The following is a 128154-nucleotide window of genomic DNA, read 5'->3' on the forward strand; positions in this document are numbered from 1 at the left end:
CAATTAAGGGCAAAATCTTCGATTGATGTTGGCAGAAAGCACAGTGCACCTCCCATCAATATTCAAATAGATCCTCCAAAATCTCTTTCCATAATTAATCAATACCATGTAAATAAAGAGGCCCTCCAGAGCATCAAGCCCATAACAGAAGATTATAAGATCCAGGACCTCAATATCCCTTGCACTAGCCCATCTAACACCCTTATTTTACCTGTGAGAAAAACCAAATGACTGAAGATAAAGGTTTGTGCAGGACCTCTGAGCAATAAATGACCCTGTTATCCCTAGGCACCCTGTTGTTCCTAACCCCCACCTCCTACTAACATCCATTCCCACTGAAAGCAGATTTGTCACTGTAATTGATCTAGGCAGTGCATTTTTAGTATTCCAGTTGAGAAGGATATCTTTCTGCTTTCACCTGAGAAGAACAGAAATACACCTGGACAGTAAGTAATGGCCTACGGTTACAGACAGAGTCCTTCTTACTTTTCACAAACCTTAAAAACTGATTTGGATGATACATAGTTTTCTATAGACTCTACCTTGCTTTAATATATAGATGATTTGCTCCCCTCCCCTCTTTTTCAAACCTCTTCAAGGAAGACAGCATGTACTGTTTGGCCTTAAAGGGACATAAAGTCTCCAAAGAAAAATTACAGTTTGCTCAAACTCAGCATAGATACTTAAGGTGTCTGAACTCAAAATAAGGACTACATTTGGACCCAGACAAAAACCCTCATGACTGCTTAATAGACATTACTTTTTGACTCCCTTTGACAATTTACAGGGAAACTCCTCTAACTGATGCAGATTTTTCATGCTTTACTGATGCTTCTTATTTAAAGAGCAAAAATGGTAAAAATTGTACTGAGTGTGCTACTGCAACTCTTTTGAAGTCATTGGGGTAGCTCCTTTACCTTTGGCACTTTAGCCCAAAAAGCTGAACTATACATCCAAGGGTAAAATAACAAACATTTATACTGGTCGTTGGTATGCCTTTGGGGTAGCTCCTGACATTGGAGTATTAGGGAAACAGCAAGATGCCCTCACCTCCAAGGAGGATAAAATTCAAAATGGCTTCTATAACCAAAATACATTCGATGCCATATTCTTATTGGCTTCTCTAGTTATTAAGGTTCTCAGGCCTTCCTTGGAGACCTAATCCATCTCACTGATATTTTCACCAAAAATGCTCCTGTCAAGGAAACCAGTAGCCAAACTTCTGTCATGGCCCAAATAGATCTTTCCCAAATGAGAATTTGGAAAAATTGACAAGAGACATTGAACAATAGGCCCCAGAGAGAGAGAAACAGTATTGGCAATCTAGTGACTGTTGGCTCAATAAAAAGAGGGAATTTGGGTTTGGACCAAATAACAATCCAGACCTATCAGGAATTCTAAAATTCACACTGCTTTCCACTGTACATACATTAAACCATTGTTCTACTGAAAAATTATAGTGCTTATGAATCAATATTGGTGGAGAAATATTAAGACCACAAAAAGTGCCTATCCGGCTTGTCCCACTTAATCAGAATATAAACTTGGGAAACCTATCTGTACCACTTGTGGACATTTTAAATTAATTAATGGATCATTTGAAGTTTGGTAAATGGATTTCATACACCTCTCCCAATATCATGGATTTAAATATGTTTTAGGTATGGTTTATGTTTCTTCACTGGACCAAAGCTTCCCCCTGTAGACAGATCAACACTTCCTGTGGCTAAAGTTCTGTTTGAAAAAATTATTCTCACCCAAGAAATGCCTCTCAAAGAATAGTGAGTGGGGAACTCATTTTACCAGTCAAGTTCTTCAAGAAATCTGTGCTATTTGGCCAGTTTTTAGAATACTTCCATCATGCATAACATCCTTAATCCTTAGAGTTGGTTGCACTCATTAACGACACTATTAAGACTCAACTGGCAAAATTTGTAGAGACTGTCCAGATACCTTGGCCAAAAGTGTTGCCATTAGTCCTTAATTTCAGATCCATGCCCTTGGGAACCCATAGACTCTCACCCTTTGAGATAGTCACCGGGCATCCAATGCATTTGGCCCCTGCCTCCTTTGGCCCACAGTTGATAAAAGGAGATACACTTCAACAGTGCAAAGGCCTCATTCTTTCTATTAAAAATAACCATGCTTTGGTAGAGCAATCTTTTCACAGTGCCAAGAGACAATGTCCTTAAGTATCATACCTGGCAACCTGAAGTATCATCTATTGGAATAGACACCTCCAGAAAGATTGTCTTCAACCTCTTTGAAAAACACCCTTCTGAGGAACTGCTAACCAACCCTTGTGCCTCTAAACTCCAGGAAATAGACTCTTGGGTTCATGTGACACATCTAAAGAAAGCACCAAACCCTGACTAGAGCTGCACACTAGCTGGTGACCTGAAAGTAGAGATTTCCTGGAATTGAAGCAGTTGACATCCGACGAGAGAGCTTTCCCAAAATGTCCATACCAGGCCTGTATACCTTTTTATCACCGTGACTGATTCTGTTTGTTTGAAAGATAAGACCCTTGTCTGTGTTTCTCAAACCCTTATGAAAGGGGGAAACCTCTTCTTTTGAAATAGCCTCAGTCATGATCCCGAGATAAGCTAAATTTTTACTTGCTTTTTATGAAGGGTTAAAATGTTCAGAACTCACAAAAGCCTTCTTTTATCTGAAATATTAACTGACTTTGGATTCTTACCCAAATTCACGGTCTCTGAATTTGCAACCTTACATGCTGTATTGTCAATAACACCTTTGGTTCCAAATAGTCCTTGTTCTGAGAAAACAATACCATTTGACTTTTTGTAAAGATTTATTTATTTAGAGTGAGACTGTGCATACATGCATATAAGAGCATGAGCGTGGGGAGGGGCAGAGGGAAAGAGAGAACTCAAGCAGATTCTGTGCAGAGCTGGACACCTGGCTTGACCTCACAACCCTGAGAATATGACCTGAGCCCAAATCAAGATTCAGATGCTTAATTGACTGAGCCATCTAGGCACCCCTGAGATAACAATACCGTTTAAAAAGATTCTTTGAAGTTTTGCTTTTTTGCAGAAAGGTTTATCAGCTACTGCTTTATGTTTATATCTACACTGTATCTTACCAAATGCACTACGTTAATTATTTCGGTGTGCTCCTACTGTACCCACTCATCTGCTTTCGTGGTTGCTTTAAACAGTCTTCCAGAAAAAGAGACCCCAGATTTGCCTTCATAAGGAGAAACTTTATCCTCAAAATTTGAATATGTGCCAATAGATATTTGAGCTGGCTACTTGCAGACCTAGAATGCTGATTTAGAACCATCATACCATTTGGAATTATCTTACTTCTGTTTTGTATAATGAGTGTAAGTTTTGTATTTTGTTGACTTCTGAACTTCCTTTGGAAGGAAGGAAAGAAGGAAGGAAGGAAGGAAGGAAGGAAGGAAGGAAGGAAGGAAGGAAGGAAGGAAGGAAGGAAGGAAGGAGTAATAAGGTGGGGCTACATCAAGGCTTCAATATAATCTCCAATACCTACAACCTTGAGAAGATGCAGACTTTAGATTGGAAGTGCTTCAGAGTTTCTCCCTCCTAACCTTTCTGGTTACTCAAATGAGGCCTTAAGTGGTTTCCAGTTACTAAGCACTTTCCCTCTCACAGAGAGCATGACAACTAGAAAAGGTCCTTCCTGGCACTGAAGGGCAAACTCATTAAATATAAGAACCTAACTATTAATCAGCAATGCTTTCACAGGAAGATCTTGATCAAAAGGGGGAAATGTGAAAAATAATTCAGGGAAGCCTCATCAAAATAGAGTAGGGAGGTTTGGCAGAGGAGCTCTCACCCTGCCACTCTTCATCAATTGTAAATTCAACAGGAAGATAGGGACCTTGTTCATGGATACTACTTTACTATCGCAGCAGGAAGAAGTAAGTCTTACCTACTCTCCTGGCAACAGCTCAGCCAATGAGACACAGCCCCAATTCAGCCAATGAGAATCCACTAGACTTCCAGTTCCCAGTTTACTCCAGTGGACTTTTTATTTATCACCGCTTTCTCAACTTCCTGCTTCTCCCTGTAGAAGAGCATACCTCTCCTTTGTTCTGCAGATTTGACTTTGTGTTTTGCCATAGCTTGCTTGCCTCAGATTGCAGTTCTCTGTTATTCCCAAATAAACTCATCTTTTGCTGGTAAAGTAACTGAGTTTTATTTTGAAGGTTAACAAAAGCAAATAAAAACCTTGCCTGGAACAATCTTTTTCTTTTGCTAATAATTTTCTTGACCCACCCTCCTTTATAAAAACCTTCCATTTGGGCAGCCCCGGGTGGCTTAGCGGTTTAGTGCCGCCTTCAGCCCAGGGCCTGGGATTGAGTCCCACGTCAGGCTCCCTGCATGGAGCCTGCTTCTCCCTCTGCCTGTGTCTCTGTCTCTCTCTGTGTGTGTGTCTCTCATGAATAAATAAATAAAATCTTAAAAAAAAATACTGTATGTTAGCTAACTGGAATTAAAACGAAAACTTAAAAAATAAAATAATATCCATTGAATGCTTCATTAAGAAAACAAACCAAAGGTGATGGGAAGCAAAACATACAATTTTGAAGGTGGTAAAAAATTTTAAAACAAATAGAGTGCTCTTAAAATTCATTATGGAGGAGGGAAATACCCGAGAAAGCTGAGAAAAATATGAAAAAGAAAAATAAGGATCTAACTTGCTTTAAAGTCAATCAGTAAGACAAAACAACATAAAACAAAGGATTCCAATATTTATGGCAATTGAATATATTCAAACTTGGTGTTTAAATTTAGAGGGAAATGGGATCCCTGGATAGCTCAGCGGTTTAGCCCTGTCCTGGAGTCCCGGGATGGAGTCCTGCATTGGGCTCCCTGCATGGAGCCTGCTTCTCCCTCTACCTGTGTCTCTGCTTCTCTCTCTCTCTCTCTGTGTGTGTCTCTCAATTAATAAATAAAGTCTTAAAAAATAAATTTAGAGGGAAATAAGGTTTAATAAATGGTGTTGGTACCATTACTTGAATGAAAAGACAATTGAACCCATGTATCACACAATATACAAAAATGAAAATGGACATAGGTGCTTCAGAGATACAAAGTTAAATTTAAATAATGATTTTAAATATTTCAGCCAATTTAAGACAGCTTAAAATATATAAATTTAAAACAATTTAAAAGATTTATAATAACTCATTGAGGAGAGGAGATTTGCAAGAAGCAGGCAAGGCAGAAGTGAGGAAGAATTCTCTGATGTTGCTGATGCAACTGAATTAACATGAGTCTGCTCCTTGAGGAGTCACAGAAACTAAGCCAGGTGGGATTGCCACACAAAGGAAACTTTATTTGTAGCAAATAAGGAGATCACAGGGAATAACTTCCAATACCATGACACCACATGAATGGGTTCCTTTTACTTAGGATTAGGATGGATAGTTAAAACAAGGAGCCTTGTCATCTTACGTACAGGTATGCATAAAGTGCTGCATATGTCTTTAGGAAACGTGCCTACACATACATTGTGTGTTATGAGAGTGAGACTTGTGTTCCTCCTTGGGTGGATATTTTAGTATTATAATGAGGTAAAGGTAACTGCTGGGCATGCCATAGGTCACTTCATCGTCCTTCTGAGCAGGTGTAAGTTGAGGGTTGAACTCAAACTGCTCTGGGTGGTTGGGGCCTCCAGAGCTCTTCATAAGGGTGGTCATTATTGCTTGAGGGGTAGTTTTGGTTTCCATCATGGGATGCTATGCCTATCAGGTTTATTGTCTGAGTTAAGAGATAAGCTGCAAAAAGAGCTTAAGGAAAAATGTGGGACAGGGTCAGTGTGTACAAGCAGATGGGCAGTGAAGTTCAGATCTTAGAGTCTAACTGATGACACTGGGAGAAGTGCTATATGCAGCGCTGTTTTGGACTCTTAATCTTGCAATATCTATTTGACCTAGCAATTAGCAGCTGTAGGAAGGATATATGTTCAAAAACTTCTTATTGCGGGCAGCCCGGGTGGCTCAGCAGTTTAGCACCTGCCCTTGGCCTGGAGTCCCAGGATTGAGTCTCGCATGGTGCTCCCTCTGTGGAGCCTGCTTCTCCCTCTGCTGTGTCTCTGCCTCTCTCTCCCTGTGTCTCTCATGAATAAATAAGTAAAATCTTTTTTAAAAACCTTTTTTGGCTGGCAAAAAAGTAATAGTGTTAAAATACCTAGAAACAACTAAAATGCCCATTAAATAACAGCTACATAGATTTGTTAAATGCCTTAAGTACCATGCATCTATTTTCCTTAAACAAATTCAAATTTTTGATGTGAAGAGATATCTGTAGTTTATTTTTAAGAATGAAAAAAAATTGAGACAGATCGTGAGCACACTGAGGCCAACTCAAGGGCTCAAGAATGAAAATATTTTATTAAAAGTGAAATTAGATCAAGGAGAAATGATCCATACTCACATAGTACTTCTATAGTGCTTATTCCGTGATAGCATTATTAAAAGCATTTCACATGTTCACTCAAAACTTTACTACAACCCTATGATGTAGGTACTATTACTACCTAAGTTTTACTAATTTGGAAACTGAATCAGAGAAGATAAATAGCTTCTTGAAAGTCACACAGATAATTAGAAGTGGTACCAGGATTCAAACCATGGCATCCATGATCTAGAATCCGTGCCCTTATACATTATGTGTCCTGCATTATGTGCATGTTTGTAAATGGCTAGTAAGTTTAGTAAAAGATCTGGAAGGATATGCACCAGGATATGAACACAGATTACCTTGCTTAGCAGGGTGAGAATGGGAAGGAAAAGGAAGAGGGGTGGGAAGGAGGAAAAAAACGTTGTAGCACAATGGCAAATGTAGTTGGCATAAGTTTAAATAAAATTTATTGAATTTTATGTCTCATCATATACTAGCATAAATATAGTTAAGTATAAGGGACAAAAATCAGCAGTATTAACTGAAGGAGAACAAAATATACCTCCTCAAAATATGCCTCTTTGGCATCTCGATTATTTTAAGCCAGTCATTTTTAAGAAACAGCAGACAACAGGTGAAGCTCTGAAAACCTATTGGAAGTCAGAAGAGACATTAGCAAGGGAAATATCCATTTGTCAGGGTGTCACCCTCACTGTATCTGCACGATGAGAATAACTCTAAATCTCTGAAAACTGTTATCAGTGGAGAAGGCATAGACTTAACTCCGCATAACCACCTTACTCATATTTACTATGCTTTTCCTGGTAACCTCATTTCATTGACTCCCCACCATGAATATCTTTTGTCTTTAGCTGAATGAAGATGGTATTTAAAGTGATGTCTTGACCATTTTTGGAGAGTTACTCAGTTTTCCTGGTGTTACGGAACTCAAACTTGTCTGCACAGTAGGCTTGCGCAGTAGGCTTACTGAGACAACAGTCTTGAAGCAAAGAAAGCTTTACTATCGGGGCAGCTCAAGAAGCAGGCAGAGGCTCATTCCCAAAGCTGCCTGTCCTGTTGAGCCTAGGGACAGCTTATATATGTTTGCAAAGGAAGTGAATACATGAGAAGAGGGTGAGGGGTTTCTTGAAACCTGGAGGAGGAATGGGGGAGCTTGAAACAATCTGGAGGTATACATTCTTCCAGACAATGAGGTAACTTTTGGGACCTGGTACACCAAGTACATCACATAATTTCAAAACAAATGTCACCGTCAGATCCCCATCATGTTTCTACAATCAGTGGGTAAACACAGAGTAGGAGTGGAAAAGGCAAAATTAATGATTGATAAGAGGTGCATAAAACATAATTAAGTAGGGAACAAAACAAAATGTGGAGCTAAGGGTTTTTTTTTGTTGTTGTTGTTGTTTTTAAAGATTTTAGTCATTTATTTGAGAGAGGAGGGGAGAGAGCACAGCAGGAGAGGGAGAGGGAGAAGCAAACTCCCTGCTGGTAGAGAGCCCAATGTGGGGCTTGATCCGGTGGCCCTGAGATCATGACCTGAGCTGAAGACAGTCGCCTAACAATTGAGCCACCCAGGCTCCCCTGGAGCTAAGGTAATAATGCAACTACTACAACTATAATTCTGCTTATGTGTTCATAGCAGGCCCAGGAACCAGGTGCCTCACTGGGTCTCTCCCATTTATCCAGCAGAGATACATGTTATGAAACTTCTGTTTTTCTCCCGTTAATCTGTGTTATATCAATTTAATTATTAAACTATCCAAAGAACATAGAAGGGAAGAAGGGAGAAGTTTTCTGCCCCTACAGAACAAATAAAAATAATGATAAATTTGAGATCCTTTTTCTTCAGAGTTGTTACATTAATTATATCCACATTAAAGTTATTTATATATTTAACTGTATCTATTATTTATATATACATATATATTTAAATTCTAAGGGTATTAAATGTTTAAAAAGAGGAATGTATAAATCAGCTTAATCTTGTCAACTTAAATAATAAAAAGTAACAAAAAATAATAAGTCAATTTATTTTCAACTTATTAAAATGAAATATTGTAATATTCCCATATCATTAGTTGGGTGAGTTATCTGATTCTTGGAAAAGTGATATTCTTTCTTTATTTGCAGAAATGGATAGTCTTGACCTTGAAACCTGTCATCCTGGTCTGGTTTTGTTCTTCATGCCAAAACTCTAGTTTTGCTATTTTAGAATTCACCTTGGTTGATATCATGTTTCCTTGTCAATGATAACGTATAAAAAGATGGGAATGCAAATCAAGATACAAAAATTTGAAAATAAATGCTGAGATAGGGGTTAGTCTTCCTATTCCCCAACACATGTTTATAACTTCACTTCAGGATAGCAAGCCAAACATTTGTGGGGCAGTCCATGGTCAACTTCCAAACTAATCCACACAGGTATATTGATTTAAAATGCCAGATGTTGCTGAGGCTTTCAGGTTGGTCCTTTATACTACTTGAATTTCTCTGAAAGTGAATAGTATATGAAGTGAGATATACAAAATGTATCATCTCATGGCACAAACATTTGCTACAGACATAAATGAAACTCTGCTTCCAATCAACCTGATTCTTAAAGCTGGAGAGTAAAGAATTTCAATCAACATTTAATAAGTACTTTCTTAAAGATTTCATATATCTATTTATTTGAGAGAAAGAGGGGGGTGAGTGCATGCATAGGAGCCAGGGGTGGGAGTGGGGGTAGGGGATGGATGGGGCAGAAGGAAAGGGAGAAGCAGATTCCCTGCAGAGCTGAGCAGGGAGTCCCAGGTGGGGCTCTCTACCAGGACCTCAAGATCATGACCTGAGCTGAAGGCAGTCGCTTAACCAACTGAGCCACCAAGGTGCCCCAACATTTAATAAGTATTTATTAAACACTGAAAATTAATTAAGGGAAACATCACTAAGATGGAGTCTAGAGATTTGGCAGTAGGGTCTCTCATGCCCTACCACTAGTCATCAATTGCCAATCCAACAGGAAGACAGATGTTGCACGTGGTTACTGCTTTAGCTACTACTTTACTATTCCAGTAGAAGGAAGAAAGTCTCCCTCTACCCTGCAGTAGTTCAACCAACGAGAGACATTCACAATTCAGCCATTGAGAAGCCACTATACTTCTAATTCCCAGTTTACCCCAGTTGACTTTGTGTTTCTAACAGCCTCTCCAACCTTCCCCTTTCCTCTATGAAAGAGCATTTCTCTCCTTTGCTGCCTCAGTTATGATTCTGCCATAGCTTGCTTATCTTGGATTACAGTTCTCTGCTATTCCCGAATAAGCCCATCTTTTGCTGATAAAATAACTGGCAGTTTTATTTTTTTTTTAAAGTCCAAACCTCCTACTATGTCTTGGAAATACAGTGAACAAGACAGAGAAGTCCCAGGCCTCACAGAGCTTATGTTCCAGTGAGGCAGAAACATAATAAACAAGAAAATTCAGTAATTATAAGTAGTTTTAGATGTTATATAGAAATAAACAGAGTAATAAAATTAAATAGCTGGAGAAGGCAGCTTCAGATAGCATAGGTAGAGGAGGCCTTCCTGAGAAGGTAAAATATTTATCAGTGACAATTTCATAAACAGTGAGAATGAGCAGCCACGTGAAAAAAGTACGCAAGTGATTTCAGACAGGATGGCAAAGTACAAAGGTAAAGAAGAGAGAAGAAATCTAGAGGGTCTGAGGATCAAACAGAAGGTGAGAGCTCCCAGTACAGTGAGCAATTGGAGGAACAAAGAAATAGGTAGCAGTTCATGCAGATCTTTCCTGCAGAATTTTACTCAAAGATGATAAAAAGGTAACCTATTGGGAAGGATTCAGCTTTCCAATACTGGGAGTAACTTGATATGATTTACATTTAAATGTTAAAAATCACAGTATTGGGGGTAGACTCATTGTGATACGTTGGCTGATCAGATGGAAGGTGTGGGAAAAGGAAGAGTCAAGGATGACACTTAGGTTCCTGGCTTGTACATTAAATTCACGAAAAAAGTGGATGAAATTAGAAGTTAACCACAGTTGTTCAGGAATAAACGATGGCATATTGGAGCAGAGTATGTTGGTGGAAAGGGAGCAAAGTGGACACATTCTTATGTCTGTTGCCTCTGCCTCTGTATCACCTACAGGATAAGTCTGGTCTATCAGTAAGAATAATGCATCTTAAAAATTTCATTTCCCAAACTTGTTTTATTTCACAGAAGGAAATAGTGAAGTGAGACTAGGATTAAATAGTAGAGAGTATCTCTGTAACTTAGAGTTCCACAGCTGCCTCAGCATGCATCTTCTGTCCAATTTGCTTGTAGAACCTTTCTTTCTCTTTTATATCTGACTGAATCAATAAGCAGACCAAGCTTCTTTTTTTAAAATTGCATTCCAGCAGTCTAGCTAAAACTTCGGTTGGTTATCAGACCTATACTCACTAGCAGTGTGACCACAGAAAAGTGACTTATGTTTTCTAGAGCCCCATTTTCCTTATCTGTAAAGTAGGAGTAATGATATCTAGAAGATTGCTATCAGATTTACATAACATGTGAGTGTGTTGTACAAGTTATGATAAGCTATTCAAATAGAAAGCATAATTCTTTTTCTAACTTCATCAGCCCATATTGTATCAAACACAGGGATGTCCTCCTCCTATTTTTATATCTTAACTGAGTAAGTCTAGAATATTACTGCCCCTCATATACAAAAATGACACTAGTGACCCCCAATCAGTAGGGAATATGGTTTGAGCGATTTTTCTATTCTTGCAGTTTTGTTTGTGGTTGGAAAACCACACTTTCTGCTCACCCCTATTCACCTTGTGACCAAGGACAGACATTTTTGAGAGACTATCAGGGTATACAATTATTCTAGCGAAGAAGTTCTCAGCATGTGGTCAAGAACCCATGGGGACCCACAGGACTTGTTCAGAAGTTCATAAGTTCTTTTTTCAACTACATATCTGTATAATGCTGAGTTTTCTTCATACTCTTCAACCAAAGTGACATATCACAACATTTGCAGTGTGGCAGCAGATAATACAGCACTTTTCCATTAACCCAGGCATTTCAGTTTGCAAAATGGTAAAACAACATTACTCTTCTATTTTTTGTTTTTGAAAATATATCTATATTTTTAGAAGTGTGTTACTTTTACTTTATTGTCATTACTAAATAAGTCAATACTTACTTTTTACTTTTAGTTTCTAATAGGGTAAATACTGCAGATATAACCCATATACACAAACGCTCTTTGGGGTCTTCATTATCTTTAAGGATGCAAAGGGGTCCTAAGAACAATAAGTCTGAGAAACACTGGTATAATGCAATCAGCCAACCTGGGAAGCATTAATAAACAACCCTGTTATTTGGGGCAGGGTAAGCTCTAATTAGCTTATGAAAGGTAATTAATTAATTACTTCTTCTGCCTGCCTTCCTGCTTATCTTCCTGCATAGGATCCTCCCTTTCTCTCATAAATATTATGGAGAGGATGAATGAGTGTACATTGGCCAAAAACTCTGAGGTACAAAAATAATACTGTCCTGCCATCAAGGAGCATGGGTCCTAGTGGAAAAAGCAGTCAGGTAGATAATGACAATGAATCATGAACAGAGGAACAGGAGGTGACACAAGAAGGCATTTTGCCATCTGCCTAGGAGATCAGAAGGACAGAAAAAGAACCAATACTTCGAACATCACAAGACCTCAACAAATGGTCTGGAGTCCTTTTTACGCTTGAGGATCCATCCATACCTCCGAACAGAAATTCCCCACTGTAGCTCCCACAGCGCTGCACTGCTCTCATTTCTCTTTAAGAGAGAACCTATATAGGGGTGCAGTTTACTGATCGCCTCCATCTGGAATGACTTCAGGAACCACCTTGGCTTTCCAGTCAAGGTGGATGACTAAAAGCAGCATGGGTACTATGGCCTGGCCATTTCTGCCCAAGTCAAGCTCATCTTTGGGTGTCATGACAACAGAGTTCTCTGCTAGGCTGGCTGAAACTCTCAGAGTTGTATTCCCGAGTCTCTCTTCAACCCTTCTTCCTTCCTTCCTTGCACACGTGCCAGAACTACATTGTAATCTGAGGCTTTCCCCTCCTGTTCCTCTTCTGTCTCCACTTACTCTTTAATGGGCATTAGTTCCTAATAAGTTCTCTGAGTCTGAGTTTTATTTCCGATAAAATAGATAATATCCTCCTCATACAATTATGTGATAATTAAATGACCTAATATAGGTGAATTATCTCGGTATAATGTAAAGTCCTAAATAAAATTACTATGATGATTATTATGACTACCAATGACAGAGGTGTACACAAAACCAAATAACATGCTATAATGATATGTCAAGTTCTTTTTTTTCTCCATTTCTTAGATCTTTCATTGTTTCAATTAGCAATAATCGCGCCTTGGATAAACCTCATTGGCTACGATACTGCTACTGCGCAAAGCTAGATCTTTCATTGTTTTAATATGCATTCTAGAACAGTGGCTCTCAAACTTATGCTCAAGGCAGCAAACTTGGAGATCATGATGCTCTTTGCTCTTTACCATGAGATATAGATATATTCATGTCCATCATATTATTAATTCATTCAACAAATATTTGAGATTTTATTGTGTGTCAGAAACTGCTCAGGGTGCCAAGGTTACAATAGGGAACAAGATTTGGAACCTATTGTTAATTAAGAGGAATAAGCTTTTTAATAGAAATAAGCACAATAATAAATACAGTCATATCTCCCAAGAGATCTGTATTAACTCATTTAGTCTTCTCAAAACCAGATGAAGCAGATAGGGAATACAACTATGCATATTTTATAGATGAGAAAACCAAGGCACAAAAAGAAATAAAATAACTTATTCAAGATCAAAGAGCTAGTGAGAGGCAGAGACCAGGCTTCCCTCTCAAGCAGTGTGAATTGAATCCTTGCCAATATTTAAATCAGATATTCTTAAACTGTAACTATATCAGAAACTCCAGAAAGGGGATTGTTAAAGCACAGATTGTTGGGACTGACCCAGACATTTTCTGATTCAGTAAGTTATGAGGTAGGGGTCAGGACTTTGTTCTTTTACAAATTCCAAGATGTGGCTGCTGCTGGTCCTGTTGGTTCTGGGACCACGCTTTGGGAATTACTGCTAAGCAACACTGCCTCTTTATAAACCTACCTGTTATAATGATCTGAGCACCAAATTTTGGTTTGCATAGAAAATTGTTTCATATCATTTTAGGAATGGAACTTCCAGGTAAATCAACAGAGGATTATACTTTGATCACTGAAACTTGACCAAGAGTTATCTAGCATCAGCACTTGGCCAAGATTATCTAGTATTGACACATGACCAAGAGTTATCTAGCATCAACACCAAGGTATATTGGTTCAACGACCATCTGATATTTGTGTTCTTTTTGGAAGTGGTAGGCAGAGGGAGAGAGAGAGAAAGAAGCTTAAGCGGGCTCCATATCCAGTGCAGACTCTGAAGGCCAGGCTCGATATCACAGCCCTGAAGTCATGACCTGAGCCAAAACCAAGGGTCGGGGGATAAACTGACTAAGCTAGACGCCCCTATATTTGTGTTCTAACTTACTGAAATGATTTCTGTCTTCAGAGAAAAGGCACCTGCCACTTTTATCCTGATTCTACAATTTTACATACAGGCATAAAAGTATCTGAATGTCTTATTCTGTTTTCCAGTACATTGATCCATGGGTATTTTAGATGATGAAATATGTCTTTGCATTAGAAATTTATTTAAAATATCTTTTTAATTTGTTCTTTATATTAAATTTGGTATTTTCTTTTTCTTTTTTTATTAAGCATGTAACTAGCTTATATGTACATTTCATTTCAGAATAGTAAAGGTCTCTATAAAATATTTGTTATGAAAATAAAACTTAGGGACTGATCAGTTTGAGAATCACTCATTTTCCTCCCTGCTAATGGAGACAGGACAAATATTTTGTTTTGAGGGGGAATAGTTTGGGAATTAGTAGATAATTGGAGATAAACTAAATTTAAAATCAAGGTACTTAAGGTTTATTTTTGAATCTCAGTAACTAGCAGTGTGACATTGAGCAAGTTACTATAACCTCTGGATTTACATTTTCTAATATTAAAATGAACCCATTAGGCTAAATGTTCTCCAAGATACCTTTTTAGTTACCATTCTTTAAAGAATGATAAAAGAGTTTAAAAGACTATTTAAACTCTCTATTAAGTATGCTACTTTGATTATACCTATCAAAGAAATTTCTAACGGGACTGTTCAACCCTGCAATATTGACAACTGAGTAAAAGTTTTAATGTTCTAACAACAAATAATATGCTTTCCCAGGGACTTAAAAAAGCAATACTACCCGGCCAGCATATCTCTAAGTGTGTTAGTTTATTACATGATTTCAGCTTTTTTTTTTTTTATGATGTCAACTTTTAATCTTAAGTATGGGGCTATAAAATCTAAAAGGCCCCACCCTTGCCTTTGCAGTTTGTGCCTACAGTACAGAGTATATTCACTTCTGAGCTTTCAAGAGTAACTCCTTGGGCAGCCTGGGTGTGTGTGTGTGGGGGGGGGGGGGGCTCAATGGTTTAGCCCCGCCTTCAGCCCAGGGCGTGATCCTGGACACCTGGGATCCAGTAAGAGGTCGGGCTCCCTGCATGGAACCTGCTTCTCCCTCTGCCTGTGTCTCTGCCTCTCTCTCTCTCTCTCTCTCTGTGTCTCTCATGAATGAATAAATAAAATCTTTTTTTTTTTTTTTTTTTAGTAACTCCTTGCCAAACAAATTGGCTTTCAGGCTTAGAAACCAAGATAAGATTATATAGGGGAGAAAAAAGTCTTCTTCTACCTTCTTGGCTAGGCTAAGAATTAAATTGATACGAAACAGATTAACAGAAGGAAATACAATGTAATTTTGTCTATACAGGAGTCCCACTTATGTGAGCAGTTCAAAGCCAGAAAGGTAAAACGGGGTGTATATGCCAACCTGAGCTAAGGAAGGGATAGGGGGCCTGGTGCCTCAAAAGGGAGGGATATGACTCACAGGGCAGTCAAGAAGAACAGATATTTGGTAATTAAATGTTTGCACTGCCATACAGATGGGTCAGATAAAATGTATCTCTGGTAATGACTCTTAATTCCAGGAAAGATCCCTAATTTAGATTCTTCTAGGTAGCTGAGAAGCAAAACATTTTTCTTGGCCCTGTAGTCTTGAGTGCCTTCAGCTCAGTATAGTCCCCATGTGTAAGTGGCACATTTTGAGGAGACTTGGTCTGAACCCCTTCACTTATGCATTTATTTTAACACCCCAGGGCAATCTGAGTGCTGTTAAGTCAGAATCTAGGGAGAACAAGATGAATAATGTGAATAATGTGCCTACTGACTTGTAACCAGTGTGATGAGGGCAAGCCCCACGACGCAGGGACACATAAAAGGCTATTTTGTTCATCACTTGCCCTTGATGCTGACTCAAGGCCGGACACGCTCCTTTTCCTCTGCGCGCGACAGGAGCCCCAACTTCACACCAACAGCCAGGCGAGTCGGAGGAGCAGTCACAGAAAAGGGCGATATTTAAACTAAGCGAAGAGGCACTTGAGAGAGTGCTACCTTGTAATTCCCGACAGGCCGACTGGCCGGACCGCTCCTAAGACCAACTTTCTCCCGGCAGCTTCCTTCCTCACTCTGGGCACGTTACTTCCTTCCCCTGCGCCTCCCGCTTTCACCTGTACAAGGAGGGTGCGTGTGTGCGCCGACAGGTGTTACCTAAACCCCGTCCAGTTTGCAGGGGGAAGAAAAACAACCCCCACACAAACCCCGCGAATTTGCATTGCAACTGAATTTTTTTTTTTTTTTACGACTGAATTCTCTTGTGGATAATAAGCAAACACCATTAACAGGAAACCAGAACAAATCAAGCAAAAAAAAAAAAAAAAAAAAAAGGCTGTGAAGGTTTTGGAAAACGGAAGGAAGCGCAGTTCTGAAGCAGCTGGGGCGGCTGGGGCAGCAAGTACGGTCCTTGCAAGGGGAGGGTGAGGACTCGGTGGGGCAGAAACGCCGGCGGGAGGACCGCGCTCGTCGGGCTCCCTCTCCGGGCCCTTTCACCGCCTCCCAGTGCCCCTCCGCCCCTCGCCCCGGCTCTTCGGCCAGTCTCCCTCCCCGAGACTGCGGCCCCGCCCCCTCTCGTCTTCGGTCGCCTCCCAGCCCACACCCTCTTTCTTTCTCCCCACGCTCCCCCCACCTCCTGCCCGTTACTCTGCAGGGAGCAAAGTCAAAGCGCTCGGAGACGCCCCACGGCTTGACGCCGCCGCCGCGGCTGTGCGGGCGCAGGGCGGGCGCAGGGCGGGCGCAGGGCGGGCGCAGGCGGGGGCGGAGCAGCGGCTCCCGGAGCTCACCTGCCGGCCCGCGCCCCGCCCCGCCCCCTCCTCCCCAGCCCCGCCCCGGCCCCGCCCCCTCCTCCCCAGCCCCGCCCCGGCCCCGCCCCCTCCTCCCCCGCCCCGCCCCGCCCCCAGCCCCGCGGGCCGCGGGTTTCCGGCAGCTCCGGCTATTTCAAGGCTCGCGCGGTGCGGCCGGCCTGGCGCTCGGCCTCTGCTCCCCCCGCGGACCTCCCGGCATGGGTCCCCGGCCCGGCCCGCTGCTGTCCGCCGCGCTCCTGCTGCTCTCCGGCTTCCGCGCCGCGCTCGGCGACACGCCTGCCAACTGCACCCACCCGGAGCTGCTGGGCACGTGGGTCTTCCAGGTGGGCCCCGCGGGGTCCCGCAGCGTCAACTGCTCGGTGATGGGTGAGTCGCCGCCCCCCGCGCCCCGACCCCTTCCGAGCTGTGCCGACCTCCCCCGCGGCGCCCGCTGCCAGGGGAAGCCGGGCCCTTGGGGCCCTTTGGGGCGCCCCTTCCCGCTCCAGGGCCGAGAAGGCGAAGTTCAGCAGCTGGGGACTTCTCGATTCTCGTTTGCTTATTACAGTACCTAAAGACTTTTTTTTCAGGAACTTTTCTTTCCCTGGGTTTTAGTGTTTTGGTTTAGTTTGGAAGAGAGTGGAGACCGGACAGTCTTCCCAGCTCCCTGTCCAGTCTGCATTAAAAAAAAAAAAACTGTGCCCATGGAATATGAGCTCAAACAGTGGAGAATATAACGGGAAAAACTTTTCCTTTTGTTAGTTTGTGGGAAAAGAGCCCTTATGCCTCGCGTTTTTGGTTTACACGTGTGCTACTAGTCCAAGAAAACTTCGGGGATGGCTCCACAAGGTTTCCTGTGCTGCAGAGAGATATAAAAGTCTCCCGCTTTCTCCTCTTCTCTTCCCTTCTCTTCCCTTCTCTTTCCTCCTCCTCCTTCTGCTCCTCCTTTTCTTTCTCCTTCTTTTATTGTTATTTTTTAAAAATGACTCTTTAACCAGTAATTATACTTTGGGATGCCCAGAGCCAAGCATAGCATCTGGCTCGTGGAAGGCTGTCAGTAAGTATCTAGTGCTAACACCACTGGCATATTCCATATGCCCCCAGATACCACATCTACACTGAGGACAAATAATTTAGTGAAGGGAGAAGAGAAAAAAGCAACCTCAGGTCAAAAGAAGCACTCTTGTTCTGCCCAAACCCTTACCACCCTGTGGCATGTGCAGAATGAGTGAAACACCCTGCTGCAGTCTCCTTGTCAGCAGAACGAAGATTGCCAGGTCATTTGATACTAAAACAGACCTATTCAACTGTCCAATTCCACTCCAGATGACTATGTGGCATTTCGTAATCCTGGGCATTATAAACATCTTCAGTTTTAAACGTTGAATTAGGATATCCAAAGCAAAGGGAGATCAGAATTTGTGCTCTTCTGTCACATGCAATCTTCTGTTTCAGAGCATTAATCTGAAACCTGGAAAACCCGCCCAGAGTGTGAAATCTCCAGATGGACACAGCAGAACTCTCAGGCAGCCTCTGCCTGTGAGCCTCTATCTTGGACTTTAATCTAGTGGAAAAACACACAGATCTACACCCCCATATTCTGAAAGTTGAAAGCTTAGTTTCTGTCAGCACAAATTAGCTTTATAGGATAGAAACTGAGTTTGCTGAATGCTGTGGAAGGATTCAGATTCTGAGGTTTTGAAATGTAGAGCCATTGAAGAGAGAGATACCTCTTTTCTTCTCTGAAGAGATAGTTTCCTTTGTCCTTGTGATCTGATAGCAGATCCTTTTGTAGTTTATGTTTGCATTTTTTTTTTCCACTACCATTTTGTATTCTACCCATTTCTGCCTGTCACTTTAAACATCCCTTATTTCTCCTTTTCCTCAGTGGACAAATTTCTTCAGTGTTTGGATGCTCTAAGAAGATAGGGGCTGTACTTTTTTGGGGCCTGTCTTCCTGCTGGGCTACTTGCCATATCTGTATCTGTTGAGCCCTCACTTCACAGATCTGAGACCCCTGTGGGACTGTACAGATGGAGGCAACAGGGTGGAGACTGATCTCCTCACAAGCCAGACTGGTCCAAATCCAGTAGCATGAAAGGAAAGCATTTTTAAATAATGGAAATTATAGAGATTTCCCCTCCCATTTGAAGTCAAAATAATTTTCCTTTGTTGTGCATTTTTTTTAGGACCACCAGAAAAAAAAGTAGTGGTGCATCTTGAGAAGTTGGACACGGCGTATGATAATTTTGGCAATACGGGCCATTTTACCATCATTTACAATCAAGGCTTTGAGATTGTGTTGAACGACTACAAGTGGTTTGCCTTTTTTAAGGTCAGTTTCGTTGGAAGTGTGTTTGTATTTTCAATGATTTGATATCTGAAGCTGCTTCTGATCAGACCCTCAGAATTTTGATTTTAGATCAAGAAGATAACCAGAAGTGACACCACCAGGCACCTGGTTGGCTCAGTCAGTTAAGTGTCCCCACTTGATCTCGGGGTCCTGAGTTAGAGCCCTGCGGTGGGGCTTGTGATCACTGGGCTGGCTGATATGGTGCTGCTGCCCAGCATCACTACTGCATAGTGCTAGCCTGGGAAAAGATCAATAATCAAAGTCTGGTTTGTACTCAATGTGTGTAGCTTTCACACCATTGTAATGTCAAAGATGGTAAGTTGGACCGTTATAAAATTGGGGACCATCTGTGCTATAGTGTGCTAGATATATAAATGTGAATGACTCACTTTATGAAGCTGTGACAAAGAGATGGAGAACTTGAGTTACTCCTTGGGCTAAAGTCAAAGGTAGCCCTGTCCGTCTAGCTTGTTTTCTTCTTTCACTGGGGAGGACAAAGTGTTGTCCATTCTTCCGTTCTAACACAATGCTTCCAATTGCAGATACATTCTAGGATGAAATGGTTTACACACATTGCAGTCCATCCCAGATATCCTTCTGAAGTTGGAACTTTTCCTCTTAGCAGAGTGTTCACTGGTTTAAGTAGATTGAGGACACAAGCCTGAGACTCACTGTTGCTTACTATAAATAAAGTATAAACAAACAGACTTTTTCATGGAGGAAGGTTTTATAGCCTTTGGAACATCTGGTAAGAGTTGGCCAATTATAGGGATTCATGGGAAAGTGGAGAATAAATCTGTTAAAGATGATGAAAGCACCAAAAAAGCACCAACAAGAGAGTAACCTCTAAATTTATTGTGATTTCTCATGATCTAATCATTAGGATATGGTGTTACGTGTTAACATCTAAGCCAACTATTTTTCTTGGAATAATAGCTTATTTCTCCTGAGAATCCCTCTTTAACATGGAGGAAAAAGAAGGCGAGAACAAGAGGAAAAAGTTATCCCCTCTTGCCTGGATTGGCTGGTCTGATAATCAGCTGGTGGGAGCTGATCTATCCATTTTGAGGATCCAGTTGAGGGCTGGCTATTCATTTTATTAATTGGAGCCCATGCTTAACCATTTATGAAACATTTTACTATCACCCCAGGATACTATTTATTTAAAAAAAAAAACATGAACATATCTATACGAATTTTTTTAATCATAATACGTAGATAAGAATAATTCAATCTGAATATAATTGTTGGTCTGTATATCGATGAGCCTAGGACTCTACAGACCTGTTGTAGGTACTCCACGATAACGCTTCAGAAGTTCTTTGCAGGTTGAGAACCGCTTGCCTATGGAATTGATGTACAAGCAGAGAGCTATTCAAGACAGTTGTTCACTGTGTACTCTACCTTCCCTCCCCCTTGTCCTTTTTTGCTTGACACATACTACTAGGTACTTAGTTGATCATTTGTTTAAAAAGAAATGAATCAATGAAGTAGAACTCAGTTGAGAAAGAGGTTGAATAAAAACTTAAGTATTAGACTATTTATAAGTATAGATGAGTAAATTATTTAAGTGTATATAAGTATAGATGAGTAAAATAAAACTAAGTGTTAGTTATATGTAAGTATAGATGAGTAAATAAAATAGTTTTACACTTTTGGCTTAGAAAATTTTTTCATTCTTCCCTTCTATAGAATGGGAAAACTGTTGGGCCTACTTCTAAAGTCACCATTTAATTCTCTGAGCCATAACCAGAAATAGATATTGGCAGTTTCCCTATATTAATACTTTTCCATCAGTTTTTCTGCTCTCAGATTAAATAGGAATCCAAAGCTGGTAGGGACAGCGGGAACAGCTTGTGGCTGAAGGGGGAATCAGAATACCTCTTTGTATTTCTCTTTAAATCACGGTATAAGCAGATTCAGTATTTTTCCATAGCTTCAGAACATAAGTCATAGGTCAATAGAGAGCCACTTTGTAAAGCCAAATTAGGTTACAAGTGTATTCAGCCACATGTCGGGAGAATCAATATATATAGTGTTGTAGGATAGAAGCCTACCTAATCCTAGGCTCCTGGAAGGCATTCACTGAATAGGAATAAAAATAGGAAGAGTGTTCTTCCATTAACTGATTTCAGTATATATTTTTAAGTGCCTAATTTGACCAGAACCGTTATCAGGGCTGTTCTCGTGCTGAGAAATCCATCACTCTGACTGATCAATAGTCAGACCTTGTGATAGGATCATAATTTCAATAAGCAGAGTAGGAGAGGGCAGCCTGGGTGGCTCAGTGGTTTAGCGTTGCCTTCAGCCCGGGGCATGATCCTGGAGACCCAGGATCGAGTCCCACGTCGGGCTCCCTGCATGGAGCCTGCTTCTCCCTCTGCCTGTGTCTCTGCCTCTCTCTCCTCTCTGTGTATTCTCATGAATAAATAAATAAAATCTTAAAAAAAAAAAAAGAGTAGGATATATAAGATACTTGGCTTTAAAATTCTCTTAATATAATCAAGTAGTTCTAGGTAAAATGTTTTGCAGAGTGATAAAATCTATGTGCCTTTGGCAAATCCCAACTGACAGAGTAATGGGGAACTGAATTTTTAAAAATTTGAGAAAAACGATAGACTGGGATTAACTGTAGGTCATAGGAGAGGCAAGCAGTTTTGGTGATACTGGCTGGCCAGAAAGGCTTGCTGTCTTTTACCTCACACCTCAGGGCATTTCCTGCATTGGTGCTGGGGAGACCAACTGGGTTCTAATTCAAGAAAAATGCAAACCTATTTAAATGAGCAAAAGCACATGTGGCTTTTTCTACAGACTTAGAAGATCTCTTTTAAATGAAAATTATTTTTAGAAATGAAAATTTGCCAAAGCATAAGCAGTATTTATTTAAAATATCTTCTGTAAACTATGCCATAATCTATTCAACCTACCAGTGTCAAAGAAACATCTGCCATTTTTGCCATGTATATTGTCTTTATTTTGTATGTTGTTAGTCTATAAATCAATTGGATTTCCACTTCTGTCCATTGACTCATACCAGACCCTACCACTTGTTTCCTTTTGCCTTCTTCAGATATGCTTTCATAAGATGGCATATTTGCATTCCATTGCTTGTTACTGTTGCTGCTTGAGTTTGCTGAGCAGGTAATCCATGCAGGGCATTTTGTTAGACTGCTGGTCAACCTTTTCCCCAGACTCTTCTGCAGCTCAACAGAGCAGATAGCTTCCACATCATTCTCCCTGCATTCCAACTTTGAAGCAGTTGTGACACCACTACCATTGCTAGGAATTTGCTTTATTAAGTTCTCAGGCCTTACCTGGAAAATGGGCATTTTTCATAATTTGAGGTTTGTAAGCTCTTTGTGTGTGTGTGTGCATGTGTGTGTGTATGTGTGTGTGAGGTTTTACCTGCTTGAGAAATTGAGAGTGAAGTGGGTATAATCTTTTTTGTGTAGGACTTCAAGCTAGGTAAAAGCTTGGAAGGAGATAAATCTTGACACTGAAAGTTTTTGGATAGTTTGAGTTTGACAGGAAGCACTAGATATATATTCTTAAAAGATATGTTTTTCTATTCAACTTCCCACATACATTCCAATATATGAACCCTTTATAGGGGGTTATGAACTCAGATGCATTTAGGGCCCATATACCTAAGCATTTGAAATGACCTTAATGTAAAAGAGTAAGGAAGTAGTGAAATCTATGGCAAATGGAAACGTTCTTAGAAACATTCATATTCAGTTTTCTTTTAAAATAATGTATTGGCCAAAATAAATGACCGTACTATCTGCATGCTAGTTCCTAGAGTTCTCAAATTTAATTGCTTTACTGTTTGGTTATCATCAGCAAACCCAACAGATTGGCACCCCTTGAGAGCACCTGCAGATTAAAAGCAGCCAACCTCTTAAATGAAAACAGAACATAATGAAACAATATTTAATTATGGCTGACTTGGTGTTGGGTGGATAAATGATTTTTTATGCTTTTATGTATATTCATTTTTTAAAATGAACATGTATAAAGCTCCTCTGTACATATCCAGTCTAATTGGAAAGGATGTCATGAAAGAAACTAAATCCCAAAGAACACCCTCAAGTTGAATAGACTTTCTAGCCTTTTCCCGCTTTTCATTTCATTTTCTCAGAGGCTGTAAAAAGAAGCAGTAGAGCAGGAACTCAAGATTTCATTTTAAAGATTAAGCGACTCAAGGGATAAAGAAGATGTGTTCAAGGGAAACCAGACTCGTGGCTAAAAATTTTATTTTATGGCCATCAAGCAGATTTCATTGATTTTTATTTGGGGCCCACCAGTCTTAGTAGAACTCTAAACTGAAAAAACGTTTCCGTGGGTGTTTCTTAAGCAAGTTGGTATTGGAAATGAGCTGTATGTTGGGAAAGCCATACCAGAGGATTTATAGCACATTTTGTGTGCTAGTGACATGTAAATTTCAAGCTTGTTGCAACAGCCAGAAATGCCCATCCTGTTTCTACAAGTAAAGATTTGGGAATCTTGTCACATTTTTTTCACTCTGCTTTCTGGGTTCATTTTTAAGATCTAACAGTTCAGCTTTTATAATATTTGTTTTTTTGGGGTAATTTACTTGTTTTAAAATAAATTCGGTATACTGAGATCCAGATTTTGTATTTTTTGAAATTTTAACAACTTGGGCTTTACTGTTAAGAATGTTTCAATTTAGAGAAAGGATCCAAAGGTTAATAATCCATGCCTAATTTTGTTTTCTTTCATGATGATGCTTAATCTTAACATAATGACTTAGTTTCCCATTGTGAACTCTTCATAGGATGTCACTGATTTTATCAGTCAGTTGTTCATGCAGCTGGGAACTGTGAGGGTACATGATTTGAGACATCTGAGGAACAAACTGGGTGAGCTGTGTTGAAATTTTTAACTTCTTAAAGGCCAGCAATGTTTGTTGACTGATCTGGGAGACGGAGATGGATACTGGAGAGACTAGGGTGTTAGTACACATTTCTTGCTTGAGCCTGCTTATTTGCTATTCTTACCTGCCTGCACTATTTTATATAAGTGATCTTTCTCTTTATTATATTTGCACACATTGAATTGGTTCTCCCAAGTCTTATGCTCATAACCTAAGCAGATCTGAACTCAAAAAAGTTAAGACCCAGTTAAGAAAAGGTCAGCTGAAGATTGTTTCACTTCCTTGAAGTAGCTGTGCTATTCCTCACATTGCTAATTTTTTTCCTAAAAGGACTCAAGAGGGAACCATGTGAGGCTCTGACATTTTAGGTTTGTCCTCTAGTAGAGAGGGTGGCTCTTCCAGAGAAATGGACATACCTGCCACTCATCCCTGGGAGAGTCACCCATCCTTTTCAAACTGGTTCCTGCTCAGAACATAGACTACTGAGTAGGAGGAAGAGGATCTTTTTCACTCTTTACATTCTCTTCACACTTAGACGAGATGTTTAAATCATTGCTGTCTCCGGATCCACGAAGTTAAAGGTCTTAATATTTTTATGGGAAAAGGGTGGTTAGAGAGTAAAGTTGACAGGGACTTAACCATTCCTTGCATTTTAATACAATATTACTTCCCCTTTCCTTACCTCCTTTACTAGCTCCTAAGTAGAGAAGGGAGATGTGAAAAAGGGAACGGAGCCAAGTATCGAAAGTTCATAGCTTTTCCCATATGAGCATTTTCCAAACTGTTAATGGCCCAACAGACAGTGGCCCACACATCTACTGGTAGGAATTGCTCATCGATTCTCTTCACCTCATCTTGTGAGGTGGTTCCAGGCGGCCACTATTGACAGATTAAAGTGGAAATTAGAGCTGAAATTAATAAGCTTTTTTTTTTCTGAATTCCTGATAGTTGAGTAAGTATAGATTGTGTTGAATTATTTCCTTTATTTCAGAACTTCTCAGAATCTTTAATATATTGGATGGTGGTAGCTTAGGAAGAAGATAAAATAGGAAACTTTCCCAAAATAAGTTCACCATTTTTTCCTCACAAAAAAATAAGGTATTCTCAGTGTAGTTTACAAAATTCTGTCTTAAAACTCTCACTCTTCCTTCTAATTAGGGTGATACCTCTATTAGAAGATAAGCCCTTCCCATCCTCCAGTATTTGCTCTGTTAATGGGATAAATAGCCTTTTACCTGCAAATAAGGATCAAAAGTTGCTAGATTAGCCTTCCAAGTGCATTTCAAAATTATATTAGATTTATACAATGATAATTAATTTCAAATGCATCTGCATGTGCTTCTTGAGCATGTTGGCTGCGTGCATGATACATGTGGCTTAAGCATTCAGCTTTTGAGAATGGCAAATTTGTGAATGTCTTAAATAGCATTAAAAATTTACCAGTATTTCAAATACTATAACTTTTTAAAATTCTTTTTGTTTTACTTAATATGATTAAACATTTTTAAGAGACAGTATGATTCTTGTTGGCTTGTAACTCTAGTTTTTATTGTCTTTTAGTTGTTAAATAGAGCATCTGTTGAGGGGCTCTTTTAAACCAACAGCCAAAAAACAGACTGTGGGGCTGAGAGGCAGAGCAGCATGCAGCCGTGGACCTGCCTAACTCTAACATCTAGCAGAGGCCTCTGGCAGCTACATTCCCTTCTGGAGTCTTTCTCTGCATGTAAAATGCTGAGGAGTCCTGGTGACCTACCTCCAAGGCAGCTGCCCTCCTGAACATTTCCTTGGAAAGCAGCAACCGCCATTTTGAAATGGAAACAAGCAGAGACTACACAGGAAAAGGAAAGAAAAATCTGGAAGTCTTAGGAGGCTTCGCCATTCAGCCTTTGAATAAAAGGAACGATATACAGCTCAAGTTTTTCCCCTTTGAATATTACTCTATTGAAATAATTTTTTCCAAACTGATTAGGATTTGAATTTTGTGTTCAGTTTTGTTCATAGTACAGATTTTATTCCCAGTTAAATTATCTTTGTGTATGCCTTCTTTCTCTAATTACCTTCAGGAACCCCAGCACTTATTATAAGGAGAAAATGCTTCATGATATCTTGAGATGGACAGATACATTATTGGTGGAAAGATGGTTCTACAGAGGACTTGTTTTGGGGGGGTGGGGTGGTGGTGCGGGAAACAGGCCTTCTGAGATAAGTCAAACTGCTGAAAGGTATCTTTGCAGCTCCTAGGCCTGCATAACCCTGGCCAGAAAGATGGAGTGATTAATACTTTTTTCTGTCTTTTTTTTTTTTTTATTAGATGACAGCTTTGTACTAAGGTCTTGACATGCTTATCTTACAAAAAGCTTATGAAGTAGATGTTACTGGCTTTATTTTTATAGGTAGAGAAAATTATTCTCTTACAGTGCTTAAGCTCATGCAGTGTCTACTTGTAAAATGACAAGGGCTTAGTCTCTCAAGCTTAAGGACCTCCCTAAGGCTTAAGAGTAAAAGAAAAGCCATTTCACAAGGAAGTAATGGTCCTCAGAGTGACATTTCAGTAGATTTTCTGGTGAATCCCAGTTCAGAAACATCACGAATGTTAGTTTAATGGAATGATTGCATTGCATTGACTCCTTTTGAAATTTTAGGAGAATTGGCTTAAAACTTACATTTCCTTACCAAATTAGACTATATCCCTTCTTTCATTTTCAAGAGGAAAACTTACTTTCTTTTGTAGTCCTCCAAATTGGAAGGAGAGCTTTGTAAGCTTCAAATTAATTACAAATTAAGTGCTCTTGCCAAGTTAACTTCTTTCAATTACACTATTGTTCACACTGATCGCTATCTTTTAACTTGTTCCTACTAAACAATGTACTAGTTTCCTGCTTAGTTCAGAATTGATTAATATCACCCTTGGTAAACTGAAAAGGTGGGGCTACACCTAGTCCCTATTTTTCTGGGTTTTTCTCCTGTATCTTTACATGAATGGAGGAATTTCTAGATACCAAATTTTTGTCACGATTTTACTGGTTCAGATAACGTTTTATGAAATCCGAAAGGCCCTGCACTGCTATTCTGGGAAGGTTATGTCTTATAAAAGTGAATTAAATGCATACCTGACTACTTATACCTGGATACTTTCTTCCATCCTACCTCTGGACATGATAATTCATCACTCAGGACCTTGATGCCACCTCTGTGAAACCCTGTCCAGATCTCTCCATTAGTGGGAGAAATTCCATTATTTTGGTTCATGTTGTGCTTTATGATCACCTCTGCTCAGGTTGTATTACGTTAATTGGTGTAGTGGAGTGATTGGATAGCATGTTTTGATGTTCTTTCAGACTGAAAATCTGTAATCTCCCTGTGTGTCTTCAAAATCCTATTACACAGGACTTTATAAGTGTTTGGAAAATTTACCACACTTCTCTTATCTCTTCAAAAGATTTTCACAAGTATTCAGTTTACAAAGAATTGGTTCTACAGGATTCTAGAAGCACAAATCAGGAATGATGATACATTTATATTTTTGGGTCTATGTTCTAAAAAAATATCAGATTATCTGCCTCCCAAGTTCTAAAAGATTTGTGTATTTTCAACCTAATTTCCAGGATGTGAATATTGATAAAGCAGCTAATGTGTATTAAGAATATATTTCATATGAAATTTAAAGTCATCTCTACCAAAGTGTTTTTTTCCATTTCTCTGAGCAACTTTGCATGTAAATTTTTGGATTATGGGGAAGAAGACTTGGTGGGTACAGAATTACGGATATTTGTGTTAGGAGGTGCCATAATATATATAATACTGTAGCATTCTTGGTCATAATTGCTTGTTTGTCTTCTCTGGTCTTTAAATTCTGAGCGCAGGGATCAACTCTGTATTACTAACCATTTTATTCCCTATGTATAGTGTGATACATGATAAATAGGCTTTCAATAAATATTTGTTGAAGAAAGGAATTGAATAATGTTCGTTGTGTTGTCCTGTTGTTTCATTGATGTGTTTCTGGGAGTATTGTTACCTGTATGTACAGAGTATCGCAGATCCTCAGACCATAGGTGTTGAATTACATGGTAGGAAACAAGACTTTTAAATTTTGTTTATTTACATTTTAATACTTGTATAGAGGCCAAGTATTAATACTACTGTATTTAATACTACTGTAGAGGCCAAGATGGGGCTCAAAGTTAAAAATAATAAAGTTCTAACTTTCAGAATTACTCAAAACTGAGTTAGCTCTCGGGGTAAAGAGTGAGCTTTATGATTGCAGGGGTTCCCACAGCCTGGAGAAGCAACCACTAGAACTACCCTGGAGTGCTGTAGGTTCTGTCCTTCTTACTCTGCTTTGGGGACAGTGAGAAGCACCCTAGCCAAAGGTGAGATTAAGCCAACTGAGATTGCTTCCAGTCTCACAGTTTATGAGCAAGGAAATGAGGAATGAGCCAAAGGATTTTGACTACTTTGTTGAGAGCTAAACTGCTGTTTTAACTAGTTCTGGGATATATATTTTGGTTGAAACGGAATGTCTTTTAAGCACTGGAAATAAGTAAATTTATGACCCTCCATTTCCACAGTTCCTTCAGTAAAATGCTGGAAGGTATTTGGTTGCAACCACTATAATGATTTGCCGGCAGTTTCAAAATTCTTAGAAATTCAACTTTTTAAACAAATGGTTAAATCTAGTTAGAAAACTAGAGCTTAATCCTAGAAATTGACAGAAGGAAGTTTGTTTCTTTCTGAGGAAAAGTGTAGTACTCTTGGATAAGTTTGGCAAAGTATCGATTTAGTAAAATGTACCTTGTTCTCATTTGTTTCGCTTTATTTACTCACACTCCAGACCTGACAGCAAATGAAAACAGTTAATCTACATTTATGTAGACATATACAGGAAACAAAGGGCAAAACTTGAGTATATTTTTTGTTATTCACTGTTGCTGGAATATAGTATCTCTACTTACATGCTTTACCATTAAATCCTTAAACTTCAGGTGTTCTTTTCAGAAATGGTGAATGATCTTGATGGATGAGACCTGGTTCACCAGATGTATTATGTATTCCACAATGTGTATAGGTACATTTTAAAAATTATATACATGTACTACTGTACTGATGTTTCTAATAAACACATGGTATAATATTAAATGTTTAAATATTTGATTCACTTACTGTCACAAATATGGGTCCTGCCAAAATATTTTTCATGATGACATCCTTTGAAAGTAATATAAAAATATGCTTCATTATCATAAGAATGTTAACTATAATTTTCATTACTGAAAATTTTCAACATTTGGAAGCAGTTTTCTGCTTAAAATCTTTAAAAGATTTCAGCATTTTATTAAAAGTATGAAAGTGTCACAGGTTTAATAAAGTTTAGAAAGATTACTGTTTGGTGTTAGGGTTGATAATAACTTAATGGACAATCTTTTAAATTGATGTATAGTTCACACAACATTATGCTAGTATCAAGTGTAAAATACAGTGATTCAATAACTCTGTGTTAGGCTATGCTCACCACAAGTGTGACTGGATGAATTTTAATGGAAACATTTGCTTTATTGATAAATAAGAGTAAAAGCTGAATACTGCAGTGATGGAACCATTTCAAAACACCTGATTTCAAAAACAATATTTTTATGTGGCTGACCACACTCATATTAGGAATAGGGCAAATGTAAGCTTTGCCCTTTTTTTTAAATGTCTGCTTATATTTATTTGAAAATTTTGGTTTCTCTGCAAGTATTTTAAGCTGCTTATTCATTTTTTGAGAATTAGGTTAATTAAATAAATCAGTTTAGACAGGTACATGTGAAAAGGAAGATGCTGTGTCCTCACCATCGCGTAGGTAAGCATACTGTGCCTGGCAGGTGAACATCAGACCCTGAAAATGAGTGTTGGTGTCAGTGTTGCTTTGTATATTAAATAACAGTGGAAGTTGGCTTTCAATTTTATTTATATAAAATTTACAAATGTAAATAGATATTCTATTTTTCCCCAATATTCCAGTGGGTCATCTTTTCATCTCAGTTTGAAAGCCACTGGTTGACAGGATAGGGACCCATATCAGCCGTTCAGGTGACAGGTTGGGCTTAAGTGTTTAATTCTTCCATATACAGATGACGTCTGAAGACAACTTTGTATCCCCCATGGTAACAGAGAGTAGTACTTATGTTGTTGCATTTTGCGTATTTCATAACTTTTTAAATTCTTCATACTACAGGGTCCTCTTGATCCTTCAAAGGAATCCAGTGAAGTGCAGGGATGAAGAAATTAGGGCTTCTTAGTTTGGCTTGCTCAAGTTTACATAAATTACAAGTGGCAGAACAAGATTTTAAAATACAGAGTCCTTTTTAGGAAACTGCTTTTTCCCCTAGCTGGTGCATTGCATCAAATATGCAAATATTTGCCAAGTATGTTATTGATTAAGGAAACAATGGAACAAGTTGTTTTTAAACCTCTCAGTGTCAAAAAGCAGGTGAAGAGAGATCCAGTATAAATAACTTCACTTCTAAAATTCCCAATCTGTTGTTTTTCAGTTAGTTGATATTACTAGGTAAATGTAATTGGAGACTGGATAAAATGAGTGGAAATTTGAAGAGGGCATTGAGAATGTTTGGAAATCCAGTGGTCATCATGAAGAAGCAAATGGATAGCAATGGAACTCTAGTAGCTTCCTGAGCTTAAGGGCTGGCGTGTGGAATGTCTTTATGTTTTATGCAATTATCTGTTTGTTGAAATTGGCATAAATGAATAGAATCTTAAATTATACCATCTGTGCAAGACTCTGTTCAGACACTGATGTTTACATAAATGAAATAAATAAAAACTCTTAAAAATTTTTTGGTCACATTCTGAGCTGGATAGTGTAGCCAGAACTTCAACTTCTTAATTGGTAATAATGTCAGAAATCACATAAAAAGTATTTAATGATAGCAAAAATGACATACCATGAGAACGTTCCATGGCACAGTGTGTGGCCATCTCAGTTTGTAAGGTCCTGAGCACTTGGCTTCTGGGGTGGTAAATTCTTTTCTACTCAGTCCTGCACAGTGATATTAACCCTGGCCTACCTTTTATAAGGTAATTTCAGGGTCTCTGTGATATCTAAGAAGCACTGCCCATCTGTTACAAACTTCATTATCTTTCCTGAATTTCTGTATTATTGCTAAATAGGATTTGGCATTTGTTGTTCTTTGTCTTCATTCATTTATTCACTCATTCTGTAACTAATTGCTTCCTACTGCCAGTTTCCTAGTTCTGAATAAACAAAAAATCATGCTCTTCCAGTACTTTTTTCAAGGACAGAACCACCTAATAAGCTGCTATGAAAATTAAATGGGTTAGTATATATAAAGCAGAATCTATGAGGTAGGGTCTATTATAATTTTCTTGATTTTATGGATGGGGACACAGAAAGGATAAGTAACCTGCTTAGGATCACATGGCCAATAAGTGGCAGAGCTGGATACAGTCTAGGCAGTCCAGCCTGAAGACCATGTCTGTGACGTCCACCCCCCCACCCCCATCAAAAACCCTTGGCAGAAAATAGTAAAAAGATTGAACTAGCCAAGGCAAGATAGATATCTGAACTGCGAGGAAGGACCATTACCCGTTAGGGCGGCTGGAGAATATAGGTGCTTTTAAAGGGCTGTGGACAACAATTTGGACTCGACTCATGGGAGTCCATTAATCTTCTCCAACTTTTTTTTTTTTGAAGCACAGTGGTAGAGCAATGATCCTATAGCCTGTGAGCCCATATTTGAATTCTCTCTTTTCCATTTACTTTGCAAAGCCACTTTTTTTTTTTTTTTTTTCATGAGAAGAGTATTGGCTGTTATCCCAGGGAATCATTGTGAGGCTCAAATGTTACGACAGAAACTCTTTGCAAATTGGGATTTAAACCTTTGCTTTGTTGGTTTCTAGGTATCTCCTCTCTGTTTTTGACCAGTGTGTTTACTTCTCCAGCTCTTCGTGCAAAGACAAAGGGTATGAAGATGTGGTTTGTAGTATTGGGAAGAACCCTTGGTTCTAGGAGCCCTTGGTTATAAATTCTAGTTTGACCACCTTTTTTTAGGACTCTTTTTTGTTCCCTAAGACTATATTATCGCTCTGTTCCCTTGAACCTCTAAGATTTATGAGTGACCTATAAATTATTTATAAAGTGTGAACTGATAGGTAAGTGCTATAGTGCTGTGCTGTCGATGAAGAATCTAAAGTCCTTAAACAGATACGGTAAGAGAGTGCAGCAAAATTAGTCATGCTTTGGTGAATTTTTTACCCCTTTCAAAATAACAAGTTGGCGTTTCTATCACAGGGAAAGTTTGGGGTTAGATGTGGTGCTTGTAACTATGACTCCGTTAAGTCAACCAGGTGTGCAAAACCACACTGATGAAAAACATGGGGCCCAGTTCTTCCAATTTGAATGCCCCTAACTCTTTTGGTATGTTTGGAAAGTTATTTCATCTGTGATCTAAATTTCTGTCTAGATGGGGAAGTTTCCTGGGCTTCTTCAGCATGGTTAGCTTGTTGAACCACAGGATGTTGTAAGAGTTACTTACATCTGTTTCTTTGATTGAATTGTGAGCCTCTTAAGGGCTGGAGCCACCTTAGTACATATTTGTGTTCATGCCTAGAACATGCATGGTGCCTGGAGAAAATGTGATAATAAATACTTGACAAATAAATGAAGGAACTCAGCAAAATACAAGATAGGTTGTATAAATAACTTTTTTTTTTTTTTTTTTTTCAGAAAATGCAATCCTAATTCCAAAGAGATGAGAGTTAGCAGCCACTAACAACACCTGGACCATCCCTCAGGGATGTCCTTTTCTAGGACTTTGTAGGCTGTGAGTCTTAGGAAATAAGGGTATTTTTTAAAGTGATTGATTTGACAAAGTTTATGTAACAATCTTCATTTTATAAATAAGAAAATTCCACCCAGAGAGCCATTTCACCTTTTATTTCCACATTTCAGAAAATGATATATATATATTTGTATTCAACTTAAGCACTGTTTTGTAATTTTTTCTTCTCAACATGGGTTTTCTTTTTTATGGTTTTGGAAGAGGGGTTGATGTATTTTTTTTTCTTGTAAGGCCAGATAGTAAATGTTCCAGGCTTCGTGGGCCTTTGTGTTTTCTGAGGCAACTGCTCAGTCCTGCTACTGTAGCGTGAACGTAGGCCTAGACAATGTAGACAGAAGTGGGCCCGCTTGTGCTCAGTAAAACTATATTCATAGAAGCAGGCAGCCTTGGGGCACCTGGGTGGCTCAGTGATTGAGCGTCTGCCTTCTGTTCAGGGTGTGATCCTGGGATCCAAGATCGAGTCCCACGTCGGGTTCCTGCAGGGAGCCTGCTTCTCCCTCTGCCTATGTCTCTGCCTCTCTCTCTGTGTCTCTTGTGAATAAATGGATAAAATCTTAAAAAAAAAAAAAAAAAAAAAAAGCAGGCAGCCTTCTCTAGCTTTGCTTTGCTCACCTCTCTCCTACAGAGCTCAAATGCTGTGGAATCCCATGTGAATTTTTAATTTACTTAATTTTTTTTATACATGAACATTTAGGACACTGTTTTGTTCTTAACTTTTCCGTTCTCTTGCAATGAGTGTCTTCCTACAGTTAGCTTCTTTTTTTCATTTATGTGTATCAGACAATTTCAATAAGGTACATTTCAAGAACTCTTGAAAGTCCTGTCAGATTGCTCTTTAGAACCGCAGGGGTTGGGAAGCCTTAGCTTCACCCCACCTGGCCTGGTCTGAAAAGCATGCCCCAGAGAAGGGAACATGATCATGAGCCTGTGCCAGAGAGCAGCTAAATAGAGTACTGAGGGGTTTAGGTTACATCATTTGAGGTTACCACTATTAGTGCAGTTTTGAGCTATACAAATAGCAGTTGTGTGTAGTTTTGACATAATAAATATACATTTTATTGACCTTTTCACAGGACATATCCTTTACTGTTGCAGCTCAGTCTTATCGTAGGCTTCTATTCAGTGTTCCTCACCCTGAGTTGGGTCTTTGGCAGGGACATAAGGAGTGGTGAGCTGAACTCATGCAAGTGAAGATATTCTTAGCCAGAGGTGGATAAACAAGTTTCACAATATCATGAACCACCAATACTGATGCAAATTTTAAGAATCTATGAGTACTCCATAGTAACTTATCCTGTGCTAGGTAGCTTAGTGGATGGTGAAGCCCAAGATTGCTTTGGGATTCTAAAGCCAGACATTTTTAACACCGTTCCGAAATAAATTCGGAGAGTGTCAGATGCAATAAGGTAATTTTACTTTAAGTATAGTTTTGCCCATAGACTCCTCTAAACTCAGGGTTTGCAAACCACAGGACTGTTTTTTATAAATAAAGTTTTATTGGCACACAGCCTAGTTCATTCATGTCTGTGTTCACTATACATCTTTCATAATGCAGTGATGGAGTTGAGTGGTTTTGACAGAGGCCTTATAGTTGGCAAGCCTTAAAATATTAATTTTCTGGCTTTTAAAGAAACAGCTTGCTAACCCCTACACACAGGTAAAGTAATATCCATCATATTAATTAGAAGTTCGCAAAGGATGACCCATGCACCAAAAATAACCTGTGTATTTAAGGAAAGTATTGCAACACAGCTCACTTCGGTGCCAATTTGTTTATGTTTTATCTGACTGCTTTTGGGCTTCTGTGCCATTAGATTAAGTCAATGCCTTGAAACCAGCCCAAGTCCCTCCTCACTGGAATTTAGCATGACTTTTTTTCCTTTCTTCCTCCTATACCCTGTGCTGTCGTTCTGGATTATGTGTCCCTCCTCCAAGAGGAGATGTTACAACATGAGGGTTTGTAAACTCTGGAGCCAAAGTATGAGTTGAAATTGCAGATCTATCACATTATAAGTGTTTTTCAATATTAACATTGCAGTGAGACAAAGGGCCATATGAGTGAAATTAAACGAGGACAATATTTAATAATCAGGTCCCTCTTAGCGCTTCCCTAATCAGAATTTCCTACTAAATTGTGAGGTTGACAGAGGAAAGAATTCTGTTTGGTTGCATGGAAATGTTTCCCTCTTTGTTTCGTAGTTTGTTGGAGTCCATATTCTCAGAGTAGAAAAGTATAGTCTGACAAGCCTGAGCAGAATTTTGTTTGTGCCACTTGACAGCTCTGTTAACTTACGAGCTCGGTAGCCTCGCAGAGCTGGGTGGGCCTCCACTCTTGCTGGTAAAATGGAGTTATCGAAGCTTCTTTCCTCATAAGCTTCTGTGAGGACTGAAAGAGGGACTTTTGTAAAATGCCTGGAATGTGGCAGATGCTCTAAAAATGTTTCTTTTCCTGCTTTTGATTCCCAGAAGTGTTTTCTTATGTAAATTTTGTTTGGCACTCAGTGATGGTAGTCTTAGAAAAGTTTATTTCTCATCTTTTTCTAGACTAATTCTCAGAATGTAACCTCTCAGGGTGAAGTTTTTATTTTGGTTGGCAGAGGCTCATTCCCAAGATGAAATGAAGAAGAAGCATCTTGACTGTGAATGGGAGCCAGGGAAATGGACCTGAGAGATGAACACAGATTCACTTGACATTTCCTTCCCCAATTTTGTTGCAGTATAAAGAAGAGGGTCACAAGGTCACCAGTTACTGCAACGAGACCATGACTGGATGGGTGCACGATGTGCTGGGCCGCAACTGGGCTTGTTTCACTGGAACCAAGATGGGAACTACCTCTGAAAAAGCGAAGGTGAACACAAAACACATTGAGAGGCTCCAGGAAAAGTGAGTTGTCACAAGAGGAAGATACATTTAGTTTTGTTTTATAGTATGTAGAAATATGTGTCTGGGTTAGTTCTTGGTAAGTTTTATTGTGATTCTATAAAATTTATTTGACCTAGAAACGTAACCCATATTCTTTAAAACTTGTGTTGATTAATGGAACTGAGAGAAGAAAGTTTTTTTTTTTTTTTTTTTTTTTTTTTTTTCACAGCACTCTAAAAGTAATGGCCCAATGATGGTTTTAAAGGAAATTGATATGAAAGACTAGAGAATTGCAGTGACAAAAATCATTTTATTATTGCCTATAATAAACATGTATGACACTCATAGATACATGTTTATGTTACAACAAATGTAGTTGATACTAATTGAATACATTTTACACAAAGTAGTGAATAACTGAAATAAAAATTCTCAGTATTTATGTAGTGTATTAGTTTGCTAGGGCTGCCATAACTAAGTACCCCAGACTGAGTGGCTTAAGCAACAGAAATTTATTTTTTCATAATTCTGGAGGCTAGTAGCCCAAGATCAGTGTCAGCAGGTTTGGTTTCTTGTAAAGCCTCTCTCCCTGGCTTGACATGGCCACCTTCTCTCTGTGTCCTTACATGTCATTCTTCTTTTTTCCAAACAAGTGCACCAAGTCATATCAGGGTTGGGACCACCCATGTGATCTCATTTTACCGTAATTACCCTATGAAAGGTCTTCTGTCCAAATGCAGTTATTTTCTGAGATTCTGGAAATTAAGACTTAAACCTGTGGATTTTGGAAGGACAACATTCAACTTATAACATGCAGTTAAGTGTTTTTGTTAAGTAAGGTCCACTTTAAGTAACTGAACCACACAAACAAGAGATTTCAGATTTTATTCCTTCGGAAGGAAAAGATAAATAGATATTAATGACAGCAACTTTTTCTGTTTCATTTAGTTTGTGAAATCCACTGGAAATACACATGAATAAATCACCCCAAACCAGGCCATGCTGGCAATGAATGATTCTGTAGTAGTGAGACTGGGGACATTAGTTTAAAGGGGACAAATTGTACTTGTCTGGGAAAGTACTCACCAAGATCTAAACTAATACATCCCTTCCATTTTGAATTTACCTTTTAAATTGCTTTGCTTGACTTGATCCTTGAACAATATATCTCCTGTTCACCTGTTTACTTTCACTTACCATTTAGAATGTACTATGTACTAATGTGCTGTTTTTGATACGTCAGACATTGCTTTATTTAATGAAGAAGCTATTAATGGGAGTGCTCAGAACCTGTGTTGTTTCATCTATAAAATCAGCACTGGGGACTAAATTATCTTCAAGGTCCCTTTCAGCTCTTAATGATCTATTATCCCATAGTAAAGTACATTACTTTAATTTCCTTGGATCTTAAACACTAAAAGTGAGTATTTAAGACCTACCTTGTCGTTACTGTAAGCACATGTCAGTGTGTGATGTTTACTAGGTGTCAATGATAAAGCAAAGGAAGTAGGGCTGAGTTACTGCTTCTCAAAAGTCAATAGTGACTCATCAGTAGAAAATACTTCAAAATATACATTTACAATTTAAAATTTACCCTCCTGTCTAAAGAGACAAACTGCTGTCACTTGTTTTTGTTATATTAGTGTATCAGAAATATGATACAGGCAGTTTTAAAATCTAGTAAAGGTAGCTCTCTGGTTTCACACTTTGCAACAAGAAGGAAAGAACTTTGATAAAACCATGTAAATAGAATCACTATAACTGCACATCTTTCTTATTATTTTCAGTGCTTTCAGATTTTTTGACTATATCAAAATACTTCCTCAATGAACATATAAATAAAAAGAGAAAGAGAAGTTTACAATATGTGTAGATGCTACTCAGATTAGGTGTATCTTGCTTTGCATAATTGGGAAGTCTTGGACAATGAGTCACACTTAAGTGACAGACTCTTCTTTAGTAGAAATAATAGGGTGTATTCTATAATTCCTAACACCTGGCACATAGGTTTGATACATGTTTGAATTATATGACTAATCAGCTCCCCCAATCCTTTTGCTTTGTAAACATGCTCTATGTGTTAGATTTATTTATATCCATATCCAAGCATTTACTATCAGGGAAACCAGTGCTTCTCAAATTTTAATGTTATTGTGAGTCAACTGGGAATCTTGTTAAAAATGCAGATTTTGATTTGGGTGATTTGGATTGGATATTTCGAAGGCTTCCAGGTGCTGCTGCTAACACTGGATTCAAGAACCAAATTCGAGTAACGGATATAAACCCAGGTCCAGTTTAATAATTTTTTTGTATCACGTGGTAATGTTTGCCATGCTATATGCACGTGATATATAGTTCCTCCTGTTCTCTCCTTTTTTATTATTATTACAAAGTTATAAAAGTGCATTGTAGAAATTGTAGAGGGTGGGAAAAAGTGGTGATCCTGGGTTGTCACTCAGAGATAACCATTTTTGGCATTTAAAAAGTGGATTTATAATATATTTTTACAAAAATTGGTTAATTCTGTATAAACTTCTTTGATAGACTGTCTTATTTAATATAGTGTGAACACTCTTCTGTACTGCTGATTATTTTACCAACAAAAGTTGGTTTTATATGGGAATAGCAGAGAGCTGTCATTGAGACAAGCAAGTTCAGGCAAAAACTGTAGGCAATGCTACAGAACAAAAAAGAAGCATGCTCTTGTATAGAGGAAAGGATGGACCTGGGAGGGCTGTTATAAACAAAGTTCGTTGGATGAAACTGGGAGTTGAAAGTCTAGTGGCTTCTCATTGGCTGAGTTGTGGCTGTCTCTCAATTAATTGTCTGGGCTGTTGCCAGGGAAAAAGGTAAGCCCTTCTTCCTCTTGCTGGGATAGTGAAATAGTATCCACATGCAAGGTCCCTATCTTCCTGCTAGATTTACAATTGATGAAGAGTGATAGGACATGAGAGCTCCCCCGCCAAACCTTCTTACTCCATTTTAGTGAGGTTTCCCTTAATTAACATTTACACACTAAATAATCTGTACATTTTTACTGAATAAACTATTTACTTTTATCATCCCTTATCTGAGAACATTTATTTAGGTTGTTTACAGTTTATCACTATTATGAGTGTTTCATTGAACATCCTTATATATACAACTTAGTTAACTTGAACTTTTATTTTTATAGGAGACATACCAATTCCAGGCTGTTAGTATACATGTGCATCTCTTCCACCAAAAGCGCTGAAGGGTGCTTTTTGGACCCTCCTCATAGATTGTCTCTTCGTGTATGAACCAAACCCAGATTTGCGATGATGCCAGAAAAACTGAGCTTTGTTTGAGCAAATGATATCAACAGAAACTGCTATAAACATCAGTTTGTTTAAAATAAGATGAGTAAGGAAAAGGATGCATTTCAGAAGCCTGATAACTTTAGAGCCAGGGGATTTTTCAGATCAAAAATTGATTACATTTATTACTAGTGTCTGATGCAGTTACTCATGGCTCCCAAGAATTTTTGAGCTAAGTTAATGGAGTTGTACTCTGAATGCCTCACTATAAAAGGACTTGAGTCCAGTGAACTTTTATTGGGGTTAAGAATACTTCAGGCATCCTTAATAGTTTGGTTTTTATTTTCTGAAGTTGGATTTTATTTTACCTGATAATTTCAGCTTATCTAAATTTTGTGTTCTGTACATGTAATGTTTAACTATACCATTGACTATTATGGAAATTCAGTATTATATGACACTGCACTGTGGTGCACTTAGCTTATTAAACTGTAAAATAAAGATTATTTTGAAGATTTGAATATTTGAAGTTGTATTGCCAAAAATAAATAAATTTGCCTTCTTAGAAGATTATTCCACTTTCTACTTAGGCTCAGTATAAGGATGCTTCTTTTAATGGAGTCTAATTACATCAATAAAGAGGATAACTGAGGCTATCTTATTTTTGTTGGCAGCAATTCTAATAGGCTCTACAAATACAACTATGAGTTTGTGAAAGCGATCAATACCATTCAGAAGTCTTGGACTGCAACCAGATACATAGAATATGAGACTCTCACCTTGAGAGACATGATGACGAGAGGTGGTGGCCGGAAAATCCCAAGGTAATAAAACATATCCCTTTATCACTAATAAAGGTATTTGTGTTGAATGTCATACTCCCTTCTATTCTGCTCTCCCTAGTTTGCCCACAATTTTATTGGCCATTGCAACCTAAACTTTTTATGTTATTTTTTTTTCCCGACCGTCTCCCTATCCTTTCCTTGGATCTTCTGGTGCTCTGAGTCCTATTGATGGGTTCTGCTTTCACAGCATCTGCCACTTCCATCATTCTCCTGCCATTTTCTACACACTGGTGTAGGGTTTTGTCATTTCTCTGCTGCGTTGTGGGTCAGCCTCACACCTCCTGTCTTCTAGTCCTACCTCTTTGGTCTCTTTTCCTCTCAGCCATTCTCTAAAATGCCACTTTCATCTTCCTGTATCCAGATATGGTTGTGTTACTACCTATCTTTTTAAAAAATATTTTATTTATTCATGAGAGATACACAGAGAGAGGCACAGACCTAGGCAGAGGGAGAAGCAGGCTCCTCGCAGGGAGCCTGATGCGGGACTCAATCCTGGACCCCAGGATCCCACCCTGAGCCAAAGGCAGATGCTCAAACACTGATCCACCCAGGTGTCCCTACTACCTATTATCTTATGAATAAATTAACGTGGTAACCAAAGCCATCTAAATTTGACTATGCTTCAATTTAGTACCATGACCCATTTTTGAACAAAATGACACATAATCACCAAAATCTTTACTTTCAGGTACCTCCATTCAGGCTGCTCCCTTTACTTCAGATATCCCTCAACTTGTCTACAAAAACTGTCCAATTTGTCACCTGTAAAAATCTTAAAAGCCTCTCTCTTGCAACATCCAGCAAAAAAATTGCTGCATATTTATCAATGTACCTCTACTACCTACAGCCAGAAGTGACACTTCCCATCATTAGCTTACATACCACCCCATCACATATTTCTTATTTAGGAGATCGGGTCACAAATACTTTGAATTTATATAGTCAAGAATATATAGTCAATATATAGTCAAGAATAATTTAGATAAAATTAACTAAAATGCATTTCTAATTTTTTCATTTGCAGACTAATAATCCTAACACTCTGACATTTTTTCAACTATGAGGCTGTCTGGAGATTTTTCCTATCTCATCTAATAGCACTCTCTCATAATTCTGCCCCATTCTAAAGAGAATCTTGTATAGTATTTCTCAAAGTGTATTCTAAGACATTTCTAGTCTGTGAGACCCAGGTTAATGGCAGTTAGGAAAGGGAACATGTTGTAACCCTTCTCAGGTTCGCTAAAGTGAAGGAGTTACACTGTGTATATGAGACAGGAAGTCGAGAACTGTTAAGTAAAAATCCACAGCAGCATGAGAGGAAGGCATATCAACATCTGAGCCTAAGGTCCTGGAGCTCCTGCCTGAAAGATTTGAGCCTCAGACACAGTTGCTTTTCCCTGTGTCATTGGCCATGCTTCTGAGGAATTCTTTTACTTTTGACGCTTCTTCCCTCCACCCAAGCACCTTTGTGTTAGAGAAGGGCTGGCTTTATGAAGGGCTGCTTTTAAGGCAAAGCTCCATAGAAGTTAAAGATAGGAGAGAAAATTGAATGAAACAGGAAATACTAAAACAGACATTGTGGTCTGGCTGCCTAGTTTTCAGTAGCATTTTTGTATATAAATTAGGTCTCATAGAATTCAGTGACGTAATAGAAACCCACCCTCAGAGATTCTTAACTTGAGGTTTAAAGAGTCATTGAAACTGCCAAAAGTATAGAAAAATGTATTGGTTATGGTCATCTGCCTAAGTTCAGAGCTTTTACCAGACTCTGAAATAATCTAGACCCAAATGATTAAGAGCTTTTAATGTGTAGTGAACCTGTAATCTTTGCGGTTGTTCTCTATCTTACAAATTCATCTTTCAAGCTTCATTTTTACGTCATTGAACTTCGATTGTCACAGTGTTTGATTGGTTTGTCTGTGCATTGACAGGCAAATACCCTGCCTTATAGGATGGTAGGGGGAAGGAAGTTAACATTTGAGTGCCTGCTGTGTGCCAGATGATCACTTAAATAAATGTATCTGCACATATTTAGTCCTCTTAATGACATGGATGATGATGATGATAATGGTAGTTATCATCATAGGAGCTTAATCTAAGGATTTGCAGAAACAGGAACTATAGTAATCTTTACTACATTGATTTTTTTACAAATATTTTATTTATTTATTCATGAGAGATACATAAAGACAGGCAGAAACATGGGCAGAGAGAGGAGGAGGCTCCCTGTGGGGAGCCTGATACGGGTCTTGATCCCTGGACCCCGGGATCACGATGCAAGCCAAAGGCAGACGCTCAACCACTGAGCCACCCGGGTGCCCCACTACATTGAATTTTTATAATTTTTAAGGTATGTATGATTCTACCCATTTTAATAGGAGTCATTTGGAGTTTTGTGATGTTAAGCCCTGTGAGTAATGTCACATAGCTGGTGAGTAGTGAAACCATTTGTTGGAGGTCAGTATGACCCTAAGCCTACTATTAAATTACGTTTTGCTGTCAAACTTCAATTCTTTATCTTTTAAATTACTTAATGTATTCTTAAGTATATACAGGACAATTAGTTAATATTTGATTGATTAAATCTGTTGGCCTCTTAGTGTGAAATCACAGAAACTGTTTATTTCCTTCCAAAAATTGTTTGTACCCTAATTTTTACTTAAAAATCTTAAGGAAAATATTCACGATTTGTTGCTTGGTTTGTTTTCTCTCTTGCCCTATATACACAGTTTTCATGGTGCATAGCTTTTTAAGTACCTTGGTTATTCCATGGACATTATCCAAGTTGTATGTATAACATTAAACTTCTTTGTATTTGTGATTGTAATTGCTCCGTTTCATGTCTCTTAATGCTGTACCTCATATGGTCAAAGACTACCTCATGTTCATCTCTCTGTCATAGACAGCTTCCAGCAATGTCCCTGGTTTAGCTAATATTTTAATGAAAAATTGACATTTCTGTAAGGAATTGTGTCTATTTTTATAATTCTCAAGATATGATTGCTATTGAGTGATTCTTTTTTTTCTCTCTCCATTTTATCTCACTTCCATTGTGTCTTAACATTGACTTACATCCCCTCTAAAAGAAGTGTGTGAGATAGGGAACTCCTTGGGAGTAGTTGCAGAGGACGTGAAGAAGTGCAGAAATTATCTTTGCCAGTGACTAAATTGGAACCTGGTAGAGAGCACTGGATAATCACTGAAAAGTTTGAAGAGTACAGTCTGGCAATGCCAAGTTGAATGAGATATTCAAGTAGTTATAGTATCGGAAAGATACATGTTATCCTGGTGTAACAGTAGTGCCATAACTCAGGAGTTGATAGAGCATAGAACTGAGATTTTCCTTGTGGAGTGGTGGGTAAGGGCTGCTCTGTGAGCAGTCCTTACATTAGAAGTTAGGGAGAAACTCCTAAAAGAATTTCTTCTAAGCAGTGGGCAATAGGCACGTTAGATAAAAGGAGCAGCAGCGCAAAGACGTGGAACACTGAATTCATTTAGCAGACTTGGAAAGCTCCCAAGAAATCTAGTGTCTAGAGCTGGAATGCTGTTTGTTTTAAATAGCTAATACAGAGAAGCTTGTAGAACAATTTTCTCATTTCCAGACTGTCTTATTCATCGTTCCAAGCAACTCTTCTTTTCCTGTCTTCCTTTCTTTTTTTTTTTTTTTAAGATTTTATTTATTTATTCATGAGAGACAGAGAGAGAGAGAGAGACAGAGAGAGAGAAGCAAGCTCTATGCATGGAACCTGACATGGGACTCCATCCCGGGTCTCCAGGATCAGGCCCTGAGCTGAAGGCAGGTGCTAAACCACTGAGCCACCCGGGCTGCCCCCTGTCTTCCTTTCTAACCATCTCATGTAGGATGCAGTTTGATAATGATTAAGCATTTTCATCTGTTGTTTATGGAGCTAGTCAGTCTACTTTATACTTAGACTTCAAATTTCTGTGCTTGCTTCACTTCTTTTACAACTAATTCACTATCACCACCAGCCATCTCCTGAGTCAAACCTTGGTGGTTCCTCTCTTTCCTCTTGTGTCCTTCATAGGCCATTTTAAATTCCCATGTGTTTACTTTCTTGGTCAAAATCTGTTTAAGAAAATGTAGCTATCTAAGCATACTAAGAGTAGCATCTCAGTGATATACAGACCCAGTGTCATTTCATAGAAGAAATTTACTAGATCCTGAAAAAGAAACAGATAATGAAAGCCATTGACACACTTAGTTGTGTCATTGAAACATTGTGTATGGGATGTCTGGATGGCTCAGCAGTTGAGCGTCTGCTTTCGGTTCAGGGCATGATCCTGGAGTACCGGGATCAAGTCCTATATCCGGCTCCTTGCATGAAACCTGCTTCTCCTATCTCTGCCTCTCTCTGTGTCTCTCATGAGTAAGCAAATAAAATCTTAAAAAAAAAAAAAAAGAAAAGAAAAAGAAAGAAAGAAACATTGTATAATGGACATATTGTATGTTTGAAACAATGATGGGACAAGGGCTTTTTGGGCTTGAATCAAGATTCTAGGCAGCCAGGTAATTAAAATCATGTAATTAAAGATTAGGAAATCGTTCTCAAGGGAAAGACTATATATTGAAGTCAAATGTATATTTTCATCCTAGGCCTAAACCCACACCACTGACTGCTGAAATACATGAAGAGATTTCACGTTTGCCAACATCATGGGACTGGAGAAATGTTCGTGGTACCAATTTTGTTAGTCCTGTTCGAAACCAAGGTAAAAAAAAAAGTCTGATTTTTTTCATTCATTTGTTCTGAAATATTTATTGAACATTTACTATGTGTCAAGCTCTCGGGTAGATTCTGGGGGTACAGAGATTCAACAGGCCTGATCCACTTTAGTAAAGAAATGGAATAGATATGTCCAGTGGTCATTTCTTCCTTTTATTTTTTTTTAATTTTTAATTTTTATTTATTTATGATAGTCACAGAGAGAGAGAGAGAGAGAGACAGAGACATAGGCAGAGGGAGAAGCAGGCTCCATGCACCGGAAGCCCGACGTGGGATTTGATCCCTGGTCTCCAGGATGGCGCCCTGGGCCAAAGGCAGGCGCTAAACCGCTGCGCCACCCAGGGATCACAGTTCTTCCTTTTATATCCATGACAGACTTTGATAATAGATAATCTCTCGTTGAGCCCAGCATTTTTTGAGTATCCTTCTCGAAATACATTCTAGCTAGCTAATGAAATTAATAAGTAATGGGAAGAAACTCATCTGCCCTCCCCAGTAGGAGAGACTCATGTAGAAACAAAGAATGGCATAGAATTAAAATTGATCTTCCTTCTGCAAGTGGTTTGGAGGAATCCTTCTATGCTATTTGTCCTCCCACTCTCTACCTCCCCCTGTCCACCATCATTTAGTTTCTAATTACCATAAGAGCCCAGAAAAACGGATCCTTAAATTTTTTTTCTGGTAGATTTTTTGAGCTGTGTAAGGACCTTTTTAATTCACTTTATGTCAGAACATGACATACGATGGTACAATTTAACCCAGCTTCCTGAGTGGTGGCCTTGCAGAGCCCAGATTTACCAAAAGCATCACTCTAATTGCATTTTACCCATTATTTTCAGAAATTTCATACAATATGAGTAGATTTAATAACTCTTCCTCTAATAGTACTTGATAGCAAATTATCTTGTTATATTAAATTTTAGCCAACAATGACTTGGAGAATCATTTATACCATACTCAGGTTTATTATTTCTAAACTCATTTTGAAGATAATTATAGCACACATGACTGATTTGTTACTATAAAATAGGTGTAGTATTTGCTGTCTGGAAACATTCTGATTAGTGTCTCCTGAGGATTATAAATTAATAACACCCAAAGATAAATTGTTCTTCCCTTTTCCTAGAAACTCTGTGATAATCAACTCCTCTCACTTCTCAGTGTTCACCACCAGCCCTCCAGTTCCATGCTTACTGAATTCTTGCCAAGTATTCCGAGTGTACAGAGCTTGGAGCAGGTTTTATAGCTGCCAGCCGGCAAGGCTTCTGTCCTGCAGTTGACATCAGAGATCTCATCTCTTTGTCTTTGCTTTTACAAGTTCTTCTGGAACTCTTCAGCTCTAGAGAAAGTGTGGATCCTGAAATGTCTCCCCTACCTTTTCTTTCCTGGGTAGGGCTTCTTTGGAAAGGAGGCTTAGGAAGTGAGAGAACTTTTTTTTTTTAAAGACAATTTTTTTTTTAATTTTTTTATTTATTTATGATAGAGAGAGAGAGAGAGAGGCAGAGACACAGGCAGAGGGAGAAGCAGGCTCCATGCACCCGGAGCCCGACGTAGGATTCGATCCCGGGTCTCCAGGATCACGCCCTGGGCCAAAGGCAGGCGCTAAACTGCTGCGCCACCCAGGGATCCTTTTTTTTTTTTTTTTTTAAAGACAATTTTTTTTTAATTTTTTTGTGAGAACTTTTAAGGTAATTGAGAAATGAATGGGAAGTGAAATTAAAGGGTTGGTGTTAAGAGAGGATTAAAATGTACTCTGTCATCAGATTCCTTATATCTATCTGACAAAATTAAGTAAATAATGCTTGTCAAGTGTCGATTATTGAGAACCTGACACATGGTTGCTTTCTCTGTAATACAGTGTTTATAGAGTACCATGTGTTAGGATTTTTGATGACTGAGGATATAAAGATTACTGCGGCATGGCTCTTGTCCTAGAGACTTGCAGTTTAGCAAGATCTGCGAGCAAAATATAAAAATACAGTATGGTAACTACTTTAAGAAAGTGTTTTTTTTAAATTCATTGGGAGCATGGGAGAAGGTCAAAAGAGAAGTTTAGTTCCACTCATTTCCCGAAAGATACAGTTGACTGGTGACGAGACAATAATCCAGGGGACGGAAATTAGACCTTTTAAAACCAAATTCTCAGACATTGGTTTTCTTGTAGCTTGGCAAAAACTATTGTTCTCTGATGTTTCATCTTGTTTGAGTGCTATAAATATGATTTGTACAGACATGGGCAATTTTTAAAGGTTCCTCTTTTGACTTCCTTTTGGTTTTCTTCACTTTAGGTTGGGGAAAAATTATTTTCTCTTCTTGAAAACTGGGCTCCTTGGAAATTTCCACTAACTTTAGGAACACCGCATTCTAGAAAACCCAGAATTCAGAATGACCCAAGTTAAGGGAATTCACAACTTCTCTGTATTCAGAGAGCAAATGAAGATTAACGAAAAAAGAAATATTGGGAAGACAAAATGAGGTTTTACTGTTAAACCTGAAAGCAGCTTTAAGCACCAGCCATATAGCTAGATTTATATTCAAGTGTGAGAGGGAAGAGAAGCTAGGCAATTGGAAGACTTGGACTTTCTGTCTTCTCTCTGCTATACTGTTGTTATTTATTATTGTATCTTCAAGAGAGAGGGGGTGTGTTTCTCAGGTCACGTCAGTTATCGTAAATGCAGTGTTTTCCTACTGTCTAAAATCTAGTTTGTTTAAATCTTGTTCTGAATACCATCTGTACTATTAGAGCTAGAACAGAGAGACCTTATTAAATTGTCTTCCATGCTGTTCACTTTATGTACAAGATAAAAATAAATGCCAGAAAGTTCCAGTGATTTGCCCAGGGTCACACAGCTGAATGACAGGGTAGGGGTGGAGAAGATTCCTAATTCCTTATTCTTAGCTCACAGTGTTCTCCACCATGGGAAGGCGCAGCTGAACACAGTTCAGCTGTGAAAATCATGTTACCTAGTTGAAATTGTGGAAATGTGCTTACTGACCCTGCTGCCATGGCCCAGGAATGCTGGATGACCAAAATGGGGCCATTTCCATATTCTCAGGATGTTAGTTATTTCATGACTCTGGTGTCTCATGAAAGGAACACTGGCTTTGTCTGTTAACTGTCTCTGATCTGGTTCTTTGTCACTCAGTCATTTGAAAGATGGGTCCCAGGGATAGTGTTATTTGGATGGTTTCAAAAACAAGATGTGCAAGTTAATTTTGGCTTAGTTAGTAACTAGATGATAGGGAAGAAAATTTGAAAACTCATTTGAGTAGTTACAGATCTATACACTGAAAAGAATATAAGCTGCCTTGGGAGACACCTAGCTGCTAGCGCCTGCCAGCTGTTAGTTTTGTGACTTTGGACAGGTCATTGTTTCTTTCTGAGTCTCAATGTACACATCATCAAGTGAGTAGTACACTAAATGAATTCAAGATCTTCTTCCAAGAGTTTATCCTAATCTTCATAGTTCAGGTGATCTCTTGGCAGCAAAAGCAGTATATGGTATGGATAAATCTGAGATATTTATAGGGAGAAGTTTGGGGAACACGTGAAATGGTAGAGTGGTTTGAGCTCTAACAGGCTCAGTCCAGGACCTGAAGTGGTATTGAGTCACTTGAGAGAACTCTCACTTCAGGTGAGAAGCCCTAACTATAAGGGGGCCCCCTTTATAGCTTAGAAACAAGTAAAGGTTGATGGCTTCCAATAAAGTCACCTTTTTTTTTTTATGGATGTAAATATATGTCTACTTGTTCATAACTTGGGTCTTCCTGCTATAAATATACATTGAGTTTCTTCATTGCATCAGGCACCTGTATGAAGAAGGCACATTTCCTGTGTACACTCAAGGAGATTCACAGTTTAGTTTGAGGAAAACAATATAAGTAATTCAGGTAGAGTTTAGAATTTTGGAGGCTGAGCAAACAGTGGTCTGGCTTTCTTTTGCACTCAGGGAGGAACATGAATCGACATTACCTAGGGAAGGTAGTACCCTGATAGTATTCTAATGCATAGTGTTCTTTTGGATACTCTTCTCTCTAAGTAGTAAATTACTAAATTCTGATTTATTAAAGAGAACAAAGGCGACACACACTTTATGTAGAATGAATTTTTTTTTTAGAATGAATTTTTTGAATTTAATGTCTATTCATTAATTTTATTATATATGATTATTATTATATAATCTTATGATGTGTAAGGGAGTGCTCACCATTCAGATAATTTGGTGAATAATTTATTAGTACATTAAATAACCTCTTTTGTATGTAACTATATTTATATATCAATGTTTTGGATTTGGTACAAGCATATCTCCAAATCTCCAATTTGTATCAGTGGTAGTGGTAAAAAAGACTCTATAGTAATATAGACATTAAAATCTATGTTCATTTTTTCTAGAATTATGACAAGTTGAAATCCCAGTTTTGTTATATACATCCCATATTTTCTTCTTAAATGTATTTATGTATTTACCCACATCTTTTGAGGAAACATAGAAAAATAATATTCATATAAATTACTTCAAAGTAAAACATTTTTCCAGGATAGCCCCAGTGGCCCAGCGGTTCAGCGCCGCCTTCAACCCAGGGCGTGATCCTGGAGACCCAGAATCGAGTCCCACGTCAGGCTCCCTGCATGGAGCCTGCTTCTCCCTCTGTCTGTGTCTCTGTCTCTCTCTCTCTCTCTGTGTCTTTCATGAATAAATTAAAAAAAAAACACACACACATTTTTCTTCTCTTAAAATAGCAACTATATTTCTAGCATATGCTTCTTAAGTACATATATTTTGTCCTCACCAGAGCATCCAGGTATTAAATAAAGCGGTTCCTTTTTCCTTTTTTTCTCTGACCTCTATCCAAGCTACTTTTTGTGTTCTTCTTTCCTCTGGGTGACACGTTTTGGGAGCCATGGCTCTGCTGCTCTTCTTTTTCCCTTAGAACCATGTTGTTTTCAATTTCACTACCTCCATCTGCCTTCTAGCTTTACTTCCTCATTGGCCACCTTAGATACCATATTCATCATTACAGTTACTCTCTTATCTTTCTTGGACTGTGTTGTACTTTGCCTCCTTGACTATGGTCAAATTGAACTTTTATAATACATCCACACCTGAGCCACTCTTAGGCTTAGTTCCACCCAACAAGTAACTTTAGAAAATGCTGCTCCTGAGGGGCACCTGGGTGACTAGGTTGAATATCTGACTCTCCATTGCAGCTCAGGTTGTGATCTCAGGGTCCTGGGATAGAGTCCCAAGTCTGGCTCCATGCTCAGTGAGGAATCTGCTTGGGATTCTTTCTCTCCCTCTCCTTCTGCCCCTCCCCCTCGTGCTCGATCTCTCTCTCTCTCTCTCTCTCTCTTAATCAAATAAATAAATCTTTTTAAAAAGAAAGAAAAAGAAAATGCTGCTCTTGAGATACTGAAAAGCTCAGCTCACGTGTGTCTTTCCATAGCTGTCTCTCAACTGAATGGCTCAGCATGCTGTAGACCTATATTATTTTTTCATTATCAAGAATACTATCACATGCTTTGCAGAATAGAGGAGTGTTTTGAGTTTCATCTTATTTTGTTTTGCCTCCTAAAATAGTCTCAAGGAAAGCCCCATATAGTAACATTTGCCTTTTGGTGGAAATACTGAAATCTTGTTTGCCTATAAGGTTGTGTTGTTGATCGAATCTTCTATATTGGGCTGATCCTTATGAACAACAGCGGAACTCAAATAAATATATTATTGTGTCTCTCCACTCAGATTTTTCTGTGTTTCTTTGTAAGTGCTTCAAAGTTCTCTTAGGTTACATATCTTTCTTTTCCATCACCAGCATCTTGTGGAAGCTGCTACGCATTTGCGTCTACAGCTATGTTGGAAGCAAGAATCCGTATACTAACCAACAATACTCAGACTCCAATTTTGAGTCCTCAGGAGATTGTCTCTTGCAGCCAGTATGCTCAAGGTGAGTGCTGTATTTCAGGCACTGTTTACTTGGGTGTAGTTGGCCATTGTGGGCAAAGGAAAAAGGATGGTGTAGTAGAGACCACAGTGTCTGTAGTCAGAGCACCAAGGTGCAAGTTCTGGCCTAATCACTTATTAATGAGTGGTTCTCAAGTAATTCACTGCACCATTCAGCAAAATGCCAATAGTTAGTATACACTGAATGAACATGAGCTCTTTGGAGCCTTTTATGTACATTATCCAACAATGCTCAAAACCCTGAGAAGTAGATATCCCTATTTATAGAGGGGACAGACATGAAGTTATTCTATAATATTTTGAAGGCCATATATTTAGAGTTTCAGTTCCAGCTAAAGTTTCACTTCAAAACATAACTCACATTAAAACCGCATTAACCCTGGTTTCTCTCTAGGAGAATGTTACAATTCTGTGCTTGGGCTTTCAGAACAGGGAGTGTGTAATGATGTAGAAAGCCCAGCTGCAATTGATTTAGAATGAAATATTCTCATTTTAAAGTTTTCTGCTGTCAACCCCAGATTTGGCCACTAGAAAATGAAACTGCTTAGGAATGATTATTTTGTCGTTGGGCCTCTTGGTCTTTCTGAAATACTTATTAAACATCAACAATGTGACTTCTAGGCCCTGTGGAACTAAGTATCAAGACAGTCCTTACCTTCATGAAGCTCACACTTAAGTGAGGAAAGTAGAGGTCAAGTATTTAAAAGAACAATGAAGAAAAAAACCCCCACAGGATTACGGATGTGTATAATACAGCAAGGACTGGAGGAGGGTGATATAGACCTGATTTAGACTTTTTTTTTGCAGGAGGTGGTCAGAGAAGTCTTTCTTCAGGAAAAGCCATGTTATGGTGTCTATTTAATAATGACAATAGTAGCCAACTTTTATTGCTTTTACAGGAAGTAACTAATTTAATCCTGTAAGGAAAGTCCTATTCCTATCTATAATTTATAAATAAGTGAACAGAGGTATAGAGAAGTTTAATTCTTTACACAATTTTGGATTTGAACCTACATGGTCAGTCTTCAGAGCCTCCCCACTTAACCGTTATGCTGTAGGTACCTTCCACATCAGGTGCCAAATAACTACTGTTAATTAGATGAGGAGGAGAGGATTCTTAGCTAGATGGCTAATGGATGAATGAAGGAAGTAGCATTTCAGCTAAGAACAACTCCTGTATATAACAAAGAACTATTGGAGTAGAAGAAAGAGAGAGAGAGAGAAAAAAAAAAAAAAAGGAAATGGGACCATTTCTTCTGTGTCCACCCCTTTTCTAATAGGGGGGTAATAATTGTGTGTGTTATTCATCCTCAGGCTGTGAAGGTGGCTTCCCGTACCTCATCGCAGGAAAATATGCCCAAGATTTTGGGCTGGTGGAAGAGGCCTGCTTCCCCTACGCAGGCTCTGATTCTCCATGCAAACCAAATGACTGCTTCCGTTACTACTCCTCTGAGTACTACTATGTGGGAGGTTTCTATGGGGCCTGCAATGAAGCCCTGATGAAGCTTGAGCTGGTCCGTCACGGGCCCATGGCAGTTGCTTTTGAAGTCTATGATGACTTCTTCCACTACCAGAAGGGAATCTATTACCACACTGGCCTGAGAGACCCTTTCAACCCCTTTGAACTGACTAATCATGCTGTTTTGCTGGTGGGCTATGGTACTGACTCAGCCTCTGGGATGGATTACTGGATTGTGAAAAACAGCTGGGGCTCTAGGTGGGGTGAAGATGGTTACTTCCGGATCCGCAGAGGAACGGATGAATGTGCAATTGAAAGCATAGCAGTGGCAGCCACACCAATTCCTAAATTGTAGGATATGGGTCCTGGCATTTCCTGTTGACCACCATTAGTCACGAAAGGGGATCAATTTATTCAGACCGAAAACTTTTATAGCAGCAATTTCAGATTACAGATAGATTCCTATGAAGATTTTTGCCTTTAAAATTAAAATTGTCTTTGATTTAAATATACCTTTCCATTAACCACTGGCCTACTTTATAGCTATGTAGTAATAAAATGCAGGATTCTGTTCATTATTTTGATTCAAATATAGTATATTTTTTAAAGTCTTTGGGAGAACAGACATTTTTAAAATATAAAAGTCACAAGAAAAAATGGCAATGATTATTAAATTTTTTTTAATGTTTTTGTAAGTGTTCAGGTGATATATATTACAGAATTTATACATAATTGTAACAGGTTTCACCACTGACCCCTTCAGTTAGATTTACAGGTATTACTTATGTAAGTACTTTGAAAACAGAAAGAAATTGAGTGTATTTCAATTTAAAAAACTATGAACCTTTACAAGGGTTATACTCAAATAATGACTAGTTAACCCTAAAATTATCCCCTGGATATTTGATGAGCCAGAGTCCAAGAACAGAAATGAGTTTTGATAAAGATCTGGATATTGGTTAAAGTATCTTTTGGTGTATTTTGCATTTGGAAGTATTGGTCCACCTTCATTGGGTGAGTGTTTATAGCTTAATTAGTGGGATGTTAACAGTTTAGATTTGGACAGATCTATGAGATCTCCAGGGGATATTTCACAGTGATACAAAATCTCTATCCTGAGTAAACAGATGGCCTCTCTTAGAAATGATGTGACAATCAGGCAGATTGGGCCATCAGAGTTCTAAAACATAAGCAAAATCCACAACCCTCTTGGAGCCAGAAGGGACTATAGAGCTCACGTGATCTGTTCATGTCTTTGCACAGAAAGAGTGACAGGGTTAGGGAAGGGCAAGTGGCTCATGTCAGGTGACAGAGGTGGTAAATGACAGGGTCAGATTAGAACTGAGATCTTCTAAGTCCAGTTCTCCTTGAGTGCCTTAGACACTGAGTCTCAGGACTTTTCGTCAGAAAATCCAAAGCGACCAGATGCTAGGTATACACTTTGACATGTTCAAGTGTTAAAGTTTTGTCTGAAACTTCATGTTTTTTTTTTTTTTTTGTATTGCAGTTCACTACAGTGATGTCTTTTTCTCTCCTTGAACTGAAGTGACATGGAAGGAATATGCCCTATGATTAAGATGTGGCTTCTTGGGTGTCCTGGCCCACTGCCACATACCTTTGACTTTTTCACCACATGGTAACTCAGAAGCAGACACTCTGAATAGCAGACATAGCCAGGGCCCTTGTCATGTGGAAGACCTCCAAGGAGGTATGAATGCAGTCTTAGTCTTACTTTATTAACCTGGCCTTGTTGCTATTGGGAAAGTGTAAATAGACTTTGAAATCAAACACGAATTTCTTTTTCACTAAAACTTACAGAGATATGACCTGTTAGCTTAACAGATGAAATATTATTTAACATGAAATGTGAGCTTATTCTCTGGTTTTCCACCTGCATGACTGTCAGCTGACACATACACATAAGTCATGAAGAGGTAGGGCAGCTGTGCTTTAGCACAATTCCATGAGGCCCCAGCTGGGCTATAAAGGAGAATCATTGCTGGTATCATTCATAAAATACTTTAGGAAATATTGAAAGACTAAATATAGGTGTGAACCTAACTGGCAATGGGAAGCAATTCTCATAAGCATGATTAGTTGAAAACAATGGTTTGAAGAGGCCCTAAATTTTCTGACTTTACAAGAGGGATTACCCAGAATGAGAACTCAGGTTCCACTGTGCTTCAACCTGCATTTATCTGCTATGAGAGTTTGCTTCTCCCATTTCTAGATGACTGATCACTACTTTACTTTATCCCTAGTGGCCGAACTCACCAAAGATGGTGACTAAGTAAACATCATGGTTCCTCAAAACACATGATTAAACTCTTAAGCTGTACAAAAAAACAAGATTTGTAATCTAAAAGTTGTTTATATTGGTGCTAATAGAGCATGTAATCAAAGTCTGTTGACAGACTGAGCTCTGCAAAAAATGGGATGGGAACTCTGGCTAACCTCCCCGAAGACGTATTCAGAAGAACAACAGTTGTGTGTGTGTGGAGACACCATTGTCCACAAAAGGAAATAAAGGTTAGCTGGGTAGTCAAGTGCAAGGTTGGCATTGACTTGGGTGACTGTGGCCTGGGTCAGCATTCTGGCTCTGCCTCATTCTGCCTCTGCCTCATGAAAGCCTGAGGCAGTTTCCTTACCCAACCTGTGCTTCAGATTCCTGGACTGTAAACTAGAGATAACAGGGTAGTTAACCCTCCCTGTGTGAACTCTCCCTCTAAACTCTTATTGTTGCAATGAAGGAACTAATAGATTGGCACTTTTGGACACCATTGTTTGCTTTCTTCAAGCTCAGGCCTTTCACCATCCCCAGTAGGGAAAGTGAAGTAGATTCAGATAATGCAGTTTCCCTGCCACCCAGATTTGCTCACTGACCTCCATTTGACCTCTAACCACTGAAGCCAGAAAGTGGTTAGGTTTGAATAGTAAGGGATACATGCACCTACTTCACAGAGTTCTCTGAGGGTTAAATGCCTCCCTATTATGTAGAGCATGTAAACAGTGCGTGGAACCTAGAAAGGAGTGTGTAAATATTAGTTATTACTCAAGTCTTATTTTTCTGAATTCAAATAGTAAAATAGTTGTTTGCTAGGAGGAGGCAGCTAAGACATGTTCTATTAATAAACAAACTCTGGGGCAGCTCCGGTGGCACAGCGGTTTGGCACCGCCTGCAGCCTGGGGTGTGATCCTAGAGACCAGGGATCGAGTCCCATGTCGGGCTCCCTGCGTGGAGCCTGCTTCTTCTCCCTCTGCCTGTGTCTCTGCCTCTCTCTCTCTCTGTCTGTCTCTATCAATAAATAAATAAAATCTTTAAAAAAAAAATAAGCAAACTCTGCCCTGCAATGAGACTTGAGGAGGGGCTTAGGAGATTTTTCTTTTAAGGAAGAAAAGAATCTACAGAAGAACACTGGCACAAAGAAACAGAAAAACCTCCAAAAACTTGAGGGAGGCAATTTTTATTTTTTTTTGGTACAGAAGGTTTTTTTGGCTTTTTTTTTTTTTTTTAAGATTTTATTTATTTGAGAGAAAGACACAGAGATAGAGAGCACGGAGAGGAGAGGGAGAAACAGGCTCCCCATGGAGCAGGGAACCCAATGCAGGGCTCTGATTCCAGGACCCTGGGATCATGACCTGAGCTGAAGGCAGATGCTTAACCAGCTGAGCCACCAAGCACCCCGAGTTGTTTTTGTTTGTTTTAAAGATGTATTTATTTGAGTGAGAGTCTGTACATATGTCAGGGGGTAGTGGGGGTCAGGATAGGGGGAGAGAAACCAGGCAGATTCAGTGCTCAGTGGGACTGGATCTCATGACCCTGAGATGGCAACCGAGCCTAAACCAACAGTTGGTTGCTTAACTGACTGCACCACCCAGGCACCCCTTGGTACAGAGGTTTCTACATCTTCACCATATAATTTCCTCTGTTGCCAGCTCTGTGGAGAGAGGAATAATGTGAGAGGACATCAAATTTGGAAGGCTTCGACTGAGAGAAAAATCATTGCAATCTTTAAGCCAAAAACACTAAGGTTGTAATACATTTATTTTCCTATTTGGAATTTTCCTATAAAAATAAGATAAGCATAACAGAGTCACAAAACATGAGTGCTGGAAGATCATCTGGTTCACTGCTCATTAAAATAAAAATAGGGGCACAAGGGTCACTCAGTTGGTTAAGCATCAGTCTTCAGCTCAGGTCATGATCTCAGGGTCCTGGGAATGAGATCACATCGGGCTCCCTGCTCTGTGGGCAGTCTGCTTCTCCCTGTACCCCTCCCCCCTGCTCATGCTCTCTCTCTCTCTCACCTCACTCCCACACTCTCAAATAAATAAATAAAATCTTTAAAAAAATAAAAATGGGCTTACAGAAGTGAAGTAGCATACCTGGGGCTCTAGTTAATAAAGCTAAATCTAGATTCCACTGTATCCAGAACTTTCTACCGTTCCTGCTGCCTCCCAATTACAAAAGGATAAAGAAATCTACATGTTGTGAGACACATAAACTCACTTGTTCCATAAAATCATTTCTAAGTTATTTTCTAGCTTTCAGAAATCCTATTATCTCTCAGGGGCAAGTGCGCTAAGCTTCAATCCATGTGTGGTGGTTTGGAAGGCTTAATTTAACAGTTCTCCTCGAAATATAGTGATATTAACATTTCTACTTCTTAACTGTAATAAATATTTATTTTTGGCCTAAAGTTAAGTGGAAACTTCCTGACCGCAACTAGAAAACTTTAGATGTATCAAACTTCTGCTCTAACAGGAATTGCATGGCCTTGAAATTGAATGTTGGTAGTGGGTCAGTTAGCCACTGGGCCTTAGTTTCATTAGCTGTGAAACACTGGCCTCATTGAACCGTTGCTGTGATTGAAACTGTGAAATCGCCTGGACTGTAAAATAATTGAAACCTCAGCAGACCTTCCTCTTGTGCCATACAATGTCCTTGTGATGACAGCCTACCAAAATCTCAGGAGAGATACCAACCTTCAGACAGAAAATGCAACACGTCCCTTTGCTGGAGTCCTCCCTTTTCCTTTCAGAAGTCCATTTATCAAGATTGCTTTTCTTCAAATGCTTTTTAAAAGTGGGCAGAAGTGAGAAATTTAACCTCTACTTTTCCAAATTTGAGGATGCGATACGTATCCATAGCATTGAGTTTGAGCTTTCTGTCCTAAAAGAGTGTTTATTTTTTGAAATTCCTTTCTAACAGATCATTAAAGTGGAAAGAATATGATAAACTCCAAACCCCTCAAGTTGTGAGAAATGAAAAGCAGATTTGCTCCTTCCTCTTATGCAAAAGGTCTGAAGAGATTGAAATCTTAGCAATCAATTAAAAAGAATTAAGCTGGAGAAATAGCCTTCCCCTGCAGAAATGAGGGAAATGCCATGAAGCTAGTCTTGTACTTTAATCATTGAGATGTTTTATATTTTTCCTAAAATGTATTTTATGGTCCTTCAAAAGTATTGAATAGTTTAAGTGATAGAAAATGAATGCTTTTAATATCAGATTTTTATACCTTCATTCTCTTTTGTGGGTTTTTAAAGAGCTTTAAAAATTTTCCTCTAAATTAACTCTTCCTATGTCATCTTAAGAAATTCACAGTATTCCCAAGAGATAGTAGACAAAATCTCAGTTTTGCAGGCTAAAATACAGTTGAGTAGTAAGAAGAATGAGTCTATGGAGAGAAAGTAAACAAAGTAGCATTGTGCTCTGAAAATACCATGGGCCCTGGAAGCAGGCAATCCTGACTTTGAGTCTTTGCTCCTTTAGCATTTGTTATTTAGACCTTAGTTTAGTTACTGAACAGAGATTTCTAGTCTTCAGTGTTTGTCTGCTAAAAGGCAATAGTAATATTTACTTCTGTGGGCTGTGTGGCTCAGTTTAAAGGAAGCAATAAGTGTTTGTTTATATATTATCTGCCCTGGAAACAGTTTCAAGTGCTTTGTAAAGGTAAAGGTACAGTACAAAATAAGTTCAAATTAGATGGGTGAATGAAAGTAAAGGAAGAGGGATCCCTGGGTGGCGCAGCGGTTTAGCGCCTGCCTTTGGCCCAGGGCGCGATCCTGGAGACTCGGGATCGAGTCCCACGTCGGGCTCCCGGTGCATGGAGCCTGCTTCTCCCTCTGCCTGTCTCTGCCTCTCTCTCTCTCTCTCTCTCTCTCTCTCTCTCTATCATAAATAAATAAATAAAAAAATAAAAATAAAATAAAAAAGAAAGTAAAGGAAGATAAAGGTAGGAAAGTAGGGTAGGACCATGAATAAAGTCTGTACAGAGTCTAACACATTACATGATACATGAGGATCATGCTTCCACCATGGTTCTCAACCAGAAATGATTTTGTCCCATAGGGGACTTTTGGCAATGTTAGCAGACGTTGGGGTTGTCATGTTTGGAGTCATGTTTGCAGTCAGCAATGAAGAATCATCCAGGCCCAGATGTGAGTAGTGACATGGTGGAGAAAGCCTGCTCTATAGCATGCTCACCACCTGATACGTTTTCCCCAGCGCCTAATGGTAGTATAGACTTTGGAGAAAGAGAATTCCAGGGGTTAATGTTATCCCAGAAGCTTCCAGAGAGTTTAGGAAATGTGAGTTGAGCTGTGAAGAATCTAGAGGGGGAGAAAAAGACATGCAAGGCCCAGGCAGTGGGGAAGATTGAAGTAATGGGATGAGATTGGACTCCTCAGTTTCAGGACACAGACTGAGCCCACTTTTAAGTGGCCTCCACCCTATTGGAACCCACAGATATGATTTGAAAAAGATGTTAAACTTATTAAACACATACCCATGTAGTAAGAATGGAGCTCATCGGTGGGCCAGCAATTGGTGAATCCGTATTTTGTAACAGGAGGGAAGCAAATGGGAAGATAGAATGATGATTGGAGGCTCAGGTGTACGAGAAAATTCTGCCATAGAGGGTGAACACATGTTCCCAACTCACCAGACTTTTGACCAAGAAAATAGGTAGATTGTAATATTTGTGCTTAAAGAGAGCATTTCTTTAAAGCATTGATCCTTTGCCCTTACAAGGTCATGGACCACGGACTCTTCTGAGACTGATAAAATGATGGATTCTTTCCCATTTCAAACAGCACACACTCATTCTAAATTTTGCATAAAATATCAGCAGCCTCTTGGAGATGTACAAGTCCCAGCATAGTGAAGTGTACTTTTGTGTGTGTAGGTGCTTTTTCTCCCAGCAAGTAGTCATTCCACAGTGCCGATATTAGCCGTTTTCTTTCAGCCATAGGCTGGGAGGAACTGTCTAAAAGGCTTGGCAAGTGGGGTTCCCAGGGCCTGTATCAGGTGGATAATTCCACTTCTAGTCATAACCCCACTCTTGGTCCCATCCTGTGTGGACACCGAGCTCCCCATTTGCTCTCTGAGCCCTCATGGCTTGTCTTGGTTTCTGTGGAGTTGGGAGCTAGTCTTATTCCTACAATCGTGGTCTTAGAGCAGCAAAACCCCATCTGACAACTACAGTCCTTCCACCAGTGGGGAGACTCTTCTGTTCCTCACTGCCTGCTTTCAAGAATGCTTCATTTTGTGCAGCACAGGATTCCACATGTCTGTGCTCGTACCATCCACAGGAGCAGCACCATGACTTCCTCTTCCCTAGAACGCACTGCTGCCCCCTGCCCCCTGCAGTAGTTTCATCTAGTAGATACCTTGATGGTTCACAGACTGGTCCCCATGTACACAGAGGGCAAGGAGGGACTGAGGAAAGGAAGTCACTCTGGATCTCTAGGTGGAACATTTCATAAGCAAGAGAACTTACAAGGCTTATCTTGGGCAGCCACAAGATGAGCAGGTCACTACACTTGCCTGCCAGCATCTTAAGAAGACTTACCTGGATTCAGTCGTGTACCATCCAGGTGGTCTCAACGACACCTTACTCCAGCCTATGTCATTGGAAGAGCTCCCACTGTGGGAACAGGCAGGTCGCACATTCCAAGGGAGGCGGGGGGAGGTGAGATTTGGATTGTCCAGATCGAGCTTGAGGGTCAACCAGTGGTCACCATCTCTCCATTATCTCTACCAACTTCAACTGCCAGATGTATTTGACTTTTTGCATCCACTTAGTTATTTTTATTGATAATAATAGCTACCATTTATCAAAGTCTTTATTTTATGCCAGGTGATGTGATATGACCTGTAACAAAAAGATAAGGGGAATAATAGGAACAATTTCCAGAAAAACCAACACCATCAATTATTGATCCAAAAATTTTGCTCAACAGAACAACAGGGAAGTTCCCCAAGGGAACTGGGGATGACAGAGGAAGGACATCTTGAGGGAGGAAGTATAAAGCTGTGCTTCTAAAACATAGAGACCCAGGTTATAATCCCAAGTAGATGGAGCTCTGTGATTTAGGGCAAGGTACGTAACCTCTCTGATTCCTTATCTGTAAAACAGTCCTTATAAGGAATGGAATGAGACATTGTATGTAAAGGGCTTACTTACTTCTTCCTTATGTTTTTGTAGGTAACTATCATAGTTGCACTAGCCCTGAGAGATGAGAAGATTCCTTCATCATCTTAAACCAGGATGAATAAAAGAAGGGTGATCTCAGAGACAGAAAGGTTAATCAGGAGATGAACAGGAAAAAGGTACGACATGCTCTATTTTAAACCTGGTGAACTTCAGCTGACCACTGTAAAAGCAGTAAAAGCTTTCTCCTTTCAAAAAGCATCTTGCCAGAAATGTGGTAGCGATTGTTAGAAAGGATTTGGCAAACCTAATGTTTAGCAGATTTGCAACAATTGCTATAGGCTGGAATGACATATTTTCTGGTAGCACACTTGGCCCTCCAAGGGAGAGTAGATTATTTTATTGGGAGTGCAATGGCAAGAAAGGCATTAAGGGCAGCAGCGTTTCTTCAAATATATATATATATATATATATATATATATATATATATATATATAAAATAGAAAAGTGAAAAAAGAAAGGTGGTTGAAGCCCTCTGCTCTATTTCCTATACCTCCAAATTTTGGTAGAAAGACATCAACTCAAGGTGGGTTCAGAGAACACACTGGGTTCACTGAAAGTTTAACATCAATCTGGGCCCTCAGTGATTTCTTTCTGTATATCTGAACTAGCCACCTGTTGGGCTTCTGAAGTTTGGGATAATGAAAGAAGCAAAAAAGAAAGAGCCCCTGCAGTTTTTGCATGAATTTTTATTGAATTCAGCCCAGAGCCCTGTGAAGCTGGAGGAGTGCTTGCTTTGGCAGGCATCCAGAAAACATCTTTTGGGAGGAACCTCTCTGTTTTTGTTTTGGAGCAACTTTGCACAATTAATCACAGCGTTATTTACAGTCATGAAAAGTTGGAAACAACCTAGAGGTCCAACAAATAGGAAACAGATCGTTTATAGTATGCAGGCTTGACAACATTATGCAGTATTAAAAACAACTGCTGCTGATACACAACATTAACAAATATTTATACTATATACAAAAACAATGTTTTGTTCTATAAAATGCAAATGGACAATAAGTACCTTCAAAAGGGCAGGAAGATTATGAGTGAACGTTATTTTTTTTTATCGTTTTTGTTCTAACAGCTTAGTTATAAATACCAGAAAATGTAATCAAAATTTGCATGACCAAGAAGCCCTCACACGCTCAAGTCTTTCTCCCCTCATAAAAAAGCCACCCATTTTTCATCTTACTGCAAATAGCACATTATTCTTTCCTTCTCTTAACAGCTATGCTTCTTCAAAGAAGGTCCTTTTCTCTTCTCACTTTGTGTTTTCTCCTCAGTCTGTTGAAATCTTCCTTCTGCCAGGTCACTTCTTTGAAATTGTTCACATCAAAGTAAGCAAAAAACACCTGACTGCTAAAAGCTGTTTTCAGTCTGTATCTCAGCATTTGATACTGGGTCATGCTTTTCCTAACCTTGCAATTCCCATCTTTCAGATCTCCCTTTCTATGCAGTTCTCCTTGGTTCCTGGTCTCCTGTCTTTCCTTAATTTTACATTTCCTCCAGGGGCCTCTGGGGGGCTCAGTTGGTTAAGTGTTTGCCTTTGGTTCAGGTCACGATGCGGAGGGAGGGTTTGGGGTGTCCTGGGATGAAGCCAGCACGTTGGGCTCCCTGCTCAGTGGGGTGTTTGCTTCTCCCACTTCCTCTGCTTGCCACTCCCTCTGCTTGTGCTCTTGCTCGTACACATACTCTCTCTCTCGAATAAATAAATAAAATCTTAAAAAATTTGCTATTCCTCCAGCTTTTATACAATCTCCTTTTCCCCATCACTACACATTATCTTTTGTTGAGCTGTTCACTGTCAGCATAAACCATCGATATGCTGATAAGTCTCCAATCTAGTCTCCATCTACAGAGCTCATGTATACTTATCTTTCTTTTAAGATTTTATTTATTTATTTGGGGATCCCTGGGTGGCTCAGCAGTTTAGCGCCTGCTTTTGGCCCAGGGCATGATCCTGGAGTCCTGGGATCGAGTCCTGCATTGGGGTCCCTGCATGGAGCCTGCTTCTTTCTCCCTGTACCTGTGTCTCTACCTCTCTCCCTCTCTCTGTGTCTCTCATGAATGAATGAACGAATGAATGAATGAATGAATAAATAAATAAATAAATAAATAAATTAATTAATCTTTTTTTTTTTAAGTCCTGGGACTCTGGGATCACTCCCTGAGCCAAAGGCAGATGCACAACCGCTGAGCCACCCAGGTGTCCCTCCTGTATAGTTATCTGTTGTGGTAAAACAAATTACCCAGAAGCTTAATGGCTGAAACTGACACACATTTATTGTCTTATAATTGCTGTGGGGCTGGAATCTGGGTTCAGTTTCACTGGGTTTTCTGCTTCATGGCTTCTCATAGAGCTCTCCTCAGAGAGTTAGTTGATGGTCTGCATTCTCATCTGAAGACTCATCTGGGGAAGGCTCATGCAGTAACTGTAGGGAATATTCAGTTCCTTGTATGTTTTCGGATTAAAGGCTTCAGTTGCTTACTGGTTGTTGGCCAGAGACCCTCCTGAGTGCCTTGCTACATGGGCCTCTCCAGTATGGCAGCTGACTTCCTCTAAGTGCGCAAGCTAAGAAGGCAATGGAGAGACCAAGATAGGAGCCAGTCTTTGTAATCTAATCATGGAAGAGATATCTCCTCAATGTTCCCCTATTCTTCTGGCAGAAGCAGATTCCTCAAGGTGAGTTATACAGAAAGCCTCTTTGAGGCCAATGTAAAAATGCCTGACATAACTCTAAACCAGATTATCTCACTTCCCACTTGTACAAAGATACATCAGCAAGTGTATGCACAAATCTGAATACATCATCATACAAATAAGCTTTTCTCCATTGTTGAAGGGCACCACCATTCACCAAGTTCCAAAATCAGAAATGATATTGTTATTGATTCCTTCTTCTTTCCCACCCCCAATGTTCAATTAGTCATGACTTCCTACTAGTTCTCACTTCTGAAGACTGATTATATCTGTCTGTCCACATGTGTGGCCTTAGGTTCTCATGAGTTATATAACTTGCATCACTGCTCCAGCCTCCTGAATCCCCTTCTACTCCCACCTTTACCTCTTCCAGTCCTTACCATAGCAGTGGTGACTATGCCACACCCCTGCTTAGTCGTCAGCTGACTTCCCATAGCTCAGGAGTATTTAATGGCAGACAAGGCTAGAGTATGAAAATGCACCTTCAGTAAACTGTGGTTTTCAGAATGCAAGGCTGCAGAAATTTAAACTCAGCAAAATCTTCTTGGCCAGTAGGGATACACAAATTTGAATGACAAATATTAGGAAGGGCATAGCTCCGTATCTGACTAATATCAAAAGTTCTTAATAGGATGTAAGTGGTTTATTGTGGTATGCAAGTATGTAGGATGTAAACTCAAAACAGTTGTATTTGCAGTAATATCTATCAGTTGTTCTTTAAAATATGATCTTGGAGGATTGAATCCCTTGAAAATGTTTCAGTCCTGTCCTACAGCTTTCCAGGTATTTTCATTTATTAAAGTTTCACACCAGTCCTAAGAAACTCAGACCTATTGATTCTACCATTTCAACCTTTTAAGGTCCCTGCTTATGCACAGGAAGGCATTGCTGTGCAGGTCCTGGAAGTGACAGGGGCCTGTGCACATCAGTTCAGAGCTCTAATTCCTCCCCAAACCATCTTCAGTTCTAGTCATTTAGAATTTAGATGTTGTGGTCTGCTTTGAACGAATCTCCTTTTTCTCATGTGGCCATGAGATGAAGATGGCTGAGAGTAACAATGGCATTTTCTAAGTAGTTATAACATGATTAATTATGTTAATTAATTATGTTTGAAATATTAATGTCACATATTTCAAACATTTCCCCAACTGCCGTATCTTCCCAAGTGTTGATGCCAGTTTCTGGGATGTTTGTCTGGGAGCCACCTTTGAGGAAGCTGACTTGGGAATACCAGCTATCAACTAGAAACCTGATGCCTGTGCTAATTTCAGTCTGCATTGCCCATGGCTTAAGTAAGAAATCACTGGATTCCCTAAACTACTCCTCCTCCGTAGCTTCAGTTTAACTGGATCAATTTCCCAGGCCTGGAAAAGAGTTGATACTTGTTATCCTGACAGCCCCATTCAAACATGAGATATGAAAAATAACATTTTCATAGTGACACGTGGAAAAGAACTATAAAAACCCTTAAGACATGTTTTGGCAAAGATACTTTCCCAACTCAAAAATGAATAGTGTTTCTGGCACTTGCTGTAGTTTTGTAGCTGGCAGCTGAATTATCTTGGACTCTGCCCAAAACCCTGGCTTCAAAACCTGGTCTTCAAATCTCCTGTGTTAAGGAAGGATGTAAAACATCAGTGGTCATTTACATGTTAAAAATAAGACATTATATTAACCTCATTATGAGACACCGTGCCTGTCCAAATGGCAGTAACAATAAACAAATTAATTATGTTTTGCATGTTAGTGTAACATTTATGTTATTCTTCCAAACAACCTATGGGATAGGACAAATTTTAACAGCCCACTCTACAGATACAAAAACTGAGATTCCTTGAGACCAAAAGCCTGACTCAGGGTATTTGGAAGAATCAGTGCTTGAACCCAGGGCTTTAGATTTGAGCCTATTTTCTCTCCACTTTGCTACATTATTTTCAGTGTTTATTATCTGAAATGCAGTGTAGTGGACAGTGAGGTAGTAATTCTTCCTTTAACTGTACTTGATAGAAAATATACTCCTCTTAGCCAATAATGACTTGGATAATTATTTATACCTTTCCTGGCATTAGTACATGAACTATTTTTGAAGGTAATCATCCTACTCATGACTGATCTGTTATCTTAAAACAAGTGTGGACTTGAGTGTCTACCTATATGCCCATAAGTAAGTATATCTTAGTGTCATAAATATGTTGATACCCACATTCCTTTTTTCTAGAAAATTCGTTTTAACCAGGATCTCCTGCCTCTAATTCACTGCCCTCTAAACCATGACCTCATATCATTTAGTGCTTTGAGATCTCTAAATGGGTTCTTTGTATTGAGATGAGGACATACTTATCCTCTATGTTAAAAGCCTATAGCATTAACTCACTGTCTTTCAGTTTGATGATGATTCTGGCTAAATTCAATTCTGTGCATATTGCTTCCCATCATCCCTGGTTCTTTTTCTTGAAGAAGGGAGATTAGAAGCAGGCAAAGAAAGAGGCAAATGGAACGATATTATATAAACTTATTCTTGGGAAACAGTCTAAGGTCTTGAAGGTGGGTTGGTGTGGGATAAAGGGAAGCATCAATCCAGTATATGGACTACAAGGAAACATGGTCATGTGATCTAGGCACCATTGATATCTAAGGGGACATCTTCTGTAATTGACAGAACATGGCACGAATGTGGGCAGTAACATGGTTCTCAATTTTGGCAAACGATTTCTAGTTAGTGTCCGGATTAAGTAGGTAGGTATAATGTCATGACCCAGCAGAATAATGGGTAAGTATGGTATCTGGACCCAGGGAATTGAGTCAGGGCTCTGAGGGATACAGTCCAGAAGAGTGAGTATTGAAGGCTCTGGAGAGGAAGAAAGGCTGCAGTTTGGGCCTGAGTTTCACCCCACATACATTGTATTTTAACTATACTAAACAGACACCTCTGCTGGTGAAGATAGGTCAGCAAGGAGAACAGTTTTGTACAGGGAAATAATATAATAAAATTGTTATTTTGCTAATATTTTTATCTGTTGTTATCGAAAATTTAAGAGGAAGGGATGACTGGAAATCGTGAAATTGATTAGGAGACTGTTGGTTTCTTCAAAGTATTGTCTGCCTCACCTTCATCCTTATCAGACTTTTTTTTTCCATAAACCTTTAACAGTCCCTCTTACCAAATCTTTGAACATTCATTATCTGTTTCCATATCATGCTTCCCTAATGAGATTGTAAACTTTGATGAATTTGATGCACTTAATTTCGGTTGCTTATATCAGGCTAATGATCAACAATTGGAAAAATACATGGATGCTTTGCAGTGAAAATGACAAAGCATGACAAAGTATGGCAGAGAAATGGAGATACATTGTATTTAAGGATATCAATGTGTTAAAAGTGAAAGGTTGATTGATTCCAAAGGCAGGGTGTTATCACGTGGGCAACTTCTTGTATCACAAGTTACATCATCTTACTTATATTTAAGGTTCAAAAGTGTATTATTTTATTTATTTGTCACTCAACTTGTTTGTGTTTTTATGTGTTACTTGTAAACAGTATATAGGTGGATCTTTTTTTTTAATCCTGCCTGGCAATCCTTGAATTTTGCTAGAGTGTTGAATCCATTTATACTTAGTATAGGTACTGAAATGGCTGGATTTGAGTCTGGCATCTTGGTGTTTACTTTCTGTTTGTCCCATCTACTGTGTACCCACCTATGTAGTTATCCTCTGTGCGTGGCAGTCCTCAAATTCCCCATAGCAGTGATGCTTTGTTGTAATTGGTAAGAGACCTGAGCACTGGCAGGCTTCTTGCAGTTCTCTAGACCAGGTGGGTCCTGTGCCTGCCTCTCAGGAGGAGTGATCTCTTGCAGTACTCCTGCCCTTCCTCCAGCCATGACTGCCTTCCCCACAGCTTGGGCCTGGGATGCAGCAGGCCCCCCTCTAGGCTACCTCTCCTCCCCTCACTTAGATAGCCATTTGCATGGCACCACTGAGAGCTTCTCTTTTATTTCCTCTTCTCTGTCCTCAGCCTTTCTTGTGAGCACTCTGTGAAGGCCCAGGGCAAGAGTCAGTGAGGGGATGCAGAGATCTCCATGCCCCAGCATTTAAAAGTTAATTAAAATTCCATCTACTTTATTTTTATCCACATTTATGGTAGCTCCCTCTCCCTCTCACCGCTCTGTTGAAGGTGTGTCTGCTCTCTCATCAGAGAGGCTCATCACCTTGTGCATTTCAGTTCATGGCCTCCATTCTCTAATAAATTTTAAAACTTCTATGGTTTTGTATAGTATCCAGCTTATTCTCATTATTAGAGTGGAAACAGCATTGTCCTTTGACTCTCTCTATCCTGAGGAAATGTAGAACTTAGATGATACATTTTCCACACTTAGCACAATTCCTAATACCTAATTGCTGCTCAAAAAAAAATATTTGTTGGTTGAACGATACGAATAGCCCCATCTACTATTTAGATATCTTTAAATAATTGTTTGATTTAATCTCTGCTAAAATTCTAAGATTGTTTTGGAGAGAAGCAATAACATAAACTCTAAAATAATCACTCCAGCATGTCATGTGTGGATATGTAGATAAAGAGGAAAAATAATTCTTCTCTTGTGCTGGATAATAGCAAATCAGGGCAAAGAAGGAGGAAACCTGCTCAGCAAGACTTTGTGATCATTATAAATATTCTGGGATAACCTATTCTAAATATGATTACAAAATCTATTAACAAAAATGCTAGTATCTCTGTAGTTCTTTTGTGGTGGATTCGAAACCTCTCTGCCTTTTGCATACCATCCTTACCTCATGCACTTATATAAAATGCCGTAAGTGCCTTATTCGTCAGACTTTATTTCTGGGTCTTGAGTGAATCCATGGGGAATACTCATTATGTAAGCATCATGTTGATCTCTGATAACTGCACAGACATTCTGAATTGTGAAGGATGGGAATATACTTAGAGATCATCCAGCGGTTATATAATGGAGTAATATTCCATTTAGTAACATCTTGAAGTATAGTTAGGGGAAGTGACCAGATCACCGCAGAGTGTCTAGGTCAACAGCCTCACCTCTGAAAAATAGGCTGATTGCCAAGGAGAGAAAAGATGGACTTCTTTCTTTTTGTAACCAGAACAGCAAGACTTCATCCTTATAAAAGCAAAGATAGACTAAACTATAATGAAACAGACTTGGTTACAAGAAATAAAAAAGCTGTTTTTGGTTGTCCTGAGTCTATTACTTACTTATAGAGGGAGACCCTATGCAGACTTTGAAGGAATCTAAAACATAAAAATAAATCATTAAAAAGTATGAGGAACCAAAGAATATTCTGAGTTTAATGAAAGGGAACAATTTCATATCCATATTGTCTGGAGCTGAATTTCCAGTCCAGATCCAGTTCAGTTTAAATTCAATATTATTGAAGGAAAATTAATCACTAAAGTATGCAGGCATATACCTGTATATGTGTTTTTGTATGTATGCATGTATACACATGTGTTTATGTGGGCGTATGTGTAGGAGAGAGAGAGGAAGAAGAGAAATTGAGAAGTGAAGGCCAAGTACTGAGAGAAATCTGGTTTTTATCAATTTACAAATAGAAATTGGGACTGTGCCTGGTATGAAGATGAAATATTTTGAGTCCATTCGACTTTCTTTGAGTTGCAGTTGTTAGGACATAGAATTTGCAGCACACAGACATTTGCTTTGCATGCTTGTGCTTCAGAGATATTTAAACTCAGGCCTCATGTATCCCTCTGGAGCTCATTCTCAATCTGATCCTGGAAATGCTGAATATCTGACTGATCTCTTCAGGAATCCAAGAATGTTTTATCTCAAGGCTTGGCATGCTGTCAGTAATTCAAAAGTCCTTAGTCCTGCCATTAAGCTAGATGTTGCCTCACAGGAGAAAAGAGGGAGAACTAATGCTTTCTAAAGAACCAACATGTAGGGTAACCTTGGTCTGAACCCTTTAAAATCATCAAATGGTTTCAGGGCTGTGATATATTTATCTAGGTTATTTTGAGGCACATATATTTCAAATTTCTTGGCACAGAATTATTTTTATGCTTAGTTTTACTAGCAATGCTGAGAGCTGACCTTTGTATCCTCAGGTATTCTCAATTTTATCATCTAAGTGATCTTTATAAAAACCAAATCTGTTTCAAGTTGTTTCTAAAATTTCATTGGTTAAAACACCCAAGATCACACTGTTGGAACACCTGGGTGGCTCAGTCTGTTAAGCGTCTGCCTTTGGCTCTGGTCGTGATCTCAGGGTCCTGGGATTGAGCCCCATTTTGGGCTCCCTGCTCAGGTTTAAAAAAAAAAAGATCACCACTATCTTTGGGTTCAAATTCCATTTGAGAGTCAGTGTGACATAGAGGTTAAGAATACAACCCCTTGAGTCAGACTGATAGGCTTCAGTTCCAGATTCTACTATCTACCTACTTACATCTCTATATTTTTGATTCCTCATCTGGACAATGAGGATAATGATAGTGTTGTGCACAAGATTGCGAATCCGAGAAACCACCAAGGAGCCGACACCGATGCAAACACACGAGGGTTTATTTACATGCTCGAGCTTGGGTCCAAGTGTACCCCACACAACGGAGCAGGGACTTGGACCCCAAGGCTAAGAGGCGTAGCAGCTTTATAGGGGCCAGTGGCCAATGGGATACACAGAAAGTTGCACAGTACCCTATAGTATCCACTTAAGCTGGCCTATTACTTTGGTCAGAATCAGCACGCAGTTTTGGTGGGCACAAGGCAGGGTTACATTGTTATGAGCCGATTTCCGATTAGGGTGTGCCCAGCGGCTTGACTAGGGTAGGGAGCACCTTAAGCAATAAGCAGGTTATGTGGGGGTCACACAGGAGGTGGCGGGTGCAGCACAAAATGGAGTTAGTCCTGCTCTGCTTGTCCAGGGGTAGGGGATTTTTGTTAAATTTCCTGGGTCCCACAGATAGCACCCAACTCATACAGTTATGCAGAGTATTAAAGTATTAAAGAAGATAATTTACCAAGAGCCATTCAAAAATTGCCTGGCACACAGTAAGTGTTTAACAAATTCTCATTAATGCCACTGTTGACACAGGATGCAAAGCCCTCTGTGATCAAACCCTTACTTGGCTTTTAAATTACTGTGGGTCAGAAATTGGCTAAATTTCTCCATAGACGATTTTGTCCAGTATTTACAACAGTCATATTGGATATGTATTACCCTTGTATTTAGGCCCAGAAAATAGGTATTTTATCAGCAGCAGCAGCATTATCATAATCACAGTTGTCTTCATCATGTATTATCATTCCAACTTTATAGAGAAAGGAATCCCTTCATATGGACTTGAATAATTGAAACAGAGTACATCAATGTGGAAAAAGAGAGACAGACAGACATGTTAGCAAGAGCAGAGATAAAGAAACAGGTCATTCGATTTTCTCCTCCTGGCATTGGTATCTTCTTGAGATACAGCAGCACTGACATTTCTCTGAATTTGCCCTTTATCCTTATATTGAAATCCTTGTTTTGGCCAAAGCTACTTTTTCCTTGAAAATTAAGAAGTCCTGACTGCTACTGTGTAGGAGAATACAGAGGATTAAAGTCTCAGAGATGGCATGATAGATAGGCTTTGAACCAGGTATTAGGTTTGCTGGAGAAAGCACAGGAGAAAGAGATGCCAGCTCTGTATGCCAGCAGGTAATTAAAGAGATAGCCTATTTTGAACCTCAGGAGATCCATTCTTCCTTCCCTTAATTCAATAAATGTCTCACTATATTTGCACATCTCAAAGTTGCTACTGAAGGGAACTCTACCCATAATAGTGAATATTTGCTCAAAGTGGACCTGCAGCCTCTACTTCTAGACATGAATTTTTATTTCTGACTCCCCGGACATTGAGCTCTGTGACAAATTCGCATGCCTAGCAGGTGTGTAGCGGGCTGCCAATGAGATAAATGTGAGACAGAAGCTCCGAATTGACAAAGGCTCAGAGAGAAACACAATAATGCTAGAACTTGCCCATTGTCCCCAAGGCACTAAGGCCTTTCTTGTGGTTGGCAAGGATGATGGACATTGTAACCAGAGATGAGTGCTGTTAGTATTGCCACACTCATATTCATGCCTCTTACACCAGTTCCCATTACAAACCTTTGCTGTGCTCGGTCCCATACAAAATGTTTTCAAACATTACATCGGAAGAGTTAAGGCCTAAACTCCTTATGGAAAATCCTATTGTAAAACCAGATACCCATTTCAGAACTATTGGTGGCTTAGAACTAAGCTGTACTGTTTTGTTCCTTTTTCCCAAGTCCCCCATTTTCTCTTCTATTATTCTAGTTTCATATATATCCTAAGACTCCAAATGAAAGAAATTGGTTCAATGTAATTTTTCAATACTGAATGTGAAAAATCTCTGGCTTAAACTCTGTGATACTGAAAAAGAGGGGACTGCTTCATTATACAGAACAATAGGCTGGGAGAATCAGTTAAGAAAACATTGGCTGTATTTCCCTGGTTGTATTTCTTTCAAGTATAACACTGTATTGTTGTTCACAGGTATCCCACATCTCAGGAAAGATAAAATATTGGAGTTAGTTTTGTAAAACAAAATTCTACTTGATAATGAGATCTAGAGGATAACTGATGTATTTTTTTTTTAAGATTTTATTTATTTATTCACGAGAGACACACAGAGAGAGGCAGAGACACAGGCAGAGGGAGAAGCAGGCTCCATGCAGGGAGCCTGATATGGGACTCCATCCTGGGACTCCAGGATCACACCCCGGGCTGAAGGCAGGCACTAAATCACTGAGCCACCCAGGGATCCCTAACTGATGTATTTTAAATACAAATTTCATCAATAGAAAAAATGGGGTTAAAAATGCTAGCACTCAATTATTTAAATATAGGAATAGAGGTAAACATCTTTTGGAGGAATTGTATATTTTAAATATAACAATATGATATATAACGATATATCAAAAGAATGCAGTAGAAGGAAAGAAGAAATAATATATAAGTATACTAATTTCTTACCTCTCATAGATGGTAGTCATCAGAAATTCTGAAGTTAAAAAAATACCTAAAATATATAACTCTAGTATCTCAACTTTAAAGGCACATGTAGTAAATAGAAATATATTCTAGGAGATAGCTCTTGTGATATACAAAGAATTTAAAAATACAGTACTTCCCCTGCAGTACTTACTTTTTAAAAATAAACTTTTTACTTTAGAATAGTTTGAGATTTACAGAAAAAGAGTGAAGATGGTACAGAGAATTCCCATCTACCTCCACAGCCAGTTTCCCTATTATTAACCTCTTACATAAGTATGGTCCATTTGTCAACATTGATGCATTGATGCAAACTAAGTTCATAGTTTAATTCCTTTATTAAAGTACTTTAATTTTTATCTATTTTTTTCATTTCTAAGGATGCCATCTATAGCATATCATATTACATTTAGTGATCATGTGTCCTAAGGCTCCCCTTGGCCATGACAATTTCTCAGACTTTCCTTATTTTTGATGACCTTGGCAGTTTTGATGAATACAAGTCAGGTATTCATAGAATGTCCCCCAGTTGGGATTTATTTGATGTATTTTTATGGTGAGGATGGAGTTACAGATTTCGGGGAAGAAGATCCTGGAGGTAAAGTGTCATTTCCATCACATCATATCAAAGGCCCAAAATGTCAACATGATGTATCATCACTGTCAACCTTACCTGGCTGAGGTAGTGCTGTCTGGATTTCCTTACCTGGCTGAGGTAGTGGCTGTCTGGATTTCCACTGTCAAGTTATTCTTTGTACCATTTTTCAAACTTTACTCTTTGAGGAAAATTACTATACACAGCCCACACTTACATAGTCAGAAATTAGGCTTCACTTTTTTGAGGGTGAGGTATTTGCATAAATTATTTGCAATTCTTTTGCAGAGGAAATTTGTCTATTCTAATCTGTTCAATTGATAGATAATTTATTTATGCATTGAACTTATATTTGCATTGAATTTTTAATAATGTGAAGATACCAAGAATAAAGTCACTTATTTAAAAACGGAAGGAAGGAAAGAGGAAAAGAAGTTTACAAAGAGAGAATTCTGGAACTGAAATTCAGTCTTTCACACAGGTGACCTGATCAGGTCAATCTCCTAGCTCTATTTTATGACCTGTCCTGAGAGAGTTGAGAAATCTTTTTATTTACTGATCTATGGTTGACAGGAAAGTGTCAACATTCATAATAATTGCTTTATTCCAATACTGCCTCCTAGTGTAGTATTTTTGAAGGCATATTTAGTAACAATTAGGATTCCAAATACAAGAATTGAAATTTAGCCCCCAGTATAGTGCAGATGACTAAACTTAGGGAGTGGCAAATAAAAAATTATCTCCTCTGTCTCTCTTTGTCTTTGTCTCTCTGTTTCTGTCTCTCTAACACACACACACACACATAAATTTGCATATCTGGAGGAATGACAGCTATTTTACAACTAAGGCTAGTCTGTTTTGGCTTTGATTTTGAGAAGCATCTTGATTTCAGAAACATTAAAATATGGAGAGGGAGAGCATCTTAGAATTAAGACATTGTGCTATTTATCATTTTTAGCAAAACATAAGGCTAAATCATGAACCAAGGACAGCCATATAGATCAGATTTCTCCACTTATGCCACAAAACATCATTTTATCTAGGTTTCTAAGAGTCAATACTTCCTATTCATTAGCCATTCATTCTCTATATCTATAATTCATTGATAATTGGAATTCTTCACAGTGAATTAAAAGCAACCTTACAACATATTTCATCAAAAAGTAAAAACTGTGGTGCAGCCACTCTGGAAAACTGTGGAGGTTCCTCAAAGAATTAAAAATAGAACTACCCTACAACCCAGCAATTGCACTGCTGGGGATTTACCCCAAAGATACAGATGCAGTGAAATGCCAGAACACCTGCACCCCAATGTTCACAGCAGCAACGTCCATGATAGCCAAACTGTGGAAGGAGCCTTGGTGCCCATCAAAAGATGAATGGATAAAGAAGCTGTGGTCTATGTATACAATGGAATATTCCTCAGCCATTAGAAATGACAAATACCCACCATTTGCTTCAATGTGGATAGAACTGGAGGGTATTATGCTGAGTGAAGTAAGTCAGTCGGAGAAGGACAAACATTATATGGTCTCATTCATTTGGGGAATATAAAAAATAGTGAAAGGGAATAAAGGGAAAGGAGAGAAAATGAGTGAAAATATCAGTGAGGATGACAGGACATGAGAGACTCCTAACTCTGGGAAACGAACAAGGGGTAGTTTTAAGGGGAGGTGGGTGGGGGCTTGGGGTGACTGGGTGACGGGCACTGAGGGGGGCACTTGTCGGGATGAGCACTGGGTGATATGCTATTATGTTAGCAAATTGAACTCCAATAAAAAAATTTTAAAAATAAAATAAAAAAAAGTAAAAACTGTATAAGATGTATCATGAAAGAATAATTTACCAATTTGTTAATATATGCTTTTGTGTTTTAATTACTTGGAAGTTGGTCATTTATATGAACCACATTTGGAAAAATCCCCTCAAAGTGTAATCAGAATAATTAAAGCAGGAGAGTCTTGAAATCAAGCAAGTGAAAGCCCTTTCTAAATGTCCATACTTCCATTTTTTAAGGTAGAGCAACAGAGACTTAAAGAATAATTTTCTCAATTCATGGCAAAATTAGGGATGAACTCCACACTTCCTGTCTCTGTTATAACAGGTAACTAAAGGTCTACAGTAAGTAACTCATGATTGAGGGCAAACATTACAGAATTGGTTAAAGCAAGTTCATCATGCATAGGATAATATAGGAAGGATCCAATCTGCCAGTTGGCTCCATGATCCCTGCCCCAATCCTCCCTGACTTATCTCTGAACCTACTCTCCCCTTCAAACGTATATATCAGACCTACTTCCATGTATACAGGTGGCTTGAGAAATAGAATAAATTATCTGGTTCCATTAAAAGTACAACATTGTAAATATTATCAAGAAAAAGTATTACTTTAGACTAAAAGTTTCCTCCTGGAACCCCAGGAATGTCTGTTACGAAATGTTCTTCATTCTAAAAGCTATGTTTGTTTTCAGTTCTTTTTAAGTGGGATATTTTTCACCCTTCCGAGCAGGGCAGACAAAGGCTTTAATTAAACAAATGTCACATGGGAACTCTTGCCCCAAAAGTCTTTACTGGCTCTAATTAGCAGATGGCAGCTGTAGACTCTATCAATATTAGATGGTCTGTTTATTGTGTCCATTTATATCACACTCATCAGGGAGCATGTAGAAAGCACCCCAGAATTATCAGTTTTAATTAAAACTGGCTCAAATGGTGGAGAAAATATCCCACACAAAAGTGGGTCAGGTAAAAGAGGAAGGTTAAAAAAAAAAAAAAAAAAAAGCAGTAGCCACAGCATACTGAGAATATTACCAAGGCTTCTTTGGGAAAACTGGAGGAGGGTATTTAATGATGTGATTGTCATCAACTGCCTGAGAGAAGCACAAGAAATTCAGGGCTGGGCTGAATTATACAGGTAGGGGAGGCCCTGAGTCAGAACATTTTCCTCTTCTGCCCAAGGCTCTTGAGTGACTCAGTGTTTCATTCCTAACTAGACTGGGAAGAAGTAGCACCTTCATCTTGTCATTTTCATTGAATTGAACATTCAATGAATAATATATAAAGCTAGATCTGGAACTCTTAGAAAGTTATTCCATGCATCTTAAATACAGTATCTAACAAATTACTATTATTTATTTCAATTTCTGCTGTGCTTTTATATATTATTCTTATCCTCACAACTCAACACTGAGTCTTGGCATTTTCCAGATTAAATATCCTAGGCTCAAAAAAAAATTAAGTCCTTTCTAAATTGTCACAGAGTTAGTACATGATAGAACCAGGATCTATTTTTTTTTTATTTTTAAAGATTTTATTTATTTATTCATGAGAGACACACAGAGAGAGAGGCAGAGACATAGGCAGAGGGAGAAGCAGGCTCCATGCAGGGAGCTTGATGTAGGACTTGATCCTGGGACTCCAGGATCATGCTCTGGGCCAAAGGCAGGCACCAAACCACTGAGCCACCCCGGCGCCCCTAGAATCAGTATCTAAACTTCTGTGTGGGAATGCCTGGGTGGCTCAGCGGTTGAGCGCCTGCCTTCAGCCCAGGGCGTGATCCTGGAGACCCGGGATCAAGTCCCACATCAGGCTCCCTTCATGGAGCCTGCTTCTCCCTCTGCCTGTGTCTCTGCCTCTCTCTCTCTCTCTCTCTGTGTGTGTCTCTCATGAATAAATAAATAAAATCTTTTAAAAAAACAAAGTTCTGTGTGATTCCAAAGGCCAGATTCCTTTCTCTGTACTATAGGGCTTCTCTATATAGTAGTCAAAAGAATTTAGGATTTTGGCCAACAACTTGTTAACATAGAGGAGCCATAATTTTTGAAGACCAACAAAATTGAGTTTAAACCCTTTCCTCGCTCACCAAATCAGGATAATAAATACTTCCCCAAAACTGGATTATATGAGATAAACTTTGTGAGAAGATTTTGGCCCATGGAAAATGTTTAACAACCATGATTGCGCGTTCTATTTCTCACTGATTTTTCCACCGTGAACCTATTTTGAAAGATGCTTTGAAGTGGTAGTTTCTTCATATCTCTTTGGAGTGTCATTGACTTGCTAACATAGAGCCCCTTTGGAGGATAAGATATACTGATGTTCACCCTTAATACTCTTAACAGAAATATGAGCTTTATATGTTCTGTTTCCCAAGGAAACAATTGCTGGAAGTGTGACTCTTTGGTATAAAAATGGTAAAATTGGAAAGAAGCTCTGATCAGCCAGTAATGAGAAAGCTGTCGCTGTTTGGAATAGGCTTTGCAGACTTTTCCAGTGAAGTCCCCTTAAAGGCACAGCAGAACCCACTTGTGTCTTCATGAAGTTTGAATGCTCTACAATGAACCTGAGATTTATTTAAAGATTATAGTTGTATCTTTAAAATGATGCAGCTTTATACTCCTTAATATATATGCTTTTTAAATTGAAAACCAGTAAACTGGGATCCCTGGGTGGCGCAGCGGTTTGGCGCCTGCCTTTGGCCTAGGGCGCGATCCTGGAGACCCAGGATCGATTCCCACGTCGGGCTCCCGGTGCATGGAGCCTGCTTCTCTCTGCCTGTGTCTCTGCCTCTCTTTCTCTCTCTGTGACTATGATAAATAAATAAAAAAATTTTAAAAAAAATTAAAAAAAAAAAAAAAGAAAACCAGTAAACTGATTACCATTCACTGAAAACCCTCCTCCCTGCCTTTCAAGTCATTTAATCACATCCGTGCTCCAGAAGACATGCCGTTATCTTGGGCCTCTTCGTGCTTCATGGAGACATCCCTAAGGAGTCCTGGAGAAATTCCATACTCCAGCCTAAGAATTGGTGGCTTAGAAAGTGTTTCAGCCAATGTAGAAATAAGCCAAATAATGATTTTTGCCTTCCAGGAATTATTTCTGAGATGATTGCCATGAAAATAGGTTGCATTTTGGCATTAGACTTGACATAGGACAATTATTCCTACATGAGGACTGAAGAGAGGCAAGAGACAAATAATGTAGGTTCTATGCCAACTCTGAATTTTTAAAATGAATGTCACTGTTTATATATTAGAATATTAAACTTAAATACCTCATTTACTATTCAAATGGAAGTACAATTCAGTGAGAGTAATGACAAGTCGTAGTCTGGGTTCTTCCAGTATTATAGCTTATGTATGCCATTTTCTGGTTTACTTTTATTTTTATTATTATTTTTTTTAATATTTTATTTATTCATGAGAGACACAGAGAGAGAGAGAGAGAGAGAGAGGCAGAGACACAGGCAGAGGGAGAAGCAGGCTCTATGCATTCCTGACATTGGACTCGATCCCAGGTCTCCAGGATCTGGCCCTGGGCTGAAGGTGGCGCTAAACTGCTGAGCCACACAGGCTGCCCCTTATTATTTTTTTAAAGTAATCCTTACACCCAATGTGGGGCTCAAACCTGTAACCCTTAAATCAAGAGTCACATGCTTTACCAACTGAGCAGCCAGGTGCCCCTCCTGGTTTACTTTTAAAGTAGATCTGGTGCCTGGATCTGAATCCCTCAGTACCTCCCTCATCTTCCATATCTGCAGTGAGTGCTGCTTGGTTAGGGCTCTCAGCTAAGTCCCTCTCCAGAAATTGCCCTCTACAGGCATCACCTGGCCCAAGGGTAGGCCTGGCTCCCTGGCCACCATCCAGCACGTCCCAGAAGGGCCACCCCAGCTCCAGAGCTCCCAGGCAGGTTGGTTCTGTGATACCACCTGGCAAGCCAGCTTTTCTTCTTATCCAGTCCTACTTTCCTCATCCCTTTGCAGATACTGTTCCTGCAAACAAATGTTTATCCCAGAATCTGTTTATTGGGGAACCCAGACTGTGACAGCTTCTCACCTTGAGAGTTGACTTCCTTCAATCCTCCCTACATAGTGATTTCCCAGGTTTCATTAGACACCATCTCTGAATTTAAATGTGAAAATAAAATAACAACTCTGTGACTCTGAAACAGCATTGGTATGTAGATAGGTAACTGTAGTCAGCGAAGTGATTATTTTTCACTCAACTAGTTTTCGTGACAGCATCTATTATGTTTTCAGGCACCTGACTATTGGAAATTACAAATATAGCCTTATTACAACCCTATGGTGTAAGCATTATTATACCTGCTCAAGACACTGTAGCGTTAGCATCTGGTGAAGTCAGAATTTGACCCAGGCTGTCTTTCTCCAAGTCTACTTGTTTCCAGTTTGCCTGGAACCTTTGTGCTGCTCGCACATATCTCCAGCCTTCTGCCTTCTGAGCACAGGGCACAGTGGCACTTCCCTACCATCCTGTTGTGAAGCATGGTCATGCCCTGTGTTTCAGCTGAGGAAATGGGAGCGAAGAGCCAATAGCCTTTTGCTTTCTTTTCCTCTGGTGCCACAAAGACCTTCCAGGTGGTAGTGGCTCTGTCAGTCATGTCCCAGAGTGAAGACAACATGAAAAAGAATCCCCAGCACAGCTCAGGATGGGCGTGGAACAGGAGTGAAAGGGAATCTGAGCTGTTTAAGGTCACTACTCTCCAGGCATTGTGTATTATCACAGCATAACCTAATATTATTAAACATGATTTATGACTAAATGACAGATATTTTTTTACAAAGTACATAAGTGTATTGAGTCAAATGCATGGCACAGGTAATTATGCACTGCCATGCACACGTGTGGGTTGCTTTCTCAGAGTCCATTCACCTCTTCCGATAATGGGGCCTTGACTTCGCACTGGGGTATTTACCTTCTCAGCCGCCTAAGGGATGCTGAACTAAGGCTTGGCTCCAGAGAGAAGCCCAGACTAGTTGAAACCAGTCCTCTCTCCCTAACTACAGGGATGGTTCAGAACTGGGCACAAGCCTAACTTGGCACTAACAGCAAAACCCAGGACTTAAGCAAGAGGTATGGGGAGATGCAGGGGATGAGAGGACCACTTTCTGTGAAACAGTTATTTGATATCATCTGTGTGTCAGGCAATTTGCTAAAAGCTTTACAGGCTTTATTTTATCAAACCATCACATCAGTGCTATAACACAAATATTATCAGCCTCATTTTATAGATGAGTAAATGGGAGCTGAGAGAGAAGTTAAAACTCAAGGTCATTAAATAAGTATGTGATAGATCAGAGATTCAAATTATATTTACATGATTGCAAAACCCAAAGTCTTTCAATTACATTACATTATAAAATAAATTTTAGTATTAAGGACATTTCTATTTTAGCAAATATGGAAATTCTCTATTAATACATCTTAAACAAAAAAAAAATGGAAATAATCTGTTCAACCCTGCTAGCAAGGGAGTTTGGGAAATAAAATTGCCAGGCTTCTAGACACATTTATATAGGAGAGAGCAAAGGAAGGAAGGTGTGGGTGAACATTATTCCATAGGGACGTCACATATATGTGGTGGTTGCCAAAATGCACCTCCACTGTCTACAGGCTGCTCTCTCTGATGTCATTTATGTAACACATTTATGTAACATCATGATGTGTGATGTTAGTTAATTCATTCACAAAGCTAGACCTTTTTTCAAATCTGCAGTAACTGTAGAAGAAAGAATACAAAGAAACAAGTTGAGGAATCCTTGGTCACCACTATATCCCCAGCACCTGTCAAAGTGGTATACAGATAAGAGACAATAAATGTTCAGTAACAAATATTTTCTTTTTAGCCAGCATTTTACCATTAGTCACCTACTTTGAACCACCAAACATACCAATCTCCATGCTGATGGGAATATAAATTATATGTTCCCTCTGGCAGACAAGCTGGTAAAATACATCAAAGCCTTAAGAATGTATATACTCTATGATCTGGCACCTGAATCACTCCATGATTCTAGGACTGAGATAAATAACAGAAATAGTGTATGAGGATGGCACATTTATAATATGAAAAATGAAGAAAATGCAAATGTTCCTTAGTAGGAAATTTGTTAAATTATGGCATGTTCCAGAATGGACTATTATGAAGTAATTTCAAAGGATAATGATAGATTTGGTTGACATAAAAAAAAAAAGGTAAACAGTATTATCAACTAAAATATTTCAGAAGAATGTATGTGTGCATATATATATTCTCAATTTTGTAAAAGTAAAAAAGAATATTAATTCTATCAAAAAGATGCATTAAAATATATAAAAAGAGGGTGACTGTTGGTTGAGCATCTGCCTTCAGCTCAGGTCATGATCTCAGGGTCCTGGGATTGAGCCCCACAGCAGGCTCCTCAGCCGGGAGTCTGCTTCTCCCTCTCCCTCTGCCCCTCATTCCCATTCGTGCTCTCTCTCCCTTTCTCAAATAACATCTTTTTAAAAATGTACAAGAAGAATGAACCTATAATGTCAACAGTGGTTTTCTCTGCACAGCAGGACTGTGAGTTTATAGATAAGAGCAGGGAACCATACCCAAGTGGACCTATGGAATCTGGGAACATGCAAAACTTCAAGTCCAGAAGTAGGGCTCATTTTAGGTGATGATTTACCCAGTTCCTCAGGGTCACAAAAATGTAGTTTTTTTCCTCCCTTCTCCAGAGTCTATTTCATCTTCTATCCATAAAAGGAGACCCCCTTGGCACCAGGGGATGCCTTTCTAGAGCCCCCTGTTTTGGCAAACTTGTTCCCCACTCCACCCCCTGCATCTGAAAATCATTATTAAAAACACAGACCTATTGAATTAGTCTTAGGAAGTGATCTGCATTTTTAACAAATCCCTTTAGCAGTTCCTCACTGAGATTTCAAAATTATTATACTAAGCAAATATTAAATATTTCCATCACACACACACACACGCGCACACACACACACACACACACACACACACGTCAGCCGAAAAGCCTTCAGTGAGGTTCTTGAAATGATCTTAGAACCATCAACAGAAGGGACACCTGGGTGGCTCAGTGGTTGAGCATCTGCCTTTGGCGCAGGTCATGATCCCGGGGTCCTGGGATTAAATCCTGCCCCGCAGGGAGCCTGCTTCTCCCTCTGCCTATGTCTCTGCCTCTCTCTCTCTGTATCTCTCATGAATAAATAAATAAAATCTTGAAAAAAATAAAAGAACCATCAACAAAAGTATCATCCACTGCATTGTAGATGCATCAAAGTGGGCTTAACAGAGGACTTCGGGGAATGCAATACCTACTTCAAAGCAATAACATCTAAAAGAAAAATCTTTGTCATTTCTTTGTGTCTCTATCCCATGACTAAGATCAGTGAAGATCACTGATGAGAATGGTGCAGGGTGGTCTGGGACTGGAAAACAGGTGCTGGATGATAGCTGGGAAGGTCAAGTCAAGGACACTTCCATCAAAAAATTCATATGAGTAAACAATTATAACTCCTGAAATTTTCTGGTGGAATTCTAGGCCAGAAATTATATTTTTGTTGCTTTTATCGATAGAAATGCCTTTGATGCCTGCTGGTTCCTTTGGGTCCTGTTGAGTGACTTCTGAGCTGTGTGTCACTCCCCACCCCCTATATTACTGTGTTACTCTTCTCTATTTCTCCTCTCTTCCTGAAGTTGTGTTTACATATGCCTTAGAATTTACAGACCAAAAAAGAAAAGTTGAAAGTAATCAAAAGTAATCAAAAGTAATCAAAGCCGACTCTAGTCCCAGTGAAGCGATTAGGCTTTCTTATTCAAGAACAAGCAATAAGAAAGTACTTTTGATTTTTAGTTTTGTGGGAGGATCCATCCTCAGTAGGGTTCTGGAGAAGAGCGCAGTGGGGGGACACGGGTCAGGGCTGGCGGTTCTGGCCTAAGACCAAGGTATAAAGAAGAACAGGAGCTGAGTTTAGCTCTGAGGTTTTGCAGTCCTCCTGAAGAGCTGCCTTCCCAGGCAGAGAGGTGGGCCAAGAGACTTTACTATAGCTTCGAGCAGGAGAGCTAAGGAGACCGCTACCTCTTCAGGCCCCCATACAACTACAAGGAACCCTAAAGGGCAGTAGAGACACGTGCACACTGATCTCACTTCTCCCCTGCTCACGGTTTTGATGCCTGGTGGGCACCATTTCAGGTCTGTATAAGCCTCCACTCCCTCCTGTCCTGCCAGTGTTTTTGTGTCATAAAAGGGAAGAGAGAAAAGAACCCATCCCACAGTCCTTCAAATAATTGATATTAGATTTCTGCAAAAGTTGGATGGACAGGAGAGTCTTCAGTGAATTCTGATTACAACTGAGAAAATTTTAAAAATGTGACATTATTTGCACTTTGAGTGCTGAGGAGGGAGACCTCTGAACTTATGTTCTGATCTCATCGCACTTACCTGAGTTAAACTGGGGTCAGCTGGCAGACAACCCCAAGCTTTGATTTCTGCCAGACATTGAAACAGAATGAAAATATAAGGCAAAGCCGTAGCATTCTGTTTCAGCATTGACTTGGGGGAATAAGTTCCTATCGTCATCACTTCCTCAGTCGCAGGGAATGTGGAGAAGTGGGAATCAATCTCAGATTTGCCTTCCTTCCTTCTGTGCCCTTTATGGAGCCAAATCCAGAAACACAGAGAATTTTCTACTGTTTTTATCACTGTCAGTGAATTGGATTTTCACTTAGTACGATGTCGAGTCATTATAAGCACTTGAGAGTATCAATTGCTTTTCATTCTTTCATGAGCTACCTCCTATAGCAGATGCTATTGGGTACCCCATCATTGGCCCTGCCCCTGCCTTGGCACTCCCTTTCTAGTACAGGCCTACATAGTTCTGCAGACTGCTGTGATTCTCACCCAGGAAGGCATCCTCCAGGCCCTAGGCACTAGTAGGCCAGAAGTGCCAAGATATGATGCACCAGGAAATAGCCCTGAACCAAAAAGAGATGGAATTTAGCAGATAAATGTACATCTTACTTGCCTATGGGGCGGGGAGGCAAATAACTCTGTGCCATGTTCTATATGGCCTCCCTGAGTTCCTGTTGAGATTGAGTCCTAATTGCCCCTAACATTAGCTTGCTTGATATTGTAAACTTTTCTGGCTTTTTTTTTTTTTTTTTTTTAGATTTTATTTATTTAATTATTCATGAGAGACACAGAGAGAGGAGAGGCAGAGACTGAGGCAGAGGGAGAAGCAGGCTCCCCGTGTGGAGCCTGGTGTGCACTCCATCCCGGACCCCGGGATCACGTCCTGAGTCGAAGGCAGACACTCAACCACTGAGCCACCCAAGCGTCCCTAAACATTTCTAGCTTTCTTGCATTTCCTCCCTGCTTCTCCCACTTTTCTACTGGTGCCTCCCAGGATCATCTCCCCAAGTCTTCAGGTAACATTTAACGAAAGACTCCTCCTTGGGATAGAAAAGAGATGTAATGAATATTTTACAGGTGACTAGGTTGGAAACTAAAAAAAAGACTTAACCTAGTCATAAAGTGATACTGGGCCATCCTGGGAAAGGAGGCTGCCAGTTACCCTCTCTCACTAGGGGACATGTATTGCCTTGCCGAATTCCACCCCCCCCACCCCACCCCGCCGATCTGAGGCCCTGCTGATGCTGTCAGCACATAGAGTGGATTCATCTGTTGGACAAGATCATAGCAAGCGAGCTCACAGAACTGAGAGACAAAACTCAAATACCAATTTATGAATTTACCATAGGAAATAAGGCCACAGGGAATAGAATACCCGACCTCTAAGTGGCCAGTCTGTACTGTGGCTAGGGGCTGATGTACACGCGATTCCAAATAAGCAGCAGAGGTTGCATGAAAAGCATGGAATCAGGCCAAGGGAAGCCAGAGGCACCCGAGGTCTAATGGCATTAGACTCAGACACCCTGATAGCCATGCCAGCGAGTAAGGGCAGTGGTGCTTATGAAAACAGGAATCTAAAAATCCTTGGCAGGAAATCCCTCCAACCATTCTGCACTGTGCACCCCCTCATGAATAACACTTACAGATTATTGGCTAAATGTAAAAATCCTCCAGAAAATGCTTACATGTGGAATGCCTCTGAGATTCCCAACCTCTCCTGATTTCTGCATTCTTTCTTTAAATGTTAATAAATTCAATCAGATACAAACCAGTTCTGCTAGGCTGTAAATTATTCAGACTTGTTCAGTGATTTTTGCATATGTCAGCCTTAATTTTAATTTCCAAGGGGCAAACTCATTTCCCTAGTATTTAGTTGAAGAGAGCTGACAAACTTCGGTGCCCATTTACTAATACTACCTGCCATATCCAGGCTGCATTTCATTTGGCCTCCCCAGCTAATCTTTGAAGTAGATGCTACTGTCTTTACTCACAAGAAAGCTTCTTTCCGAAAATTCAGAATTGAGACCTTTTGCTCTTGATTGTTCAGAGACAAGAAACCATGTCTGAGTTATCTTTCTAATTGCCTCAGTCTTTCAGTTCACCAACCTTAGGATCATGTTACTCATTCGTGAGGCTCACCAATGTCTCCTTGCGTCTGATAATTGACATTTCACCGGGAATGGGAATAACTTTCTAAAGATTGTAGAAGATCTAATTACATGTATTGACCCTGCCCAGAAGCAACCACAAACAATGCTGTAATTAACCAAGTCTGGCTATCAATGGGAACCATGTGGGTGATTTTTCTTAGCCAAGAAGAAAGACAAGCTCAGTTAGCTGATGGGTAACTTACCTAATATTCTGAAATTTGTTCCTTGCTTCTATAGCTTTCTTTTTGTCTTCCTTGCTTCTGCCTTTTACTCCTCCACTCCATCCTAATTTAAAAATGTTTGTCAGCTATGAAATTAGCTAGATGATCATCAGAGAAAGTTTTCAAAAATACAGGAAAATGGGAAGATAAAAAAATAATCCGTTGTTTCACTCTTTAGAAATGACCACAATCTTGAAAATGTGCCTTTCCTTTTTGTGTATGTTTGTGTGCATGTGTAACAGAAACCATTTTTTGTTTGTTTTATTGTATTTTATCTTTTACAATTTATTTATTTGAGAGAGAAAGAGAGAAAATGAGTGGGGAGAGGAGCAGAGGGAGAAGCAGACTCCCCACTGAGCAGGGAGCCCAACATGGGGCTCAATCCTAGGACCTGAGGATCATGACCTGAACTGAAGGCAGACACTTAACCGACTGGGCCACACAGGCTCCCCTGTTTGTTTTTAAGAATATCGGTGTAGATGCCCTTTGGAGATTCCACCTATTTCATAATCTCTCTTTCCCAGAAGGGGTGAGTTTAGACAGGCCAGGAGGAGACAGCCAGCTAAAGGAAGACAAGCATACATGCGAAGGCTGTGAGGAGTGTGATCACAGGGTACCAAGGAAAAATCAAGGAGTGCACAGGGCTGGAGTTTGAGATGCTGGAAAAGGACTGGTCAGGAGGTGAGCCCTGCGTGCCAAGCTAAGGGATGTGGACTGTCACAGGGAGGCTGGGGGAGGAGCCCAGGTTGGGGCTCGTAAGGGGCTGGGAGCTGTAGAACAGGGCCTGGCTCTTCTTACTGAGTGCATCCAGGGGAGACACGGTGGCTGCTGTGTTGAAGTTGGGAGGCTACCAGGGAGAGGCAGGGAAGCCCATTAGGAGTTACTCAAGGTCCGAACTAAGGTTCTAGAAATGGAGATAACGGGGACAGAGTCGGTTCTAGGGAGGGGAGACGAGGCTCCTTTCTCTCACCCAGTGCTGTGCCCTTGCCCGGTGGGGAGGATCCCCGGCATGCTTCCCCTGTTACTCTGCATCGCCCTGCTACCTGGCCTCTGAGACTGAATTGAAACTTTTGGTTCAATGGACTCTTCGGTGAATCCGTGATTAAATTAACATGCAGAGTGTTTGCGACTTTATTTATTTATTTATTTATTTATTTATTTATTTAGTGTTTTCGACTTTAAATACACATCTACATACGATACATTTCTGTCCTCCAGGCATCTACTTTAATAGATTCCCATCGATTTGAGTTATGTCTGGTCCTTCCTTGATCTAGAAACAACTTCGGACTATACAGTAGAATTTGGATATTCTAAGCAAGCAAAAAACTCTTGGTGTAGTACAGATTTTAAAACCGATTTAAAACATTTCAAGCCATAAGGTCCTGTCACTCCCTGTGCTTATTTTAAATCCAGTTAATGAGGGAATTGTGAGCAGGGCCTCAAGGCACAGGCATTTGCAGGAAGAAGCTTGCAGCGCAAAATTCTCTAAACCATTTAGGTGGTGCACTCCCTTGTTTGCTGGTTGCTCTTTATTATTGTGTGTTTTAGACGGGATATATATATATATATTCACATGTATTGGAGTAAATTTAGCCAGCATATCAAATTGTGATTGCACAGGTGATATGGCTAAGTAGAAACCAACTTAGTGAATGAAGAAAATAATAGTGCAGATAGAGATTATGGATGTGCTGCATGAATGTCAGGAAACAAGCAGTTCTCAAATGCGAGCCGTAGAACTGATACTTCCTGTATTTCTTTTTTAAAAAAATCTTTAGTTTTTATTTTTATTTTTTTAAAAGATTTTATTTATTTATTCATGAGAGAAAGAGAGAGAGAGGCAGAGACACAGGCAGAGGGAGAAGCAGGCTCCATGCAGGAAGCCCGACATGGAACTTGATCCCAGGTCTCCAGGATCACACCCTGGGCCAAAGGCAGGCACTTAACCGCTGAGCCACCCAGGGATCCCCACTTCCTGTATTTCTTAGTAAATTGCAATCAGTTTTCTGCAGAGTCAAAGTTAATTTGTTTTTTAATTATAATAGTAATTGTTTTATTATTATTATCTACCTTAGGCAATTGGAGTTTTCACCCGTTGGATCTGGGTGTGTATCTCCTCCCTCGTCCATGCTCTGCTCTACTGAGTACCTACCTCACTGTACAAGGCATTTATATGCTTTATCATTGGATTGTTGTCTTTCATGTTCATGTTGAGCAGGGAGCCCAACATGGGGCTTGATCTGGGACCCTGCGATCATATCATGAGCCAAAGGTATATGCTTAACCGAGCCACCCAGGAACCCCAGTAACAGTCTTTGAAATGGCATCATACCTCATTGGTTACAAGGAGTCTCAAATAGAGCACCTTCTTAATACAACCACATGACGTGGAAGAAATAGAGACCAGGCTTTCTATTCACAGTGTAGACCAAGAAGCAAAAATCTCCAGGGAAACTACAGGCTTGCCCAAGGTTATAGGCTAATTTAAAGCAGATTTCTGATTAAGCATTTAAGGCAGGATCCTTCTGAGAAACACCCTCTCCCCCCCCCTCCCATATTCTGTGACACTGTGTGGTGTTCCTGTACCCTAGGCAACATCCAGCAGGCTGGTAGTTCAGTAGAAGGCCAGCCTCAGGCCTTGTGGGGGCAACTGCCCCAGATGGACTCTGCAGCCAAGGATAGCAAGACAGAGGGCCAGCATAGGAGCCACACTGGGCCCCACATGTGGTTTGGGTTGGTCAAGTCAGATATCTTGACTCTTGTCAGTGTATAGTCTTTCATTCTCAACGCATTCAACCATTCATCATCATTACCATCATCACTACTAATATTGAAAGTTGCTTTGTGAAGATTCTGTGGTAAGATATGAAGTCATAAAGCCAAATAAGACTGGTTCTGTGCTTTTAAGGATCTTCCATTATGAAGGAAGAGATAGATATATAAAAATAATTATCTTATAAAATGGACAGTCTAAAACAGTGGCAGAAGGATTGCCGAACCTTCAAGAAGGAACAAGCAACTAACAGGGAGGGAGAATGCGATGTAGGGAAGGCTCCATGCAGGAAGAGTGACCCGAAGAATGAATAGTTTTTGGTGAGGAAGTAGAAGGGGCTTTGCAAAGATGAGGTTTGTACTGAGGCACCGAGTTACTGAACACACTGATATGTTTGGACAAACGCATGTGCTTCTAAATTACTGGCTTGTAAAGTATGAGGAAAGAAGTGTAGAAGTTGGGAGACAGAAATAGTACTGGGCCAGAACAGATCTCCCAGCAAGAGGGAAGCCAGGAGGAGAGCTGATTCTAGACGTGCAGAGTTTAAATGTGCATCATTTATAGAAAGTAGGGAATGTGGCAGTGTGTGTGTGTGTGTGTGTGTGTGTGTGTGCGCGCGCGTGTGTAGTGCCAAAGCTTGAGAACACTGAGAATGAATATCTAGGGGGAATCAAGAGGGTCTCAGACCTATTCGGAAATTGAAAGACAAATTGCTGGCTCTTTCAAGATTCTTAGGTCGTTTTACATTAGTTGCTTTTCAGTATTCTTAGTGATCTTTTATTTTTTTTTCTTCTAGAGAGTTTTAAAGTAATATAAATACATGTAGAAAACAAGAGAAAGATATATATATATATATATATATATATATATATATATATATATAACCTCTGATCCCATGCACTGTTGCAGTAAGAAATTTTTTTCCCCTATCTTGTTCTTATATATCTTCATAGAAAATTGAAGAAGAGAGAAAGGAGTCCCCCATAATCTATTATGACAGCAGTTTATCCCTTGTTTCTTAAAAGAAATAAAAAGGAAAGAGGAAGGGTACAGAGGACCCAAAAGAAATCTGTGGCATCACCTGCTCATCCCTATATTTGTCCGATCTCCCGCCCAGCACGGGTCTTCTCACAGGACTGCCCGGTGATGTATGACTTGGGAGGGGTGCGATATTTGTGGTAGTTAATATTTTGTCAGTAATTTCACCACAAGGAACTCCCTTCTTTACTTGGTGTTCTTAGAGAAGCTAAAGGGTTGGTTTCCAGTGCATCCTTGTGATCAGCAGGCTGTGCTCTGAAGCAACACTGCATTTTAGGGGCTCACCTTCCACGTTGGCATCACAGGAAGGGGGTGCTTCTCCACGAAGGTTCCCAGATCAGGACATCAGAAACTGAGGTTTTGTTCTTACTGGCTTTGTTACTTCTGAAATCTACTTAGCAAAACCAGGGACATAATTGTTATTGTCTCAAAGGCTTGTTCTTGTTTGGTGAGACAAAGCTTAGTGACACTAGGAACTAGAACATTCTCATATTTAGAATTTGCTGACCCCAGTGAGCTTGTTAGGTTTGCTTTCCTTATTCTAGTATATACCATGCATGGAAAACTTGACATTTGTCCCTTTATCTCCTGAAGGGAAGTTTTTATGCATATATTAAAAAGCTTTCAAAGAGAATTAACATAAATTTATATCACATTTTATTTTTTTAAGGATTTTTAAATTAAGGATTTTTAAATTATTTATTCATGAGAGATGCAGATACATAGGTAGGGGGAGAAGCAGGCTTCTCAAGAGGACCCTGATGTGGAACTTGATCCCAGGACTCCAGGATCACGACCTGAGCCAAAGGCAAAGGCTCAACCATTTAACCATATAGGCATTCCTATATCACATTTTAAAAAGTTATTATACCATAAGTCTTTTACATGTTTATATTTATTACATATATATATATATACTTCCAGATGGCTATATATTGTTTTATAATTCATTCATTGTTCTCCACTGTATGATCTTTATTTGGCTTCCAGTTTTTCACTATTATAAATAGACCTCTATATGCAAGTAGCTTTTTTCATAGTTTATTTTCCCAGCTTTTAGTCCAAGAAAATGAATAATGAACCTAAGTATGCATGGTTAGGAGCACAGGTCTTAGAGCCAAATAGACCCCATGCAAAATCTCAACATCAACATTTACCTGTGACACAGTTTGTTCTGTTGTTGTTCTTGACATTTTCTTCTGAAATGCTGTGGTAATATTACCTAACACACAGACCTGATTGTAATAAATAGGTAAAATAATCTTTATACATGGCAATTTAAACACTGCCTGGAATAAGTAAATGCTTTGTAATTGCCTACATCTTAATTTTACTAGATTACAGAAGTTTAACAACACAGAATGGCACTAAAAAGTGTGAGAGTGCGACCGGCTTTGGATATTACCCTTTCTGTAAATCTTATGGGATAAAATATTTTCTAACTGCCCTACTTTTTACCTTCAGTAAAAATAAATAAAATAAAATAAAATAAAATAAAATAAAATAAAATAAAATAAAATAAATAAAATAAAAGTGAAGCGACCAGAAGCCTAATTAATCCTTCTATATGGAGCATCTCTATTTGGAGTGGCTCCTAGCAATTATATATAAATGTGTCAATGACAGGAAGGCTGTCCAGCAGACCAGCTCTCTTCACCTAGAGAGATGAAAACGTATTCTCACTTTAGTTGTCCTTTATTTTATTTTTTTTTTTAAGATTTATTTATTTATTCATTCAGAGAGAGCGAGAGGGAGGCAGAGACACAGGCAGAGGGAGAAGCAGGCCCCATGCAGGGAGCCCGATGCGGGACTCGATCCCGGGTCCCCAGGATCACACCCCAGGCTGCAGGCGGCACCAAACCACTGCACCACCGGGGCTGCCCAGTTGTCCTTTATTTTTTAAAAAAGATTTTATTATTTATTTTGAGAGCAAGATGCTGAGCACGAGTGGGGGCTGGGAGGGTGGGGGACGGGCAGGAGGAGAGGGAGCAGCGGACTCCCCGCCCGCAGGCAGCTGGGGCGGGGGGGGGGGGGGCTCAATCCCAGCGCCCTGAGGTCAGGACCTGAGCTGAAGGCAGATGCGTACCCGACGGCGGCACCCAGGCTCCCCTTTAGTTTTCCTTTAAAGATAAATATATTTGGGGGGAGTGAAGCAGCCTAGAAATCGCACCCATCTTCGCACGTCGCCGTGCACACGCCAGCGCTCGTGCCAGACGGGCCACGTGTCGCTCCTAAGGCCGCAAGTCCTGGCACCTCCGCCTCGCGCGCATTGCTCAGCCGCTGGTGCTGGCCTCGGTCCCTTCGGGCCTCTCCCCTCGGCCGTGCAAGGCCCTTCCAGCCGTCGAAACAGACCGGCTGTGTAAGGTCTCAGCTGCTCCAGTGAGAGGTCTAGATCCTTTGGTTCTGATGCCCGGTGGCACCCTCACCCCGGAGCCCACTTCCCCCTGGCCCAAGTATGCTAGCGCTGCAGCCCGCTAGCGCGAGCACCTGTCGCTGGGTCACCGATGAGACCACACCGGGTGGAGTGTCACACAAAGGAAAGGTTCTTTGCAGCAAGTAAGGAAACCGCGGGGCACGACTTTGCAAGCCAGGACTCCCTGAGCAGGGGTAAGTGAGGGCCCGGAATTTAGGATTAGGATGAATATTCAGGAAGGGGAGTTTTAGTCATCGCCGATGAAGGCGGGCGGAAGGTGGCCGAGGCATTTAGAAGACCAGCCTACTCCGCATCCTGGGTTATGTTGAGGAAGCTGTGCTCCTCCTGGGGTGGCGTCTTTACCATCCTAAGGAAGCAGAGGTAACTGTCAGACGAGGGGGAGAGGCTCTGGGCAGGCTCCCAGAGAGAGTGTGAACTGGATGGGATCCTGGGCTCCAGATCTCAGATTCAGAAAAGCAGGGTCTTGCTTACTTTTGCACCAGCACTGGGAATTTCTAGCACTGGCTTAGGGTCTCTGAGAGGGCGAGACTGTTTCCCCGGCCTGCTAGAGACTGTTAGGTTTTGCATTCCCTTTGTTCCCTTAAAATCCTTAACTACATTTCTGCATTTCTTTGTAATTCTGATACCTTCTAGGAAGTTCTACAAAAAGTCTGTTTGGGCAAGTAGGACGCAGATCAGGAAAAATCGCTAGGGGCTTAAAATGATTTGTCCTGTGTCATGAAAGCTGTGTCTTGTCTTTCTTCTTCCGGGGATCCTGAACTCTGCTAACTACTCCAGAACACAAGCTAATTAATGTTGTGCCAATACTGCTTTGTCTCACTGGAGAGGTGACTGATCATCCCTGTCACCTGTTTTTATTTACCTGTTTCATAACCCTAGAGGCAAAATACTCACTGTAGCAAATCCAGAGACCTACAGCAGGGAGACTCTTGATTTGGGGTCTCCTACTGATTCAGCGAGTGGCCTAGGCTGGTCCTTTCTTCAACTGGCCCTCACATTCCTCCTCTATGAAAATTAAGGAGTTGATTTGTTGCTTTCCTTGGCCCTTTTCAGCCTCTGCATTCCTCAGGCTAAAGTGATTAATAATAGGCCCGAGGCAAACATAGATTTTATGAGGTTCCACCTAGTGGCTTTGCCCCATATCGCAGCTCTAAGTTCTACTAGATTTTCCCAGGCCTTCTTTGAGTGGGGCCCTGGATGGGTTTTGGTCTGTCCATCCCACGACATTCATAATTAGTAAACAAGAGAGAATGGAGTGGGGTGGGGAGAAGAAGGGGACCAGGACAAATATTTATTCTGAGTCTCACATTTAGTAAAAGCCTCAAATTTAGACCAAATTTAGATGTTGCGTCTCATTGAGATAATCCAGACAATTAAGTCTGTGGCTGTGTACTTAAGCATTAACTAGTTAAAGGTAAACATTTGAAATAGGCTTCAGTTTTTGCAGCTATGTGTCAGCATTTCTATTTAAAATAATTACATTTGGAGCTTCAAATGATGAAAATAGTTTAGACTATGTTTTCTTTTGAGAAAGTCCGTACGTAGACAGCACAGTTGGTATATACGCCGAGCAGTGTTTGGTTGCGATAGATTCCTTGAGGGAAAGGGCCTTAGGGGAGGTCAGAGGCTGTATAAAAATAATTAGCCCTATAAAATACTTACCGTGTTTTCACTCTGTACCTCCTTTATGGTTATGTTCAACACAAGGGATCGCAGAATGCAGGAGACAGTTCCTATTACCCTCAAGAGACTGATAATTCAGTGGGAGAGCACATGTTTATAAACACAGTCGCAATGCTGTATGTCAGCAGATGAGCTGTAATAGAGGTTTAAAAAATAACTATAGTGGTAATATAACAGAGAGGCCTATTTTGTTGGGAGAGTTTAGGAATTCTTGGGATCGGAGACGCAGACTAGAAGAACAGAATAGAAGGAAGCCTTCACAGAACAGAAGCTGGTAGTTTTCTCCAGGATCAAAGTTTTCTAAGGGGAGGAGGAGGAGCTCTTCAGAGAAGCTGCCCAGCACATAAAGGCACAGGTTAGTGGGACAAGAGCCCCACAGTACTGCGGTCAAGTGTGGAAGTGTTTAGAGACCTGCAGAAGTTCATTTATCTTGTTCCTAGTCGCATTGCTCTTTTTCTTGGACAAAAGCCCCGCTCCCTTATGTTCCCCCAGCCCCAAAAGGACTAGACTCAGCATATGGCCATGACTGCCATTTATGTTTGAAGTGAGTATGGTGCCGTTGTGAAAAGTACCTTGCTTTGAGGTACTTTTGAGGTGACAGTCCTTGCTTTGAGTCCTGGCTCTGTGCTTCCTGGAGAAGTGAGTGTGGGCAGCTTCTTAGCTCCTTGAGGTTCATCTCCTCCTCTGGAGACTGAGAAAATTCTAATAGTGACTCCATAGGGTTGTTATGAAGAGTAAATGTGGGGGGCACCTGGGTGACTCAGTGGTTGAACAGCTGCTTTTGGCTCAGGGCGTGATCCGGGGGTCCTGGGATCCAGTTCTGCATCAGGCTTCCCGCAGGGAGCCTGCTTCTCCCTCTGCCTGTGTTTCTGCCTCTCTCTGTGTCTCTCATGAATAAATAAATAAAATTTTTTAAAAAAGTAAGTGTGTGCACAAATAATATCAGGAATGAAAATGAGGGCATTCTTATGAGAGTCTAAAGAAATTAAAATAGAGGGATGCCTGGGTGGCTCAGTGTTTGGGTGCCTGCCTTCGGCTCGGGTCGTGGACCCAGGATCTGGGGTCGAGTCCCACATCAGGCTCCCTGCGAGGAGCCTGCTTCTCCCTCTGCCTGTGTCTCTGCCTCTCTCTTTCAGTCTGTGTGTCTCATGAATAAATACATAAATCTTAAAAAAAATAAATTAAAATAGAGATAATGAAAAACATTTGCCATCAAATGACAATTTTGATAAAAGGAGCAAATTACTTTAAAATGCAACTTATTAAAAATAGACACAAGATGTGTTATAAAAATTGTCTAGTTCTTTATCTACTAAAGAAACATGACAGAAAATAAAAACCTTCCCACAAAGTAAACTCCAAGCACAGATGAGTTTATTGGTAAATTATTCCAAACATTGAAGGAAAAAGATAGCACCAATCATATCTAAATTCAGAATAGAAAAAGAGGGAACACTTCAGATTTTATTAAGCCAGTATAATCTTGATAACAAAACCTGATAAAGACATATTAAGAAAGAAATATTACAGGTTAATATCTGTCACAAACATATGCCAAAATCCCAAATTATACTGGCTGATAACAGAATCAAGTGAGATCAGAGTGGGTTTATATCAGATTGTTTCAATATTCAAAATCAATATGAGAAAATTAAGCAGAAAATTATATGATTATGTCAGTCATTGCAGAAAACATTTGATACCACTTAACCTGAAGTCACATGATAAAATTCTAGCATACTAGAAAAAAACTACTTTAGCCTCATGAAGAACATCTGCAAACCCTCCACTGATTAATGGTAAAATCTTTGAAATTTGCACCATGAGATAGGGAATGAAAGTAAGATGCCCACCTACATCTTTTCTATGTAAATTGTACTGGGGCTCCTAGTTAGAAGAAAATGGCCTGAGTTTTGGAACGGAAGAAATGCCATTATTTGTGGATAACATGCTTATAGATGTGGAAAATCCCAAAGTGTCTCCAGATAAACTCTGAGAATTAGCAAGTGAATATAATAAATTCAGCATACAAGTATCAATTTGCCTTTTTATATATCAGCAAAAAGTAAGTAGAAAAAATTTAAAAACTACATAGCTAATGAATGATGTGCAAGGTCTCTATCTACACAGAACACTATAAAATTTGATTGAAAGATTGAAAACATTCAGTCAGAATCCAGATCAAAAGCACAAATATTCAGAGATACCCTATAACCCATTAGCACTAATTGTACAGGAGCCCCAGTAAGAAGAAGACAACCTATTAGCTGCTCATCATAGAACAGCTGTTGACAAACTTCCATGAAAAGTGTCATTGACCTCAAAGCTTTGATCACGTCTGGCAGGAAACATTGTGGTACGTCTTGTGAATGTCTGGGACATCAGAGGAGATAAAGAAGATAATGTTAATAGTGACCTTCAAACTACAAATGAGGGAAAGGTCAGGAAGATGGACAGGGTTGTTGGAATAAATTAATTTCTGTGTATAAAGTGATCATCAGGATCTGAATACAAAGTATAGGTCACCTGACTTGATTTTTCTGCTCTAATGAAGACATTGTCTTAAGAGTTGTTTCAGCCTTTTGACTCAGCATTAATGTGTGCCCAAATCTGGCTTTTTGTTACTAAGAATCATCTATAGTTGCTCCTCTGTCTAATTGGATTTATTGGTGAAATACTAAGACCATGAGGCAAGAAACACCAGGACAATGCTCTTCAAGTGTGGACAAATTTTCTGTGTGAACTGTGAAGCCTGTGAATTTATTGAGCACCTATTACGTACCAAGTGCTATAGAAGTTTTACATAGTGTAATATCTGTTAGATATTATTGTCTCTTTCTTAAAGATAAGGAAATGAGATTCAAAAAGCATATGCAACTTATTCAAGGTGCTCAGATGGTTAAGGGTCAGTTTTGAGCTCAAACTTACCTGACTCTCAAACATTAGCTCTTTTCATTACACCATGATGCCTACAAGCTTGAATTTGGTGATAAACCATTCAGCTCAGTATCTGATGCATCACAAGTTCTATTATTATTGTTTAAATATGACTGAGCTTCAAGAGGAGGCTACTTTTTCCTCCAATGATGTAGAGCCTGCATCTCTTATCTAACAAATGATTGTTTCTTGTTCATAATACATATTATGAAATTTTGTAGGAATGATAATGCAAAACATGGTAGAGATAAATTTCTTTAACCTTTTCTCTTAAGTGACACTTATGGTGGCAATTTGATACCTTTGAAATTTCAGGTAGGATTTAGCAAATTCTAGGTGGCAGGCTATTTTTCCCTCTACTATATTCCCATCCTAATAAACTCTTAAAAACCCATGACACTTTTCAAAGAGAAGGATGTTTTGCTCTAAAACTCTGAGGATTGTTTTGTCTTTGCAGTGTATAAGTCATTTGATGACTTTTGATGAAATCTTAATTTATTTAATAGATAGCAATCCTGAAAGCACCATAAATATACTACTAGGAACTAAATTAGTTCTTCCATCTTGATTGGGTTAGATTCAGGTGGTCGATAGAGTTGCAGAAAAGGACTCTTTTTCTGCCTTCTGAGTAGGTGGCAGATTGGGCAGATCAAAGATAATTTCCTTTTCATATTTGAGTGAACTTTAGAATTACACCTGAGTAGGTATATTCTAAACAGGAAGAGGATTATGGAAAATTGCCAGTTGTCTTAAATTTTTTCTATAAGAGTGCTCAATAGCTAAATAAAAAATGTTTCAAGTCAAAAGGAAGAGGAAATATGTAAGTTGTTTGATATTTGTTAATGCAACACATCAAAATTGTATATTAGCTTTGTATAAGCCAGAAAAATAGAATCTAGAAATTTAATTCTTTATATTTACTCAAATTTTCAGGAAGTATTCTCTTTCCTCATATCTCATTTCTACTTACCCTGATCCTGTATCTCTGCACTGCTTAGCTCTGGAAGATTTTTTCCCCCATGGCATGAACATTAAGCCGTGTTTTGTGGTGGTTTTTACACATCATTTCCCTGTAAATATCTTTTTTTCTCTCTGAAATATACAGTCCTTAAAGACAGTTGACTATTTTAAAATTTATTTTTTGTAAACCCTAGGGAGCCTAGTGCAACGCACTGCATGTGGTAGGTGCTCCACAAATGTTTGGTTGTTGGATAAAGAACAGAAAGATTCCTTTGAAAAAAGTGAAGTAGAGATTAGGAATTGAAAAGATTAGGTCTTAAACTCTCCGTGGGAAAGAAATATTTTTCTTTTTCTTATTTTGAAAAAGATATTCCAGTAGAAATAGAAGAAGCAGTTTAAGATGCATGTATGATAACATATAAGAATAATAACACTACTAATTCATTAATTATTTTTAGGGAAATAGGCATTTTTTTAAATTAAAAAAATGCAATTAAAAATGCTATCCATATGTGAATACACATTGTGGATTGTGACAAATACTTCATCTTCAGCAATCTTTTTATCTGTGACATTTAGATATTCCAAGTAAGAGAGAATTCTGTTAGTCAGCCCCATTACCTTTAAAACATGCAAGCTCTTTCTTAGTTAAGCTTAACAAAACAGTTACTGGGCAGCCCTGGTGGCTCAGCGGTTTAGCGCCAACTTCGGCCCAGGGCATGATCCTGGAGACCCAGGATCGAATCCCACATGGGGCTCCCTGCATGGAACCTGCTTCTTCCCCTTCCTCTCTCTCTCTCTCTCTTTCTCTCTGTGTCTCTCATGAATAAATAAGTAAAAATCTAAAAAAAACAAAACCGTTACTATTTCTCTAGTCATTCCTTCCTGGATTCATTTCATCTCCCACAACCTAACAGCTACAGTTCCCACTTTACACTTCTTTCTCACAAATCTCATTCACTGTTAAGAACTCAATTAGCACATTATCCATGTGGCTATTGTTTCAAAGCTCACATGTACCCCAAGCTCCAGTCCTGTGTCTGTAAATGTCATCAGGCGGTGCCACTTGAATGCCAACTATCTCGTGGGCATTTTCTAGGCAGGCCAATCTCTATCATCTAATTGCAAAATGAAAATACCTAAAATTTAAATACCAAATCTTCTCCCCACCGCATACAGTGTTGCACTATCATAGGAGCTACTGTGTACTCAGCCACCTAACTGTGCCCTATGTACATGTGCAAGTTACCGCTTACACTGGAGATCTCTTTAACTAAAAATAAATGAATGAATGAATAAATGTAGGTAGGTGGTATTATTTTCATCTTTCAAAAAAATATTTAGACTCAGAAAGTTTCACGTGCCCGAGATTTCATATGACAGAGAGGGGATTCAAGTCAAGTTTATTCCGAAATTAGAGGTCTTTCTGCTTCTCCTCACTGCCTCCAATCTTCATTGTCTTATTAAAATACAACATAGTGGTTAAGAACATTTACTAGAGTCAGACTCCTTGAGAAGTCTTAATCTGAGGTCAAGTTATTTTCCTATGCCTCTTTGTTCTCATCTATAAAATGGGTCTATAAAATACATATCTCACTGGATTGTAAGAATTAAATGAAATACAAAGCATAGGGGGATCCCTGGGTGGCTCAGCGGCTTAGCACCTGCCTTCAGCCCAGGGCGTGATTCTGGACTCCTGGGATCGAGTCTCACGTCAGGCTCCCTGCAGGGAGCCTGCTTCTCCCTCTGCCTGTGTCTCTGCCTCTCTCTCTCTCTCTCTCTTTCTGTGTCTCTCATGAATAAATAAATAAATCTTAAAAAAAAAAAAAAGAAATACAAAGCCTAGTACAGTAACTGGCACATTGTAAGCTCTCAATATATCATTCCTGGGAATCATCTAATAGTTATGCTATGTTATCAACCCATTATTTAAAATTCTCCTCTGTCTCTTTTCATCTTTTCAGTCATTTATTTATTTATTTATTTATTTATTTATTTATTTATTTATTTTCAGTCTTTTAAAAAATATTTTATTTATTTATTTTTAGGGAGAGAGAGACAGCATGGGGAGGGGTAGGGGGGAGGGAGAAAGAATCTCAAGCAAACTCCCTGCTGAACACAGAGCCCAATGCAGGGCTTCATCCCACGACCCTGAGATCATGACCTGAGCTGAAATCAAGAGTCAGATGCTTAACCGACTGAGCCACCCAGAGACCCTGCATCCTTTTTGTGCTGTGCTTCCTTCCACAGACACCCTCTCTGTTCTTTTCTGTCTGATTGTATCCCATCTACCTCTCCAGGCCAAGCTCAAATTTATGCTTAACCAAATTTTTCTCTGACTAATGCAACCAAAAGTCATAATTTCATCTTCCCACTGAGAAACCAGGAGTTGATCTTGTTTGAAATTTGGATAGGGTTTGGGCAGCCTGGGTGGCTCAGCGGTTTAGTGCCACCTTCAAGGCATGATCCTGGAGACCTGGGATCGAGTCCCATATTGGGCTCCCTGCATGGAGCCTACTTCTCCCCCTGCCTGTGTCTCTGCCTCTCTCTCTCTCTCTTTCTCTGTGTCTCTCATGAATAAATAAATAAAATCTTTAAAAAAAATAAATAAATGTGGATAGGGTTTAATTCCCAACAGACCTCAGCCTTTCCTATGGACCTCACATAGACATACCCTACTCTTCTCTCCACACAGCAGCCTTGCGGTGCAGTGCTGGTGGCTGTCCACTAAAGGACAGAGTTCTGTGATTCTGTGTTCTCATCTGGCTTTAGGAAGAGACCTTTGGTTCTCCAAGGAAATCACTCTCTACTTAGTATTACCATTCACTGATTAATCACAATCGGTTGTGAGTATGATGCATATAATTGCTAATATTGTAGAAAGAGAGCTAGGCTGTGTGTTCGCCGGGATAATTATCTCTAGCTGCTGAGGAAAACAAATCGCAGTAGATAAAAATAACAGAGGTTTATTTTTTGCTTATGTTACAGTGTGCAGGGTGTCAGATGATTTGCTGGGGATTTTTGGGTATTACTGGCTTCCAAGCAGTGACTTGGGGATACTGATTTTCATCATGCAGCATGATTTGCATCATCCGTGGTCCCAGACCTCACCCTTCTAGGCATAAGGTTAGAGAAAATTAGGATAAGAATCATTGGGATGGTTAGTAGCCAGACCTATATAGTAGTACATCCCCAGTCACTTTTTACTGGGCAGCTACTGCCCAGATTCCAGTCACACGACCTTAACCCAACAACAGTGAAAGCTGGGAAATTACTTTTCTTGTGTTTCCCTGGAAGAGAAAATGGAATTGATCTGCATCTAGTTAGTCTGTGGTAGGAGGCTGAAGAAACAACTGTCTCCTTACCACCAATACCAATTCATGTAACAACCATGAAGCCGTTTCTTCCTTTGCTACCTGTGAAAAATAGATCATATATTAAGACAATTCCAGTCACTCCCAGATAATGAAACATCACTTCAAGTCCAAGAAAAATCTCAGTCTAGTCATTGAAATGTCCAACCTGAAAAAAGAAGACTATGAAATCCCTTTGAAACTGAAATTTTCCTTTTCTTCAACTTGCATGAACATCATGTTAGGATAAGCCTGTTCTGGGGTAGGAACCCATGACAAGCTTCTTTTCACCAGATGAGATTCTTGAATTCTCTGGGATTGGTGTAGGGAAAGAACAAAGAGATCAGATTCAGGAAATGCCATGCTTTAATTGTATGCTTGTGACCTGGAGCTAGTGATCTCTGGTCTGGGCATGCTAGATGGTCAGTGGTTCCTCCCCACATCATGAGGCACATTTGTGGCTTCCTTGGAGATTTCTCAGTTGGAAACATCTGATTTTCACACCCTTGATGTTGGCAATGTCTTCCTGTTGGCTGTCCACTCATGACTTCTACCCTTTTCTTTATGAATCTAATAAACACATTTATAATGAGGCTGACTCTTGGGCAGTCTATTTCAAGTCTGTTTCTCCATGCTGGCTCCCTACTATTCAATCCTTGTTGGGTCTTTGATGTATATATCTTTCCCTATCATCACTGGAAACTCAGCTGCTCCCCACCGTGGATACCACTTTTCTCTCTGGCACTATGACAGTAGTCACAGCCTACCAGGTTCAGAGTTCTCAGGCATTAGTTCCAAAACTCCAAGGGACGTCTATCAAATTGTCTACGTGGTCTTCTTGCGCCTTTTCTCAATAGGCCTTTACTTTTTGTCTGAGAGCAAGTAGTGGGGAGAAAGTATCATTACATCTTCAACTGCTTTCCTCTCAAATTTCTGTCATCCTTTAACCTCAACTCAGGAGGTGTCTCTTTAGGCCACAGATTCTGTGAAGAATCTGCCTTGCAGTTTAGCATCCTTGTGGAATTTTGGGGGAGTGGGTATTGACATACATTGTTTGATTTCAGCTTTAGGTTTGCCCTCAACTAGTACTGAGAAAATGACCAATTTAGCATGCTTTTTAGGTTAATATTAAGTAAAACTTCCAAGCTGTGATTTACTTTAAAAAATAAATTAGAATGGATCGACTAAATGTCATGTCACACTCTTTTGCATTCTGACTGGGAGAGAAACAGAAAGAATTAGAACTTCGCACGCTGAGAATTTCTGGGCATCATCTTAAGTGTGCTCAAGAGATTGCTGAGTGTGGGAAGCTCATTGCTCATATGTGTCTCTGCAAAGTGCATGTTGAAAGCATTATGTGGAAGGGATGTGAGAGTCACACCCGACTTCATGCCTTTCATGGTGTGGCCCGCAAACATAACCATGCTGGATATTCGGCATGCAATGTGAAGCCTTTCTGATCACTCAATAAATTGAAGGTACCATACCAGATTATTAAAATATGAGAGAAACTGCTGTGGGAGAAGGAGATGTGTACATTTGTACCTAAAACTAATCAAAAGAACTTGTGTTACTATAGTCATGTCAAAGTAGACTTTAGAAGGTGAAATATTACCATAGAGAAAAGAGTCCCATCACATGACAACAAAGAGGACAATTCACCAAGAAAGCGTAACAATCCTAAATCCTGGGGTTTAAACTGAGAGATTGGCAAACCTTTGTCTCTTTGGTATTAAAAAACCGTGGGGGATCCGACTATGTTCTTCAGAGGTTTCCACATAACTTTTGAGCCTCCTATGTCATGCAACTTCAAAATCTGGTAAAATGTCTCTAGAGAGAGGTTGGCTGTGTGGTTACATCCAACTTCCTCCCACTGGTCTTTGTATTTTCATCACCCTGAGACTAAGGGAGTTTTACCATCCCCTCATAGAATCTTTTGCTTAACTTTCAGTCTCTGTGCGCCCCAGAATTTAAGAAATATTTTATGAGGACTTTGTGATATTGTGATTTATAATAAGATATATGTACTGAGTCTTTGGCCCAGTTTCAGGCACAGAACTCCTAAAATCCTTAGACTTTCCTAAATGCCCAGAGATATAAAAGTATTCTGTTATGTTAATAAAACAACTTAGGAAGCACCCAAAGATGAGGGTGGAAGAGAGGGGCTGGTTCTCTGATTTGAGGGTTGAAACGTCCAGTCCTATCCCAATCTCCTGGTGATGGGAGGAGGGTTGGAGATTGAATTCAGTCACCACCAATGGCCAAAGATTTAATCATACCTATGTAAAATAGCCTCCATAAAAAAAACCCCAAAGGGATGGGGTTTGGAGAGGTTCCCTTGGTAGACACATGGAGATGTGGAGGGAGTGGTGTGCTTGGAGGGGGCATGGAAGCCAGGTCTTTTCCTCGTATCTTTCCTGTGCATCTGTTCTATCTGGCTGTTCTTGAGTTACATCCTTTTATAGTAAACCAATGGTCTGATAAGTAAAATGTTTCTCCAAGTTCTGTGAGCCATTCTAGCAAATTAATTGAATCCATGGAGGGAGTGGTAGAAACCTCTAGGCTCTATATAGCCAGTTGGTCACAGCCATAGGTAACAACTGGGGCCTTCAACCGGCAGGATGAAGAGTCTTGTAGAACTGAACCCTTACCCTGTGGAATCTGATGCTATCCCCCAGTAGATAGTATCAGAATTGAGTTGAATTGTAGGCCACCCAGCTAGGGCTTTATAAAGAATTGATGGTGGCGTGGAAATCCATCCCCCACAACACACTGGAAATTGGGAGCAGAATCATTGAAGCCTTTGAGGTCCTTCAAATCTCCAACTCGTTTTATACCAGCCCAATATGGTTGTGACCAACTTTTAATTTCTCTTTTCTCTTTCCCCAGGAGAGGTCCTAGGCCTGGGCCACTCCTAGTTCTCAGCCTGGGGTCAGAATGAGCAAAGCCCTTCGTGGGGAACAATGACTGAAGATCATTAGCTCACTCACCCAGGACATAAGCTTTTCAGAAATTTTAATCTAATCCTTGTTCCCACAGCATCTTGATGTCTTCAAAATTGGATTTCTGTAATTTATCTGACTTTTTCTAGGCTTAGTTTTTTTGAGTCCAGTGGGAGTGTAAGTGTGACCCAGCCTACTACATTTGAAAGTAGAGATCCTTTTCTTTATTAATTTTTGGAAGGTAGACTACCTTTCATTATGTTAAGTTTATCCTAATTTTATGAATCTTCTCTTGCTTTTGGGAACTTCTTGTATTTAGAGATACAGTCACCAGTTTATTGAAATAGATCATTTTCATTGAGGAGCAATATAAAAGGATTTCTTTGAAATTCAGTCTCTATCTGGAAACATGAGTTGATATTTGCAGAGTTGTGAAACTAATATGTATGAATAGGCTTTGGATATACAAATACAAAGGTTTTTTTTTTATTATAATGTGGAACAACAAAAGTAGGATATTTCCTTTTATATTATTTATTTTTATAAGCACTATAGAGATATTACATCCAAAGTAAAGTCATAGACAGTCTTCTCCTAAACAAAGGCTTCTCAGACATATAAATCCAAAAGAGAACAAATGTCATTTTTGAGCATACAGTTTTTATTCAGCTATTTTCATGTAAATTTTACATTGTAAAAATAAGACAATTCGGGCTGCAAAGGGTTAGGAATCTTACATAGAATCACACAAGCAGGAGACTGAAGGGCCAGCATTCAGACCCCTGGAAGTAAGTACAAACCTAGACTCCTAGTCACATAAAAATGTGAAATGAGGTTATAACTCAAAGATTCTCTGTAGTTCTGTTCTGTTACAGTTGCAGCATAAAATACATAAGAAAGTTAAATAGTGTCTCCTATGATAATTCTAGGGTCACCGAAGCTCATTTACCTGGAGGTTGAAGGAAACCATCCTGGAAGTCTTCCTGTGGACCAATCTTTTCTTCCAACTACTAACCATATATTAATGTCTTATGACTACGTTGGCATGTTAGACAGCCACAGGGAAGACAGGATCCTTAGCAAAAGTCAGTTTCCAGAAGGTGGAGAGACTGTTGAGAGACACTGTTTTGAAGTAGAGGACTTTGTGGATGACATAATGGATGAGTTCCTGAGGACACAGTGGAATGATTTCAAATGCTGAACCTAGATAAGAATCGAAATGACAGTAGGGGATTCAGAGCCACAAGCAGGAGACAGTGAATGATCCAAGAGTCCTGAACTTTGGGAGGTGACTGATTGGAACAGGAATAAAGACACAATGGAATTAGTTCTGAAGGGCTTCAAGGCAGATGGCACAGCGGGGCTGTGAAGTTGGGTAGAGAGAAGAGTGAGAATTGGAACTAAGACAAACAGAGTGGGTCTTTCTGTGGGGAAGCCATTAGGGCAACACGCAAATCACAGAAGGGTAGGAAGCCAGGCCCAGCGAGGGCAAGAACTCCTGGAAGAAGCTGAATGAGCCATGTTCCACTTCTTCAGCCACGATCTCTTTTGATTATCACTTACAAGTTCTTACATTTGCAAATTTTCAAGCTCACAGTTCCAGTTTTTAGAGCTGAAAGAATATCACTGACTGTCATGATGAATAAAACCCTGTATTTCTCAGGTATTCCTTTTTAGTAAGACTATTTTTCCTTACCAGGTGTCTATTAAAATAGTCATCCCAGCTTTAGCGCAGTCAGTTTAAAGCTTTACCAAGTAATTTCGAGGGCACTCAATGATTCAATGATTGAAAAGTTAGCTTAGATCCAATCACTAATAGTGTTTTATACCATCAGCTTCCCTGGTTCTCATGCTTTCAGACTCAGATTGAATTCTACAATCAGCTTTCCTGGGTCTCCAGCTTGCAGACAATGGACTGTGGGGCTTCTCAGCCTCCATAATCATGTGGCCTATTCCTATAATACCTGTGTATCTATCTTTCTATCTGTCTGTCCAACTGATTGTCTCCTACTGGTTCCCTGGAGTACCCTAACTAATATGCTAGATGAAGTGTAAGATCTTAATGTTTGTAGCCCATATGCAAACATTTTATTTTTTTAAGATTTTATTTATTTGTTAGAGAGAGAGAGAGAGAGAAGCAGGCTCCATGCAGGGAGCCCGACATGGGACTCGATCCTGGGACTCCAGGATCACACACTGGGCTGAAGGCAGCACTAAACCACTAAGCCACTGGGGCTGCCCCAAACATTGTAAAATATAATTTTATCTTCTTTGGCTTTAGGAAGAAATTAGTTAAATAAGTATAGTATGTTCAACTAGGTAAATTCAAATATACTATTCAGTCTGAGTAAACATAGCATATTACTTTTCTGGGTAGTTTATTTTGTCACAGAATTCACCACTCCATACAGTTAGATCTTTTAAAAAATTTGACCCTTGTGTTTCCAGGGCATGTACTCTGCCTCCGCCTAGAATGGTCTTCATACTCTGTACCATTTATTTAAAACTGAATCCCAACATCTCCTCTGTACCTGTTTCCCTGACCCTCCTCCCTCTATTGCTACCATTCTGAGTGACTTATTCCATCATCTAAACAATTTCTGGATATATATATATATTTTTTAATATATAATACATATTTTATATAAAAATAAATATATAAATTATAATATTTGTCTTATTTTTACCATACTGTTTTTACCATACTGTTTTATAGTTTCTATGTCTATCTCACAGTGATTATTCATGGGGATAAATCATATCATTTTCATTTGTACATCCACAGCACCTAGCATAGTATATAAATTATAATATATCACTGAAATTTCAATACCAGTTTATTTTTTATTTTTTTATTTTTTTCAATACCAGTTTAGAATTTAATAGTACAAATAAGCATTGGCTTATTCTGTATTTTACATTTTGTGTACTTTGATTTGTTCTTTTGAGATGCCCAGACTATTCTTTGGTTATTTTTCACTATCACTATCATTTTAATGTGATTTTTAGTAGAAACATTTTTGTCACTACCGAAACATTATTTTGGCAGGCTAATTTGATTAGTGGTGCATTATAAAATTCAACATTGAAAAATTTAAAGGATCATTTAATAAAAATTCCTTCACTTTGTATTTACTGCTGTATATACTGCCAGTGAACTTGTAAAATTGGTAGGAGCGAACAAGTGACCCGCCCAGCATATGTGCTTGCACTGACTGTTCTGCTACCAGCTCGGTATGAGTTCACCATGACTTACTAACATGATGTTTTGACAACTTTCAGCCATCACATAGCACCAAACTGGTAGAAATCCAAAAGTAAACCTGGCACTGGAATTAGTGGCAGAATTGATGTTTAATTTGGTTCTCTAGATGATTCATTTACTCCTATGTTTGATCTCCCAGATTCACTGCTACATCTTGAAAGTGTCTAGGAAACTTTCCTTCTTGGGTACTGCATCCATCAAAACATTTTGCACTCTTGGTCATTGTTGGATATAACACACTATATGCTCAAGAATTCCTGTCATTTCTTGTCTTGAGAAAAGGGGAGGTGGCATAGTTACATTTGGCACCTAAGTACTTTCCACTCAAAATAGAGGTATTGGTGGAACTCTTTGTAATTAGACCAGCTTTTCCTTTGTTGACCAAAAAAATTTTTTTTAAAGATTCTACTTATTTATTCATGAGAGGCAGAGAGAGAGAGAGAGAAAAAGGCAGAGACATAGGCAGAGGGAGAAGCAGGCTCAATGCAGGAAGCCTGATGTGGAACTCGATCCCAGGACTCCGGGATCACGCCCTGAGCCAAAGGCAGACACTTAACCACTGAGCCACCCAGGTGTCCCTTGACCAAAAAAATTCTGTCTCCATTAAGTCCTACAGGAATTTTGTTTGTTTGTTTGTTTTAAGATTTTATTTATTTACTTATTTATTCATGATAGAGAGAGAGAGAGAGAGAGAGAGAGGCAGCGACACAGGCAGAGGGAGAAGCAGGCTCCATGCACCGGGAGCCCGACGAGAGAGAGAGAGAGAGAGAGAGAGAGAGAGAGAGAGGCAGTGACACAGGCAGAGGGAGAAGCAGGCTCCATGCACCGGGAGCCCGACGTGGGATTCGATCCCGGGTCTCCAGGATCGCACCCTGGGCCAAAGGCAGGCGCCAAACCGCTGCGCCACCCAGGGATTCCCCCTACAGGAATTTTGATTCACAGTCTTCCAATCCTAGGCTGTCTCTGTGGTTGTATTCCTAACTTATTAAATGCATGCAATTAATTATAATTAAAGGTAGAAAGTTACAATCACTGTAAGAGATTTTTAAAAATATTTTTAAAAAATTTACTTAGAGGGTGTGAGAGTGTGAGCAGGGGGAGGGACAAAGGAAGGGGCAGAGAGAATCTTAAGTGAGTCTTAAGTGCAGCAGGGCTGGATGTGGGGCTCCATTTCACCACCTGAGCCGAAATCAATTGTTGGATGCTCAATCAACTGAGCCACCCAGATGCCTCTTTAAGAGATTTATTTATTTATTTATTTATTTATTTATTTATGTATGTATGTATGTATGTATTTATTTATTTTATTTTTTATGTTTTCAAAGATTTTATTTATTTATTCATGAGAGACACAGAGAGAGAGAGGCAGAGATATGGGCAGAGGGAGAAGTAGGCTCCCTGCAGGGGCCTGATGTGGGACTCCATCCCAGGACCCTGGGATTGTGACCTGATCTAAAGGCAGATGCTCACCACTGAGCCACCCAGGTGCCCCTGTAAGAGATTTTTTATAAGATAAAACTGTATAAGATTTCAGATAAGTGAGATTGCTTTTATCTAGAATATCAGAAAAGACATAGGAATATAGTAAATGCATGATAGCCATACCAACAATCGTAACACCATGAGCATTGTAGTGGTCATTTTCTGGTTCACTTCACCCTTAGCTACCATTCTGTTCCTTTCCTTTTCCTACTAGAGTCTATCTGCCTGACCACTAGGATCCAGACCTACATAAGGTTGTATGTCAACTCTGTGCAATTAGAGAAAGATGTACCTTTCTTGCAGGTGAATGCAGTCCAGCATCAGATTTGTACAAGTTTAGTAAGCAGAGCGCATGCTGGGTTTGAGTCCTCATTTTTTCCCCCTTGGTTGGATGCCCTTGTTCAAGGCATCGCCTATGTAATTATCTATGGTGGTGCTGACATTGTAGCATAAATCAATTTAGACTAATAAGATACGAGGATACATACATGGAGGCTTTTGAAAATAAAAGCTCTTTCTCCTATGGAAGCTACTAAAAAAGACTCTATGTCCAACTGGACATGAATTAGAAAGCATACAGTCTTAGTTACTACAAGTTAATATCATGGGACCAGGTTAATATCTTGGGACAAGCCCTAGTAAAAAGCTATAGTGGTAAGTATATAACATACAAACAGGCAGAAATGGCTCAATACAATACAGGTTTGTTTATAACTTACATCAAGACTAAATTTTTTCATTGCTTTCCATACTTTTAGGGATTAAGATCTTTAACATTGTTCTTAACAGATTTATGGAGGAATAATTGACATGTGATGAACTGCATATATTTGAAGTATACAATTAGATAAGTTTGACATATGTATACATTTATAAAACTATCACCAGAGTCAAGAAAATTAACATATTTGTCACCCTAGAAGATTCCTTGTGCTCCTTTGTAATTCTTCCCAACAAGCCATTCTTATCCTCATCCTCTCCCTAGACAACCACTATTCTGCCTTTGGTTACTATGCATTAGTTTGTATTTTGAAGGGGGTGAGGGAAATATATATATCATACAATGTGTACACTTAATTTTTCTGGCCTTTTGCACCCAGCATAATTATTTTGACATTCACCCACATTATTGCATGTATCCATACTTAACTCATTCTTATGGTTAGGTAATGTACTACTGTAGGGATATATGACACAGTTCCCCTGTTCAGTGGTTGATGGACATTTGGATTGTTTCCAGTTTTGAGCTATTACATATAAATGTACATCCACATACACGTCTTTGATGGGCATATGCTTTCATTTCTCGGGGGTAAAGACCTAGGAGCAGCTGGATCGTATGGTTGGTGTATGTTCAACATTTTTAGAAGCTATTAAACTATTTCCAAAGCAGTTGCTCTGTTTTACCTATTTTTTTTTCAATTCTTTTACCCCTGTGTGTTTATGTAGGTTAGTTTTTGTTGCCATGGCCTCAAATTCACTAATAAGTCTCCTGCATTTGGTTAATATCATCTAGTGTGGTTTTCATTTCAACCATTGTAACTTTCACCTAAAAGCTCTGATCTTTTTAGTCTCTTCTCCACCAGTTTTATTGAGATACAATTGAAATGTAACACTGTATTAGTTTGTATACAACAGAATGGTATGATATATATATATATATAAATAAAAATATATTTATATATTATAAATATATGTGTTACATTTATAAATGTAAATGTATACAAATGTATACAAACTAATACAGTGTTACATTTATATATTTTATATAAAATATATATTTTTATTTATATATAAATAAAAAATAAATATATATGTATATATTATTAATTATAATTAATAATTATATTATTATAAATTAATATATAATATATTATATTAAGATAATATATTATATTATCTTATAGCTGGTTTTATTAATTTAATAAATTTCTGAACATATGAAGTATAGCTAGTACAATTACTGTTTTAATGCCTTTGTCTGTTCATTCTATTATCTGTGTTAGTTCTGGGTCGATTTTCGATTGATTGGTTTTCTTCTTCATTATGGGTAGTATCTTCCTGCTTCTTTGCATGCCTAGCAATTTTTGATCGGATGTCAGACAAGGTAGATTTTACCTCGTTGGCGGCTGGTTTTTGTATTCCTATAAACATTCTTGAACTTTGTTCTGCGATACCGTTATGTTAGTTAGAAACAGTTTTATCCTTTTAGAACTTGCTTTTAATATTTGTTGGGCAGGACTAGAGAAGCATTTAGTCTTAGGCTAATTTTGTCCCACTACTGAGACAAGACCCTTCTAAAACCTTTCCCCAGTATTTCATAAACTATGAGGTCTTCCAGCTTAGCTGATAAGATGTTTCTAGCCCTGTGTGATCTCCAGGAACTGTTTCCTCTAGAACATTCTTTTTCCAGCCTTAGGTAGTTTCCTCACACACATTTGCTGATGAGTATTTTGCTGAACACTAAAGGGGATACCCTCTGCATTTCTCTTATGTTCTCTCTTGCTGTTTCCTTTCGAGTACTCTATCCTGTAAACTCTGGCTGCCTGCGTGTCCCCAGATTACCATCTCTGACTTCTCAGTTCAGACAGGTGTGCTGGGTCCTCTCTGGGTTCCCACTCCCTCAACCACGTCCTGGAAGCTTTTGAGACAGTTGTAGAGCTTACCTTGTTGACTGTCTCTCGGGGATCACTGTCCTTCGCTGCCTGATATTCATTGCCTTGTAAATCATTGTTTTAAATATTTTGTCCAGTTTATGAATTGTTTCAGGAAGGAAGGAAAATCTGATCCCTTTACTTCATTCCACAGAGAAGTCGAAGTGCCTGAGCTCCTTAGATCCTATGACATCTTCATTTTCAACATACAGCTTGCAAGATCTCTGTGTTCTTTTTCATCAAGCTGTGGAAAGAGAAAGAACATGAAGGATTATGCATAGGTAATTTTATGAGTCAAGTCTAAAAGTTGTTGCTCATATCTGTGACATTCCCCTGGCCAGACATAGGTCACATAGTTATATCTGACTGAAAGTTCAGTGGGAAGTAGTCAAGCTATAATCTCAGGGAAACACAGGAAATGGTTTCGGTGAATGGCTGGCCAATTTCTGCTACTTGCACCTTTGTGGGCATCACATACCTATTTAACTCTTCCTGCCACATAGTAGAAGACAGTTATTTCATGTCAAGAGAGACTACCATCCGGGTATTTATGATCTTCAGGTGATGCTTTTTTTCCTCTACATTAAGTTTGAATCATTTTGCAGCATATAAAGCAAAAAGCAAGTTTTTTGCTCTTCCATGCTCACCCAGTAAGTAGTACTGGACCAGGGATAAGATAATTGCAATGAAAACTTCCATTCAAAGAAAAGAGTAGGATTCTACTGCAGTGTGTGGTCCTTGGCAATGTTGAACATTCTGGCAGGCAGGCTTTGTGCCTGCCCTCTTCCCTAACAAATGGAAATAAAGTAAAACGTTTATTTTACTTTCTGAAAACATTTCATCTTTTATTTTTTGCATGTCCCGACTCTTCCCCTGGGAGGTGCCTCCCTATTAATTATCCTCCACTATCTTTCAGGAAGTTAGGTTTGGGGAGTAAACCTTTCTTAGGGGTTGCACAAATTTTAATTTTAAATGAGATATAGAAAAGCATGAGAATTTTGTAAAATTTTAAAAACTATTCAGTTATCTAATTTACTATATTTGATAAAAAGTTACTATTTGCGGGACGCCCAGGTAACTCAGTGGTTGAGCTTCTGCCTTCGGCTTAGGGCATGACCCCGGCCGGGGTCCTGGGATCAAGTCCTGTATTGGGTTCCCAGGACTGGGCGAGAGCTTGCTTCTCCTTCTACCTATGTCTCTGCCTCTCTCTGTGTGACTCTCATGAATAAATAAATAAGTAAATCTTTAAAAAAAAAAGGTTACTATTTGCATCTATTTTAATATAATTATCATAGGTAAAAATGAGAATAAATGGGTTTATTTGATTCCATTTGCTATAATATTCATCTTGAAATAGAGCATTTATTTTAGTGCTCGATAAATTGAATCTTACCATATATTACATGTAGCATCATATAAAGGATATTTTTATAGATTTTTCTTTGTTGAATATCACTCTGGATTAAATCTTTAATTAAAAAAACTTTGAGTCTTTATTAAGATGTGTGAAATGCTTTGATGCTCTTAAGATAAGAAGTGCTAAGTGCGAAGTATAATTAGATTTAGCAAATTTGCACATGCTAAAAATTGTGTTCAAAGACCACATTGATTTTTTTGTGAAATTTGCATTTTGGATGAACTCCCAAAATATATGAAGGATAATTTATATAGCTCAAGAAGACTATTTTTATTACTCCCTATTTCAGTTTGGAAAAAAAGCCCCACAGATGTTTTATTATCTTTTGAAAAAGGAAATGATATTTCCTTAACATGCCATTTCCTGTGATATATCACTTCATACATATGGGGTTAAAAATAGAAAAAACTCATTAACTGTAGTGATGTTATACCTAAAAAGCTCTATTTGGGTTCAAAACTAATAATTGCCTGAGCATTATCTTAAATACACTTTTAAGGGACAATGGAAGATGACTGTTTGGAAAAAATACATTTCATAATGCTTGAAACAAAGGAAATCCCCATTATGTAAACAATTAGATTTAAGAAATCAAGATACCTATATGGTATTGTTTTAACTGTATTTACATATCTATGCGTATATACACTTCAGAGGAATAAACATAGAAATAAGTAATAAAATACAATGCAGTAAAATGTTGGCAGTGATTATTAGCCAATGAAATTATGAATGATTTATTTTTTGTACTTTCTGTATTTGCCACACTTCCTGAAAATGTGCTTACATGAATGTATAATTTTTAAAAATTAAACATAATCTGTTTGTCTCAATGTGATGAATAAAAGAAAGAAAATAAATTATTTCTTTTTTACTGACTACGTTTTGCTCCTTCATAAATTAGATAATGATGCATGTATAGAACAGACTGGTGAGAAAAAGTTCAGAAATCATTGCTATTAAGCAATGATTATATAGTTTTTAAAATATTTACTTATTTATTTGAGCGAGTGGAGACAGAGGGAGGGAGAGGGAGAGAATCCTCAGACTCTGCTGAGGGCGGAGTCCCACACTGGGCTCCACAAAGGGTGGGGCTGGGGGCGGGTCTCTAGGCTGGATCCCAGGACTGTGAGATCAAGACCTGAGCTGAAATGCTGAAATGGAGAGTCAGATGCTTAATGGACTGAGCCACCCAGGCTCCGCAAGCAATGATCATATGTTTTATGTACTTATTCTAAGCATTTATATGCATTAACTCAGTACTCAGAACAACCTGACAAAGTTGCGCTATTTTTATCTCCACTTTACAGGGGAAGAGATTGAGGCACAGAGAGACCCTCACTCTTAACCAGCATACTATGCTTGCACTTGCCAAATATCTACTATGTGTTCTGAACTTTTGATTATGCATGATTGCTTGACAGTAAGCGCGAATATCTCAGACCTGGACAGTTCTAGGTTTAAATTCCAATGCAAGTATTTCTATGTAGTGTGACTTTGGAGCAGGAACATAGCTTCCCAGTCTGAGTTCCTTCATAAATGAAAGGGGATAATGGTAAGATTCAGCTATAAAAAAAGAATGGGGCTTGCGATACCTACTGGATACAGACATGAAAACTCCAAGACCCATGGCTAAGTGACTTCTCCAAGATTATACAGATAGTGAGTGGGAAAACCACAATTTGAACTCAGGTCTGGCTCGATGATCCATCAGTAGCATGTGTCACAGACTTTTAGAGGGGCTAGAGAATCACTCTAGCCGGCAATGTTCAGTGACACTTTCTTAGAAGAGGTTGAATTCTTTTGGTTTTTTAGTTTTATAGCCTGGGCAATAAAGTTCTCTTAGCCTTATAATAAAGGCCTTAGTAGAGTATTAGTACTTAGTCATATAGCAGAGTTCCTTTGGTTTTATAGTGTGGGCAACAGGAGTACTGAGAAATCATAACTCACCTTTGTATAGTAATCTCCTTAATTTCCTAAATAATTGCTCAGTCATTTATCCAATTTGGTTTTTACAGTGAGGGAAGACAGATAATATTCATCACATTTTACTGTTCAAGAATCTGAGGCTGAGAGAGATCCAGGGACTTCCCAAGGTCAAACTGCAAGTGAATTGTAGAGCTGAGACTAGAGCAAATAATTTGTCTTTTTCAGTGGAACCTGAAAAGGCACGAATGAAAAGTTAAGAGTATCCACTGGCCTCCCTGCTTGTGTGTACCAGGGATCTGCTATAGATGTTTCCTCCTCTCAGCCAAGATGGCCGTCACTTCTCTTGCTGGGACCCATAATTACAGGCTTTTCAGTAATGCCTGTCAGCCCAGTGTCCCAAATCTTGTTTTTCTTAGTTCTGCTAACTTTTCTGTATAATAAATGCCAGGCGGCACTAGCTAATTAGCAAAGAGCAGACAATGCACGTTGATACATAACTTACTCTTCCAAGGCCCCTATTTACTGCCAGTGACTTGTGACCTCACTGTGAACCCTGGTGGCAATAAAGCTACCACTGTGATTAGGGTTAGAATACATGTAATCTTCTTAGCCTTAGTTGAAACTGTGAAAATCCCTTTCATCTTCAATTATTATTTATTTGGCCCTTTTCTCTGGAGGGCAAGGGGCTGTCTAATCCCCCAGGCTGAGCCTCGGGAGTCTGTATCAGTAGAAAAGAATGCCAGCCTTGCATACCAGGAGCTGGAAGACTGGACCATGGATTGGGGAGGACATGACCCTGACGGGGGTAGAGATGGGGCTGCAGCAGGAGCTTGCTTTCTGATGGTTATTCTCCAAGGGGACTGCTTTGAAAAGGGCTCAAGAAAAGTTCCTCGCAATGTAAAGTTTTCATAAGGGGAAGAGAATTAACAAACCATAAAACCTTTTATTAAAACCACACTATGTAACATTGAGTAGAATGAGGTACTACGACTCAGAAATGATGCAGCTGACTGAACTGTTGCACTCCAAAAGGATCCCGTGTCAGCACAGCCAAGATATGCTCATTGGAGATGCACAAATTTTATCCCAGGACAGTTGAGAGTGTTGGAAGATGTGCTCATCCAAGTTGAATGCCTGGATTGTATTACCTTAGGGTACCTTGACTTTAATGAATCAGTAGTAAAGACTTGGTTGAAGAATTATTTCATTGAATGAAGGAAGTAGCAGCCAAAAACACTTAGCAATGGCTGTCACCAGAAACTCTTAAACTCAGTGGCGGAGTCCCTCTTCCTTACTTTGCCCATGGGTCCCAGAGTTTTAAATGCCTGTAGCCCTGATCTTCCTGCCTTCTGGTACCCAACAACCTAAGGAACCTGAGCCTTTTTTTTTTTCTTTCTTTTCTTCCTTTTAAAAAAATTTATCATGGAATTACCAGGCTCAAGAAGCCCAACGGACATGTCTGGGAGACCTCTGGTCCTCTTTTTGGCTCTCTTCCTTATAACATAGGCCAGTTTGTGTAAGAGTGTGTCTTCCTGGGGAAGGTGATCCCAGCTGTCATGCTAAGTAGCTCTTCTCTGAGGGGAACTGGCCGAGGGAGGCTGGCAGCTGCTGACAAAAATCTGACCCGGGTACCCAGCTGCTGACAAAAATCTGGGATCCAGACCCTGATCAACAACATATTTCCAAACCCCTTTAAGGGGCATACTGGAGTCTAAACAGACTCGAGCTAAGAGGTTTATTTATTTTTTTAGAATGATGACAAAAACAAACTCCCATCCTTCCTCTGTGTCCACATTTTCTCTTTCCTTTGAATTATTCCTAATTCAAACTTCTGAAACAAAGAGGGCCATTTGGTAGGTGGGAGGAAAAACAGCAAAAACTAGTCAGTTTTCCCTGCCTTCTACCTTGCCCCAAAGTGAGCTGAGTTCAATGAAATGGTCTTCCAATATCAATCAAGGCAATTGAAGAATTCCTGCTCCCCAGTGGCCATCTATTACCTCCTTCACAAAACTCCTAGGTTATGGCTGAGGCTAGGGATTGTCAGAGCTTGTAGATCTGTAGGCATCATACAATTCCAGTGTTATTTAAACACTTCCACTGTAGTGGGGTAGGGATGGGGAGAGCTGGTGAATTCTCTAATAATGTTTAGGGAGCTGCTAGGAAATTCTTTGCAAAAATCAGCAGAGAGAGCTTATTGATCAAGGTTTGTATTTATGTTTTTGGAAGCCATCACATTTTAAAAAAGTAGTAGCTAATAAAAAAACTTTCAGTGGAATACTTGGAAAAGGAAAAGCAAGTTGAGCAAGTCTTCCAGAAAGTAAGATACAGAAATAAAAAGCATAAAACACTAAAAAGAAAAAAAAAGCCATAATAATAGTGGTTTAAAATTAGATTAAAACAATTTAAGATACTGCAAAACAGAAAAGAAGACCAAATTATCAAAGAAATAATGCAAGAATGCTGCTGCCAAAACGAAGGGCAGGAGATCACATAGTCACTTAAACAAAGATATATTACTGTAAAATTTCAAAATACCAAGAGTAAATAAAATAAAAAGGGTTTTAGTAAGGTGTTGAAAACAACTGCACAGTATACCTGAAGGGCTCTAATTAGAACCTCTTCTTAAAATTCTAAGATTTGGAGGGTGGCTGTGGGGATCCATTTGTCTTGCTGCTGCTCAAGACAAGCCTTATATGTAAGTTCCCTTTGCTTTTTAGAACTGCCACCTACCAACCTGGAGTGGCAGGCTCTATTCCTCTTCCTGCCCTCCAAGTATGGGGGTTGGTTTCAGATTATGCCTGGGAAGCTCCCAGGAGTGTTGTAGGAGTGTTGTGAATAGACAAATGATAACATGGATGTGTTTCTTTTTTTTTTAATATTTTTTTTAAATTTATTTATGATAGTCATACAGAGAGAGAGAGAGAGAGGCAGAGACACAGGCAAAGGGAGAAGCAGGCTCCATGCACCGGGAGCCCGACGTGGGATTCGATCCCAGGTCTCCAGGATAGCGCTCTGGGCCAAAGGCAGGCGCCAAACCACTGCGCCACCCAGGGATCCCCAACATGGATGTGTTTCAAGTGTAATTTCATAGTTTGCTTTTTTTCCCAAATAATATCCTAAACATTATATGGCACTATTTTTTACAAATGTGATATTTAATAGCTACAAAATATTAAATTTTGTGGCTATGACATTGTCTTTTTTTTAAAGATTTTATTTATTCATTTGAGAGACACAGTGAGGCTGAGACATAGGCAGAGGGAGAAGCAGGCTCCCTATAGGGACCCCGATGTGGGACTCGATCCCAGGACCTGGGGGATCATGCCCTGAGCCAAAGGGAGATGGTCAGCCACTGAGCCATCCAGGTGCCCCTGGCATTGTCGTTTTAACCAATTTTCTATTGATTGTACTTGGGTCACTACTAAAAATCTTGTGCATAAATCTTTGAAAGACTGATTATATTTTTGGATGGATTCTTAAAAAAGGAACGACTAGTTAAAAGGCTACTATTTGTTGCATAATCATGCCTGTTTTCAAGACTTTTAATAATGTATAGGGCCAGATAGTCTTAGAGAAGTTCTTATCAATTTAGAGAAGGTATTCAAAGGGGGTCTGATGGTGTAGGGCGAAGTGACTGGACTGCCCTGGGAGTTAGTGCCAGAATTAAAAATGGAACAGAGCCCTTAAACTTCTAGTCTAGCAGTCATGGGACTCTCCCCCTCCCTTCCCTTTGCTTTCTCTGGAAGCCAGCAGCAATGCCCAAGTCCCTTGTAGAGAAAAACAAGCAGCTTATTGCATCCAGGGCTCGAAGTGGTTGGCAGTAACATAAGACATGGTCTCACATGGTTTATATTTTCCATTGTCTTTAAAACATTTACTGTCTACACAAGTCAGGACACTAAATGCAGCCCGGTCTGAAGAAGACAGACCTTGTCTTAAGTCCATGGGTGTGACATGGCAGGTACTGTGGCAGGTGCTGGTAAGGTACACGATCAGTAGGATAGACTGGGAGGAAATCCACAAAAGTCATTCTGGTAGGACGCAGGGCAGGGAAAGGCATCCATAGAACCTGCTGTTACACAGGTGTGCTACGGAAGGAGACGACCTTGTTGGACTCCAGGAGCTTTATCATTTAGGATTCGGTTTGGTTGCATACAACGGAGAACAACTCAAGAAGTGCTAAATAAGACCGAATTTGTTCCTCTCAAGCATAAAATAAGTTCAGAGGTTGTGAGTAAAGGAGTGCCCTACTGAAAGAAATTATTTTGAAGAAAATTGATCTCAGAGTGGTAACAGACAGGCCTAAGAAGGGGAAACAGAGGCAGGGAGATTTCCTTAGGAAGTGGCCGCTGGATGAGATGTCTAAGAGGGGCTGAAATGAAAGGCACAGGGCGAATCAGAGGGATATTGGAAGGAAGGATCAGCAAATTGGTGTCCAAGTGGAAAAACAGGACACAACAAGCAGGAAGGAGACGAAGATGATATCAAGGTTTGAGAGGGCCATCTCTTTAGGGGAAAGATGATGTTTCCTTTAGGGCACGTGGAGCCTGTGGGGACAGCTTCCATCAGCGCCTCGTGAGCTGAGCCTGGGCTTCTGTGGTGGGGGCTCCAGGACCGCGTGGGGACCTCGCCTGACATTCTGGAGCCTGGGCCTGCTTGTGCCTCCCGTGAAATGGTTCTTTGGTACCCTTGGCAGGACAAACATCTCAGCACTGATAAGATCAGTGGAATCAGGATGAGAAAGATTGGCTGGAAAAAGACAAACCTAAAACACTGATTCTAAGCAACTGGTGGAGAGGCCTAGAAAATGCTGTTACACAATGACCCCTGAAGCCTGGAACTGGGGCTGTTGGCCATCCTGCCCCAAAACCTGCACAGTGTACATTCATTTAAAGATATTTTTTTCTTCCTTTGAAATCAATAATGTTTTTGTTTTAAAAAGAAATAAAAATATATATAAATAGAAAAAATACAATACAGCAAAGTAGTAACCTCATCATCTAGAGATAATCTCTGAACAAATAGATAATTTTAGACACCTTTCTGGTATGTGTATTTATGTATATATGTAAAATGGAAATTAGATAGATATGCCAAATGGGGTGTTTTAATATTTTATATTTTTAATATTAAATGTTTTTATTTTTTTCCAATTTTAAAATATTGTGAAAAATATTATGAATACCTTGCCAAGTCATTCAGTATTTTTCTTTTATCTCATTTATAAAGGCTATATAATGTGCCATTACATATTTATGCCATTATTATATTTAACCTGATGCATATTTAGGAAGTTCCCATTTTGTTCTATGATAAACAACACTGTAATATGCATCCATGAGATTAAATGTGTACAAACCTCTAATGATTTCATTATCACAAATTCATACAAATGGCATCATTTGGTCAAAGGACACATACATTTTTAAGGTTTTTGGTACATATAACCACATTTCCCTCCAACAGCTTTTTTTCAAATTATAGTCCCGCCACGATCATATGATCATTTCAATTTCTTTGCATCTTCTTCAATATTGGATATTTCTAATATTAAAACATACTGGTCTATTTGAAAAGTGGAAATGGTATCTCATTGTTCAATTTTCCTACTTCTATTACTACTGGCTTTTCATTTTTCTTGTGTGGTGGTGGTTTATTTATATCTCTGTCCCTTTACCTATTTGGAGTTTTAAAAATAATTTACAAGACCTTTGTATATGTAAAGTATATTCCTTTTTTGCCTGTCTTAAAAGCTGCAAATTCTTCCTCACTTTGCATTTACCATTCATCTTGCCTCTGGTAATTTTTAATATATATGCATTTAAGATGTTTTTCCTTTTATGATTTCTGCCTTTTGCATAATGCTTAAAAATCCTTTGCCCACAATAATATTGAATAGGTATTCACCTCTATGTTTTAATAGTACTTTTATGGAGTAGAAGAAATACTCTCAAGAATTTGTCCGAGATAGAATCAGAGGACTCAGATGATGGGATGTGAGGTAATTCAGAGGGACGAGTGGAGTGTGACTGAGTTTTCAGGCTTGGTAGACTTTGGTGAGGGTGGAACCACTGACCAAAACCAGGAATACAGGAAAAGGAACAAGTCTGTTAGGGTAGATAATGTGTTCAGTTTTGCATATGCTGCACTTGACATGTCTGCCAGAGAGCCTGGTAGAGATGCCCCAAAGGCTGTTGGAACAGGGTATGGAATGCAGAAGTAAGGTTGGAGTCTTAAACACAGATCTAGAACTCATTGGCAGACGTTTGATAATTGAAAAACATTTGGTTTTCAGTGCATATCCTGGGTCAAACACAGGTAGAGGCACTTCACTGCCTAATCTCATGCAGATGTCTTAAAGATTTCAGGAGGTGGAAATGATTATTCTCATTTTACACCTGAAGAGGCAGGTTTCCAAAGGCTGTGTTTCTTTGCCAAAGTCTGTAGAGCTGTAGAGCTGGATGGTGGGGAAACTCCAGTGTGCTTACCTAGTGGGCCTGTTCCAGAGTTAAGTCGATAGCCTCATTGGCTCCATTGCCACAGGGGTGGAAGAGATCAGTCAGGGAAAGGCAGAGTCCCACGGATGGAGACTAGCACAGTCGAGTGGTGGGCAGCAGAGAAAGGAGGGAGCCAGAGAAGGGACATGGCAAGGAGGCCGAGGGGAGGGAGGAAGGCCATGTGTGTACCTGTTGACCAGTGCTCTAACCAGAGTGCAAACATGTTGATGGCAGGGACATGCTTTTTATTTTATTTTATTTTATTTTATTTTATTTTATTTTATTTTATTTTATTTTATTTTATTTTATTTTATTTTATTTTTATTATTTTATCTTATTTTATTTTATTTTATTTTTATACCAGCTTATTATAAAATGACTGGCAATTTAGGTAAAGAAGATATCCTCCAATATGATGTATATTTAGAGAGAGGGATATTAGTCAAATTTTAAGGAAATAAGCTCTCAAGTCCAAAAATATACATGAGTTTTAAATGCACATTTCATAGGGAAGAAAAATATATTAAGGCTACATTTCACATCATTGGAATCTCACTGTATTTTGGAAGAGGGGGGAATCTAGAGGTGGTAAGCAGGCATGTGATTGACAGCAGGTGGAGGAAGGAGGAGGGTGGGTGTGTGTGAGGTGACTGTATTTGTGGTGATGTCACTCTCCTATACGGCACCGTGAGGGCGGCCACACCACACTGCTGTGTTGTCACAGCTCAGTAAACTGTACCCCAGAGCGACAGCACCTTCATGCAGGCAGAGAATGTCATCTAGGAGTCTGGGGTCCATGACGGGGCACAGGGTGACATCATTCCATCCACTGCTCCAAGGAAGTGTGACCCCATATCCCCGAAGAGAGAAAACAGGAAGGTAGGGATGTGAGGGAGTTTGAACAATTTGAAAAGGGAGCAAAGAACCTGCACATGAGCCCCTTAGTCCAGATGACAGAGTGTCCCCTGGGCTGAGGGCTCAGTCATTGTAATGTGTTGGAGCCTTGCCTGGAATTGAAACACGACGTCCATGGTCACAGATGGTGGGAGCCAGGGTAGGGACATGCTTTCTAAAACATTTTTATTTATTTACTTTTAGATTTTATTTATTTATTCTTGAGACATACAGAGAGAGGCAGAAACATAGACAGAGGGAGCAGGAGGTTCCCTGCAGGGAGCCTGACATGGGACTTGATCCCAGGACCCCAAGATCACAATCTGAGCCAAAGGCAGACGCTCAACCACTGAGCCACTCAGATGCCCCTCTTTTTTTTTTTTTAATTCAATTAGCCAGAATACAGTATGTCATTAGTTTCAGATATAGAGTTCGGTGATGCAGTGCTCATCACATCACGTACCCTTCTTAATGCCTCTCACCCAGTTACCCCATCCCCACCGCCCATCTCCCCTCCAGCAATCTTCAGTTTCTTTCCCAGAGTTAGGAGTCTTTCACAGTTTGTCCCCCTCTCTGATTACTATCCATTCAGTTTTCCCTCCCTTCCCCTATGATCCTCTGCACTGTTTCTTATATTCCTCATGAGTTAAACCATATGATAATTGTCTCTCTCTAATTGACTTACTTCACTCAGCATAATACCCTCCAGTTCTGTCTACGTTGACGTAAATGGTAAGATTCCATGGTAGGGACATTCTTGTAGATAAAGCTGAGACCCCACTCCTGCCCCCGCGCCTCAGAAAACTCCTGTCACAGAGCTTTGCACACAAATACTCTTTGATTGACACTGTCGGTAATTTGCTTGAGTTACCTTCTCAGTGAGACCGTACCAGTCCTGCTGTCCCCACTTGTTATGGCTGGGGGCTCACTCCAGGGAGATCCTGAGCATTACTAAACTATTGCCGTCTCTGAGAGCATCAGAAGTAGACTCCTTGTTTTATGCTCTCTACCTTTGTTGATCAGCTCACTCCCACAAATGGACAGCATGCCGTTTTGCCTGAGTTTTGAGGGAGTGTGCCATGTACCTTTTTATGTTTGAATCACACATCTTTCTTTTACTCTTTTATTTTTTTTTAAGATTTCATTTATTTATTCATGAGAGACATAGAAAGAGGCAGAGACACAGGCAGAGGGAGAAGCAGGCTCCATGCAGGGAGCCCGATGTGGGACTCGATTCCGGGACCCGGGGATAACGCCCTGAGCGAAAGGCAGATGCTCAACTGCTGAGCTACCCAGACGTGTCCATCTTTTACTCTTTTATTGGATGTTCTTCCCTCCATGCTTAGGACTTTGTAAAACAGAAATAGAATCACCTCCCCTTCCCCTTTAACAGCCTTGATATCTGGTATCATAGCAGAAACAAAGGTGGAGAAGTCTGGATCTTTACTGCGTCTATAGGAGTGTGTAGAGTAGGGAAAGCAGGGGTGATTTAGGAATCATGAGTTACAATTTTCATTCTGTCACTTTGGGCAAATTACTTAAATCCTCTGATCCCCATTTCCCTCATTTTCAGAAAGTGGGGAAACCTACCAACAGTTTAGTTTTGAAGGTTAAATAAATTAAGACAAAGGCTTGGTGCATTGTAGGCCCTCAGTACAAGGAAGTTGAAACTGTGAGTCATATTGAATCATTTCACTCAGTGTTCTCAGATGCTTGCCTTTAGGCCATTCCTTAGCCCATTTATACTCATCCATGTTGGGTGGGTTAGAAGGAAAATGAATCCCAGCTCAGCCCCATCTGTTGAATGCAAATCAAATATATGCAGCTTTAGCATATAAGTGTAGCTGACAATAAATCTACTGCTGAAAATGGTTTAGGGTATAATCTGCTTTTCTTGGTCCAAACTAAATGGTACATTAAAAACTCACCTGCAATCAATTTCTGATGATAACCAGTAAAAATCCTAATATAGTTTTTCTTTCTGGGTAAAAAGTCCAACATCAAAATTCTTGTAGACTGAAGTATATTCAATTCAAGCATTTTCCATACGGAATCTAACTTGGCCTCTCTCCAAATACTTTGAAAATGGTTGCCTTCCTCCAGACACCTGGAGGTCTACTTTCAGCCTTGGATACTGGATAACTCCCACTGCAAGTCAGCACAGGCTTCTGACAAACTAGTAGATAAAAGGGGGATTCTTTGAAGACAACAAGAAATTAGCTCCGCCTTAACTTGGCAGAAATATTTATTAAAATGGTGATTTAAGAGATTTTTTAAATGTCACTCTTAGTTGTGGATTTTACTTGAGAACTCCAGCCCTCCGCTTCAGGACTAAACACTCTTTTAGACTCTGGCTTGTTCCTATGGTTTGGTGTAATTATTAATATGTCCCCCTTTCACTCTCAAGAGTCCCTGTTTGGATGATAAATTCTATGGCAATCTTTTACAGACCTTTTTCAGAAGATCTATTGCTTGCATTAATCTAAGAAAAATTACTTTACTTTTCCTCCAACCTCGTCTTTGGTACCCTACCTTGCGGTCATTTAAGTAATTCTCCAGAGCTATAATTAAGAGCTATATGAACAAGGGGCACCTGGGTGGCTCAGTGGTTGAGCGTCTGCCTTTGGCTCAGATCATGATCCTGGGGTCCTGGGGTCCTACATCAAGCTCCCCGAGGAGAATCTGCTTCTCCCTTTGCCTAGGTCTCTGCCCCCTCTCTGTGTCTCTCATGAATAAATAAATAAAATCTAAAAAGAAGAAGAAGAAGAAGAAGAAGAAGAAGAAGAAGAAGAAGAAGAAGAAGAAGGAGGAGGAGGAGGAGGAGGGGGAGGAGGAGGAGGAGAAGAAGGAGAAGAAGAAGGAGAAGAAGGAGAAGAGGAGAGCCATATGAACTGATGAATAACTTCCTACTGCTCTCTTCTTGGTGAAGGCAAATAAGGTAACCTTATAGGGACTCGTCTAATACAACAGCCCTGGGAGAGAAACGTAGGCTTCATGTTTATGTTTGCAAAGCAATTTTCCAACCATTTTAATTAGTTTTACCCCTGAGTATGTGCAAGAATATATACCCACATTGGATAGCAAGGGAATGGAGATGTAGAGAAATCTCCATCTAAATCTGTGCTTTCTGGAGTGCCATTCCATGCTTGAATTCTGAGCACTTTGCGGTCTCATACAGCTTTGACAGACTTGAGTCACCTCCCTTCCTGTTCTTCAGGAGAGGGTGTACTGTGGTGTAGCAACTTGAGGGTAGTAACTATCAGAACATCGCCAGAGATACTTTAAGAGTTACTGCAGGAAAATGGGTTTCCATGGTGCAGGTGGCTGCTGGGAGCAGCCACAAGGCACAACCCCAGCCATTCTCTCTGGAGGCAGGAGAGCCAGCTTGTCAGGATAAAGCCAGGCATTCTTCCGGATAGTCCCGAGGTATCTGAGGCAGATGGAATCTCAGGTTGGGACAGATGGGATCTTATGGACTCTCATAATCTAGGAGTAGGGGGAGGATAAGAGGAAAGGACGTCTACTTGTTTGCTAATGTCCTCTTCATCTTTTTTTTTTTTTTTTATGACAGTCACACAGAGAGAGAGAGAGAGAGAGGCAGAGACACAAACAGAGGGAGAAGCAGGCTCCATGCACTGGGAGCCTGATGTGGGATTTGATCCCGGGTCTCCAGGATCGCGCCCTGGGCCAAAGGCAGGTGCCAAACTGCTGCGCTACCCAGGGATCCCTAATGTCCTCTTCATCTAAAGGTGCTCTACCCTGAATCCAGCTGATATCCTGTCCTCAGCTACCCGGTTTCCTGATTGCAGCCTAGTTCTGAGGGTAGAAAAATTCAAAGCAAAGAAAGGGGACACAGAAAGGTTTGCCATCCAAAAAAATGTGCTTGGAGGGCCCTTATCTGTGGGACAAATATGTAGCAGAGCTGGGGAGAGAATGGAGCCTTGAAATCGGAAGCAAACCTTGCCATGATGTTTGTTTTGAAATGGCCCTTCCACAGCCTTCTCCCAAATGTCCTCACTGGGTCAGGGGAGCAGATGGAGTGCAGGGGAGAAAACACCACAGCTCGGGTAATGGTGCCATTGTGGGGGGTGGTTAGAATTGGTTGGGGTGTCACTCCTGCCGGAAGGTGTCTAAAAGGCCCAGACTTGAGTCTGACATGTTAGTCAGCAGTACACCCCAGAGATCTTGCAACCCAGTTCTCTCATTTTACTTGGAATCTTTCAGGATTTCACTGAACTGCTAGCCTGGCAAGCTCACTGAGCTGCTTTAGTCTGAAAGGTTTAAAAAATATAAACCAAGAGTAATTTCTTCCCACTGTGAAGAATTATCATGAGACCTAAATGAGTGACCCTGGAAACTAGTTGCAATACTTCCTGTCTAGCCAGGGAGCTTGCTCTCGCTCGTGGGCCACTGCCCCAGACAGAGGGCTCTCCTGCACCTGAGGCTGAATCTTTAGGACTTATTCCTTAATTCTGTGTTCTTTCGCTTAAAGGCTACTCCCTGCCCGCCCCCCAATTTCAGAAGCTTTAGGTCTCAGAAAACCTGAATCTTGGTCTACCTGTCCTATGCGGTAATCTCACCGTCTGGCGCTCCAGCATGCTCCTGATCGGCAGAGGAGGCCAGGTGAGGGTGGGGATGACTCAGCTTGGACAAGGCTGGGAAAACAGGCTGGGGCCTGTAAGCAGCTGGGTCAGGCCTAACATTGAGGGCTGGCTCATGTTGTGCCTCAAACTCCCACCCCCTCCCTGTATCTACCACCAGCTCCTTGCCCAGACCAAACTTGTCTTCAGATCTCCAGAGCCACGATTTTAGATCTGGGGAGGGCCTTTGTCATTATTGCTGTTTTCAAGCTCTAAGAAGGGCCTAAGGCCCCTCAGGATTGTGGACCCCCCTCCCTGCAAAATGAAGCCACAGCGTTGGCCAGCACTGAAGGTAGGTAGAACACTTGGTTCGCTCGTCAGATATAATCTGCTTGGTGTGTCCCTGCGTGGGCAGAAACCAAAGAATGATGTCTACCTATCTAAGCATTCAATAAAACACAAACCAGGGCAATTCTGCACACCTTCATGTAGTGCCCATTATGAGCAAAGCCTCTGAGTTACCCCCTGAGGGGTTAGAAAGCTGACCAGACATGATGTGGGTCTCCAGTATTCCAGAGACCGTGGTGTGAAAAGCTTGTCGGTCATTTGCTATTAATAGCTGTCATTCAGCACCTTCTACAGCCTTGGCATTTTATTATATGGTCTCTACTTTTACCAACAACTCTAGAAGGTAGATCTCCTTCTTCTCATTTTGTGGATGTGGAAACTGAGCTTCAGAGAGGTTATGTGATTCATCCAGGTCAGGCAGCGAGGGTCCCCCTCTGCTTGTCTGGGCTTATAGAGGAGGAAGGCCTCAAGCGCAGTGTCAGATGGAGGCAGAAAGCCAATGGGCCCACCAACCTTTCTCTTCTCCATTTCACACAAACCTTTATTGGAATCTCCGTTTTAACACTTCATGTGGGTTTGGGAAAGCTGCTCTCTGTCTTGCTTTCTTCATAAACTGGATGAAATCCTCCCTGACATAGCTGGGATGATGAGATGACATAATGTGGACGTTGCTGAGTTCCTGGAATATTCAGGTGAAAAATGACTCACTCGGGTACAGGATGTTCATCATCTAGATCTGCATGCCACTTCCGGAGAAATGGATGTTTTTACTCAATTGTTCCCTTCTCGGCAAGGCCTTCCCTGGCAACCCTATCTAAAAGACCAATCCCATTCCAACTCTTCATACCCATTCCCTTCCCTTATTTTATCACCCACTAATATGTTACAAATCGTACTTATTTCTTTTTGTTTGTCTTGTCTGCCTCCACCCACAAGGATGTAAAGTTTTTTTTTTTCAAAGAAGCTATTCAAAAGTAGTTTTTAAATTTTTTACTATTTTTAAAGATTTTGTTTATTTATTCATGAGAGACAGAGAGAGAGGCAGAGACACAGGCAGAGGGAGAAGCAGACTCCTTGCAGGGAGTTTGATGTGGAACTCGATCCCAGGACCCCGGGATCACACCCTGAGCCAAAGGCAGATGCTCAGCCACTGAGCCATCCACGTGTCCCCTAAAAAGTATTTATTTTTATAAGTGTTCTCTCTGGCCAGTCTATCTCAAATTGCACTTAAGATACAGGATAAAAAAAATCTGTATTTAATCCTGTGAAAAACTAAAAGAATAACCAGTAGCTTCCATTTCTTGTTTTAGGTTGTTATTAGCGTTAAGTTATATTCTCTTGGTATAAAAATCATTTTCAAAAAATCCCAAACTAACACGTTAACAAGCCACAAACCTACCAATGTATAAATGCGAACACGGCCAACACCCGACAGGTCAGGTGAAACAGGAACGGGGTTTCTGGGGGATCAACAGTGAGGAGTCTT

The 128154-nt window shown here is 39.7% G+C and overlaps 1 protein-coding gene, 1 long non-coding RNA gene and 1 pseudogene across 3 annotated transcripts; 2 read left to right on the plus strand and 1 right to left on the minus strand.

Moving 5' to 3' along the window:
• Positions 1–12723: 12723 nt before the first annotated feature.
• Positions 12724–12880, minus strand: LOC112642169 (U4 spliceosomal RNA; annotated as a pseudogene).
• Positions 12881–16922: 4042 nt separating this feature from the next.
• CTSC (cathepsin C) lies at positions 16923–52656 on the plus strand. 2 transcript variants are annotated; one of them, XM_025419357.3, is made up of 7 exons: positions 16923–17204; positions 19004–19149; positions 35643–35809; positions 39741–39890; positions 44527–44642; positions 50471–50602; positions 51934–52656. In XM_025419357.3, the coding sequence occupies exons 1-7, from the start codon at positions 17036–17038 to the stop codon at positions 52431–52433; spliced, it is 1380 nt and encodes a 459-aa protein (XP_025275142.1). In that variant the 5' UTR covers positions 16923–17035; the 3' UTR covers positions 52434–52656. The 2 variants fall into 2 exon arrangements, with proteins under 2 accessions (XP_025275142.1, XP_025275143.1); XM_025419358.3 differs by lacking the exons at positions 35643–35809; positions 39741–39890; positions 44527–44642; positions 50471–50602; positions 51934–52656 and adding exons at positions 23966–24050; positions 25625–28020 and having other exon boundaries at positions 16949–17204.
• An 8343-nt stretch (positions 52657–60999) lies between these two features.
• LOC125753233 (uncharacterized) lies at positions 61000–113298 on the plus strand. Its single transcript, XR_007404524.1, has 2 exons — positions 61000–63247; positions 111158–113298. It is a non-coding gene; the product is annotated as an uncharacterized LOC125753233 (long non-coding RNA).
• The last annotated feature ends 14856 nt before the right edge of the window (positions 113299–128154 follow it).

This window comes from Canis lupus, chromosome 21, assembly GCF_003254725.2.
Source record: "Canis lupus dingo isolate Sandy chromosome 21, ASM325472v2, whole genome shotgun sequence".
In the NCBI taxonomy this organism is placed as follows: Eukaryota; Metazoa; Chordata; class Mammalia; order Carnivora; family Canidae; genus Canis; species Canis lupus.

What these genes read in the sequence shown, in the direction of transcription:
- CTSC (XM_025419357.3), top strand. Translation starts at nt 17,036, where the DNA reads ATGGGTCCCCGGCCCGGCCCGCTGCTGTCCGCCGCGCTCCTGCTGCTC. An exon ending in AGTGGTTTGCCTTTTTTAAG is followed by an intron (nt 19,150 to 35,642) that starts GTCAGTTTCGTT and finishes ATTTTGTTGCAG; the next exon opens with TATAAAGAAGAGGGTCACAA. An exon ending in GGTGGCCGGAAAATCCCAAG is followed by an intron (nt 39,891 to 44,526) that starts GTAATAAAACAT and finishes TTTTCATCCTAG; the next exon opens with GCCTAAACCCACACCACTGA.